Source organism: Marmota flaviventris, chromosome 10, assembly GCF_047511675.1.
Source record: "Marmota flaviventris isolate mMarFla1 chromosome 10, mMarFla1.hap1, whole genome shotgun sequence".
Classification (NCBI taxonomy): Eukaryota; Metazoa; Chordata; class Mammalia; order Rodentia; family Sciuridae; genus Marmota; species Marmota flaviventris.
This window is the reverse complement of record NC_092507.1, coordinates 43,456,049-43,599,274: the sequence shown is the minus strand read 5'-3', so window position 1 is coordinate 43,599,274 and position 143,226 is coordinate 43,456,049. Positions and strand designations below refer to the sequence as shown.

Here is a 143,226-nt window from a genome sequence, read left to right as displayed (position 1 = left end):
TGAAACTGCTCGCCCCTGAGGGCAGGGCGAGAGGATGGGTAGCCATTTTAAGATTCTTCTTTTGTTATTTTGTTTCACTTTTGTTTTAAGTTGCCTGTCCCTGGAGATGAGTGAGACGGAAGAAAAACCGCTCACATCTGAGGAAAAACTATTTACGTCTGAGGAACAGATAGGGAGAAAGGACGGATGCACATGTCAGGAGGATAGAAAGGCTATAATGACTTTTTGTTGTTCCCTTTTTATCTCATTCTGTCTCGGTTTTGTTTGGCGTCATCTTGTTGGGTTGTATTATAGTAGAAATACGGGATCAGAAATTAGTAAAAAACAAACTGAAAGAGTGTTAAGTAAATTGTTAGAGGAAGGAGGCATCTCAGTAAAATCAAGAACAGTCAGGGCATACGTTGATACAATACAAAAATGTAGCCCATGGCTTTTTAAGGAGGAGTTGTTAAATATATCACAATGGAACCATCATGGTGAAGATTTAAAAAGAATAGAAAAGAAAAGCCCAGGGACTCTGCCAGTTGGCACATTGCCATTGTGGACGTTCGTATCTTGTTTGCTTAGTCCAAAGCCTTCAGTTCAGACAATGGTAGAGGAAGGAGAAGACATAATGATTCAAGTAAAAGAGAAGGTCTCTCAAGTTAGTCAGACAGAGGAAAAGATTCAAGTAAAAGAGAAGGCCTCTCAAGTTAGTCAGACAGAGAAAGAAAGTGTAAAACAGAAAAAGCCATCAGGGGGAAAGTTACAACAGGAGATTGCTACTAACACCTTTCTATCACCAGAGGGTGTAAGTGTCCAACCAACAGCACCACCTCTACAGGAGACTGCTACTAACACCTTTCTATCACCAGAGGACGTAAGTGTCCAACTAACAAGGCCACCTCCATATGCTGGGAGGTCCCCAACCCCCGCAGTTGATAGTTGGGATCCTGAGACAAGATCTCAAATATTAACATGCCCTGTATTTGAGGCAGGAGGGCAGCGATTTTACCAAGTTTTAAATTTCAAAACAGTGAAGCAGCTAAAAGAGGCTGTAACAACCTATGGTCCTCAAGCACCCTTCACTGTAAGCTTGGTCGAATCCATTAACAACTTGAACATGACACCAGCAGATTGGGCTAATATGTGTAAAGCTGTGCTAAATGGAGGACAATACCTGTTATGGAAGGTTGCCAATGAGGAATTTTGCAAGGAGACGGCTAGGCGAAATGCAGCAGCTGGTTATCCTCAGAGAAATCTAGATATGTTGTTAGGAAAGGGACCTTATGAGGATCAGCAGCAACAAATTGCATATGATCCTGGCGTATACGCACAAATTGCTGCAGATGCAATTAAGGCATGGAAGACTTTACAAGGACATGGAGGTTTACAAGGTCAATTATCTAAGGTAATAAAAGGAGCTAATGAACCTTATGCTGAATTTGTAGATAGGCTTATTCAAACAGCTACCAGAGTTTTTGGGAATACAGAACAAGCAATGCCATTACTAAAACACCTGGCTTATGAGCAAGCGAATCGTTGGTGCAGAGATATCATTAGACCATGGAAACATGAAGATTTAAACACATATATTAAATTATGTAGAGACATTAATGAACAAGAGCAAGTCGTGGCAGCTGCAGTGAAACAGGCTTTAGATGCCAGAGACATTAATGAACAAGGGCAAATTGTGGCAGCTGCAGTAAAACAGGCTTTAGATGCCAGGCCAAGAACATGCTACAATTGTGAACAAACAGGACATTTTAAAAGGAATTGCCCCATTGGAGGAGGGTTTAACAAAACTAGGTATCCAAGGAGTAGAATGCCAGGTATTTGCCCACGATGCCGTAGAGGGAGACATTGGGCTAATGAATGCCGTTCTCAAACCACCATAGAGGGTACTCCATTATCAAAAAATGAACAAGGACCAGGTGTTTATCCACGATATCGTGGAGAAAGGCATCAGGCTCCATTGCCAAAAAATGGACAAGGGGGCCCAATGCTCCGGGGCCCAAAACCACAAATATACGGAGCACTGGAGGAACCCAGCAACCCCATCAGGGTAGTGCCCAGGACACATTGTCCATCAGATCCCTCATCAGACAAACCAGAGGGAGCGCAGGGTTGGACATCTGCGCCTCCGCCAGAGCAGTACTAACTCCAGAGATGGGAGTTCAAATCATTCCCACAGGGGTGAAAGGACCTCTTCCCAAAGGAACAGTAGGCTTATTATTGGGACGCAGCTCTTCTACTCTAAAAGGACTTATGATAAGTCCTGGGGTAATTGATCCCGATTATGAAGGTGAAATAAAAATTATAGCCAGTTCTCCAAAGGGTATATCAGTAATTTCACCAGGAGATAGAATAGCACAGTTACTAATAATACCCAGCCTACATGATAAATTTTCCAGTCGTACTGTAGAAAGAGGTTCCAAGGGATTAGGTTCCACAGGTGTAGATTGGGCTATGCTTTCTTTAAATTTAGATTCTCGCCCCATGCTAAAACTAAATATTCAAGGACATGAATTTAATGGGCTACTGGATACAGGTGCAGACCTTAGCATCATCTCTCGTCAAGAATGGCCAAAACATTGGCCATTACAACAAGCCACTCAAACGCTTCGAGGCCTAGGAGTGGCGACTAATCCCCATAGAAGTGCAATGGTATTAGATTGGAAGGATCCTGAAGGATGTGAAGGAACTATACAGCCATATGTATTGGATCATCTTCCCGTAAATTTATGGGGACGAGATGTCCTAGATCAATTAGGTTTGACATTAACAAATAACATCAACCAAAATGCACCCACTATTATGACTAGACAAGGTTTTAGGAAAGGAAAAAGATTAGAAAAACAAGAACAAGGTATAGCAGCACCAATACAAATAGATCAAGGAACAGACAGACATGGGTTGGATTTTCAGAAAGGGCCACTGAGACAATAAAAATTACTTGGAAATCAGAAAGACCAGTATGGGTTCCTCAGTGGCCCCTGACTAAAGAAAAGATACAAGCAGCCCATGACCTGGTCAAACAACAATTAGCGGAAGGACATATACAACCTTCTGTATCTCCCCATAATACTCCCATTTTTGTCATCAAAAAGAAATCTGGTAAATGGAGATTATTGCAAGATTTAAGAGCCATTAATAATGAGATGGTTATTATGGGACCTGCTCAATCAGGGATTCCTCAGTTGTCTGCTTTGCCAAAAACCTGGTATGTTTTAGTTATAGATATTAAAGATTGTTTTTTTTCAATTCCAATTCATCCTGAGGATAGTCCACGTTTTGCATTTACTATCCCTGCACTGAATCATGAAGGTCCTGATCAGAGATATGAATGGAAAGTACTCCCTCAAGGGATGGCTAACAGCCCAACTATGTGTCAAATTTATGTTAACAAAGCAATCCAGCCACTTAGAAATCAAAATCCTGAACTACAAATATTTCACTATATGGATGATGTATTATTAGCACACAAAGATAAAAACACATTGCTAGAATGTTATGCCACACTTACAAACTTATTAAAAAATTATAATCTAGAGATAGCAATACATAAAGTACAATTAAATTTTCCAATTAATTATTTAGGAGTTCTATTATCCTCAACCATGGTCCGTCCACCAAAAATTCAAATACGAGTAGATCAACTCAAATCACTTAATGACTTTCAAAAGTTATTAGGAGACATAAATTGGATAAGGCCTTATTTAGGTATACCAACAGGAGAGTTGGGACCTTTATTTGATATCCTAAAAGGTCCATCAGATCCAAATTCACCCCGAATGTTAAAGCCTGAAGCAAGAAAGGCATTAAAAATCATTGAAACATATATGGAAAATATGCATTTGGATAGAATTGATATAAGTTTGCCTTTATTATTTATTGTACTACCAACAAAAAATATTCCTACAGGAGTATTTTGGCAAGAAGGTCCATTATTATGGATACATTTATCTTATTCTCCTAACACTATTCTTACTAGGTATCCTGAGGCTGTAGGACAATTAATACTCAAAGGGATAAAAGCAGCAAAGGGAGTGTTTGGAATTTCTCCCAATAAAATTATTACTCCATATACTATGAATCAAATTGATGAGTTAGCTAATGAGTTAAATACTTGGGCAATAATCATGTGCAAATCTAATGTTTCATTTGATAACCACTTACCATCTAATCCTTTATTGTCTTTTTGGTCATTGCATCCTGTAATTTTTCCAAAAATGACAAGAAAAACACCTATCATGAATGCTCCAAATATATTCACTGATGGGTCAAATAATGGTACAGCAGCAGTAGTTACCCCTGATCAAACTTTTACATTTTTAGTACCCAAACAATCAGCTCAAAAGGTAGAGCTTAATGCAGTTTTACAAGCTTTTGTGATGTTTAAAGATTCTGTATTTAATTTATTTTCTGATAGTCAGTATGTAGTTAATGCTATAGTATCTCTTGAAGATGCTGGTAGGATTTCCCCTTCTTCTACTGTTTTCTCTTTGCTTTCCACTATACAAAGTCTAATCTGGGACAGAAAAGATCCATTCTTTATAGGACATATCAGGGCACATACAGGATTGCCTGGAGCCCTTAGTTTGGGCAATGATTTAGCAGATAAAACTACACATGACATACATATTTTCTCTACACTAGAAGAAGCTATAAATTTTCATAAAAAGTTCCATGTCAATGCTAATACTTTACAAAAGCGTTTTAAAATAACTAAGGAACAAGCTAGACAAATAATAAAACAATGTCAAAATTGTGTGACCTTTTTACCACAAGTTAATCTTGGAGTCAATCCTAGAGGATTGATACCTAACCATATTTGGCAGATGGACGTCACACACTTGCCAGAATTTGGAAAATTAAAATATTTGCATGTTACAGTTGATACTTCTTCTGGATTTTTAATGGGCTCCCTTCATGCCGGAGAAAGAACTAAAGATGTTATAGCTCATTGCTTACAAAATTTTGCCACTGTGGGTGTTCCAAAACAGTTAAAAACAGATAATGCCCCTGGTTATACTTCTACCTCTTTTAAACAATTTTGCTCAACATTTGGCATTACTCATATAACAGGAATCCCATACAATCCACAGGGACAAGGCATAGTTGAAAGAGCTCATCAAACTATTAAAATGTACTTATTAAAGCAAAAAGAAGGAATTGGGAAGGGGTATATATTCCCCAAAGATAAACTTAAAATAACCCTTTTTACTCTAAACTTTTTAAATTTGGATTCATCAGGACTTAGTGCTGCGGAAAGGCATATGTGTCCAAAAAATGTACATAGCCCAAGGTACTTTGGAAGGATATTCTAACAGGACAATGGAAAGGTCCTGACCCAGTAATTGTCTGGAGTCGGGGGTCTGTTTGTGTGTTTCCACAGGGAGAACAGCAGCCGATTTGGATTCCAGAGAGATTAACCAAGGTCCTGACCCAGTAATTGTCTGGAGTCGGGGGTCTGTTTATGTGTTTCCACAGGGAGAACAGCAGCCGATTTGGATTCCAGAAAGATTAACTAAAGCGATTTCTACAGACCAAAAAGAAGATGATTTGGCTCAAATCCATAACAACTGATATCCAAAACTCCAGTTTGGCTATTCTTACATCTGCAACAGAACCAGGATGCTTTTTTCAATATCTATTTTATTATTGCCCTTTGCCATATCATGAAGTTCTATTTTGTTTTTTGAGCTCATACAGACCTAGGTTAATGTTTTGCTGATCAGTTCTATTTTTTGACTATAGAGTTTTTAAACATTGCAATGGAGATTTCACCTGTAAAAAGTTATAAGGCCTTTACTATAATGTTATGTGTTGTATGTATTATGTTATGTGTGCACACTTGTGTTTTGTGTTATATGTTTGAATGTCCATATATCATATATGATGAGCGCTCATGATAAAATGGATCCAAATATTTTTTTTTCACGTGATTTATATGGTTTAATTTAAATTGGGTAAACAACTGTTGAGGATTGTTTTAATATGTAAACAAAAAAGAAGGTTAACAGATCTGTTTATTTACTTTCACCTTTCCTTTTCATTATATTTAATAATTCTCTTAAAGACAATGTAAATTGTTAAGAAAATTGTTTTCTTTTAGTGCCTTCTGTAATGTTACATAATTTTTTCTTTAGCCATTATTGCCAGAATTCCTATCTTCATCCCAGTGCCGGTGAAGACAATGTAAATTGTTAAGAAAATTGTTTTCTTTTAGTGCCTTCTGTAATGTTACATAATTTTTTCTTTAGCCATTATTGCCAGAATTCCTATCTTCATCCCAGTGCTGGTGAAGTCAAAGATAAAACCAATCTACAGCTTCTACAATAGCCATCACTGAACTGCTTGCAGAATTTGCCTGGACACATTGTGAGCTCACCTGTATGCATTGTGAACTATCTGTTGGTGCAGCGACTTGTGGTAGTGTTGGGGTATTTTTGCTGATGATGTCACCGGTGGTACAATTTTTCAAAGGAGCCCTCAATTGGCTTTATGTCATGGCATTTTGCATCCTCCTCTACTAGTGATGGTCTAAAATTTGGGGGCCAACAGACGTGAGGCAAAGAACCTCACCCCCCCCACTGGTGCAAAGGCCTATCCACAAGTATAGCTGTATGCTGGACCGGTAGTCAGTGACGTGTATGATCCAATTGCAGTGGTACCAACCTAAGACAGGAGGCTGACGCCTAGAGGTCAGTTCATCCGATGACGGGTAAGGACCATATGTTGAATTGGACTGCCTAACAGGCACGGTCCCTAAGCCACATGCTTGTTGTTTAAACAGAGAGGGGGAGATGTTGAGAGCCACAGCCGAAGGGGCCCCAGCAAACTTCCAGCTGCCAGCAATCCAGCTGCCGGCTGATGATTGGCTCACAGCGGCCCCAGCAACATCTAGCTGATTGGCTCCTGGGCCCCAGCAACATCTAGCTGATTGGCTCCTCTGCGGTGATGCTCATTGGACTGTTTCCCTGCCCTTTCAGACCACGGAGCTGCTCATTGGGGGACTTTTTGGCTCTGCCCACGTGACCCAGCCAATCGGCCTCAAGAGCAGGAGGATTGTGGGAGGTGGAAAGAAGCTAGGGGGAGGAGAGAGAGGCTTGTGGAAAGCCGGTGGTGGCAGTTGAGGCTCTGAGGGGTTTTTCCTGAGAGGCTGTTTGTTTGGCGTGTTTGGTTCTAAAAATAAAGTTAGTTTCTTTTGACAAGTGGCTCCTGATTGTGCCCAGCCAGACTATTCAGCTATGACTCCATCAATGGATTAACCCATCCATGAGGTCAGAGCTCTCATGATCCAATCACTTCCTGAAAGCCCCACCTCTGAACATGGCTCTACTGGGGACCAAGCCTTCAACACATGAGCCTTTGGGGAACATTCCAGATGCAGACTGTAACAGGACAGATAGGAGAGGCACAATAAGCAGAGCATTTGGGATGAGTGAGCTGTCAAGAACAGGCTTGGTGATGCACACCTATAATCCCAGGGGCTCAGGAGGCTTAGGCAGGAGGATCAAGAGTTCAAAGCCAGCCTCAGCCACAGTGAGGCACTAAGCAACTCAATGAGACTCTGTCTCTAAATAAAATACAAAATAGGGCTGGGGATGTGGCTCAGTAGTCAAGTGCCCCTGACTTGGTACCCCCATGGTACCCCCCCCCCCAAAAAAAAAAAAAACTCCCCTTCTTTGTGAAGCTTGCCCTGCCTTGTCCATCTCCTCCTCAGGCCCCCAAGGAAGCCCCTTCCTTGCTGTGTGCCTTGTGCACCTTGTGCCTAGCGCTGCTTTTTCCCAGGCCACTACTGGGCTAAGGGCCTATCTTAGTCCAGCTTCCCTACAGAAAGGACTGGAGGCAAGAGCTTTATGGGTGCAATCCTGTGGATGCAGAGTGAGGGGAGTGGGAGATGAGGCAAGAAGAGGGAGCCAGATGAGAGGTTAGAGAAGTCCTTCAGACTCTGCTGTGTCTGGACTGTGACAGCCTCCCCCATTTACAGGTCAAAGCCCTCACGTCCATTGGCATGGTGCTGTGGTTCAGATCAGAAACATCCCCCAAAGGCTCGTGTGTTTGAGGATGGGTGTCCAGGCTGCAGCTGTTGGAAGGTGGTGGGAACTTTAAGAGGTGTGGCCTAGCGGGAGATTTTAGGTCTTCAGGGGTGTGCTCTTGAAGAGGAATGTGAAACCTGGTTCTTTTCCTCCTCCTTTCTTGTTTATTCCTTTCCACGAGGTGAACATGTTGCCGTACCACACACTCCTGCCATGATGTGCCATCATAGACCCAAAATAAAGGGGCCAATTAGTCATGGACTGAAACTTCTAAAACTATGAGTCAAAATAAACCTTTTCTCTATATAAGTTGATTTCTCTCAGGTATTTATTATAGTAATGGAAGGCTGGATAACACAGATAGCATTTGGAGATGAAGATTTGGAAGGCAATTGGGGAAGTAGGTCCAAAGGGTGGGGACCTCATGGGATCAGTGCTCTTATATGAAGACTCTCATGGGCATTAACTCCCTTGCACTGTTAGCTTGTGTTACTTGGCACCACAGAGCAGCTGAACCTCAGAAGATTTGATCCAGTCCGACCAGTGAGCAGGATCAGTTTTCTTTCCTTGTCAACTAGCACATGGGAATTCTCTATGACAATAGCAGCTAGACTTTAAGGCTACTGTATTAGGGTGCTCTAGAGGAACAGAATCCACAGGAAACATAATGATAAAAAGGGTACTTATTAGGTTGGCTTACAGTGACCAGAAGCTGGATAGTCCACAATGGCCATCTGCAGGCTAGAAAGCTGAAAGAACCAGTAGCTGCACAGTCCAAGAGGCTGAAGCCCCAGAACAAGAAGGATTAATGGTGCAACCCTAGTCTGAGACTGAAGGCTTCTGAGAATCACTGGCAGAGTCCACATTGGAAGAGTGAAGAAGTGAGAGTCTGATATCCTCGATGATCACAGCAGCAATCAAGAACCCATTCAAGAAGAATCCAGCTTGCATCTGCTGCTACTTCCTTGTTCTTCCAATTTTTATTCCATTCAAGCCATCATCCTATTGGATTGTGCTGCCCACACTTAGGGAGGGTCTCCAGTTCAGTTGGCTGTCCCACATGCCAATCATTCCTAGACACACCCTCATCAACACACCCAGAAGCCTGTTAATCATTGACATATCTTAATCTAATCAAGTTGACAATTCAAATTCACCATCAAAGCCACTCTGGCTAGGGAGCAAGTAGGCTAAGCAGATGCAGGGTGGTGCCTAAATGGGTCTGGAACCTTGTCTGTTCTCCAGTTGAGCCAAGTGTTCCTTGAGCCTCCTCCATGTCCCACGCAGGATGTTGAGTCAGAGTTCCCTGTATGTAGAGTGAACTAGCTGCAAAATAAAGGTAAGAAAAGGAGGCAGAGAAAAAAACACACTACACAGAAAGTAATTCTGAAAAGCAGGGGCTGGGTGGCTCTAGCAGTCCAGCTTCCACACTGGGAAGAGAGAGAACGAATGAGCCCAGGCTTATTTATACAAGGGAACTTCAGAGGTTTTCTACAGAATGTTCTTCACCAAATAAGGCAGGTGGTGGGCTGTCCAAACCCAATGGGTTATGCCCAATTCTGGAGCTACAAGAGCTGTCCCCACTGGTAGAGTGAGGGCAGAGATCTCACACCTTGGGCAGTCTACACACAAGTTTTTGCAGGACAACAGATGCCAGGGAATCCAATTGATTTTGTAAAGTGAGTACCAAATCATTTACCTGTTGGATATCTTCAATAACCTATGCTGACAATTTTTATACTAGTGAAGAGAGGTTCCTAATCCTGCTGCTCCTGTGCCAAGCCTGGCAGATATCTATAGCCCTATGAGTATGGGAATAAACTTAAGGGCTCTCTTGTGTTTGGTATGCACTGTAATCAGGAAAGGCAAACTTTGGTTGTTAGGTAAAATATCAATTTGAGCAGTAAGGAAGACAAAGGTACAGAGGTCAGTCTAACTTTACAAAGGAAAAAAACGCCTCAGAATTTGGGAGGCACCAGAGCTGAGGGACTGACACAAGTATACATCTTAAGTTCTATTTAAAAAGCTATTATCTTTTCTTTTAAATGCCCAGGCATTATTATAGTTTTGTTATAACTATTTTTGCTAGGTGTTCAAGACCAAGCTGGTCAAATTGACCTCGTTCCTATATATTGTTGATTCAGCCAAGTTCCCCCCCCCCCAGGGGGGCAGTCACTCTTAGGGAACTTGAGAGCAGCCTCTTAGCTCTTTTAGTGCAATCTGCCAGGATGGGTTAGGGTCTCCTTGATGACGTGGCTTCCCTTGGAAGCGTCATTTGCAGCATGTGCACTGGTCATCTTTCTATTCCTTAGGGTCTCATAGATCCCCCTGATCTGGAGGTCATATGGCCCAGAGTTGCAAAGTCTTTAGAGAAGTTCCCTTATTCTATGGGTTCAAGCTGATTCAGAGGACAAGGGCAAAATATTGGCTATTTTCTTTCTTGACCCTTTACTTCCTTAACTTTGTCTCTAAGCTTTGGTCTTAAGCATCCAGCAATCCAATCTTAATTTTAGAGTACTGGGTTTTAACTTTAATGTCTATAACTTTACAGTCATTCACCTCTTCGATTTAATTGGGGTCAGTATTAATACTGGAAGTCAGCCTTACATCCTATCTGTCTGTAGATGATGACCTATTATCGCAAAGTAACTCAGATTGTTATATTAAAAGTTGTATTTCTATAAGGCACTTACAGACAACAGAGTTTACATGGAAAATACAAAATGAAATTAACAATAATAAAAACATATTGAGTTTGTATAATAACTTTCAATAAGAAACATAATTTTTATAATCCCAACCTGTTATTTTAAACTTTAGTTTGAAGAACAACAAGCTTGGTAAAATGCCATTTTAAACATTATACTTTAAACACTTATATATTTGGAAGATATGACAAAGAAGCCAGTAACATGATTACACTGATGTTCTTATATTAACCAAGTTTAGCTTCTAGAGAAAAATTGACTCAGTAATGTAGTGTAATACTTTAAAATAACAGTTGTTGTTTAACCAGAGTTGTACAAACCCTAATTCCTTTAAGACCAGTTCCTCTAAAGAATAAAACTTAACAGACACAAGAAATTATCTTGATAGATAAGAGCAGATTAAGAAATCTTTGCTACTTTAACCCTTAAAGGATTAAACTTTGGTTTATACCAGTACATCAATATTTGACCTTAGGCAAAAAACCTGATTATGCTAATTTTATATATAACCAACATAGTTACACACAAACTTTTTGAAATTTACTCTCCACAAAACTTTTTAAACTTGCTCAGACATTTTACCACTTTTTACTTTATAACACAAAAAGCTTTCTCATCCATAAACATTTCCTTTTCCTTCTACTTTCCATTCTAAAATACATTCCCATACCTAGAATCTTCTTATGTCTCTTTCCTAGCTGTTGACCCCCATTTTTTTCATTCTGAAACAATCCTCATGGAATTTCTGAGTTAAGACAAATTACTCCATTTTAAATTTGATGAAATAATTTATGCTATTTATAGTACTCTACTTGAAACACATCTGAAAGTTTTTGGACCCTTTGCATATAGAATTAGACCTGTTAGAACTTTAACTCTTAGTAATGTTGTTTTAGTGAAGACACAGAAACAAGGCAATCTTAAACCTTTTCCATTTACCCATTTATGAAAACACACATAATGTTAAAATATGTTACCTTATGGAATTTAAAAGGTCAAGAGTACTTGATTTTATATTTAGCAGTTAGCACTTTAACTTTGTAAATTAATCAGTGTGTCAGAGGGCCTGGTGGGGCCATAAGCAGCAGAAGCTTTTTTAGGGTTATGGATGGCTGAGGCCAGAGGTTGATATTTAGCTTTAAGATGGTTTTCTTTCAAACACATTTATGAAGATTAATCCAATTGATCTTAAATATAGTTTACTTATTTTTAACTGTAAAACAAAGATATCAGACAACTATAGTTAACACTACTAGCCATCTCTTCCTTGTTGAAGAAAAATCCTAGAAGCAATGGATATTACATTTTAGACATTTTATAGAATTAAGACTCTATTAATTGTCTGACCATCTAGAAAAACTTGTGAGTTAGTAATTTTAGAGATATCTTCACTCTCATTTATTTACCTAATTTATTTATTTATAATTAGCCTCAACACTTTTTTATAACTTTATTTTATTTATTTATTTTTATGTGATGCTGAGTATTGAACCAAGTGCCTCACACAAGCTAGGCAAGCACTCTACCACTGAGCCAGAACCCCAGCCCATACTTACCTAATTTAAATTGAACTTTCTAAATTATGTAAACTGAAAGATATTTGGATCCATTTCTCATTTAATTTTTAATTTATGAGCACTCATTTATATATATATGCCAATTTTGATACCATGTACATGATATATGGACACAAGCACATGTGGACATGACAACACAATACACAAGTGTATACACATTCTCAAAACAGACAAAAAACAAAGATCTTGTAGCTTTTTGTAGATAGGTCTCCACTGTAATGCTACAGATATATATTAAAGCTTCTATTCGATTGAGAGCTAACCCTTGAAAAATTTGGCCTCTGAATAAAAACAGTGTAAAACCTCTATAATTAGATCAAATAAGACTGATCAGAAGGGCTGGGGTTGTGGCTCAGTGGTAGAGTACTTGCCTAGCATGTTTGAGGCACTTGGTTCAAATCTCAGCACCACATGTAAATAAGTGAATAAAATAAAGGTCCATCAACTACTAAAAATACATGGTAAAGTAACTTTTAAAAAAAGACTGATCAGAAAAATATGTTAATTTAGGCACACAGGATCAAATGTGAAATCACCATAAAACCATGAGCTCAAAAATACATAATTTAAGAAATAAGAGTCCTAGGGGAAAAAATAACATGGCCTAATTAGTAAAGAAGCATCCAGAACATCTTTATAAGATCAGAGTCTACTTTTGGCTCAGATTAGAGTGAGTTCAGATATTGAAAAAATAAGAGAGATCCCTGAAATACTTAGATAAAGATTCTCAAGGTAAACAAGATTTGGCCATTTTCCTTCCCTGAGGATGTCAGATTGCCAGCCACCACTGGCTTGGATTTAAAAGGGGAACATTTTTCTCCCCTCTGGTCCCAAGTCCTGTAAGCTTAGCAGGCCTCTACAATATACATTTCAATGCAAGCCTTGATGAGATAGAGATTAGGTAAAAGATTCCCCAAAGGAATCTGCCATTTGAGCTACACCTCCTGCCTAGGCCATTTTAACCATTTTTCCTTTGTAAGACAAGTATCTTAAGGTGTGTTCCTGCCATTTATGTTTTTTCCCCCAGTTGGTAATCAGGCCAGGTTTGAGTGGGACCTTTTAGTTGGATTTGAATAGGGGGATGGTGTTTGGCAATGTTGGGTTGAGAGGTGTCCCAAACTGGGGGGTCAATCCCAGCGAGTAAGAAATAGTCAGGAGGCTTAAAGGAAACAGGCACCAGGTCCTGCTGAAATGTACTTTTTAAAAAATGGTAGTAGATCTTCAAGGAGGAATGATGACAGAAGTTTTTAATTTGGAGACTCCCATAACAGGGATATTTGCTTTGGTGTTAAGTCCATGCCATTGTGTTAAAAGGGAAAGCCTTGCCCTAGTGTTGACCACAAAAGAAATTACCTGGCCATTCACCATCCCTGTAACTTGGGGCTTCACAGATTTGTCATCTGAGGTGATGGGGGCAGTGGAGTTTGGAGCTCATTCCACTAATTCAGTGTATGGGGCTTGGAAAGCAGGTTGTACTGAGGGGAGGGGTGTCCTTCCCTGGGGACAGTCTTTCTTCCAGGGTCCCCATTGTCCACAGTTAGGACAGGGCTTCATGGGGGGCCTCAGGTCAGGGCAGGCTTTTGCCCGGTGTCCTGTCTGCCCACTTTGGAAACAGGCCCTGGAGGTGTGTCAGAGGGCCTGGTGGGGCCATAAGCAGCAGAAGCTTTTTCAGGGTTATGGATGGCTGAGGCCAGAGGTTGATATTTAGCTTTAAGATGGTTTTCTTTCTCCTTTTATGTCTCTTCTTCCCAATTGTTAAAGACTTTGAAAGCAGCATCTAGAAGTTGCTGCTGAGGAGTCTTGAGACCCTTTTCTAATCAAGTTTTTTATAGATATCAGGTGCAGATCTGCCAATAAGTTGGACATGGACCAAGAGAGTACCAGCAGGAGTATTGAGGTCTAGGGTGGTATAATTGGTAATAGCCTCAGTAGTAGGATTTTCAGCAAATTGGCCTAATCTGTCCTCAATTTGGGACATATCTATCATAGAAAAGGGAACATGAACTCAGACCATCCCTTCAGCCCCTGCCACAGCCTGGAGAGGGAACATGCGTGTCACTGGAAGAGTTTTAGATTGTGTAAGAGAAAGTGACAGCAAAGGGGAAGGGGAGTGTGGGTGTGGGGTTTGAGGAGGAGGGTGGGAGGAAGGAGCAGTGGGATCTTGGGGTCTGTAAGGAAGGTGTTTGCCTGCTACTAGTGGGGCAGTGAATGAAGAAGAGAGTTGTGATTCAGGGAGAATTAGCTGTGGAGCAGAGCAGGGCTGGCATAATGAAGGCTTTGAGCAAAAGTAAAAGAAAGCGTGGAGGTAGGGCACCTCAGACCATTTGCCATTTTTGTTGGAGGAAATTGTCTAAATCTTGGAGCATTTTGTGATCCAAGTTCTTGAATTCTGGCCATGGATGCAGATTGTCTAATTTGTATCACGGCCATATCAGAATAGTTAAGAGGCGTTTGCTTTTGAGATCAGATTGGAGGTGGAGGATTTTGAGATTTTTAATTAGACAACTTAGGGGAGAGTCCTGTGGATCAGACTGGTTAGCCCCCATGTTGGAGGGGTTTGTCTGGGGTGGTGGTGGAGATCAAGGTGTCCCTTGATGTCTCCCATCACTGGACAGAGTTCCACCAGAGAATGAGAGGGTGTCCCCTTCTACAATCTCAGTGGTAGAGGACCCCCCGGGGACCAGATGAGCCAAAAGGCAAGGGTTTTGGGCAGGACACCTCTGTGAGAGACTGGAAGTGATCTTACCTCTCCAGAGAATGAGAAGGCTGGCACTGCATGCAGGAACAAAATGGCAGTAAGTGACCTCTAATCTGGAGGTCTTAAGTGCAGGGAAGAGGCCCAAGTAGAGGGAGGGATTGGAGAGGAGAGGGTTAGAAGGAGGAGGCCTCCAACACCAATACAGGGCCCGATACAGATCCTTACTCTGTCCAGGTAGCAGTAAGGCAGCAAAAATCTAGCCCAAGAATGGGGCCGGTTTCAGGTCATGCACCGGGTGACATTTAGCCAAAGTGGACATCAGAGAGTGTGAAGGGTTTCCATCTATAAGGCAGGAAGGAAGGGGGGATAGTCAGTCTGGGAATTCAGCCATGGTCTCATGAGCTGTGGCTGAGGGCTTCCCCAACCTCAGAGAACTATTATAGGAGTGCTAGACAATCAAGGGTCACTTCCCAGGCCATTTAACATGACTGTTGGGCGAAAGGCCAAAGGTGGTGGGGAAGGAAAGTTCATTGGAACAAGGAGGGGTAAAAAGAACCGCAAAAAACTCCTGTTCCTGGGTTTTGGCAACAAAATAAAAGCAAAAAAAAAAAGGGGGTGGGGACAGATCTTGACGGATCAACGAGCTTTTAATTAAGCAGGGAGGAGAAAATGTTGACAGGCTACAACAATGGCGTGAGTTTTATAGCACTTAGCAGAGCCAGGTCATGGGAGGAGTTGGTCAGCTACTTTTGGCTGGCTTATTTAGGGTGGGTCAGAAGGGAAGGTAGGGAGGTTCCCTGGGGCCTTCGGTACTGAGGCAACTGGTACCAGCAGGTGGTGGTCAGGTGCCAGTTTCTTTTGTGTTCTCCCTGCTTTCTCTTCCTGCCTTCCCTCTGGCTGAGGCCTGGGATCCTGAATGATAAAAGCTCCAATTTACAACTCCCTAAACTCCCAGAAAGGCAGATGGGGAACAGCTATAGACAGGGGAGTGCCCCGGGGATTATTATCCGTGTCCTTCATCTACATCGCCTGCCTCTTTCACTTTCTGCTAAAATCTTGCTCCTAAACCATTAAGTCTGGGAACTTCTTGTTAGATTCCCCTTTCCCTTAGATGAGTCAGAACCCATTTCTGAGCTTGGGGGAAGACTAGTCCAGCAAGCCTAGCTGAATTTACTTTGTGGTTGAATGCATGTGATTAAAATCTCAAGCCAACTCAAACCAGTTAAAAGGCAAAAGACCTTGCTCTTTAGCCAATTTCACAGTGGAGATAAACAAGGGCATCAACCTTGGGTACATCCTGGCCTCTGACTAACAGCTTTCTGGAAATCTGTGCCGTCTGGTAGTGGGTGAGTGACATTCTGTCTCTACTTTCAGTGGCAAAATTGCATTTATGCCTTCAGGATATCAGAAACTCAACTGGCTGAGAGTAATGCTGTTCTAGATGGTTAAACATAACCTTCACTGTGCGGATCTCACCCATCTAAAGGGCCAGAGTCTTCTGTGCTGAGGCCGTGTGATGACTTCCATGTGTTATGACACAGGATAGGCCCACACAAGATGGTACCTTGTTGGAACTTCTCTGACTCCACAGTGAGCTACATAAGCCACTTTCTTTGTAACTTACCCAGTCTCAGGTACGGTTAAAGCAACAGAAACAGAAAACTAAGACAGTGGTAGGGCTGAAATTTGAAATCAAGTCTGCCTGAATCCAGAGGCTCTTGCACTATCATTTTCTATGTCTTCCCCATGATCATCATTGCCATCGTGACCACCATCGACACTATCCACCACCCCCATACCACCATAAGAACCACCATCATCACTGCCAACACTGCCAGCAAACACTGACAACCGGCAGTACCATCTCAACTACATCTGTTGCCATCATTATTATCTCCACTATATCCACCATCACCACCATTACCATAGGCATTACCACCTCCTGTACCATCATCACTATGGATATGGAAAATGAAAAATCCCCAAATAGCGAGACCTGGGAAAAGGAAATGAAAAAGAAAGCCATACATGGATAGCTTTCATCTTTCTCAAGGTAAATCCCTTTCAAATGCTGGCTGCAGGTGGGGAGAAAGCGCTCCATCAAACCTAAAGCAAGAGTCTTTAGGAAACACTAATCTTTTCCAAGATAACTCCTCTCCAGGTACTGGCCACTGACCCCCAGCCCCAAAACTCAAATTCCTGAATGCCAAGACTGACATGTGCACTAAATCCCTCACAACCTATATGAGTCCAATCCCCTCCTTTGTTCAGGGGCTCATTTTCCACCAGGAAAGTGGATCCATTCCCATAGTGTAGTCCCGTTCCTGAATAAAGGCTGAAATGATCCATGCGGAGTGCCTCCGATCTGGTCTCTTTCTGCTAACAATCAACAACATCACAACTACAACAATTAACATCTACCCCATCAGACCACTCTATCATCATCATCGCCACCCTCCACCATCACCACCATTGTCACCACTACCAGCACCACCAGCTCCACCACAACCCCAGCTGCCTGCATTATTTCCCTCATTTCTGTCACTTCTGCCACCACCTCCATCATGATCATCATTGTCATTATATCACAGATTCATTCAAAAACTTTCTAGTGCTAATGGAGTCCCTCTCACTCCCTGGACTCCTCTTCAGTTAGAGAAACCAGCCTTTCTGATGCAGCAAGACCCCAGGCTGGCCACTGTGAGCCTTCCTCTGGTGACTTCCAACAACCTTGGTGCTTTCTATACAGGACTTTCTGTAGCTGTTTCAGGCAGTACACATGGATCATGGCATGGAGAACAGGCAGAGCTTCACATCTACCAAGAGCATGCTGGGAGAAAGTGGCTGGGCAGCATGGGCCCTCCCATCACTGCTGTGTCTTCCATAGTGGGCTCTGAAGTCAGAGTCTGGGTTCAGATCCTGGCCTTGCCTCTAAATGGCTCCATAACTCTGAGTCAGCCCCTAACAATTCATCCATGAAATCACACTAATGGCACCTACCTGCAAAACTGTGGGAGCAAGCACTGAGAGGACCTGTAATGGGGCTGGCTCATGGCTACTGACTCAGGAGTGTCCACCCTCCTTCTGTCTCCCCAGACTCTGGCAAAGTGCTTGCCATATGGTCCTCTCCATCACTGATCCCTGTGCTGGTCTCACTGGGGTTTGAGACAGATTTCTTTGCTATGTTCAAAGAGCAACCCGGATTCCACAGGGGGCATGACTGAACTTAGCTGCAAGCTGGAGTGGATGGGGCAGGGCTACTGGCAGGGTGGAGGGGGGTGCTTCATGGAGAAGGTGTAGATGGGGCTCCCCTAGAAGACAGGCAGAATTTCGCTCTACCAGATGCATGGGAGAACAGGCAAGTTTTTGACCCTTCTCTGACTTTTTTTTTTTTTTAGTTGTTGATGGACCTTTATTTTATTTATTTATTTATTTGTTTGTTTATTTATTTATTTATTTATTTATTTATTTATTTATTTATATACTGTGCTGAGAATCAAACCTAGTGCCTCTCACATGCTAGGCAAGAGCTCTACCACTGAGCCCCGACCCCAGTCCCTTCTCTGTCTTTTAACCTCAACTCATGCCCCAGAGTGCCTTGCCCACAGCTGACTCCTAAAAAGGTTTGTTGAGTGGATAAATGTATGGTGACTTTATGGTCTCACTACCACTTTCAAACTGAGTCTTTGGGAGCAGGGACCCATCTCATTCGTGTCTCTGTCCCCAGCACCGTGTCTAATATTCCGTCTAGGAGAACCACTGCAGCAGCACACCCCAATGCCACGTAAAATTACTGAGAGGGTCTTGGGTATCTCACCACATCTCTGGGAGGTCCTTGGAACTGAGCCCTGAGGTTATGTAGCTTCAAACGAGGCCACCGAGAGCCTCGCCAAGACCCTGCTGCTGCTGTGCATTGACTCACTGGCATGGCGGACACCATGAGCTGGGCCTGGCCTGCCACTGCCCTCCCCATGATGGAGCTGAGGGGAAAAGTCCCCTGTGGCTGCCTCTGAGGTCATGGGGCATGTTGTGGAGCAAATCAGAATCAAGTCCAGGAAGGTAGGGCGGCCCCATGTGAGGGCCTTGAATGCCAGGTTGGGGAGTTGGTGCTTTTCTCCATGGATGACGGGGGCCATTCAAGGTTTTTGAGTAATTGGGTGACATGAGAGGTGGCACGGAGTAGAGAGAAACAGCTTCCGGTAATGGGCGGAACTGGGTATTGAAGTCGGACAGGCCTTTCCACAAAGGAGTGTTACCGAAAGCTCCGTCCTTGTCCTCATTGCCAATTCAATAATGAAGACAAAGTTTTAAGAAAAAAAAAAATGCTATTGCTTTGCTAGCAAAGGAGAAATACAAGGGACTCCTGTGATTCCGACCATCAGGGGAACAGAGGGCTTGTAGAGAGGTGCTTTAAAGGCTATCTTCTAGCTGTGTCTCCTTGGGGGACATAATCCATTTGTCATCTTGAAAGATACCATTTCTTAGGTTTTTCTGGTGCCATTTCTGAGTCTGAATGACTTCATTCCTGTGGGTGTGAGCCTAAGAACACAGCCTCAGTTGGAAGAAGGTTAATCTCGCTTCCCCCAAGGTTAGGGAGCAGGAGAGGGACAAGAGAAAAAGGAAAACAAATAACTGTGTCAGTTCTAAAATAAGCTGCAGCGGCCAAGCAGCAAGGGTTATGTTTACAGGTAGAAGTGGACCCAGGTACAAGAGGACCCCTGGCTCCCTGCCTTCTCTCCACCCTCCCATCAAAGTCATTCCCCTGGGGAGGGAGACAAAGTTTCAGAAACGAAAGAGATTAACACTCTTCTCAAAAGGACATACCATTCCTCCCAGAATCTAGATGAACATGAAATGGTGACCCGTATGTTAAAGGAAATAAGTTGTTCAAGGCACTCAGCATACATGAAATTGGTCTGAGTCAACGGTGGCCAGTAACAAGCACCTCTTAAGCTCTCCGCCACCTCCAGGAACTGTACCGGCACCTGCCACGTGTTACCTCCCTTCACCCTTGCCACAGCCCCTGAGGTGGGAGATCATCCCATGTTAGAGGTGAAGCCTGGCGTGGACTTGGTTAAGGCCTCACTGGGAACTAGTGGAGGAATGGTATTCAAACCCAGATCCGGCTGCTCTCAACTGCGACGTTCATGTTCAGGGCAGAACTGAGCTTTAGGGGTGTGAATTTGATGGCAGTGGGCTCACAGGAAGGGAGGGGAGAAAGATAGACAGGCAGACAGACAGACAGGAGGCTGTGAGACTGTTTAAATAGCAATGTGTCCTCTGGGCCCGAGGTGCCTGCTGTTCTCTTGGTTTTGCTGACCCCTTGTTAGATTCTGAATTGCTGACATCAGGGGCTGCTTGAATCAACTCTGAAGCCCCAGCTCCTGAACCAGGGCCTGGTACCCAGTAGTTCTTCTGTGTGTGTAAATTAATGAATTGATGGAATGTTCTGTATGCTTCGGCCCCACCCCCCAAAAAACCCCTGACTTATTCATCCCTGCCCTCTTAATGCCCAGCATAGAGTCTGGCCTAGGGAGGGTCCTCGCATTTGTAAGCCAAATGACACCTCTGTGGTCACCAGGTTCCTCATGAAGTCCCCAAACGCCTCATAAACTCAATACCTTCTCTAAGAGGTCTTTAGTCCCTCCTTATCATGACTCCATCAAGACAGTAACTCCTGAGTGTCTCATCGTCATGGGCAATTTAACCTCCCAAGTTTACCACATGCCTCTTGTTCGCCTCCCCTGGATACTGATTAGATCGCCAACTTATGTCCTCTTAACATATCCTGCCCTGGCAGAGATCCAAAGTAGTCTCCATGACAGCAGTTACCTCTAATTCTAACAACACCACACAGGAAGGGGTCACACCTCATCTTCCAGAGGAAGGAAAGCGGAAGCAGTTGCCTAGTTTCCTGAGAGCTGTCATTAATACAGACCAAACACATGTGTCTCTCCATAATGTCAGAACTGCCTGAGTAACAGTACACTCACAGGCTGCCCGACTTTCACTGGTGGCAGTTCACTGAATACTTGTGGGTCACCTGGTAGTCATAAGCTCTTATAGTCCAATTTTAATTTCTAATATCTATAACACTCAAGTCACACATCACACTATATACAAATGCGTGTCTATATATATGTGTGTGTGTGTGTGTGTGTGTGTGTGTGTGTTTATATGTATATTTGTGTGTGCAGTATATTTGTGTGTGTGTGTGTGTTACAGAAAGGCTCAGAAAGGGTTAAGGAAGCCAAAGGGGTTACAAATGCAAAGAGTCACTATAGTTAGTCAGATAAGATTATGAATCGGGCTGAGGAACTTGTTCAGGTCACGGCTGTTAATACATAGGAACTTATTCTAGGCCCAGGTCCCAAGGGAGGGCAGTTTCAGTGTCAGCTTGGAGAGGGCCATGTGGGGTCCTCACAGGCAAGAGAAACCCCCCTCTGCTAAAGCCCGTGAAAGGAAATTCAGAAGTCAGTTGCTGTGGCCATTTTCCTGGGCAAGGCTTGTGACAAGCAACCAGATGATGGGGTCAGGGTACCACGTGTCCAGTCTCAGGTGCTCCTCTGCCGCAGTCTGGCTGGGCACAATCAGAAGCCACTTGTCAAAAGAATCTAACTTTATTTTTAGAACCAAACACGCCAAACAAACCAGCCTCTCGGGAAAAACCCTCAGAGCCTCAACTGCCACCACCGGCTTTCCACAAGCCTGTCTCTCCCCCCACTAGCTTCTTTCCACCTCCCCCACTCCTCCTGCTCTTGAGGCCGGTTGGCTGGGTCACGTGGGCAGAGCCAAAAAGTCCCCCAATGAGCAGCTCCGTGGTCTGAAAGGGCAGGGAAACAGTCCAATGAGCATCACCGCAGAGGAGCCAATCAGCTAGATGTTGCTGGGGCCGAGGAGCCAATCAGCTAGATGTTGCTGGGGCCGCTGTGAGCCAATCATCAGCCGGCAGCTGGATTGCTGGCAGCTGGAAGTTTGCTGGGGCCCCTTCGGCTGTGGCTCTCAACACTCCTCTTTCTTATGGGCCTCACATGAAGGAGTTGATTCATTTGGTGGTCTGGTGCGTTGGGTAAGCGCATGGGCCTGGTTTTCCAATAAGAGTTTGATGCACCCATGTATCCATGTGCTTCCGATTAATTCAATAAATTGACAGGTGGTCTTATCACAGGTCACAGGTGTATGATTTATGAATTTGTGCCTTATGAATGGGCCAGGAAGATGGTGGTTGTTCATGTGTACAAACCAGGTAGAGGGTCATTTTACCTCATTCTACCTCAGCACTTATATCCAAAATAGAGTAGCTCATGGCAAACTACTGCTTATAAAACGGAGCAACTCAGGGTTAGTTACAGCCTGAACTCTGCTGTTCTATACATCATGGAGTGACTCTGAGCAGAGCACAGCCTGCTCTCTATACCTAGTAAGTGGAAAGACTAGGGTTGGAAGCCCAAGCCTGATTTATTCTATAACCTGTACTTTTTTCATTCCTCACCAGCCAAAGATTCATTTTTAATCCAACCAGCAAATATTTAATAATAAGGCCCTTCTGCGGGCCCAGCATGAAGGGAAATGTAGACAACAGCTTTAACCCTCTTTGCCAGCAGCATGGTCGCCAGGCCCAGGCTCTCACAGGAATGGACGCTAGACTCCTGTGGACATGCAGCTGCCCTCCAAGAGACAGAGTCCAATGGGAATGGTGTTTGTTTTTTAAATTGACACATCATTGAGCATCTCAGTCAAGGCCCAGTGGTTTTAACAGAGTCAATTTATTATCGAGAAATGTAAGTGGGTTAAATTGCTGACTCAGTAGCAGAAAGTTCAAGAAGAAACCACTTAAGTATCATGAAGTATCAGGTACAAGAACTGCACACGGGAAGGGGTGGGAGCCATTAAAAGCCCACCATTGATGGGAGGACTGGGGTCCAGTGCCTGAGGGAGGGGGACTGGGTAGCTGGTGCAGGTGTCCCTGAGGCTGAGGGCAATGAGGGCACTGTACAAGTACTAGTGTTGGAGCAGGACTGTGTTATGGATTGAATGTGTGTACCCTCCCAGTCCCACCAAATTCATATGTTGGAGCCTAATCCCCAGTGGGGTGGTATTCAGAGATAGGACCTTTGGGAGGTATTTAGGTCATAAGGGTAAGGCTTTGTGGATGGAATTAGTGCCCTTACAAGAGAGAGCTTGTTTGCGTGCTCTCTCTCCCTCCCCCTCTCTTTCTCTCTGCCACATGAGAACATGATTGCAGCCACCTGCAAACCAGAATGCAGGCCTTTACCAGACACGGGATCTGAGGGCACCTTGATCTCGAACTTCCCAGACTGAAGAACTGTAAGGAATAACTGCTGTTTGAGCCACACAGTCCAGGGAATGGTTGTTAAGCAGCCGGAACAGACTGAGAGAGGCTGGGTCTGTGCAAGCCTCACTTTCCTGCTTTGCCTCCTAGCCCCGTGTTAGGATCTGTGCGTGAGCTAAAGAGACAGGAGGAGGCAGGGAGATGGACTCAGCTGCCAGATGGACAAGGGATGAGGCTGTTCCTTTCTGTCTGCTCCCTGACCTCTCCCTGGGAGCATGGGGCCACTGTACCTCTATGGTGGCAGCAATTTCCCCTGGGGCTGCTGGGTCCAGGCTGTGGCTGTCCCAGTGGTAGGAAGACAGCCATGAACTGGTAAGGAATGGGCAGCTGTAACTCCCGGGGAGGTCGCAGACCTGTGTGCCCCACAAAACTAGAACCTCATGGAGCCACATCATAAACAGGTAAAAGCAAACGATTACAGGTGGTCCTAAGTCCTTTAGGCAGAGTGGGTCGGAGAAGCTCTGTGACGAAGACTTTGTGACAAAAGAACCTAAGTCCTTAAATATCCTGATCCTGTAAAGAATGTGCCAACTTCCTCAAGGTGACCCTTCCTGTCTGCCCTGATCACCTGGACACTCCAACTTTTCTAATCAGCTTTCATTTTCCTCTTGGTGACTTGCTGGAAATTCTTTCCTGCAGGATAGCAAAACACCAGGGGTCATTAGAACCCTGGTGGGACCCTCAGACTGTGGTTGGGGTGGGTGAGTCCTGCTGTCTCTTGCAAGGGCACTAATTACATCCACAAAGCCTCACCCTTATGACCTAACTACCTCCCAAAGGTCCTACCTCTGAATACCACCCCCCTGGGGATTAGGCTTCAACATATGAATTTGGTGGGATTAGGAGGGTACAAACATTCAATCCATAACACCATCCCCATATCCAAAACCAGCAGGGTAGGCAGGGTTGGAACTAACTTTCAGTGGAAACTTTGATCCTGCGGAGTTTAAGTTTCACAGAGGACTCCAAGTGGAAATGTCTGGTAGGCATTGTATACAGAATGAGAAATATATTCATGTATGTATGCCAGGTTATGTCCCCATCACCTGCTCAGTATATGTCTTAGTCCATCTTTCATTATTATAAAAAAGTCCTGAGGCAGGTTAACTTTATAAAGTAAAGAGGTTTAATTAGTTCATCATTTTGAAGGTCCAAAATTCAAGATCAGCAGCCCCATTGGTGTGGCCCCTGGGGAGGGCTCAACAATGAATGGTGTCACAACAGAAGCATGATTGGAGGAAGAGGTCATCTTGACACGGAGAACTGGAGAGCAATTCTGAGGTTGGGTTCACTTTTATTTTTTTTTCCTTTTTAGTACTGGGGATTAAACCCAGGGGTGCTTTACCACTGAGCTACATCCCCAACCCTTTTTATTTTGAGATAGGATCTCACTAAGTTGCCGAGGCTGACCTTGAACTTGTGACCCTCCTGCCTCAGCCTCCTGAGCTGCTGGGATTACAGGTGTGTACCACCATACCCAGCCTAGGTTCATTTTGTGTGTGTGTGTGTGCTGGGGATTTACTCCAGGGACCCTTAACCACTTAGCTACATCCCTGGCCCCATTTTATTTTTTATTATGAGACAGGGTCTTGCTGAGTTGCTTAGGGACTTGCTGAGTTGCTGAGGCTGACCTCAAACTTGTGATCCTCCTGCCTCAGCCTCTGGAGTCCATAGGACTACAGGTATGTGCCACCAAGGCCAGCTGAGCTCATTCTTATAAAAATTTACTCTCAAAGAGAACTCAGGGTCCCATGAGAGGTACCTTTGAGTAAAATAAGGTCTTTCTATTCTAAATTTTAATGATAAAAATACTTTTCTAGATAGAAAGATCTATATATCATTATCTAACCAGATGATATAAAAATTAAAACAATTATAAAAGAGATTTATATATACTGGACTGATTAAAATTTTAACTAATTAATTCAAGGATATTTTAGACTATTTTTCTGATTTTACTGATGTGAGCTAAGATTTTGTCCATATTTTGACATGATAAAAACCTATTAAAATGTTAAGTTTATTTCTTTTAAAAAGGTCTTTATTACCTAATGATTCTTATTATTTAAGACAAAGATTAATTTTGGTAAATAAATTCACATCCTTGATTAAACACTAAATATATTGAACTACTGACTTAGATCCCAATTTTGACAATTGTCCTTGGAGACTAAATTTGATTGATTCAAAGACACTGTTGATTCTTACATTTTATTTATTAGAACTGAGGTTCTCCAAGTTAAAGTTGTATGTTACTTTTGAGCAATAAAGTTTACAAACTTTAAAAATTCCATCATATTATAGAAGTTCTCTGGCTGGACCTATTGTCCATAAAAAATACAGTAAGATTTATATACTGCTCCCTACACTGGGAAATGACCTTAGTCATATTTTTTAAAAGACAATTAAGAGATACTTAAGAGATATTTAAAGGATAATATTCTAAAAGTAGAGATATTTTGAGACATCTCTCAAAAAGAGATTGAGAGTTCTTTCTAAATTGTTAGGATGGATACACTAGTCTATATTGGAAAATTATAATAATCAATAAAAGATAAATTTATTCTTATCATTTAAGTACTTATACTATTATCTATAACTTAAACTGATGATATATGACTTATGCCAAGCCTTTACTCAATTTTAGTAAATAAACAAAAGGGGGGATACAGGACCCCAGAGATGCACATTAGATTTTACAAAATATTTTAATTTTTTTCCTTAAATTGTAATATTAACAGTCTTAATATTACTGAACACGATTCAGTAAATTATATCAGATTTCAAAGGAGAGTTTAAGCCAGTCATCATGATAATGACTGAGAAACCTGGCACAGGAAAGCAAACTTTCAGCTACAGTTTATAGCCATGCAGCTTCACGAGCTTGTCAGGTAAGTAAAAATTATGAAAAGACTTATATGGACCCATTTCCCAGGTCCACCTTTAATGTGTCTTGCAGTGTGGACTGTAAAGTCCACCCATGAAACTAGATTAATTGTCCTGACTGTAATGGTCAGTTATACCTATATATTGATTCTATGGTAAACAGACTGTCTGGAAGTATTTTTTGAGAAAAAGACAGTGTTGAAATAACAGATTGTTCCACATCCGTATGGATAGCGGCTATGGACCAAATGTAAGTAACACCAACTAAGAGCCAGTTCTATGAGGGATCATGCTCTGAGTCTTAGCACTGCTCTCCTCTTCATCTATCTGTGTCTCTCAGCTCTGTCACAATATTACTGTTTATCTGTCAATGGCCTTTCTCCTTCTTTCCTATTTAAGTGTTGTGTGCTGGGCCCTCCATGGAGAAGAAACCTGAGTTTGCTGATCCTAAGGTAAATGCTGATGTGGAGGCCACAGGGGGCATTATCTATCAAGGAGACAGACAGCCCTCTCGGGCACAATGCCTTGCACACTCCACATCACCCTGTTTGGTCCCGGAGGATGGCTGGTTAGTCAATGACGGGTAAGATTCCTCAAGGGAGGGACAACCTAAGACAGGCACAGTCACAGAGGGGCCATCAGGAGAAAACTTGGGGGCCAACAGAGGTGAGGCCCAGAACCTCACCCCCCACACACACAGGTGCAAAGGCCTAATTCTTCACCCCTTCTGAGAGAGGCCTCCTGTCCCATGGCTGCTTTGCTCCCCACGTTCGGCTCAGATGGGAACCCAAATGACAGACGGAGACCTAGTCAACAGCGACTGCCCTCTCACCACTGCCCTTTTCCTTTCTTCTCTCATCATGGTTCTCCTTTGGCAATATATTTAATAAAAGGGGAAGACATGTTGGAATAGCCTTCAGTTGCAACTAGCAGCTACGAGCATTTAGAGCTTCCTCACAGTGTGGTTACATTAGGCAAAAGACGATTGGCTTATAGATGCTCTCTTGCTTATGTATGATTGACGGGCACGCCCCACTCAATCCCTATAACAGTTGTGTGCATTCCAAAAAAAAACTGAGCTACTGGACATCGACTTGAGGTTTGTCACCAGCCAGTTCTCACAGCTCCTGGAGTCTGTGTGTTGATTCCGTGTCTCTACCTCCCACCCCACGACTGAGGTAGCCGAAGTAGCTGCGCAACTAATGGACCACACCAGTGACGGGAACATATGCATATGAGAAACCTAAGCCAGCCAATTATGCTGGACTTAGTGACTAAGTCTATATTTACCTATATGGACAATTGTTGGAAAGATTATTAAAATAGATTTTTCCAAGAGTATTTATATTACTGACAGACCTAATTAACTCCTTAAATGTGAGAGTTAAAAAAGATGATAAATATCCTGTAGCCTGTAAAAATATAACTTATTGTATCATTTGTTATTGCCAGCTAATATTTCAGAGCTATAATACGCTAAAGTTAATATTCAGGCTTTAAAACAGGTGTATGTCCATTAACCAGACCTAAGCAAGCTGCTGGTCTCATAATCCCTGAAGTGACTACTTTAAATATTATTCATTGTTTATTCATTGTTTATTTGTGGCTATGTCTTAAAACTTACAATGTATGGATTTTCTTAATGTTTGACTTAAATTACTTCCAAAATCCTTCATGGTCAGATAAGTGCTGATGGAAGGATGAGAACTAAGTAATAATGCTCTAGAAGACAATGTAATAAATGTGAGTGAGCCCTTTGCTCTATGGTTTATGGAGAGGCCTAAATGCCATGGCAATGAAAATGTCTTTGTTACTATGGCCAAACACAGCTCCTCCCAATAAAATTGGGAAAAGATTAAAAATCTTCTGATAAGTATTTGGCAAAGTAATAATAATAATAACCTGGATCTTCCAAGTTGATTGTGTTATGAAGATGATATGTTTTCTACTAATTATTTTTGTGTTTCAATAGCAGATCATGATGAACTTGGACCAAGAGTCAAGTGACTGAAAGAAAGAATTTCCCAGTTTTTTTTTTTTTTATATATTAAGAAAGGGGGAATATGTGGGAGACCGACCTTGCACATGACTGAGTCACACTTCCTGGCTGGGTGCTGAGGCGCTCAGTCACAGAAATGTGGGTTTGAGGGTCGGTGTCTCATGCATGAGTGTGTCTTGCTACAGCCCCATGGGTGAAGCTATGCTCACCTATTCCTTTGTAATGTAACTCCTTGCCCTGTTTAGGATAGAATCTTCCATGGAAGTGCCTTGTGTGTGTCCCCTTCTTTGTCCCCTTCTCTTACTGTGCCTTTGGGTGTGGCCTACCCAGGTGTCAGTCAACCTGCTGACAGTGGACATCATGAAGATAGACTCAGCCCCCTAAAACCTGACCCCTTGTCTCATTTGAATAACTTCTCCTCAATAAAAGGGGTCAGCACGTGCTCTCACTCTCTCTTCCTGTGGACCCTTAAGGTCAGAGGAGCCGCCACAACGACCCCAAAGAAAAAGGTATTTGTGTCTCTTGGTGGTTATTTCGTGCAGCCCAGTTAGCCCAGTTCTACTGGAGTAACCCCTGAGCCTTTTAGTCCCGAGAACAGAAACCCAGCACAGGCCTTATCAGAATCATAGGTGTAACTTGGAGCACTGGGAGTCCACCCAAGAACCTCCTCACCACCTAGGTGATCCCTGGGATCAGTTCCCTGATCACAATAAAGGGCAAACCAAACCTGTAGAACAACTCAAAGGATCAGATAACACAGAACCTGGGCAGTCTGCATCCTGTGAAAGACTTCACTCCTTCATTGGTGTCTGGCCAATGTTCAGATACCTGTAGTTCCAGAACAAATCATGAGTGCAGATCCAGGTCTGGGCAACATTCTCCAGGGTAGAGATGCCAGCTACCCTGACCCGCCAGTCTGTCCACTTGAGCTTCCTCACTGTAGTTCAGCTGACCATTCCTTGCCTGTCTTCAACATGAGGTCTAGAAAGCCAGCTGGGGACATCACATCTCCTGTGTACCAGGCCCTCCTCAAAGTGTGGTCACTACATGATGTGGCTGAGCCCCTTCCCCAACCTCCTGCAGGTGCTGAGCCAAGGCTTCCAGGGAGACTTGATTAGAAAAGGCTCACTGGTCTGCGTAGGGGAGATGGCGTTCCTGCCCGTCCGCCCTCCTGCAAACCATGGTGGTAGCCATGCGGCCTGATGGCAGCCCTCATGGCTCACCTTCCAGGTGGACCCCTTTTTCTGACATGTTACAGGTGTTTGGCTTAGTGGTAGAGGGCTTGCCTGGTACACACAAGGCTCCAGGTTCAATCCCCTAGACCTCAAAAGAAAAAAGATGCAGAGGACTGCCACCAGCCACAGTCAGCACTGTGACTGACCAGCCACGTGGTAGTCCTTCTCCCAGCCCTCTTTGATATCTTAGTGCTGACCTCCATCTGTGATCTGGTCATGGATTCAAAGACCATCCCCCAGTGCCACCACCTTCAAATCCCCCTTATAACTGGGGAACCCAGGAGCCGCAGGAGCTTTCTCGGTTAAAGTCCTTGTCTACCCAGATTCCCCCGGAGTAGTGAAACTTGCCTCCCTGTTGTCCCCCCATGAGGGGCCCCTGGGGTCAGCGTCCTTCCCAGACCTCCCTAGCCACAGCAATCTGCCTTGGAGCCTGGCTTGCCCCTAGACTTCATGTCCTCCCTGGCTGATCCAGACACACAGTGGCTCTGATTTGCTGAGTGGCAGCTGTGTCTCACCTTGGTGGCTATTACCCAACCCCCCTAGTCTGAGGCCTGGCTGGGGGCTGGCCTTGCTGCCATCAGGCCTCATTCCTACCCTTGACCCCCAGTCTATCTTCTGACTCCACTTCCCCTGCTAGGGACTGTGTTCTGGGGCTCCCTACCTCCCCACTCTGGATGACTGTCCAAACTGATGTTTATAAATAAAAACAACTTTATACCAAAAAAAAAAAAAAATCTGGGACCACAAACAAGGTCATGATGATCACTCACTTCAGATCATAGGGAGAAGGGTCAGGGAGGTGTCGTCTCAGGCCTCCTCTTCCAGGGGTGCTGGGATTCTTATATAAACTGCTTCATGCTCCCTCAGATCCTCAGATCCCCCACACACCAAGGGCAGAGGAGCATTGGCTGAGGCCCTCTTCTCCCAGGTCATGTGACCATGCTCAGAGACCCTGGCCACACTGAGGTCAGCATCAGGGCAACTTTGCCTGAAAGTCTGTCAGACTGCCGCTGCCTGGGAAGGCTTGGGAGCCTCAGTACCTGGGTGGTGAGCAGGCCCACGTGGGGGTGGGGTCATCAGCATTCAGAGGGCAATGGGCCCTGGAGCGGGCCAACAAAGTGCCTCTCCTCTTCCTCTCATGCATGTCACCTGCATGCCACACCTGATGAAGCCATCAGCCATTGCAAAGTTACATTAACATTCAAGCATGCTCCTGTGGGTGCTGAGCCAAGGTGTGAGCCTAGGCCTGGCAGCATCTAGCTAGGGGTGGGGCTGGGGGCAGAGCCAGGCAAGAGGCAAGGCGTCAGATGGGTGGAAGGAGGCCACGGTCTCAGAATCAGGGGAGCACCAGGTTTCAAGGACAAGTTGGCATTTAGGAAAACTGACCAGGGACCACTGGATCTAGCCCTCCACAGTTATCCAGACGGGTGGTTAGGAGAGGGCCCAGGAGGGAAGGAAGGCCAGGGTGGGTATAGGGGTGGAAATGGGCAGCAAGTGTGGCCAGGGTGTCCAGCAGCTTGTCTGTGCAGAGAGGGTGAGAGGTGAGGGCAAGCGCTGGGTGGGGTAGGAGACAGGATCAAGAGAGGGCTCCGTTGTTGCAGGGGCACTTTGGAAGACAGGACAGAGGAGAAATCATTGCCCTGAGTGAGGGAGGGAAGAGAGAGGAAAAAAAAAATAGGAAGCATGGGTGGGGCCAAGCTTAGGGCACCCTGTGGATGTGGGAGTAGGAATCTGCCCTGGGGGCCAGGGCTGTTAATGCTGTGCTGAGCACTGGGAGATGAATGTGGCTGACATGTTTGCTTTTTACCAAGTCTCTCCAGGGGGGCCTCTGGTTGTTTGAAGCCAGCTCATCAAATGACCACATAGGCTCCCATGCCCTGCTCCTCAAACCTGGCATCTTCACAGTGAGCCCAGCCACACTCGTGCCAGTAAAGCTGGGGCTTGGCTGGGGAGAAAGTACTAACTCAGCCTGTCTCATAAAGGTGCTGATTTACTTGGGGATAAAAATGTCTTAAAATTAGAATAATGGTTGCACAACTCTGTAAATGCGCTCAAAAATCATTGAATTATACACTGGGTGCATGGGTGAATGTAACATGTAAATTCTATCTCAATAAATCTTCTAAAAAAATTTTAAAAAACCACAACACCTTTTTTACCCGAGGGTGACGTTAGATTTCCATCTTCCCTCACCTCACTGTCACGTTGCCCAGTGAGTTGTGAAAGGATAGCGTTGAGAAATCTAAATCATCAGGCACCAGCCCTGCCAAGCTGCCTACACCTGTTTTTCTCCTGACACATTTATGATAGCCCCGCAGTCAGTGACCAGGGCTTGGGGACCGGGGCTAGGCTGAATTCCCATTATGTGGAGCAAAGTTCAAGCTATAGAAGGTCCAACTTCTGAGCAATTTTATCCCCAGCACCCAGGACACAGCCTAATTATCAGGAGATGCCCAGGAGAGGTCTGTCCAGTGAATGAAAGAAGGTCATAACTAGAAGGAACAGAAAGATTTGTTGAGGATAAGCAAACGGAGACACTCTGTTAGGGAAGGGCAGTTGATTCAGTTTAGCACGTATTTATTTTGATTTGTTATTTTTGTTGTCGTTGTTTTGTGGCACTGAGGGCTGAACCCAGAGGTGCTCAACCACTGAGCTACATCTCCAGATCTTTTGATTTGTTATTTTGAGACAGGGTCTCACTGAGTTGCAGAGTCTGGCCTCAGAATTTCAATCCTCCTGCCTTAGCCACTCAAATCGCTGGGATTACAGTGTAAGGGTAATAGAAATTGAAGTTAAAGTGTAAAAGTTAAAGTGTAAAAGACCGGGCATTGTAAAGTTTCTAAGCTGCAAGGCCTGAGTTAAAAAGTAAAGGACCAGGTATTGTTAAGTTCCTATGCTACACGCAAAACCTGAAATTCCTGTAGCTGTTAGGACAATACTCGGAACTGCCCAGTAAATATTCCCCCTGACCATCTGATTGTTTAATAACCTAGGACCCTGTGCAGCCTGGCACGTAGGCATCACAGGACCTAAACCAATCAGTTTGAATGTGTACCCCGCTTTAGAACTGACCTATCACTCCCGCCCAACCTGTTCCCACCAATGAATGTACTAATCATGTCTCAGAATTGTTGTTTGATTTTCCCGCGGTGTATGATGATTTGTTAAAGGAGACTGTGATGTATGTAAAGTCCCCGCCCTCCCCAAAAAGTGTACTTAAGCGCTGCTCAACTTCTGCTCCGGGCTCTGGGCTGCTCTCCCTTCTTGAGTGAGCACGGAGCCCCAGCGCGCTGGATTGGATCCTCAATAAACCCCTTTTGCTGTTGCATGAGCCGCGGTCTCTTGGTGGTCTCTTCCTCCGACGTTCGCCGGACCCTTACAACAGGTGTGCACCTCTGTGACAGGCTCAGTGTGTGTTTATTGAGCTCTGAGTAAAAAGTAGTATTCTAAGCACCGCGAAGGATAGAACGGTGATTAAGGGGAAGTCGATGTCTCAATGAATAGGGAGAACAAATCGTGTTATGCAGGGGAGGGGTAAGAGACAGAAAGTCAGAAACTTGCCATGAATGAGGCTCTGAGCAGGGGGCCTTGCATTCCTCCATCTCGTTTCATCTTCACAGACACCATATGAAGGAGATTTTATTATCCCAAATTTACAGATAAGGAAATTTAAACTCAGAGACATGATACACAAGAAGACTTAGCATTTGAACTCAGGTCTACCTGGTGGCAAAATCTTTTTCTTTTCATTATTATTTACTTTTTAAAATCAGGGCATTATAGTTAGACACAGTAGTTGATTCATTTTGACAAAGTCATACATACATAGAATTTGGTATACTCTGGTGGCAAAATATAGGAGAAGCTATTCAACTTTTATTGAGGAGAAGCTATTCAAGCTATTTATAACACTATAATAAGTCAAGAAGCAAAAGTCAAATGAGTTGAAAGAAATTTAATTGCCCACATTTCCTTGGAGGTAGTGGGACAAGTATGTATTTTAGCTGGTATGAACGTGACTTAAGATAAGCAAATCTGGGTTGAGTCCTGTTCAAGCAATTTCTAATTATATGGCCTTAAGAGGCCTCATTTCTTCTTGTGCAATGGAAATAATGATAGCACCCACCTCATAAGGCTGCTACAAGTAGAAAATGATTTAGTGCTTATAAAGCACTTAGCAAAGTACCCAGCACACCCAAACACTTGATAAATAGCTGTTGCCACTACTGAACATATGTACTCAACAATTATGCCCCATATAGATGGGGCATATCCAGACGCATGGACATTAAAGTGACATAAATCAGTGTCCTTCCCATCCCACAGAACACCCACCTAGTTCTGGTTCTAGATTATTTCAGCAATCCCGTTTTCCTCCCTCCAAATTCTCTTTTTTGGCAAAGTAATGATCTTCCTACTCATTGAAATTTTTTCCACAAAAAGCCCAGAGGCATAGGGAGTGGGAGGAGGTGAAGAGGGTGCCATTTTTGAATGAAGAAAATGCAGGACTCTATGTATGAAGAAAGGCTAAAACTCGGTCCAGCTGGAACCAGAGTCCACACAGGGCGACAGTGGGAACAAGGTGAGAGGGAGAATTTGGAACTGTGTATAAAAAAAAACCTTTGAAAGCCAAGAAGAGACACTTGGACTTAAGTTGAAGATGGTGTTTCAACCGGAGGATGATGCACATAATCAGAGCTGGGTTTTAGAAAAATTAACTTGTCAATTCATAGAGATTGGTTTGCAAAAGAGGGAGAAATTGTGGGCAGACAATCAGTTATGAGGTTGCTAACCAGGATCAGAAGCAGGAGGTATTGGGGGGGGGGGGGGGCAGTGCAAAGGACGCTGATTTATGTCACTGTAACTTGCATGTGTCTGGACACACCTCATCTATATGATCTATATGATACTTACATGATTGCTGAGTACTTACATTCTGTAGCAGTAATAGAGCTATGTACTGAACACTTGTTGTCTACCAGGAACTTGGTATAGTGCTTTTTAAGCACTAATTCATTTTCTACTCATAGCAGTTTTATGAGGTGGATGCTATTATTATCTCTATTGTATGGATGAGGAAATTGAGGCTGAGAGAGAGTAGAAACATTTAAGTCCATATAATCAGTAATTATAGACAGGAATTAACCGTGTGTAGATCTGTTTGACTCCAAAGTCCATGTCATACCCACCACACTACACACTCTGTCATGTGGCCACCTCTTCCTGGCTCAGGCTCTACTTAATCTGCCTGGATGAATGCTTACCCTGAACATATTTGACCTTTTGGAAATACTTCAATGTCGCATTGAAGTATTTAAACACTCAGGGGTCACTCCAGTTGAACTGGGCTGCACGAAATAACCACACAAGAGACAGAAATACCTTTTTTCTTTGGGGGTGCTGTAACGGCTCCTCTGACCTTAAGGGTCCGCAGAAAGAGAGAGAACCCGCGCATGCTGACCCCTTTTATTGAGGAGAAGCTATTCAAATGAGGCAAGGGGTCAGGTTTCAAGGGGCTGAGTCTAGCTTCATGATGTCTGCTGTCAGCAGGTTGACTGACATCTAGATAGGCCACACCCAAGGGCACAGTAAGAGAAGGGGACACACAAAGGGCGTTTCCATGGATCATTCTATCCCAAACAGGGCAAAGAGTAATATCACAAAGTAATAGGTGAGCATAGCTCGACCCCTGGGGATGTAGGAAGGCACACCCATGCATGAAGACACATTTGGGTTTTCTCAACCCTAAAGATCAGGGCTACTATCTTTGGTTATCTAAGCAACCAGATCACAGGGTGTCTGACAGTGCCACACCCATCAAAAGGGAAGGCAAACACTGTCACATATATGTTGGCCTCCCACACTTCGAGATCTCATCTTTTGATAGAAATTTCAGGGCAGCCTGGTGTAGTGTAACTAGCATGAGCTCCAGAGTACCACAGATCTAAGTATTGAACCCTGGCCCGCTTACAAGCTAAGTATGTTGGGTGCGAGCTTATTTTCTTTCTGTACATTGGACATCGCAGACCTACTTCATAAAGTTGTCATGAACGATAAAGTCAAGCCCTATGGAACATTTCTAGGTAGTGACTGGCACACGGTAACAGATTTCCAGTAAGTGGTAGTTGTTCATAAACAATGGGCATCCAGACCAGGCTGATGAGAAGACTAGACCAGGTGAGGACCAGCTAAGAGGTATGGCTGTGATGACTGGAAAGGGGAGATGGAATGGTCATGTCCAAGTATACACAGTGTTGTCAAGGAGTAGAGACTGAGAAGATCCATTCCATGTGGTTCAGGAGGGCAGAAGTGGGACTAGGAGACAAACCAGTTTTCTTCCAAGCTGCCAGTGGGATCCTGTTTCTGAAGATTGTCTAGAAAAGGCCTATGTGATCTGTCTAGAAGGGAGGCGCAGTAGCGGTCGTTCTCAAACAGGGTGTGTCAGAACTATGTGCAGGGTTTGCTAAGTTCTGATCCCGGGACCAAGAATCTTTGCCTCACTTGCCCTGGCACGGGGCCTGGGAATCTGTATCTCTGGCTGGTTCCAGGGAATGCCAGCCCTGCTGCCCTGGACCCCACACTTGGAGAACCATTGCTCTAGAACAGAGTAGCTTCAAAATGCCGGGCCCATTTGGTGGGTCCATGATGATGCTTCCAGAAATTGCAGCAGGTTGGAAAAACTGTGAAATGCCCCAAGTTTTTCTTCATATTCAACACATCTGATTTGAAGGATTGTCTTTTTATCCCAAGATTGTGAGCTTCCTATTGTTTTCCTTCTTTTTGTGAGAAGAAGGCAACAGTAGATGGTTGTTCTTTTATTGGTTTACTTCTTATCATCTTTATGTGGCAGAATAATAAGCCAGCAACCCCACGGTGGTCCTTCACTTTTTAAAAATCCCAGTAAACGCTGCCCCTCAGTGTATCAGAGTTCATAGTGATTGGCTCCTCTCAGAGGGCTCTTCCAAAGGCACACTCAGGATTCTCAGGAATCTTATTTTATTTCATTTTTAAATTTAATTTAATTTTTGCAAAACTGGGAATTGGACCCAGGGCCTCACACATACTTGGCAAACACTCTACTACTGTGCTATACTCCAGTCCTCAGGTGTCTTTTTTTTATTATTATTATTTTTTATTTTGGAACCAGTCATTGAACCCAGCGTCCTCAACCACTAAGCCACATCCCCAGTCCTTTTTTATTTTTATTTTGAAACAAGGTCTCGCTAAGTTGCTGAGGCTGGCTTTGAACTCACAATCCTCCTGCCTTAGCCTTCCAAGCTTCTGGGATTATAAGCGTGCACCACTGTGCCCGGCTTTCAGGTGTCTTTTAAGAAAGCATTATACACCTTTCTGCTCAGCTGAATGCTTCCTCCGAACATATTTGACCTTTTATGAATGCTTAAGGTGTTCATTATATACATCTATTACTAGAAAGAGCTGTCAAACCACAGCCGTGCCCTCTAGGAGTCTACTGAAGTCAGGAGGACTGCTTGTCCCTCATTAAGCCACCCTGGGTGTGCTTCTAATTTTGCACAGCAATCTCAGTACCTCTGCAGTTTACTCGCCCCATTAGCCATCTCTTCTTCATGTCAGCTTTTTCCTGTCCCCATGCCGCAGAGTGTCAGGCCACCAAACTTATTAAATCGGTGCTTTATGCACATCAATTTGATTCAATAGTCTGTGACTCTAATAAGACGATTTATCTCTGTCTAGGAATGAGGGCATGGGCTCAACAAGTCACCAAAGAGATTTGCCCCTTTTGCTAAGACATGGTAATGACAGAATCATCCATAACTTAAGACAGACCTTATCTAGAGTAGCTGGGTAACTTGCCCAAGGTTAACAGGTGGAAAAGTTAGGATTCAAACTAGGAATCCCTGAATGACGTTTCTATGGCTAAATCCTGTTAGTGTTTTCAACAGTAAGTTGCTAAAGTCTGAACACTAAATAAGTGAAGATACATATATATTACTCTACATATGTTAGGCTTATATGATAATAGAATTTTTTTAAAGAAATTCTGATAGAAAAAGTTGATATTATTCTGATTCAAGAACCAAGCTGAGAAGCAGTTGACTTGAGGGCATTGGCCTTGAGGGAACTGGGCCGCCAGAGATTAGGAGAGAGCGCTTGCCCTCAAGGGGATCTTTGCCTAATGGAACCAGCTACAAGAGAAGAAAACAGGTCCGGGGTACAGGGAGAAGCAGGAGAGACTGCTTTGGCCAGTTGGATTTACATGCTAGCAAAAGCATTTATAGTGATTGGTTTCTCTCAGAAGGCTCTTCCAAAGGCACACTCAGGATTCTCAGGAATCTTATTTTATTTCATTCTTAAATTTAATTTAATTTTTGCAGAACTGGGATTGATTTAATTGTCATAAACCTTTATTAAAGTTGATCAAAGCCAAAACCCATACTGGCTATCTGTGACTGGTTTGTGGTTTCAACTTCTCCAGGAAAGTAAATGTCTGGAACTTGATTCTACCAGTTATATACCTTGAATTAGCTCCCTAATTTCACTGAACACTTATATATTGAGGGTATGTATGTTAGTGAGTTTTCTGTTACTATAATAAAATACCTGAGACAATTAACTTATAAATAGAAAAGGGTTGTTTTAGAGGTTCTAGTTCATGATTAGTTGGCCCTATTGCTTTAGAACTGTACCAAGACAACACATGATGGTGGGAACATATGGTGGAGTAAAACTACTCACCTTATAAGCCAGGAAAAAGAGAGAGAACCAGGGGGCCAGAGTCCCACAATCTCCTTTGGGGGAATGCCACCAATGACCTCTCACAAGGCTCCACATCTCAAAGGCTCTACCACCTCTCAATAGTGCTGTCCTGGGGACCAAGCCTTTAACACACAGGCCTTTGGGGGCCATTCAACATCCAGACTATTACATTTAATGGCTGGCCCCCAAAGTTTCCTATTTGTTTCACATTGTGAAACCACTTAGTATGTCCTCAAGGGTTCTCCAAAGTCTTAACTGTTCCAACATTACTCCAAAATCCAAGTCCAAAATCTCCTCCGAGACTCAAGGCAAAGTCAGCCATGAATCCCTGCTAAAAAATAAAAAAGAATGTTACATAACTTCCAAGATACAGTGGTGGAGCAGGGAGAGGGTAAGCGTTCCCATTTCAAAAGGGAAGGGTATAGAAAACAGTATGAAGGGATAGGACAAAGCGAGAACAAAACCTAGCAGGGCAAACATTAAATCTTAAATCTGTATTCCAGCAGCCTGGGCACACTATGGTAGGATATGGGCTCCCAGGAGCCTGGGCAGCTCTGACCCATGGCTTTGCTGGTTGCAGCCCACATGGCCACTCTTCAGGGGTTCCGCTCACTGCCTGCTTCTTCCCTTCACAGGCTTTGCATGTTGCTGGCACATCTTCCTTCCTGGGGTCTCCATTGCAGCTACAGCCTCACTCCCATAGTTCCACAAATCACCCTGCAGGAGGTGTTTTCAGGACCCTGACCCTGTAGCACACTGGTTTCCCAGGCTTTCCTTTGAAATCTTGGTGGAAACTATATCACTATAGCAAAATAGCTGAGATAATAACTCATAAAGATAAAAGGGTTGTTTTGGCTCATAGTCTTAGAGGTGTCTGCTCCATTGGTCCAGGACTGGTCTACGGGGTAAAGGTGGAGATTCTACCACCTAAGATCCAGCTCAATATACCTATGCTGTACGTAGTTGAAGGTGAATACACAGAAAAGTATGCAATTAGTGAAGCTTAGGCTTCCGAGCTCCTCACTTGATGGAACATTTCCCAAAACTCTGGTTAATGAACACACTCACTTCAGAAAGTAGAGATTATCCACTACATGAGAAAATCTGAAACATTTGAAAACCTTACAGTTCATAATTGAAAGAAACTTAATAAAGATTTACCAAAATTGGACAAAAACCCTAAAAAGATTGGCATGACTTTAACAAGTATCTGTGTACCTAAAACTTTCCCAAACTATCAATAATAAAAAGGAAATTTTAATTCACCATGCAGGAAGGAGTGTAGGGCATGATGTAACGTGGGACGTGTTGCATCAGAAAAGAGGAAACCTAACTTGCTGGCTGCTACCCGCTTACCAGTCCTGGGGCCACATGTGGCTAAGAGAGCACCTAGCGATTAGCCAGAAGGCATTGCCGTGGGTAGTGATGAAGAATCGGACCACCTCTAGGATAGGCTCAGAACCCTTCTGCCCTCTCCCATTACTGCCTGTAGGATGGGTATAGATGTAAATTCTCCCCACCCTGCTGACCTTTACCCTGATTGGTTCCTGTACATTATATTAGCTGTGTGTGTTTTCTCAATAAATGAGATCCTGCTTTGACTGTTCTCTTTGGTACGTCTGATTGTCCTCCTGCAAGGGAGGGCTGGGTGTGGGTGGCCAGTCGACCTTTACCTTTCAAAACCTGGTCGGGGCGTGCTCCCCCAATCTCTCCTGCAGGTCAGGAGGGAACAGCGGGCTAAAAACCCACAAAGGAGAACTGAATTATCACTTTATTCTCTGCATATAAAATGGTGTTTTAAAATTGTTGTCACATGCAGAAATGTTAAAAGAGAATGTAGCCCCAAAATATAGGGGGAAAGTATTAGAAAATTGTATCTGGCAACTTATAAAAATACTATGCTACTTTTCTAGATTTTTATATTTGTACCATCTGTCAGCTTTTAAAAATTGCAATGTGTTGTGCTTTTTAAAATTATAAATAAATAATCAAATTTACATTTCACAATTTTCCTTAAGAGGGCATCCCAAATTGTATATACCTTAGGCTCCATGAAATTGGAAATAGCCTCATTGATATTGGCTGATTTTTTTAAAATAAAAATCTGATTAAATCACATTAAGCTCCAGCCACATAGAACTTTTTCCACGGTTCCTCCCAGGTCCAAGGCCTTCCTTCAGGGAAGCTATTTCTTCCGTCTTGACCAATTGTCACCCCTAGTTCTTACTGGATAATGCTTATTTGCTTCTCAGGTTTCAGATTAAATACTATTTTCTCAGGCAAACTGTCCCTTCTCTTCTAGACAAGATCATGTTAAAGTGAAGATTGAATACGTGTCTCCACCCCAAAATGCACATGTTGAAATCCTAACCCCCAATGTGATGGTTGTAGAAGTGGGGACTCTGGGAGATGATGAGGTCATAAGGGTAGAGACTTTATGAATGGGATCAATGCTACTATTATTATTAAAAAAAAAAAACAAATAAACAAACAGGAGAGTGCCTTCATCTCACTAAGGACCAGAAAGAAGCCCAGGAAGAAAGCCCTCTCTAGACATCAAATCTGGCAGCACTCTGACATTGGACTTCTCATCTTCCAGAACGTCAAGCCACCCAATCTAGGTATTCTATCATAGCAGCTCAAATGGACTAAGACACAGGTGATGTGGACGCTGCTGTCTAAAAAGCCTGCATTTTGAGTAGTCAGGCATCATTTTGAGTAGCATCATCAGGCCCTTTGCTTCTCCCCACTGATCTCACTCTGCAACCTGAGAAGAGTTTTACTCGTGATTGCTCATTCAGTCTGTCTTCTCCTCACACTGGTAATTCTCAACCATGGCAGAGTTCACTTCCCAGGGGACACTCAGCACACCTGAAGACATCTTTGGGTTAACACAACCTGGGAAAGGGTGATACTGGCATCTATCTACTGAAATCCTAAAATACACAAGATAGCATCATAACCAAGAATTATTTGGCCCAAAGTATCAATGATTCCAAGGTTGAGTAGCCTGCTGAGTCCCTGAGGGTAGGAACTACAACGTTTTATTTTCTGTTTAATCCTCAGAGTCTGGCAGAGTGCCTGCTTATAGTTCAGCATGGCCACAAAGGTCGTAAGCATGCTTTTTACTACTCTCCATCCTAATTCTAGCTGCATCTGTGTTCTGTACATTTCCTCTCATAGAGACAGCTAGAGGGTATGAAGAAACTTCCTGGCATCATAAAGTTCTACACACAAAAAAAAATGAAAATGAATTAAAAAACAGAGACATGAGCCAATATATAGGGGTTTTATGACTATTCTATAGATGTTTAATAAATATTTAATGATTTATTGATAAGATTCCTTAAATGACTGAGTGGCATTCACGAACAGTAGTCAGAAAGTTTGTCACTGACCTAAGCACAGAAGGTTGTAGCCACAAAGTAACTGTAAGAACTGAGCTTGGAAATGACACAGTCTGGGCTGCCACAGCACCAAGGACTTTTGCTGACTGCAGAAGACCGGTCAGCTTGGGATGTTTGTTTCGGTCTTCCTTATCTAGAATGTGGACATGATGGCAGGCTAGGAAAGGAGGTGGGTGGCCAAGTTTCCTTTGGTCTTTGCTGGTATTAAGCAAACTACTTACTTGTGTGATGGGAGAGATACTGAAAGACCAAACTGAGCAACCAGCTACTCCTTGAAAGGCTCCTGTTTAAACTATGATGGGATGCCACACAGTGGTAAGGTGAAGGAGAAACTGGTATTTTTATATCCTGTGGGTAGCACTCTTGGACAGTAATTTGGCAATAGGTTTTAAAATTTAAAAAAAAAAAAAAGTTTTATGAAGGTGGAAGGATATGCTGTTAAGCTGCAATCACTTGAGGAACTGAAATGTCAGAAAGGGCCATTTGACTTCCCTTGTCCTGTGTGAACAAGCAGTCACAATTCTTTTTTTTTTTTTTTAAGAGAGAATTTTTTAATATTTATTTTTTAGTTTTCGGCGGACACAACATCTTTCTTTGTATGTGGTGCTGAGGAATCGAACCGGGCTGCACGCATGCCAGGCGAGTGCGCTACCGCTTGAGCCACATCCCCAGCCCCATCACAATTCTTTTGGGAGGGATTTACTTCACATACCAAGGCCAGAAGGTAGCTTTCATCAACAGAGTCTGGCAACCGAGGCTGCAGTGAATCTGAATAAACAAACTCTTTGAAGTGACCCTATCTTCTACTGGCTTCTGAATCCTCCCCCCATATAACTCTTAGTAAGATCCCTAGAATTTACTACTCCGGACCAGATACCTGTCTTTCCTTCACCAATTTATTGTTCCTTGTCTTAAAAAATTATAAAAACATCATACTTTGGTCATTTCTTCCAGCTTTACTTTTTCATGAAGACTCCTTATACCCATTAAAATTAAAAAAAAAAAACTGTTATGTTTTTCTCTTTCTATTAGCGCTTGCATTTATTGGGTTCCTAGATCCAGCCAAAAAGCCTACATAAGAATTAAAGGAGGAAGAGGGAACATCTCTCTTCTCTATGTGTATTTTAAGATAATTTCATAAGATGGGAAACATGAATGATAAGGAAACTGCAATGAAATTTTGCTCATCATAACAAAACTTTGGAAACAAATGTCCTTTAATAATAGGACGATTGATTAAAATACGTCACATACGAGTACACACACAAACACACACCTACATATACAACACACAATCACACTCACTGGAATACAAAGAAAGCATTTGAAATAGCTGTTACATACTGTCAAGTTTTTCAAAAGCAAATTGTAAAACTCATGTAAAGTTAACATTTTGTAAAGTCATATAAATAAATATAGATAGATATACACACATATGCACTAGATACATACACGACACACGCACGTATATATATGGGTGCAGAGAAAGGTCTAAAGGCAATGTCATGAAAATGGAAACCTTAATTAGCTTTGCATGAGAAATTGGAGATGATTTTTACTTTCTTCTCTGTACTTTCCTGTATAACTTGCTTTGTTTAGAAGAATATATCCCATGATTAAAAAAGCAATAAAACTATTTTCATGTGAAATATGTTATAGCTGTTATTATCTCCTTTCAAAATCTATGATGCCTTCTGAGATGACTGTGCTGTAGTTAATTCCTCAGTTTGATTCACTGACTTTCTGGAAAGACAACAACAGTGCCCAAATGGAAGGGATACAGGAGATGAGCTCCCACAGTTTGTCTTTCCTCATACCCTGATGATGTCCGGTTATCATTTCTTTGCATCAGACCAGAAGACCTCTGACTCATCCAGCCTCCCACTCTACCTACAAGTCTGGCCCTAAACCTACTCTCTGACTTGCTGGTAAACATTCCCATCTACCTTGTCATCCAGGCAAGACACCCAGAAAGCATTTTGGGCTCCACCTCCTTTTTCCTGTCTTCCCCTTCAGTATCTCTAATGTCCATCTCCTCTCCATATCTACCAGTACCACCTGAGCTTTATAAGCCCATCACTTCTTACCTGGATTTTCATCATGTCCTCCTACCTGGCCTCCCACCTGCTCACCACCTTTCCTGATTCACTCCCCTTCCTGCAGCCAGAATGATCATTTCAAACATGGGGATGACTCTTCTAAAAGTCTGCCAGTTGCTCTCCTTTTGATTATCCAAATACCACATCCTCTTGTTCTCTTCTGAGCTTCTGTGGTGCTGGGGATTGAACCCAGGACCCTGTGAATTCAAGGCAAACACTCTACCAACTGAGCTATATCCCTAGCCCTGATATAGCTCTGAGCTTTTGTATGTGGCATTACTCTCCTGGAATGATCTTATCCCTTAAAACCCAATGCATTGTTTCACCTGCCTAACTCCCACTCACCCCATGGCATCTCTGCCTAGTCTGCATACACACACCCCCACACACACCTTCATGTGCTTCTATAGCATCCTATAATTCCTTATCATAGCACTTATCACATTGGTTTATAATTGCTTGTTGATCTCTCTGAATCCTCCACAACAATCTGTTAGGGCAAGATTTCTAATTCATTACTATATCCTAAGCACTTTGCACAATTCCTACACATCATTAATCCCAGAATGAATGTGCTGCAAACACGGTTGACTTCCCCAAATCCATTCCCCTTCTTTTGCTGGATACTGATCTATCAGCTACAGCACCTAGAACTATGGCTGTTTTTCACTACTGCCAGGGGAGGTAACCTGAGAAGGAGTGGGCAAAAGATAGGAAGAACTGGATCTTTCACACTGCCCCTGACTAACAAATTAAACCACTCTGGGCCCATCTACATTCAGATTTGTTATGCGGACTAACAAGCACCTCTGTTTTTGGAGCTGCTGGAATCAGGGTTTTCTGTTACATGCAGCCAAAATCATCAGAACATGAGTGAATGGATGTCCAATGATAACTGGACATTCACTAGCATAAGAAAGCCAACTCCCCTAGATCCATTCAAGTCTTGCCTTGGAGACTTCAAAAACTTCTAAGAGTTCTTGAGAAACTCAAGGCAATAAGAGTAAAAGCCTTGATTATCTAGAAGTTAGCTTATTATAGTTTTCTGGATAAACTTGGCTTTTTGGTAGAAACCTCACTTTGTAAGGGAAAAGAAATCCCCCAAATGGGGCTTTATTTAAAACAAGAGTAAAATCCTTGGAGACATTCCAGGATTGATATATAATCAGTCCCATCTCCTAAATTTAGCACACATAAGAATAACTTGAGACCATTTTTTAAAAGCAGGTACTTGGGCCCCACTGCTGGAAGGTTAGATTCAGTGGGATTCTGTGGAGTCCAGGATCTGCATTTCAGTAAGCATTCTGATGTAACTGGTCTGCAAACTACACAAGAACTTCTATTATAACACTTTGACTTTTATTCACGGAATGGAAACTAAAACGTGTTTCACACCATAATCAAGGAAATAGACTCATCAGATGCAAATATCCAGAAGATGGGAGCTACATCACAGCTTCACTATTTACAACAAGACATCATTTAACCTCTGAGTCTTAGTCCTAATGTCTCCATTTGTTAATAATAACAGATCAATAGTTCTCTGCATTGCCACCCCTCATGCTGGTTGTAAAGACCAAATGATCTCAGTAACTGTACTGTACAAATATAAGAAAATGCTGTTTCTAGGACTCTGGTATTTATTGAGCTCCTTAATTTAAAAAAATTGTGTTCATTAGGGTCTATATTGAAAAAAAAATAGAGACTCACATTTCATAAAGATTATAATATGACAAAACTAGAAAAGGATTTTGCTTAATTCCCAGTTAACCTGAGGAGTTATTGCTCAGAATATCCTATTCCTACATATTCTGTTTTCATGAGTTATCAAGTCCGTAAATAAGGTACAATTATGTGTAGATTCCCTATGAAAGAGAGAAGCTTTGAATCTAGCAAAAATTAATGGGCTCCAGGTTGGCTCTCATATAATCATTTATTTGACCTTCTGGAAAGAACAAAACTATTGTGGCCAAGAACAGAGCAGCAGATGCCAGGGGCTTGGGTGGGATTTCAAACAGGCAACAGGAGGGAGGTTTGGAGGTGATGGAACTATTTTGTACCCTTTGCACACTGAAGATGCCTCCTCAGGACTGTAGCTTCTAGAGATATAATGCAAGACAAATATTAAATTTTAAAATTTCTAGTCGCCACCTTAGAAAAGTAAATAAAGGGGTTGGGGTTTTAGCTCAGTGGTAGAGCACTTGCCTAGCACATATGAGGCACTGGGTTCAATCCTCAGCCCCACATAAAAATAAATAAATATAAATATATATAAATAAATATAAATATATATATATATAAATATAGATATATAGATATATATAGAGAGAGAGAGAAAGAGAGAGAGGTATTGTGTCCATCTACAACAAAAAAAATTTTTTAAGTAAATAAAGCAGGTGACAATGACTTTACTACTTTACTCAATCCAATATATCAAAATGTATCATCTCAATATATAATTAATGAGAAATATTAATGAAGTATTTTGCACCATCTTTTTTTTTGTTTGTTTTCCTAAGTCTTTGAAACCTAGTTTGTGTTTTATTCTTGAGGCTTCTCAATTTGAGTTTCCCACATACTTGTAGCCATACATAGCCGTTATGTTAAGACAGGTCTAGACTATTCCCTTTTCAAGTCCAGTGTAAACAACCTCTCACTCTTTGGACTTCAATTACTATTGAATACTTGAGCCTCTGCCTATATTCTTTACTCAGCCATTGGTCAACACATCCTGGCATGTCTACTATGCTCCAAGCACTGTGCTAGAAACTTAAATACAAAAGCAAACAAGATGATGTTTGCCCTACAGCTTAGTCTATTGGGGTAGAGACACATAAAGAGACAACTATAAAATAATGTGGCAGAATAATGCACATTATTTTATGAGCACCTGAAAGGGTATACCAGTGCCATAAATGTAGCTTAAGGTGGGTCTGAGCTGTGGAATGCTAGCTCTGTGAAGGAAATGGGAAAACTATCCCTGAAGTGGCTCCTTAACCAAAGAGGCTGAAATGAGGAGCCAGGAAAGCCAGCCAAGGGAACCTCCTAGAAATCTGTGTCAGGGCAAGGGTGAAAGAAGAGGCAACTGTAAAGATAGAAGGGCCAGACAGAGAAGGCCGGGTAGGTCATGTTTGCCTTCCAAAATAAAACACCTCAAAAACTTCCTATAATTCCAGATGAAATGTAAATCACACCAGACTTAGGTTTCAGCTGGGCACCGGGGCTGCTCCTGGTTGCTCTGGGAGGGCGGGGCCTTCTGCTTTGTTCACCACCTTACCCCAGAGCCTGCAAAGGGGCCCTGGCCCTGGAGGATTTATTTATACTGGCTGGAATTCCTTCCTTCCTTTTTTCTCCTCAGGCCTCCCCAAGAGCCTCAAGGGTGGGAAAAGTGGAAGGGCGTCAGCAGTGGCCTCTATACTTCAAAAAGTGCTTTGGAGTTCATGTCGGGGTCTTCACCCTCTACCTGCTGGGTCCCCGCGTAAAAAACGGGGCTCACAAACTACTCATCGCCTAGTACTGCTGGGTAGTTCAAATGAATGTATGGAGAAAGCACTTCGAAAAATGAAAAGGTGCCCCTGCTGGCCTAGCTCGCCCAGAGTGACACGACCTGCCAAGAAGCTGTGGGGTGGCGGGGTGCCTGACTCGTGGCCTGGTGCGCCTCCCACTCTCGGGAGGCAACCCAACGCGTGACCGCTCGACGCGCGTCTCCAGGAGGCGCCACCTAAGGGGAAATGGAGGGAAGGCTCTGCAGACCCCAAGGCCGAGAAACCAGAGTCCCCGCCGCCCTCTGCGCGACTAAACGCAGCCGACCCCACCAGCGTCCCGGGCCCGGGTCAACCCCTCCTCGCGCGTCGGCGGGAAGAGGGTGGAGCGGTCCGACTCCCTCAGCCAATCATAGAAGCGGGTCCCTGGTCCGATCCCCGGCGCGGTTCACCATTGGTCGCCTCCCGGGTCTCGGCCCACCGAACCTTGGATATCTAAGCCAATCACGAGGCCGCGGGCGGCCTACCGGCTCCCGGGGCGGTGGCGGCCGGCGCTGAGCCGGCCAGGCGCTGAGCGGGTGGCGGTGACAGGCGGCGCGAGCCCGCACGCTCCCCGCGCGGCGCTCCGCTGCACCATGGAGCCCGCTGTGTCGCTGGCCGTGTGCGCGCTGCTCTTCCTGCTGTGGGTGCGCGTGAAGGGGCTGGAGTTCGTGCTCATCCACCAGCGCTGGGTGTTCGTGTGCCTCTTCCTCCTACCGCTCTCGCTCATTTTCGACATCTACTACTCCGTGCGCGCCTGGGTGGTATTCAAGCTCAGCAGCGCGCCGCGCCTGCACGAGCAGCGCGTGCGGGACATCCAAAAGCAGGTGAGCGACGCCGGCCTGACCAGGGCCCAGCACCACGGGCTTCGGGGATAGCGGCCCGTGAGGCTGCGAAGGCTAGAACGGTGCAGGAGGCACCCTAGATCTGGCGGAGGAGGAGCTGGAGCGGGGGAGGGGGGATGAATTGGATGAAGCAGACCTGTGATGAGGGCTTTCTGGAGAGGGAAGAGAATAAGGAAAGGTTTGGGGGCAACAAAACATTGCCCCGATGTTTATTGGGTGCCCACTAGGTGCAAGGTATGTGCGGTACCTGGACGGATATAAAGAACACTCAGATGAGGGGAAGGTGCGCAACAGTCAGGTAACTCTTACCAGGCCCAAGCATTTCAGAGGAGGAAAGGCTTCCGGGAGGTGGGGCTGGGAAGGAAGGGAAATTATTCGGGAAGTTATGTTAGGTGGAGAAACTGGTGTGAGCAAAGGCAGGGAAAGAAAAGTGCTGACAGAATAAGGTTGGACAGTCAGTTTGGAGCTACCTTGGAGAGGGTCCTTGATGCCAGGTTAGAGGTTAAAGTTTATCTTGTAGCAACAAGGTAGTTTGACGCATTTAGAGTAGAAAACTAAAGCAAAAAGGCCCTAGTGAAGAGCTTCACATCCTCTGGTGACCCAGGGTTCACTCTTTGACCTAAGCAGTCCATTTCCCAGTAACTGGACATACTCCTATACTCCCAGCACCCTGCTGGGACCTTGCTGCAGCTCCAGTGGAACCACCTTCTTCACATTCAGGGCTGACTTGGAATTCTGGCCTGGGCAGTTTCTTGGTCCCCTCTGACCCTTCTTATGTTCCTCTCTTACTGGCATCAGGTTGCAGAGAGCTTCTGTTTCCTGCTGTCACCCTCGTAGCAGGTGCAGCAGCCTTTATATTCTGTCTGTTCCACGCTGGGTGCTGCAGGCAAGAGGGTGAAGATGCAGAGACCTTAGGCCTGGTGGGAGAGAATGCAATGTTTTGGAAGTGTTTTTCCTGAGCAGTCGCAGCACAAGAGCTCTGCCTGCCCTCCCTCCAGGTGCATTCTTTTCCCCAGCTCTTTCCTAGAGTTTGGATTCTTGATTTACCTGCTGATCTACCCCATCAGATGGTGAGCTCCTGGAAGGCAAGGACTGTTATCTGACTCACCTCTGGCCTCTGGGGCCAGACTCCAAGGCAGCTTGGGGAGTGCTTATGAACTCAAACTCAACAGAAGGATGCACTGTGGACTGAAAACAAGGGCTCAGCTAAACCAGTCTCTTGCCCTGGACCTGCCATGTCCCACTCCCCTGTGCTATTAATGTCCCTTATTTATAATTCTCACAGCAACCCTCATAGGTCTTATACCTGTTTTACTAATGGAAAAAAAATGGAGGTTCAACCTGAGTTACGTGCCCAGGATGACAAGCTCATCCTGGTTAGCTTGAATTCAGAGCCTGAGCCCTTGGTCTGTTTTCTTTCCCATCGTTTCCATTCCATCCTATAAATCTGGTTGTTGTAAATAACTGCCTGACCAGTTACCCTTTTCCAAGGACCTACCCCTAACCTTTGTCCTGTGTAGTTTGAAGAGTGTTTTTCTCAGCATTGCTTCCCTGCCCAAAATGTTGGTCACCTCCCATTAGAATCCTATTCAACCCTTCTACCCTTCGGTAGAGGCTGGCCTACCCTCCAGCTTGACCAAGGGCTCAATGTTTGCCAGTCAGAACAAGAGCTATCCACCTCCCCTGCTCTTTCCTTCTCAGCAAGAGCAGATGCCTCCTCCTCTGTTCCTGAAGGCTTGTCATCATCAGGGTCATTCATTTCCTATTTTGTACGCTGGTCACTTATAGTCAAGGCTTTACCAAAGCTGTCCCTTCCATTGGCTTTCTGGTCTTTTCCTCCCCTTTTGTTCCTATCAGAATGGTCATGAGTTCACCTGGGTGAATGTTGAAAACAGGGCATGTGCAGAATAGGCCTCAAAAGTGTTAGCTGATCTGTGACTATCATCACAAGCCCAGCTATGCTCCTAGACATGTTGTCAGACAGTCCTGGCTACAAATCCAAGCCCTGCCAGTTATTTCGTGTGTGACCTTGGGAAAGTTTTATTGCCTCTGAGTTTCCTCATATGCAAAAGGGAGTCATCCCAACCACCTGGAATTGTTGTGAAAGACTGCATACAACAGTTACGTAGCATGGTGGGGGTACACGGTAAATGGTGATCATTGTTGTAATTGCACTAATTACCATTGCGAAACCTTTCCTGAACTTTCCAGTTAGTATTTTCAAAACACCCTGAGTATGTATTCTCTCTGTCTTCATTCTACCTTGTGGTGTAGCAATAAATCAGCTTTTTCTGTCAGCCTTGCCAACCAGGGAGATGCCAAAGGGTGGGGCCAGCAGGCCTTTTACTGTCTTAATCAATTCCTGAATGGAGGCAACTTTGCCAGCTCCCTCCCTGAAACAAGGCTGCGGCTCTCTGGGAATCCCTGGTGGGACTAGCTCAGCTTCTGTCCCACCTTGCAGGTGCGAGAATGGAAGGAGCAGGGAAGCAAGACGTTCATGTGCACTGGGCGCCCCGGCTGGCTCACTGTCTCGCTGCGCGTTGGGAAGTACAAGAAGACACACAAAAACATCATGATCAATCTGATGGACATCCTGGAGGTGGACACCAAGAAGCAGGTGAGAATGCACTGTGGGTGCCTAGCTCTGGGAGCGGGGACAGACTCATAAGATGATGGTTTTAGCCAAGAGCATCCCAGAGTGGACAGGGCCAAGGCCCATGGTCATCAAGAAAAGCTCTGTCTACCATTGCTGTTCTCCCAAGCCTCCCAGCTTGGGGACTGGTCAGCCCCATTCCACAGAAAGGCAAACTCAGAACTCAAGGGGGTGGGGGCGTCCTTTGATTGTCTTCATTTCTACAGAAAATCAAGGATGGGGAAATATGAGTAAAGATGAGACAAAAGAGCATTCGTTTACCCCTACCTGGTATGTGCTGGTAAAAAAAAATGGGCTACAAAGGTGTTGGAAGGAGGGGACCTTGTTATGAGCTTCCTTGAGACTCACTCATTTATAACAGTCTTAGGAATAGGCTTACTCTTTGGCCCACCAGTAATTCTACTTCTTGAAACCTGGCTTAAACTCCCTGCCTCTTCTCCCATATCCTTAGGCAAATCATGGTCTGCTTTCTCTCCCTATAAATTAGTTCATATTTAGAGTTTGATATCATTGGAAACATATAATATATACTCTTTGGGGGAGAAAGGTTTGGCTGCTTTAATGATTATTTCGAGATTCATTTGGGTGAAAGCATAAATCAGTAATATGTTCTGTTTTACTGTTGTAATATTCCATTTTGTGAATATACAGTTTGTTCATCCATTCAGCTGTTGATGACACATGGGCTATTTCCAGGTTGGGACTATTACAAATAAAATGACTAGGAACTTGAGTGAGCAATCTCTTTATAGGCACATAAAGACTTCCTCCTGGACAAATACCTAGGAGTTGAGTGGCTGAAGCTTATGATATTTAACTTTCTTTATCGTTATGTTTTTCTTTTTTTCGGTACTAGGGACTGGACCCATGGGCACTCTACCATGGAGCTACACTCCCATTTAGTTTTTCACATAATTAAGTTGCCCAGGCTGGCCTCAAACTTGCAATTCTCCTGCCTCAGCCTCTCTAGTTGCTGGGATGACAGGTGTGCACCACTGTGCCAGGCTCTATATGTTTAATTTTTAAAGAAATCGCCAAATTGTTTTCCAAAGGGGTTGTAGCATTTTGCATTCCCAACAGTAGCGTGAATGTTCCCATTGCTGTGTACCATCAGAGCACAGTATGGTTAGTCTTAATCTTAGCCATTCTAATAGATGTGTACTAATATCTCATTGTGGCTTTAGTTTGTATTAATAATGGGAGTCTTTTCATGTGCATGTTTGCCATTTGTATCTTTTTTTTTTAGAGAGAGAGAGAGAAAATTTTAATATTTATTTTTTAGTTTTCGGCAGACACAACATCTTTGTTATGTGGTGCTGAGGATCGAACCTGGGCCGCACGCATGCCAAGTGAGCGCGCTACCGCTTGAGCCACATCCCCCGCCCCATTTGTATATCTTTGGTGTGAGGCCTGTTCAGACTTTTCGCCAATTTTTAAAAATCACGTTATTTCTTTTCTTATATATTCTATAAACCAACAATTTGCAAATATTTTCTCCCAGTCTGTGGCTTGTCTTTCAAAAAGTTTTTAATTTTGATAAAAATCTAGCTCATTAGTTTCTTCTTTTCTAGATCATGCTTTTGGTGCCTTATTTAAGAAATCTTTGCCTAATCCAATGTCACAAAGGTTTTCTCCTATGTTTTATAGAAACCAGCACACAAATAGCAGGATATCTTCTTTTCATTTAGTTCAGAGATTTAATGATTATTATTATTTTGATTTTTCTTTTGAAGTGTGCTTTGATCCCTGGGTTATACAAGTATGTTACTTAGTTTCCAAATCCTTGGAAATGTTCCAGAAATCTTTATATTTCTGATATCTGATTTAAGTGAAGCTGTCTGGGCCTGGAGTTGTGAGCAACATTTTAACTACCAGTTCAATTTCTTTAATAGATATGGCTCTTCTCTTTGTTTCTTGTTAAGGGAGCTTTGGTAATTTGTTCTCAAAGGCATTAATTCATTTCACAAAATTGTATGATATATTGACAGACTTGTTTGTAATATTCCCAGATTGTCCTTTTGAAATCTATAGAATCTTAGCTATTGTCACATCATTCTTTCTTTTTAACCGGGGATTGAACCCAGGGGCTCTTAACCACTGAGCCACATCTGCAGCCCTTTTTTATATTTTATTTAGAGACAAGGTTTCACTAAGTTTCTTAGGGCCTCACTAAGTTGTTGAGGCTGGCTTTGAACTCATCATCCTCCTGCCTCAGCCTCCCAAGCCACTGGGATTCCAGGCATGCGCTACCATGCCCGGCGACATCCTTCATTCTTGATATTGGTAATTTTTGAGTCCTCTCCTTTCTTCCTGATCAGTCTGGCTAAGGCTAGTCAATTTTATTGAGCTTCTCAAAAAACTAGCTTTTGATTTCATTGATTTTTCTCTAATTCATTGAGAAATAGAGATCTTGCTGTGATCTTTGTTATTGCCTTTCTTTCCTTATTATTATTATTTTTAATTTTATTCTCCTTTTTGCAGTGCTAGGGATTAAAGCAGGACATGCAAAGCACTCGATTTTACCACTGAACTACATCTTCAGACCCTTTTTGTAATACTTTAAGGTTACGGCATAAATCATACATTAGACCTTTGTTTTTATCTAATAGGGATGTTTAATGCTATGAATTTTTTCCTAAGCACTGTTTTAGAGACAGCACACAAATCGCAGTATATCTTCTTTTCATTTAGTTCAGAATACTTTGATTTTTCTTTTGACGTGTGCTTTGATCCCTGGGTTATACGAGTATGTTACTTAGTTTCCAAATACTTGGAAATATTCCAGAGATCTTTATATTTCTGATATCTGATTTAATTCAGTTGTCAGAAACACTTTCAGATTAGAATGCTTTCAATTTATTGAGACTTAACTTTTTTTTCTACATTGCTAGAGATGGAAACTGGGGCTTCATGCATGCTTGGCAAATGTTCTACCACCGTGCTTCACCCCCAGCCCTGAGATTACCTTTATAGCCCAGAATATGCTCTATCTGGGTAAATGTTTCATACTTATTTTTTTTAATATATTCTGATATTTGGGGATGGCATGTTCTATGAATGTCCATTAGGTCATGTTGCTTAGTAGTTTTATTCAAGTCTTCTATGAACTTAACAAGTTTTATTTATTCTATCATTTATTGAGAGGGGATATTGAAATCTCTACCTTTAACTGTATACTTATTTCTCTTATAGTTCTATCAATTTCTGCTTCATGTATTTGGACGTTCTGTTATTAAGTATAAGCATATTTAATATTTTTGGGGTCTTTGATTAATCAATCCCTTTTTCATTATGAAATTAACTTTTATAACCCTTCTATATTCTTTGTTCTGAAATCTACTTTGATATTAAAAAAACAAACCACCCCAGTTTTCATTTGACTAATGTCTCTTATCTTTAAAGGGTATTTCCTCTTGTAGGCAACATGTTGTTGGGTCTTGCTTTTTTTTTTAATACATATATATATATGTATGTATGTATGTATATATATATATATATATATATATATATATATATATATATATATATATATTTTAGTTGTGGGTGATCACAATACCTTTATTTCTTCATTTATATGTGGTGCTGGGGATCAAACCGAGCACCTCATGCATGCTAGGCAAGAGCTCCCCCACTGAGCCACAACCCCAGCCCTGGGCCTTGATTTTTTTTTTTTTTTTTTTTTAAGAAATGATGTATTTTTTAAATATCTTTTTTTTAGTTGTTGCTGCACCTTTATTTTATTGATTTATTTAATAAGTGTTGGCAAGGATATGGGAGAAAATGTACACTCATACATTTCTGGTGGGACTGCAAATTGGTGCATCCAATTTGGAAAGCAGTATAGAAATTCCTTAGAAATCTGGGAATGGAATCACCATTTGACCCAGCTATCCCTCTCCTCGGTTTATATCCAAAAGACTTAAAAACAGCATACTACAGGAACACAGCCACATCAATGTTTATAGCAGCACAATTCACAATAGCTACACTGTGGAGCCAACCTAGATGCCCTTCAGTGGATGAATGGATTAAAAAATGTGGCCTATATACACAATGGAATATTACTCAACAATAAAAGAGAATATAAACATGGCATTTGCAGGTAAATGGATGGCATTGGAGAAGATAATGCTAAGTGAAGTTAGCCAATCCCAAAAAAACAAATGCTGAATGTTTTCTTTGATATAAGGAAGCTGACTCATAGTGGGTAGGGAGGAGAGCATGGGAGGAATAGATGAATTCTAGATAGGGCAGAGGAGTGGGAGGGAAAGGGAGGGGGCAGGGGATTAGCAAGGATGGTGGAATGTGGTAGACATCATCATCCAAAGTATATGTATAAAGACACAAATTGGTGTCAACATACTTTATATACAACCAGAGATATGAAAAATTGTGCTGTATACATGTAATAAGAATTGTAATGCAGTCCGCTGTCATTTATTTTTTAAAAAAAGAAATGATGTATTTTTTAAAATATATTTTTAGATGTTGCTGGACTTTTATTTTATTCATTTATTTATATGCGGTGCTGAGAATCGAACCCAGGGCCTCACATGTGCTAGGAAGTGCTCTAGCACTGAGCTATAACCCCAGCCCCTGGGTCTTGCTTTTTTATTGAATCTGACAACCTCTGCCTTTTAACTGGGGGTGGTAAGACCATTTACATTTGATGTGATTGATATGATGTTTAAATCTGACATCTTGTTATTTATTTTCTATCTATCCCATATATTTTTTATTCTCTGTTTCTTTTTTTAATCTCCCATCTTCTTTTGGATTATTGAAAAAATTTTAAGATCCTGTCTTAGTTCCTTTATTGACATTAGCTATTCACTCTGTTTTGCTATGTTAGCCGCTATCTTAAGGTATATGATACACATTTTACTTACCCGGGTCCACTTTCAAGTGCAGTTACCTTATTTCACATGTAGTACATAATCATCTTACAATAATCGACTTCCACTTCTTTCCTTCTATCTTTTTGTACTATTGCTGTCATATTTTTACATGTTATAAACCCCACACTATATTATTATTTTAAATGTCAATTTATCTATTAAAGAATTTTTTTTTTTTTTTGGTATCAGGGATTGAACCCAGGGGCACTTAACCACCAAGCCACGTCCCTACCCCTTTTTTATATTTTTAGAGACATGGTCTCGCTGAGTTGCTTAGGACCTTGCTAAGTTGCTGGGGCTGCAGGAAGAACCTTTCGTATTTGTCCTTGTACTTGCCATCTCTATGTTCCATTGTATACTTGTCAGCCATGATGTGTGTGTGTGTGTGTGTGTGTGTGTGTGTGTACACATACCATTTATTTCCCTTGGTTGACAGGTGTTTTCTTTCAGTGCCATAAAGAAGATACTCCACTGTCTTTTTAGTTGCATTGTTTCTGGCAAGAAATCTGTTACCCTCATCTTTGCTTCACTGTGTCTCCTGTGTTTATTTTTACATCTGCCTGCTTTTAAGATTTTTTTTCTTAATTACTGGCTTTTAGCAATTTTACGATGATGTTCCTTTGTATAGTTTTCTTCATAATTCCTAGGTTTGGAATTTATTATTTTTCATCAAATCTAGAAGCTTGATGGCCACTATTTCTTCAAATATTTTTTTTCTGTCTCCTCCTTCTCTCCTTTGGAGATGATCACATGTATATTAAGCTGCTTCAAGTTCCACAGTACAGCTCATTGATGAACTGTTCATTTTTTAAAATGTTTTTCTCTTTGTTTCATTTTGGATCGTTTCTGTATAATAAGTTTATTAATCTTTTATTCTGTAATATCTAATTTGCTATTAGTCCCATTCAGTGTGTATTTCATTCCAAACATTGTGATTTTCATTTCTAGAAGTTTGATTGGGGTCTTTCTGATATCTTTGGAATGTTTCCTACTAAAGTATTTGAATATAGAAAATACAGTTAGAATAATTGTTTTGGTATTCCTGATTGCTAATTCTAACACACGTTTCAGTTCTGGGTCTGTTTTGCTTGAGTGATTTTTCTCTTCCCTATGGCTGGAATTTTCCCGCCTCTTTGCATGCCTAGTAAATGTCAAGTGGATTTGACATTAAGACATTCTGATGTTTTACTTCATTGGGTGCTAGGTGTTGTAGTCCTGTAAGTCTTAAGCTTAGTTCTAGGAGGCAGCTGAGTTACTTGGAAACAGTTTGATCCCACTGGGTCTTGATTTTGTTGGGTGGGACCACAGCAGCATTTAACCTGGGGTTCATTGTTCCCCATTGCTGAGGCAAGAACATTCTGAGTCTTCTGTCCAAGTCCCTGGGAATCATGAGGTTCCCCAGGCTGGCTTCTGGGAACAGATACCGTTTCCTGCCCCATGTGAGCTGTCTTTACCTGTTACCTTTTCTGATGGTTGTTCCCTGCCTCGCCCCAGCCTCAGGTCCTGTCTGCCTGAATGCACCAGTCCTACTCAGTTGATAGCCAGCGGCACCCTTTGCAGTTCTTCAAGGTGCTCTCTCTGCAACGCATTCCTCCTAGTACTCTGTCCTGCGAACACTTTCCCCTTGGTCTTCCAGGTCTCTCACCTCCACCTCCACAGCTCAGTGCACTGGGCTCCACCTAGGTTCCCTTCCCCACACTGCCTAACTCCAGACAGCTGGGGCATGCGCAGAGCTAGCCATGTTTGCTTCCTGTCTCAGGGATCACTAAGTCTCAGGGCCTGTGTCCACCATGTCGAAAACTTGTTTTATATATTTTTTCATGCTTTTTTTCCCCCCAAACAGCAGTGTAAATCTGTTCTCTGTTGCTCCATCTCAGCTAGAAGCAGAGAAGTTCACATGACAGTATATTAACATGTTCATTAAAAGCATGTTTTCCAAGGATATTTAATGATAAGTCACAGTACTGTGCTAACTTTTTAACAGGCAAGACAGCAGGGTGTGTGTACAAAATAGCAATATATAGGCATATATGAAAAAAAAAACAGGTAAATCACTCCATCATTAACACTGATAACTCTGAAGAGCTAGGACAGATTATTTTTGTTTTCTTTTTCACTTTTGTTGTATCTTCCAAATGAATGTTTTTCCTGTTATCTTGAAAAAAATTAAGAAAGCATTCATTGGAAAATATCTGAAAGGATGCAATCCAACCCTGGTTAGCCTAACGCCAGAGATCACCTGTAACAACTGCATAGGAATCCATACGTTGAGTGTTTTCAGGAAGGTTTGGGATGACACTTTCACATGCAAGAGCCCTCGACAGGGCTGGCCACCTTCTTGAGACCCAGGATGCTTTTCTTGTGTCTACAGATTGTCCGTGTAGAGCCCTTGGTGTCCATGGGTCAAGTGACTGCCCTACTGACCTCCATTGGCTGGACCCTGCCTGTGTTGCCTGAGCTTGATGATCTTACAGTGGGTAAGTAGTCCATGTTCAGGGGCAAGAGGAGTCTGACAATCTCAGGATCCGAGCCAAGGGTCCTTGGCCACCTTCCATTTGGTCCAGGAATGGCCACTCTTCTGTCAGTGACATATAAGCACCCTGTCTTTTACTTGCCTAAAGCCAATGACAGGGCTCTCCCTATCCACCACCCAATTTCTGAGCAACTCAGGTTAACAGACAGCACTTCTAAATTTCTAGGTTGAATCTGCTTCCCTGTGACTTGTGCTCCTTGCTCCAGTTCGACCTGTGGAACACACAGTCAGTCTAATCCCTCTTTCCTTTGCACAGCATTTATGGCCCCTAGAGCCTATTCTTGTCCAGGGGAAGCACCTTCCATTCCTCGAACCATTCCCATGAGTCATGGCTTCCTGCCCACCTAGCAACAGCCCTTTCCATAAAGTCCCTCTTAAAATGAACGTGTCCAGGTGGAGAGGGACTGGAGGTCAGGTCGTGAGCATCCTGGAGGGATCTGCCCATCCCTCCTCTGGTCGGGGGCAAGCCATCAAGCTCCCATCTAAGTCCATCTAAAATGGCAGAGATGGGAAGTCTCCCCTAGGTCAGCGTCCCCATCTCTGCCCTGACCTGCAGCTCGCTGTTCTCTCTGGCTAACGCTTGTGTCTCTGCAGGGGGCTTGATCATGGGCACAGGCATCGAGTCATCATCCCACAAGTATGGCCTGTTCCAACACATCTGCACCGCCTACGAACTGGTCCTGGCCGATGGCAGCTTTGTACGATGCACGCCAGTGAGTTGGGGACATCTACACCAGCCTGCTCTGGTCATTAGGGATCCTGGGGTCAGGGAAGTAGCTCCCTGATTTATCATTTCAAATAATAATAACAGAAATTTATATAGCCCCTTATATGTGTTTAAGCACTCTTGCGAATGCTTTATATATACATATACATATATATATATATATATATATATATATATATATATATATATATATATATATATAAAGGCATTTAATCCTTCAGCAGTCTATAAGGTGAGTTCTAGTATTATCTGCATTTTTATGGATAGAACAGTAATGCACAGAGAGGTTAATAAGCTGGCCCTACATCACACAGACAGTAAATCCTACACAGTTGGGGCTCAAACCTAGATAATGAGGCTTCCATGGATCATTCCAGATTGCCTCTCTGAAGGAAGTCAGGCCTGTGCATTAAAATTCTATGTCAGATGTTTTGAGGTAATTAAAAGCAATTAGAGGGGCTGTGGGACTCAAACATTTGAAGAATTTTATCTAAGGAATGAGACAGAATTGAAGCTTTAAATAACCTCAGATCTGTCCTGGCATAGGCCAGAGCCCCTGGGATAGAAAGGACATTCTGATCCTTTTGAAGGGGATATTTCAGAGAGCCACCAGAGCTGTTGGCCTCACAGAACAGAGTCAGGCACTCGCAGCCTGCTTGGAGCTCTGGTCTTGGACAGGTGCACCTCCATCAGTTTCGGCGTGTTTTCCTGAACACTTGCCTGGGCCCCCACTTTTGGCCTACTTGTTACCAGCAGAGAAAGGAGACAGATGCTACGGATTGGCCTCTCTTCTGAGGCTAGGCTTCAGATGCACAGTTAGGAGGATAAGTAGGTGGTGTGTTCAAAGCTCCTAGCATTGAGACAGGCACGCAATGAGTGTCCAGTTTCTGCTGCCACGATCAGAATGGTGCAATCAGCTAGCAGCCCAGATCGGGGGCTGGTCCATTTCTGCAGTTCCAGAGTCTTCTCCTGGCCCATTACCGAGTGTCCCTGCCCTGGCTTCCCTATTCCACTGCCTCCCCCATGTCCGCCACCTAGGGTGTTCCAGTCTAGGAGAGCATCCACAGCGCTAGTCTGTTGGTAATGGCAACCAGGGCGGGACTTTTGCAAAAGGAGCTGTTTTAGAATCAAAGAGTCTGAGTTAGAATGGCCAGAGGAAGGGCCAGCGGTTTGTCTCTGAGACAAATGTCAAAGCAAGAAATTTGTGAATTAAGAAACAGATTGACGGGACCAGATGAGATCCTGCAGGAAGAATGTTGGACCCAGAGTTAGGGAGCCTGGCCTGAGCATAGCAGCTCTGCATCTGGCTTTTGGGGAAGCCTTGGGCAAGGTAGGCCACCCCTTGGAGGCTCACTTTTCTTGCTATCGAAAGAGGCAATGCCCCCCCACGGGCTTTGCGTGTGTGTATCAGGGTGAAGGAGGATCTCCCAATCTAGTGGACACAGGAAGGCAGGGTAACTTTTCATACCAGCTGAGAAGAGAGGCAGTGTCCTGTCGCTCGGCTACCTTGACTCTTATTTAAGGTTCAGCTCTTTTTTAGCCTGGCTTGGGCCCCCTGCCTCTTAGTCCCTGTTTGGGATCTGAACACTTCTTGTCACAGCCTTCTTCCTGGGTGTCCTACGGCTCAGGGGCTTTCCTCACTCAATGGAAGAGGACGATGCAGTCCCAGTGAACAGCCCTACTGTAGAGAGCAGCGTTGGGTTAAGTATCATGTGGAATTTGAAAGGGAAAGCTGGGTACAGTTTATGAAGTTCCTCTTCAGATGTATATGAGATAGTGACAGGTCAGGAATGCAGCCCCAGCCCCAGGTCCTCCCAGTGGCTGCATGCCACGATGTGGGGTCCAGGGTTCAAGTTCTCATCGTGTGTCAATTCTGTCTCCTAGTCTGAAAACTCGGACCTGTTCTACGCTGTGCCCTGGTCCTGCGGGACCCTGGGCTTCCTGGTGGCTGCCGAGATCCGCATCATCCCTGCCAAGAAGTATGTCAAGCTTCGGTTTGAGCCAGTGCGGGGCCTGGAGGCCATCTGTGAAAAATTCACCCACGAGTCCCAGCAGCCGGAGAACCACTTCGTGGAAGGGCTGCTCTACTCCCTGGATGAGGCTGTCATCATGACAGGGGTCATGACAGATGAAGCAGAACCCAGCAAGGTAGGCCAGGGCATCCTCTGCCCCCAGACCAAGACCCGGGGGAGAAGACGGCCTGGGGGCCTGGGCCGGGCCTCTTTGAGCCTGCTCCCTGGGTCACCCCACCTGGGCTCAACCTCCTGAGGTGGCTTAGGCAGTGATGAAAGCCTCCGTCTTTTCTGCTCCTGCCACCTGCCAGGGTTGTGGGCCCCTCTTGGTAGGTGTGATCTTTGCTTCTCACAGCAGCCCCATTTTATAGACCGTGGGGGAGACCAAAGCTCCAAGAGGTGATGTAAATTTCCACAGGGTGACAAAGCCAAGATCTGATGCCTTAGAGTCCAGATCCACACTCCTTCAACTTACACCATGTCATTTTTTAGTAGCCATTTTTTCTCCATTTAGAAAGGATTTTGTCCCTCCCAAGCTGGGCGAGGCGGTGTATGCCTGTAATCCCAGCAGCTTGGGAGGTGGAGGCAGGAGGATCATGAGTTCAAAGCCAGCCTCAGCAACTTGGTGAAGCCCATAAGCAACCCAGCAAGACCCCGTCTCTAAATAAAATATAAAAAGGGATTGTAGCTCAGTGGTTAAGCAACCCTGGGTTCAATCCCTGATACCAAAACCAAAACCAAAAAAAAAAAGAAAGGAATTGAATTGTCCTTCCTAAAGAGACTTGGAAGGTGGAAATAAGTAAAAGGAAAAAAAAAGAAAAAAAAAAAGACTTCATCTGTAAATGTGACCCACAGCCAGCTGCCACTTCAGGTAGAAGACAATAGACATAGAAACTCTATGTCAGAGTTTATTTATTTCCTGTCTTTCTCTATGCATAGAGTTTAACTTGTTAAATTATAAAAGTGATAGATGATATTGAAATATATAAGAGAAAAGTTAAAGGGTATCTCTTTACCCCCAGGGTAACCACTCGGGGGTTTGGTGTGCATTCTTCCAGACCCATTTTCTGTGTGTATGTGTGTGCACACGTGAGTGTGCTCTGATTTCATTCCTTAGCATCCATTGCTGTTTAGAAATAGCCTGACTCATCGTTTACTGATGAGCATTTATGTTGCGTAAGTTGTTTTGCTCCTACAAGTAAGATGGCACTGAAGATATAAGATTCTCTCACATCTGTCCTTGGCCTTTCAATAAGACATTTTTGTAGAGTTGAGTCAAATACGTGGAATTCCTAATCTAAGGCTTTGAGCACATTAAATACTGATAAATAGGACCACACAGCCCTCCAGAAAAGTCACTTCGATGTCTGCTGGTGGCAGTGGGGTAGCAGAATTTCTTTTCCCCTACATTTTTGCCAGCACTAGTGATGATAGTGTTACTCTTTCATTTTTGCCAATCTGATAAGGCTAAAAATAGTAGGTCTTTTTATTTGGCAGTTCTTGGGTTACTCGTGAGGTTGGACATCTCTTTACAGAGTTTTCCAGTCTTGTCTTCATCTGTGATCACCTCTTCAAATTCATCTCACTGGGCATGGTAAGCGTTGCCCTTGAAACAGTGAGTCACACCACCTTAGTTGATTTCTGCAGAACACTGCACCGAGTGAGTGCCTGTCATTTAATGCCACTGTCCTGTAGTGGGAAATTTAAGTTGCTTCCAGTTTTTTCATGATTGTAATTAATGAAGCAATGAAGTGAGGCTGGTGCTGCCACCTGGCCTCCCCAGTTGACACGCACTCCTGGAGAGACACACTATCTAGCTTCTTTATTGTCTCCTAAGCTTCTCTGGCACATAAGGTGCCTGAGGTGTCTAGACACCAGGAACCCGGTAGCCAGGTACCCCAAGTCTCAACTTCAGTATGAAGTAGGTGCCACTGCCAGTGTGGCTGGACCCTGCTTGGCGTGGTCCAAGTTGCTACATTGCCAGGAATGAGCCACTGGGCCATACTTTGAGGAACAAAGACCTGCTCTGTCCTGGAGGAGTGGTGAGCCTCATCAAGCAAATGGATTCTACCCTGTATGGGGCCAGAACTAAGGGTGAGCCCTGCTGCAGGCCAGGCACCAGGCTTGGCACATCCTCTGTTCTCTCTTTTAGCCTCCCAACCACCCCAGGGGGCAGCAGTGTCTCCATCTTGCCTGTTCAGAAAGTGAGGCTCAGAGAGGCTAAGTAGCCTGCACAGAAGCGGCCAAGTAGGTTGTAAATGGAAAAAGCAAATTGGAACAGTATGTAAAGGATGGTTGTTATTTTTATAACAACTGCATGCATGTGTGTGCATGTGTGTGTGTGAGAGTATATGTGTATATTATCTATAAGGCACAAAGAACTCCTCCCCAAATACGTATTTTTGTCATTTTTACATATGAAGAAATAGGCTCATAGAGTGACCTGTCCAGAGTCACATAGCTGGGGGATGACTGAACAATATCTGGCCCCAGCCACCCAGCCCCAGAGCCTGTGCTCTGTCCAGGATGCCCCTCCACCCCCACCAATCCCCAAGAGCATCTGCCCAGAATGATGAGGGAGCTGAGGTGTGGAGAAGCTGATTCATCTCAGGGTGCACAGCACAGTGAGTCCTGAACCATCTGTAACTGCAGAAGATGGCTCACTGTAAGAATTGCATGTTGCAGACCACAGAGTGTGCTGGTTCGTACTGCTGAGCTTCTCCAGGGGATGAGGATGTCTGAGGAAGTACTGTGCTCAGAGGATGGTGGAGTTTGGTCCAGGGGCAGCAGGGAGGTGCCATGGTCAATTAGAACTGTGGGCAGTGGTTGCAATGAGATGGGTGCCCCATGCTGGCCTAGTGAGGGCAGGAAGGAGCCCACCTGCACAGAGCTCTCTTGGTGGCAGACACTGGTAATGCCCAACCTCACCTGGTTTTCAAGTCTCAAAGGCAGCGATCAACATGACAGCTTTGAAAGGGCCAGGAGTGCCAAACGGCAGCCCGTATCGCTGTCACTCCCTGGTGGCATTTGGCATTTGTCTACATGCTGATCACAATGGCCTCTGTCATTTCAGCTGAATAGCATTGGTAATTACTACAAGCCGTGGTTTTTCAAGCATGTGGAGAACTACCTGAAGACAAACCGAGAGGGCCTGGAGTACATTCCCCTGAGACACTATTACCACCGCCACACACGCAGCATCTTCTGGGAGCTCCAGGTGAGGCTTGGCTTTGCACAGCCCTGGGTCCACCTGGCCAGCAGCAGGAACCAGGATGGTTAGCACGGTAGCTACACTGACGCCTTGTCCTGAGGGACAAACACCTTAAGCTGCAATAGTTGTGATCCCTGCAGTGAGAGCAGCAAACTTCCTTCAAGGGTCTGGCAGTGGGTCTCTGGGCTGGTGTTTTGGGGAATAGAAGCCTGCTCTATCTTTGAGAAGCAGTTAGCCTCATCGAACCAATGGATTCTGGCTTAGTACAGGGCTGGAGAACAAGAGGAGGAAGTGGAAGGGGGCAGTCAAACTTGGCCTTGGCCTTGAAAGGTGAGCAAGAATTTGTGCTTTATGTAGGGAGGAGTGGGCAGATGGAAAGCAGGGACATTTTAAATGGGGTCAGAAAAGGCCTTTAGGAGATGAGCAGGAACTGAAGTGAGGAGGGCAGACCACGCAGAACCTCCTGGAGAGTGCCCAGGCAGGGGAACAGCTGAAACAGCTAAGGTGGACCAACGGAAAATTCACCGTGTCAGGTACACAGAGGAGGGGAACCTCCACCCCTCTGGCTCCAAAACGCTTTCCTCGTTCCACAAGGAAGCCTGGTGCCCATTAAGCAGTGCCTCTCTATCCTGCCTTCCCCCAGCCTGTGGCAACCACAATTTGCTCTCTATCCCTGTGGATTGATCTATTCTAGAAATTTCATAAAAATGGACATACAGTATGTGCCTTTGGGACTTGCTTCTTTCACTTAGCAGAATGCTGTCAGGTATCAGTATTTCTCTTTGTGGCTGAATCATGTTCCATTCAATAGATGTCCCACATTGGTTTTTTCCATGTACCTGTTGGTGGACATTTGGGTTTCAGCCCTCTTACAGCAGTGCTGTCGTAAGCATTCGTGCATGAGTGTTTGTTCAAGGGCCAGTTTTTGGTTCTTTGGAGGGATGTGTACATAGATCCAGGAGTGGATTTGCTGGATTTTATGGTAATTCTGTCTGGTTAATTAAGGAGCTACCTGTTTTCCACAATGGCCACACCATTTACCATTCCCACTAGCAACATATGAGTGTTCTGATTTTTCTGCCTTCTCACCAACACTTACTTCTGAGATAGATAGCTATTTATTTATTTGTTTGTTTATTATTATTTACTTATTGCAGTTTATTTTGTTTCATTTTTCCACAATTTTTATTGGTACATTATAGTTGCGTGTAATGATGGGATTTCTTATTACATATTTTCACATGCACAATATAATTTGGCCACTATCATTCCTCAGCACTTCCTCCCTCCCTGTTATGTCTGATTGGTTGTTTTGGTGTGGTGGTGGGGGGGGGGGGGTTGTTTGTTTTTTTTGTTTGGTACCAGGGATTAAATCCAGAGGCACTTAACTACTGAGCCACATCCCCAGTCCTTTTTATTTTTTATTTTGAGACAGGGTCTTGGATAACTTGCTGAGATTGGTCTCAAACTTGTGATCCTCCTGCCTCAGCCTCCCAAGTCTCTGGGATTACAGGCATGCGCTACCATACCCAGCATGATTTTTAAAGTATTAGTCTAATTACAGCCATCCTATTCAATGTGAAATGTTTATCTCTTGGTTTTAATTTGCATTTGCTTATTGACTAACCATGTTGAGCATCATTTTGTGTGCTTCTTGAGCATTTGTATATCTTTTTTTGCAAAAGTGTCTATTTAGATCCTATGTCCATTTTTAACTGGACTGGTTGTTATTGAGTTCTAAGAGTACGTCATATGTTCTTCATATGTGATTTGCAAGTATTTTCTCCCATTCTGTATGTTGTTCTTTCGCTTCCTTGGTCATGCCCTTTGGTACTCAATAGTTTTTAATTCAGACAAAATCCAGTTTATCTATTTCCCCCTTTGTTGTTTATGCTTTTAGTGTCGTGTTTAAGAATCTATTGCCAAACGCAAGATCACAATTTGCCCGTTTTTCCATAAATGCTTTATTTAAGGTTTTAGCTCTTCTGTTTAGGTTGCTGCACATTTTGAGTCAACTTCTCTATGCTGTGTGAGGTAGGAGTCGACCTCCATTGTTTTGCATGTAGCTGTGCAGTCCAGGCAGAATGTTTGGAAAACAGCACGAAGGCCGCAGGGCTAGAGCCTTGGTGCAGAATGAGGTCAAATGGCAGCCAGAGGCTGGACCCATGGCTGTTGTGAGTGTGGCAGGAAGTCAGTGGGGGATCTGAACAGGGAAGTGACAATGACCTGATTTTGTTTTAAAGAATGACTTTTAAACAGCTTGATGGCATAGCAGGTGGACAAAAGAAGAAGAGGAAAGGAAAGATTTCTGCTGACCAGGTGACAGCTTTGGAAAGAAGTGTTGGGCCTGAGATGTACTGTAAGAGACAAGCCAGTTGACAGGCTTTCCAGACAGATCGGCAGTGGGTATGAGTCCAAGGTTAGGGGCCTAATAACTGGGTGGACAGAGGTGCCCTTGGCTGCCACGGGAAGAAGCAGGGGGGCTCTGGAAGGGCAATCAGAAGCTTAGTCTGGGGCGTGTCAGTTTGAGATGCCTCCTGACACCTGGATGGGACACCTGCAGGCAGCCTGTATGTGGGTCAGGACCTCAGATTCAGCAGAGGTTGAGGCTATAAAAATAAATGTGGGTGTCAGTAACAGATGAATGTTATTTAAAGCCAGGGGAGTAGAAGAGTGAGGGTGGATAAAAGAAAGGTGCAAGAGCCTGGGGGGGCCTATAGGTTAGGGGAGGGCAAACCCACCAAGGAACCCAGCAGCTGGGAGAGAAAAACCAGAAGATGGCATCCCAAGAGAGGAGTCCTCTTGTTTTTGGTGAAGGTGGCTAGTCCTGTAGGCAGTTAGCACAGGTAAGAGCAGATGCTGGGCCCTTGGTCATTGGTCTTCTTGGGGGGCTGTTGCCATAGGCTCTGCTTCTATGAATGGGGGTCCTGGCCTGGCTGGGTCCCTAGTGGCCCCTGCAGCCCAGCAGTGCACACAAGTGAATTCACACTAGCGGTTGCTCTTGGGAAGAGTCAGGGTGTGAAAGGAGGCCTTTTTAACCTTTGTCCAATGGGATATCTGCTTTTTTAAAGCTTCCCAGGAAACAATAAAAGATATATATAATTTATTGAGCCTTTGCAGTGTACAGGCATTGGTGAGCCGCAGGGATTCAACAGAGAAGGAAGCAGATAGGTCCCTGACCTTATAGAATGGTCTGATAATTTGAGGGGGTGCAGAAGACTCACATGCCTTCAGTGCTTGGCATGTGTGGCTTCTTTGATGAGCTGCTTCTGTCTCCATTTGTCTCAGCTCATCCACACCACAATCCAGTGGCCTGTTCCTTCCATACCTGAGGGAACAAGTATCATAAGGACAGGGCCTATGTCTCCATTGCCACAGGTAGCACCAGTGCCCAGCATAGAACCTGGTACCTAACCTCACAGGTGCCTTGTGACTGTTTAAAGAATGGAGCATCCATGGCTTCAAGGGATTCCCCCGGGCACTGAGGCTCTTAGGAAGATGGCAGGACTTGCAGCATTGAGGAACATTGCTAGCCAGGGGGCCAAAGTCTTCTCTAGGGTCGGCAGGATCACCAGCTATGGGAGCCCTGGAGGGGCTGGCAGGGAGCAGAGGGCATCACTGGAAAGCAGCAGCACTGTGTGAGGTGGCTCATCCCTCCTGGCAGTCAGCATTGTGGAAGAGGAAGGGCTGCTTCTGCTCAGCAGGGTGGCCAGCAGCCCTAAGCTGGAAAGGCAGGCAAGCGTCAGGCTGTGAGCAAGGGAAGTGCCAGTCAGCGGACTCCTTATGGAACCTGAGCCAGGCTTCACCCTCCCTGCTGTGTAACCTGAAGGAAATTACTTAAGCTCTCTGGGTATTGCTCTTCTCATTCAACAGCATTCATTTTTCAGACATTTATGGAATGCCTGCTCTGTGCCAGCCACCCTGACCTCAATTATTAGAACAGGGATGATAGCAGCCTTATCGTTTTGCTCCAGAAACTGGGCAGAGTGTCTTCCATTTGATGTCTTATTAGCCTCACAAGTCCCTTTTCACAGATAAGGAAACTAAGCTCAGAGAAGTTAAATAACTAGCCCAAGGTCATCACAGCTGGTAAATGTCAGAGCTGACAATCAAACCCACACCTACTTGATCAAGTCCTAAGTGCTCTCACGCCCCACCACGTGAGGAGATTGTACATGGAGTACTTACATGGAGCACAGAACAAGGACCTGGCCCTGATCCATGCACGTGGACCCTCAACCCTGCTCTCCACCCCCGCCTCCATCTTGCAGGATATCATTCCCTTTGGCAACAACCCCATCTTCCGCTACCTCTTTGGTTGGATGGTGCCTCCCAAGATCTCCCTCCTGAAGCTGACCCAGGGCGAGACCCTGCGCAAACTGTACGAGCAGCACCACGTGGTGCAGGACATGCTGGTGCCCATGAAGTGCCTGCGGCAGGCCCTGCTCACCTTCCACAACGACATCCACGTGAGCCAGGGGCCGGGCGGGGTCCCACCGAATCCCCAGTCTTATCTAAGCCACATGCCCCACTTTGGCAGGCCTGCCCTCTGGGCCTCACCTTCCCCAACTACAAAATGCGGGGCTCATCCCAGCCTATAGGGGCCTCAGCCTATCTCAGCGATGGCCTGGAGATGAGCCTCTGTGGACCGCTCGGGTGGGTCGCCTCATGTGGGGGAGTCGGGAGTCTTAGGCAGGACTGGAGGGGGCGGGCTACAGCCATGCAACTGTCATCTGCTGGAGAAAAAGCACCAATACCCTCCTCCCTGGCCTCCTCAGGTCTACCCCATCTGGCTGTGTCCGTTCATCCTGCCCAGCCAGCCAGGCCTGGTGCACCCCAAGGGAGACGAGGCAGAGCTGTACGTCGACATCGGGGCATATGGAGAGCCGCGGGTGAAGCACTTTGAAGCCAGATCCTGCATGAGGCAGTTGGAGAAGTTCGTCCGGAGCGTGCATGGGTGAGCAGGTGTCTCAGGGTGCCAGGGGAGTTGTGGCTTCTCCCACGTGCCTCTTATCTCCCACCCTTCTGGATGCCATCAACCCGTGCCCTCACCCGCTTCTCTCCCTCTGCAGATTCCAGATGCTCTATGCCGACTGCTACATGAACCGGGAGGAATTCTGGGAGATGTTTGACGGCTCCTTGTACCACAAGTTGCGCAAGCAGCTCGGTTGCCAAGACGCCTTCCCTGAGGTGTACGACAAGATCTGCAAGGCCGCGAGGCACTGAGGGGGGCCACCTGGAGAGACAGACACGTGGCAGGGACCGGCGTCTTCCCTTTACTCCAGCTTGGCTGCTTTCCCAGATCCACATTTTCAGAAAGAATCCCCTGCAGAAATCCCATCCAGAGAGCCCTGACCACTTCCTACTGGCTTCTAGGGGCAGCCCAATCAGGTGGCAAGGACATGGGATCTGGAATCAGGCACACCTGAATCCAGGCTCAAGATTAGCCACTCATTAGCTGTGTAACTCTGGGTGAGTCACTTAATCCCTCTGTGTCCCAGCCTCTTCATCTGTTGAAGGGGCAGTAATACCTACCTGCAGGTTGTCCTCAAAGTCATGCACCTGTCACATGGAAGGGGCTGTGTGAGCAGGAGCTGTTATTAGTGCTTCCCATTCAGTGTCATTCTGACTAAAGTGCTTTGGATTCAGCAGCTGAGTCCAAAAAGGCCACCTGGGTTAGGTCCCCTGGGCACAGGTTTGGCTGGAATGATGAAGGGGACGCCCTGGAGTTGTACTGCCATTGCCTGAGTCAGTCAGAAGAGCTCCTCGTGGGGAGAAGGAAGACTACTCTCCACCCCTGGGGTCTCAGGAGGGCAACACATAGGGTGGGCAGGCCCGAGATGTGCCGTGCCAAAGCCAGGTTCGATTCCAAAGTTCTCTCTGCCATCCTTGGTGATGTCCTATCCCTTTCTCCTGCATGCTCAAGCCTGTGGGTCCACCTCAGCCGTCACCAAGTTCACTCAGAGGACTGTGTTCCTGGAGAAGACATCTGGGATCCTGTCCGGCCCGGCCCAGCCCAGTATGCCCAGGTGGGGAAAAGGGCCTTGGTTCTGACTGGATCCAGAGCACCAGGCTCATTCTCCATGGCTCACCAACCCCCTAGGCCTCCTCTTGTACGCAGACCCCACTTAGGCATGGTGGGGGCAGGTCCACGCTGCTCTGTGGCATCAGGGCAGGTGGACTGCAACAGGTGGGAAAGTGGAGTCCGCCATCATTGTGTTTCTGTGAGGAGTCTCGCTGTGGGGCTGAAAGAAAAGACCATCAACTGGATTTCTCCAATCATCAATCCCCTTTTTCTTTCTCCCGCCCCAGCTGTAGTTAATTTCAGTGCCTTACAAATCCTAAGCTCAGAGAAAGTTAGCTCAGTTTCCGTTCAGAGGGAAGGGACCTTCCTAGGTCCTTCTGCCTTGTTATCAAAGCCTGTTTGTTTACGCAGCTCCACTTTGAGAACTGCTGGCCCAGCTGGAAACCCAGAATGTGGGAAGGACCTATTAAAGGGAAGCCAGATCTGTGAGCTGAGCCAGTCACGGCCATGATGATGGAGTCAGGGGGCCTGGCTTTCAGTCCCTGCTCTACCGTCAACGAGCTGTGCAACCGTGGGCAAATCATTTGTCCCTCCGAGCTGCAGTTTCCTCATCTGTCACATTGGAACAGATAAGACCTCCCTAGAGCCTTTCTGTCTTCGATACCATGGTTGCAAAACCCATGAGGACCAACCCTTATTTGTGTTGAAAGTCAGAGGAAGAATAAATGAGGCAGGTGACCCTTAGGGATTGTCCGTCATTTAAGGTCCTTCCTTCAGCCCCAGGGCCAGTTCCCATCTCATTTTCAGAACGGCTCATCTTCAGCTGGCTTCTGTCTTGTCCCTTCCAGGGCCAGTATCCTCTTGAGATCTTGTCACACTTTTACTGAAGGACCTTCCTATCCAGGCCTTGGCACACTGCCGTGTCTTCATGTGGTCCTGTGAGGTCTGGCTGTGGCACTCAGGAGGCAAAGGAGCCACCCTTACCCATTGGCCTCTGGGCGAGGCAGAAGAAAGTAGCCTTCATTCTCTAGTCTGCAAAGCCGCATGTTGTGGCCTGAGCTCTGAGTGGGCCCCGGGCTTCCCCACTCGGTGTCAACTGATGACTCCACTTCTGTGGATGAATGGTTGACCTGAGAGGTTAATCCAGCAGCTAAAGTATCATCATTTCACCAGTGGAGGCCCCATCGCAAAGCCACTGGTGGCCAGAGATGCCAGCATCCTGTGTCACCCTGAGTCCTATAACCCCAGTCCAGCCCTTCACAGACCTTAGGCAGAACCCAGGGCTTCAAAGGGAAGGTTTTTGGAATCCCACCAGGTTGATGTTTGGCCCCTGAGACATCTTGCCTGAAAGAGGCCGTCTCCCAAGCATGCTGAGCCGCATTCTAGCTTTTCTTGTAGCCAGCTCTGTCATTGTCCATCCATGTGGTGGCTTTGGGCAGAGTTAAACTTGGTGCCACGGGGCAGTGAGTGTAGAAAGGAACAGTGAGCCTCTCCCCTCCAGGGCCCTGGTTTCTTGGTTGCTTGAGGTTTAATGTAAAATCCCGTTTCTTTTGAAGGATGAATTGTTGACTGTTAACTGACAGAGAAGAGAGGGGTGGGGATGGGTGTGGCGTTGTGTGGTGTGTGATTTTTACTTTTTTTTCTTTGGTCGTGGGGACCAAAGAGAAAGGCATGAGTCTCCCCTATGAGGCTCTTGCAGCTGCAGACACTGTGCCTGCTTGAACACGCATCCTGTGGCTGTGGGGCTGCTGCTTCTGTCAAAATAAAAGTATGGCCTGGAAGCTAGCCTTTGTCATCTCTTGCTCGGGACCACGATGCACAGTCACACCTGGGCTTAGGTGCAGGCCATGCTGCTCTGCCCCTCAGATGCCTTCTCCAAACCTGCGTGCCCAGGGACGGACAACAAGAACATGGGGGGATGAGCTGCATTTCTGTCATCCTAGTGAGGTCTGGACTGGGCTCTCCTGGGGTCCCCTGCCAGGTAGAGAATAGGCTGCAGTGGGGAGAGCAAGTGGCGAGGCCAGAAAAAAGACTGGAGTCCAAGCGAGAGGAGGGCTGCTCAGGTCAGGGTGGGGCAGTCCTTTTTAAGGCACCAGACAGAGTCATCAGGAGGTTTAGCTACCGTCCTGGCTTTATCACTTGGTTGTGACCGACTGGTTTTGACAAGCTAGTTAATCCCGTTGAGTGTTTTCCTCATCTATTAGTTCAGGAACCATTAGCTGTCCACCAGAGCACATTCCTCCCTTTGTACACACAGCTGGATGGTGTTTCTCAGCCTCCCTTGTAGTCAGGTGTGACCTTGAAAAGAGTGTTCTCCAGTGGAATGTAAGCTGGGTGAAAATGACATCTTGCCTGAAAGAGGCAGTCTTCCAAGCATAGGAGGCAGGGCTTAGGTGCAGTTGGAGAGAGACTGGATCCCTGAGTGACTGTATGGAGAACTGGCCACCAACCCAAACCCTATCCTGAGTTATGGGAGCAAGAAAAACTTCTATGGCAGTTGAGCCACCTCAACAAGGTTGTATAGTAGTTCACCTCAAATACCATAGGCTAAGTGAATAGATATAAAAGTTGAATTTAATGCAAAAAAAAATTATGCAAACACAAGGATATACATAGTGGTCATTTTCCTAAAATATATGCGATGTGTGAATCTTACTCTAAAAGTTCTCTCCAGAGATGCATTTACGAAATTCCTTTTCCAGTGGTTCAGTTTCACAAACTGGATTCTGTGTATTCTCTTTAAAGGAGAAATCTTTAAGGTTCTTTGTGTTCTCAGCTTTCCAGCTATACTATAACAAAACACCAGAGACCGTCAGAAAAGGATTGATTTTGGCTCACAGATTTGAAAAGATTCAGTCCATGGTCAATTGGGCCTGTGGCTTTGGGTCTCTGGTGAGGCAGCTGATCGTGGTGGACCTAGACCCTCACTTCACCAGCCAGGGAATAAAAAGAAGAAGGGGACTGAGGTCCACAGTCCTCCTGAGGACACAAGTCCCCCAGAGGCTTAAAGACTTCCCACCTCTCAAAGGTTCCACCACCTACCAATAGAGCCAAGCCTTTGACACATGGCCCTTGGGGCATTCCAGATCCAAGCCATAGCATTCCTTAGAACAGCCTGCAGCTTCCATAATTTTTGAATACATTTTATCTCTCTCTCTTTTTTTTAATAGCTGTACATATTGGTGGGATGGGTTACCGGGTATTTGTCCATGCACACAATGTCACTTCATAATTTGACCAGTATCACTCCCCAGCACTTCCCCCTGCACCTTACATTTTAATAGCACAATATCTTATTTAATCTTCACAATTTTAGAAGGGTCAGCTTCTATCCCCATTTTACAAATGAAGAAAAGTGAAGCTCAAGAAAGCTTAAATGAGTTGCTTAAAAAGCCACATTGAGACTGCTCATGGGTTAGGCAAGGATGCAGACTCATCGACTAGCCTTCCATCAAAGCACTTTAGAGCCCAAGCCATTGGAGGTGAGGCCTGTGTCTGAGCCTGTGGGTGGCAGGTAGTCAGAGTTCACAGCACTGGACTTGGCTTAGAAGGGAAGGCACTAGTGGTCAACAAGGAGTGTTCTGCTTTGACCTGGAGCAATTCCTTCTGTTGGGAGCCAGACCCTCAGTCCTCAGGGCAGTGTCCAGATAATGACCTTCATGCCAGAGTTGTAATAGCTGGCTTTCCAAAGAGAAAGAATCACAAACCAGGGGTGGTGGCACATGCCTATAATCCCAGCAGCTTAGGAGGCTAAGGCAGGAGGTTTGCAAGTTCAAAGCCAGCCTCAGCAACTTAGTGAAGCCCTAAGCAGCTTAGGGAGACCCTGGCACAAAACAAAAAGGGCTGTGGATGTGACTCAGTTATTAAGACTTTGTAGGTTCAATCCCTGGTACCAAAAAAAGAAAAATCACACACCACTATGCAAGTTACATGGAATGCATTTCAACAACATGCTTCTCGGCTGTGTCCCAGTGTTGATATGGCCCACAGGTAGCATCCTATGGCCACTGATGACGGCAGCTAACTGTGCTGTGTGGAGGAGGATTGCGAGGCCTGCTGAGCTCCAGGAGGTGACCTTTTGATGATGTTAATTTTGTTGGGCCAAGTGACTCAGAAAGAGCTGAACTTGGCTCTGCCCATCACCCCACCTCCCCATGGGCCTCCTATGGAGCAGATCCAAGGAATGTTTTTTGTTTTAAATTGAACCACTTGCTAACTGGGCTGATGCCCAAGAGCTCAGACCAGAGGCCTTGATGGGTTGGGTTTGCACTTCAGTCTGCACACTGCTGTGTCCTCCTCCAGTTCCAATCCTGAATCTTAGAAGCAGTGGGCTCCTGACCTGAAGCCTAGGACCTGGCACTGAGACCTGTGAAAGGAGCAAGGGGACTACCCTGTCTTGCTGTCAACTCAGCCATGCAGGAGGGTGGAAGAGCAAGGTGGTCAGGCCAGCAGCATGTCCACTCCCCAACCTTGTGGAGCTGTAGGCAGAAGAGCCCTCCCATGCATGACCTTGAAACTCCCAGAAGCCTCACCCACAAACCCCAAGTCTGACTCCTCAGTGGGAGCAATGTGGAAGGTGTGTGGAGAAGGGGACAGTGGTGTGCTGGGCTGCTTTAAATTGTCTTCAAGAGCCACTGTACATACCTTCTCCCACCTCTGTGCTCAGTGATGCCCACAGCATGAAAACATTTGTCTATACCACAGAAATTAGCAATCACTACAGATCAGGGCCTGTTTTGCTCTGGTGTTATGAGAGTCAGGGTTCTCCGGAGAACAAGCAATCACTACAGATCAGGGCCTGTTTTGCTCTGGTGTTATGAGAGTCAGGGTTCTCCGGAGAACAAGCACAACAGAGAGTTATAAGATATCGGCTCCCATGATTACAGAGGCTAAACCATTCCAAGGTCTACAGTCATCAGGGTAGAGACCTAGAGGAGCCTATACTGTAGTTCTAATCCAAGGCCAGCAGGCTCAAGACCCAGGAAGAACCAATGTTTCCATTCAAGTCCAAAGGCAGGAAAAGACTGAAGCCTGGGCTCCAGTAGTCAGGCAGGAGGGGTTTCCTCACTCAGTCTTTGTATTCAGATCTTCAGTGGACTGGATAAAGCCCACCCACACTAGGGAGGAGCAATAAATGCCCTCATAGAACAACCAAAAGAATGCTTGCTCCAGGATCTGGGCACCCTATGGTGTGAACTGAAATATAACCTTAACTATCACAGGTGCTCCGTTTTGAGAACCAACTGTCAGACACCACTTAGATAGCTCTGTTCCTGACACCCTCCCAACTGCAAGTTCAGCAGGAAAGGGCCTCATCCCTCAGCTCTCTCTGGCCTCAGCACACTCACCTCTCAGGCTTTGGAATCTCTGCATCTCTGAGATCCTCCCCACACCCCAGCCACTCATTTCCATTCTTGTTGAATCCCCATTCCTTGGCCAATACTGTAGCAGATCTAAGAAGAGGGAGTGGATAATGGAACCCAGGACACACACAGAGTGCCCTAAGGAGGACTTGTAGGGTCAAGCTCAATGAGTGAGACTGCCTGCAGGGCCGAAGGACCACAGCAGGCAGGGCCAGCAGTGAGGCTGCACTGACTCGGGACCAGGACACATACCCAGCAGCCAACAACTTTGAAGATCCCAGCCACCCAGGAGGCTAAGGTAGGAGGATCCCAAGTTTGAGCCCAGTCTGGACAACTTAGCAAGACCCTGTCTCAAAATAAAAAATAAGAAGGGTTGTGAATGTAATTCAGTGGTAGAACACTTGCCTAGCATGCCTGTGACCCTGGGTCCTAGAACAGTACTCCTCTCATCTACCCTGGTTGCTGGAATATTGTGGATTGTGAATATAAAGCCAAATAAGACACTGGTGTCAGAACCATTGCCCTCAGAAACTGATAAGACCCTCACATAGCCAAGGAAAACCTTGTTCTATATGTTTACTAAAGCACTAACCCTGTGTCAACTAGGTAAATGGGGTCCTTCTCTGGGCTTCGGTTTCTCCTTGTCAAGTGAGCAGCTATGCCATTCATTCTTGGTGCTGCCACAATATGGCCAATGCCCACCTGCCACACCCACTAGCTGCTCACCAGGACCTGGTTGCAGCAAGACTGTCTGAGTGTGATGCCCGCTCCTTGTTTTAGTACCTGCAGTCTGTGTGGCAGGACAGTGCGGGAAGCCTAATGAGGAACCTGGATGTTAGGTCTGGTGGCTTGGGAAAGGCAACTTTTGTCCTGCTCAGAGCTTCTCACAACATGGCAGGATCTCACACTGGAGTGGAATAAAGTGCTACCTTCCTGACCAGCTGGGGAGGTGCTAGAACCTACTATGTTAACTTTATTAGATTTGTGTGCCCAAGTGTTCAACCCAGTCTTCTACAGAACTGTGTTAAAAGATCAAACTAGAATAGGTGGCTATTAGCATCTATTATTTATTGGCCATAGAACTCTTTTTTTTCCAAACAAATGCTTTTAGGAAAAGTCCACTGTATAACCAACATGGAACTTCTTTGATTCCAGCAGGGTAGAGCCAGAAGTCCAGCCCCTGTGCCCTCCTTCCCCAAGGGGTACTAGAGGCCTCAGCAGGGCCCTGTTAATAAACCTCACATCTCGTGTCCTCTTCTGGCCTTGCCCAAGCAAAAGGGCAAAGGTCACAGGAGCAAGATTTCAAGTCAACATCAAAGGACACTACAATCATTGCTTCTCTGTGATGAGAGAGGCTGTCTGGGGAATGTGAGAGGATAGACTGGAAGATGGAATGATTGTCAGGGAGAAGAACAATGGTCTTCAAAATGAGGTACCAAATCCAGAGGTGTGCAAGATGATCCACCGGAATGATGCCAGAATAAATATTAGCATTTGTCCTGGTTTAGGTTTCCCTAGAAGTCGACCCTGAGAAAAGAATTCAAGGGCAAGTTGCTTATTTGGGAGGTGAAGAAAATAGCAGAAGAGGAATAGGGATGGGATGACAACCAGTAATGGGTACAGGATCAGTTACCCACTGGGCAACTAGAGTTTAATTGCATGGGAAAAGCTTCAGAAGCCAATGTAAAACATGCACTTCAAATTGTACCCCTCAGGGGCTGAGGGAGCTGGGTGTCAGATACACCGAGGGCAGCCCCTGAGGTTGTGGTGCCTCTAGCCTCCACACTGATAAACCTGACCTGGCAGCCAGCCAACCTTTGCACTCATAGGTGGGCATTCCTCCCCAGCACACATGACTTTCAGAACAACATGCAAGTTCATTGGTTATCTCCAGAAAAATACTTAAAAGAACTAAGTGCAAGTTGTTACACAGTCTTCTCTTATATAAAAGTGAGTATTCTAAATCTGCTGACCTCCATGGGGTCAATGACTATCAGTAATATGATAGTTGACAGATTCATTCCAAGAAATGTACTCATTCTATAAGGTAAACTGTCTTTTAACAAAAGTTTTATTGAATATATTTTTTATTTTGAATTAGTTTAAGCTTAACAGAAAAGCTGCAATGATAGTACAGAGTTCCAACATCCCCTCTCCCCCACCCTCTCCTAATGTTCACACTGGCTACATGATCACAGCAAAATTATCAAAACCCACAAATTCACATTACATAACATTGTCAACTAAACCACTGACCGTATCTGAATTTCACCAACTTTAACCCCATAATTTCTTTCCAGAATCCTATCCAGTATCCTACATCGCACCTGCCCATTCTTTCTTTCTTTTTTTTTTTTCTTTTTTTGTCTCAAATTGCAGTTGTTTACCAAGGTGCAACTAGCATATGATAAATTGCACATGCTGAAGGTATCAACTGGCTGAGTCTTGACATGTGTATGGGTAAAAACCACCACTGATGTCTCTTAATTGACCGGCTGATGGATGGATGGCTTGTTTCTAGTTTGGGGCTCTTAGAAATCAAGCAGCCAAAGACATCTGTGAACAGTCTGCATGGACATATGCTTTCCTTTCTCTTGAGCAAACACCTGGAAGAGGAAGAGCGGGGTCAGATGGGGTTAGGGTTCACTCCTTCTCTTCCTACCCTGTCTTCCAAGGGAGGTGTACCATTACACATGTCCCCCAGCACTACATGAGAACCCCACGTCCTCCTCCAGCCTCGGTAGGGTCAGCCTTTTTCATTTTAGCCAAACTAATGGGCGGGCAGCGGTAGCTCATTGTGGTTTTCACCTGCATTTCCTTAATGACTAATGAGAGTTCAGGTTTCTTTCCATATGCTTATTTGCCATCTATCTTCTTGGTAAAGTATCTATTATATCTTCTGTAAATTTTCATTTTGTTGTTTCTTTTGTTTTAATTTTTTAAGATGTTGATAGACTTTTATTTTATTCATTTATTTATATGCAGTGCTGAGGATCAAACCCAGTGCCTCACACATGCTAGGCAAGTGCTCTACCACTGAGCCACAACCCCAGCCTATATATATTTTATATATATATATAAAATATATATATATTTTAAAATATATATGCATATATATATGTATGTGTGTATATATATATATATATATATTCATATTCTGAATATAAGTCCTTTATCAGATATATGATTTGCAAATATTTTCTCCCAACCTGTGACCTATCATTCTTTTAATAGCACCTTTGAAAGAACAAAAAAAAATCTCAATTAAGTCCAATTTAACAATATGTATGATTTATTTTTTTTTTTAAAAAGTTAAATCTGCATCTCAGAACTTTTTGCCTCACATAATGTCCAAAGGTTTTCCTCCTGTGTTTTCTTCTAGAATTTTCACAGCTAAGGTCTTACATTTAGGTCTGTGGTCTAGAGGGGAAAACAGCTCATTCCTCCTCTCACACGCCACTCAACACTTCTGATGCCAGATGTGTGGGATCCTGGGATCAGTTGCCTTGCTAGGATGGCTCACAGCCCTCGGGGAAATGCTTTTCATATATTTACCCATATATTATAAAGAATGCTTTTCATATATTTACCCTTCTATATATTATAAAGAAGGGTGCAGATCAACAGTCCAGATGGAAGAGATGACGAGGGCAGGGCATGTGGGAAAGAGGGGGAGCCTCCCTGCTCTCTCTGGGTGTCCTCTGTGGGTTCGGCTATCTAGAAGCTCCCCACACCTAGCCTGTCTGGGGTTTTATGAGGGGTCATTACTAGGCATGATTGCTGCATCCTTGGCCATTAGTGATCAACTCAACCTTCAGCCTCTTTCCCCTCCTCAGAGGTGTGGGATTAAAGGTTTCAACTCTTTAAACAGGCCTGGGTCTTTCTGGTGACAATTCTGTACCCTAAAGCTATCTAAGGGTCCTCAGAGACCAGTCATCTAATTAGTATATGAAAGACATCACTCTGGAGGTTCCCAGGGTTTTGGGAGCTGTGAGTCATGAAATAAGAGGAAAACCAAGTATATACTGTACTTCTGAGTATCACAGATGGAGTTAGTTTCTGTCCATGAGGGGACTTGCTGATCACAGTTCACTTTTTTGCAGATTAGTATGCAATGGTTCTAGCACACTTGATGAAAAGATCCCCACCCCACCCCCAGTTGACTCTGCACCACTGTTGAAGTGCAGTTGTCCATATCTCCTGTTCCTGGATTCTCTGCTCTGTTCCTTTGATCTATCTTGGCACCAATTCCACTGTCTTGGTTCCTATAGCTTTGTGATGATGAGTCTGGAAATAAGATAAGGTTGGTCCTACAGCGTTGTTCTTTTTCTAAATTATTTTGGATATTTTATGTCTTTTGTATTTCTTTATCAGTTTCGCTATCAGCTTGTCAGTCTGCGGGTATTTGTTTTTGGCAATGCTAGAGATCAGACGAAGGGCCTCCCTAGGCAACACCCCCAGCTCCAGCTGGTCAACTTTTACAGAAAGGTCACTGAGGTTTCGATTGGCATTGCATTAAATCCATAGATTAATTTGGGGAAAACAGCTTAACACCCATATCAAATCTTGTGGCCCATGAATGTGGTATCTCTCCCTTTCTGTCTTCTTTAATGTCCCTGCAGTATTAATTGCTTTCCGTGTACAGACCTTGTATCTCTTTTGTCAAAATTCAAACTAAGTGTTTCATAGTTTTATGCCATATAAGTTGTATTTTAAATTTCCAATTTTTTTGTTGTGTGTTGCTAGTATAGGAAAACAGTTTGGGTAGATTGATCTTATTTGTTGTAATCTTACGAAACTGACTTCTTGGACCTCGTAGCTTTTTGGAAGATTCAGGAGGACTTTTTATGGAGCTGATCTTGCTGTCCGTGAATAAAGATGGTCTGACTTCTTCCAGGACTGCCGTCTGACACGGTTGAGAAAGCAACTGCTCTCTGTAAGACACCCTCTGAAGGAAGCATTGGGAATATATTTTATTGTTACATAAGTTTTGTGGCTCATTCTGGGGTTCCAGCCTACTAGGAACCTACTCCCCCACCCCATCCGACCCTCACTGACAAAAAACAGTGAGGGAAGAAGCTCGGAATGTTGTCACCAGCCCCCACAGACACAGCTTTGGGCTAGACCAGGGTGCGCACAGGGGTGCCTCTGGGGGAGGAGCAGGTCATCCCCAGTGGATGGACATTGCCTGAAGGTCAGCAGTCTCCTCCTGGCATGAAGCCCTGCTGAATTTCCAGAAGCATCCAGGGATAGAGATGGGGTACTCCTGGAGGGGGCCCAGGTCTGCCATTGATATATGCCACACTCTCCCACCTCCTTTTGGACTTTAAAGAACAGGAACCAGCACTCTGGCTTTAGAATAAAAGGGGCTTCAGGGTTCACCCACATCCCACCCCTGGGGTCATTCTGCTGTGTGGTTCCCGTATTCCTGTTACTGGTTGATTGGCATTTTTCAGGACAATTGATCTCTTGTAACAAAAGATAACTGGCCCTTGCTGTCCCAAAAGACATTGGGATATGGCTCCAGTGAAGGAGATCCCTCCATACCTCTCCCTTATCCCAGGCATTCTCGTGAACCCTTTCTCCAAGACCCCTGATCCCACTCCCATCCTCCCACCCACCATCTGTCTTCAGGCTTTGGGCCCTCCAGTCACCATAGCTGTTCTTCCCACGTGGCTTTAAGGAGTAGGATTTGAATTATAATCCACAGTTGGAGGGCACCTGCCCTTTGTAAAAGGTGTGATCCTTTCCCTTTAAAAAGACAGAGAAAGTCATAATGCAGTAATCCCTTGGAAGGGAGTGGGCCCCCCATCCCTAGAGGGGCACCCCAAGAAATGAATAGGTCCCTGTCGGTTGTTCTTCCCCGAGATCCCACACTGGATGAGGGGCCAAAATTGATGACCTTGAGACCTTTACCAATGAAAGGACCTGATCCTCAAGAGGTCCCTCCACTTTGCACCTATTGGACTCATCAGAGCACTGAGGTCTGTTTGTAAGAACTTCAAATTTAAATAACCAAAAAAAAAAAAAAAAACTTCAAATTAAAAAATCCATAGCACCTGAAAGAACATCTAGGCCAACCCTGAGAGGGAGACCAAGGGCCAGAGAGAAGAGGGAATTTGCCTGAGGTCACCTGCAGATCAGAGGGAAGGTCAGAATCCAGGCCCAGGGCTCCTGACCTCAGTCCCACATTTCTTTTTCTGCTTGGATTCTGTCCTGGGAGTGAACCTCTGAGGACTCTGGTCCATTTCCCATGAGCCAATAGGAAGATGGCATTCCCACAGGAACCCCTGGCTGTGTGTCAAAGAGCATCCCGAGTGAGCCTTACACACCTATGTCCCTGTTGATTATCTGTCTTCCCCATCAAGAGGCAAACTCTGTGAAGGAAGGACGTGGATTCTTCCTTGGTATTTCCCCTATGCCTAGATCATCACCTGATGCTTAGTAAGTGCTCCACAAATATTTACCAAAGGAAGGAAGTGAGAAGGAGAGAAGGAGGGTTCACTGGGTAAAGGGGGCCTTTCCTGCTATCCAGTGGGTCTCCATCTCTTTGTCTCTTCACTCCTCCCTGCCATCCCCACTTCCCCTGGCCTAGCCCATCTCCCCTTCTCTCTATTTCTCCCCACTCCATTCTCCACCCAATAATGCCACAGAGTAAACTTATTAAAGCACAGTATTACTTCTCATTAAAATCCTTCTGAATGGGAGAAAATATTTGCAAAGCACATATCTGAGAAAGGACATGTGTCCTGAATCTATAAAGAACTCTCAAAGCTTAATACAATCAAGCAACCCAATTTTTAAAATGTGCACAAGATTTTAAAACACTTGAACAAAGACGAGATGGGGAAGTACATGAAAAGATGTTCAACATCTTGTCGTTGGAGAAATGCAAATTTAAACCATAATGAAGCACATTATTAGAATGGTTAAAATTAGGAAAAAAAACCACTATCAATACCAAGTGATGACAAGAGGCAGAGCAATTAGAACCTTCAGACATTGCTGGTACAAATACAAGACAGTACAGCCATTTCAAAATAGTTTGGCAGTTTCTCACAAAGCTAGACATACACTTACCAAATGACCTAGAAATCCTACTCTGAGATATATGCCAAAGAGAAACAAAAACATGTCTACATAAGGACCTGTACATAGCTATTTATTATTGTATCAACTTTATTAAAAATTGCCCAAGCTGGAAACACTGCAAATTCCCCTCTACTTTAGAGCATATTAATAAACCGTGGCATATCCATTCATTGGACTCCAACTCAGCATGGAACATATAAACTACTGACACATAAAACCTGGGTGAATCTCAAGAGCATCATGTAAAATGAAAGGAAAAGACACAAATGTCTACGTATGAATGATTCCACTTATATGACACCCTGAAAAAGGCAAAAATCTCTGGATACTAATCATGCTAGTAGTTGCCAGGGGCTGGGATAGGAGTAGGTTGACCACAGACAGCACAAGGGAACTTTCTTCCATGTGGTAGTGACATGGCTCTATGCATTTGTCAAAATTTATAGAATTGTATACTTTAAAAGGGTGAATTTTATTGTATGTAAGTTATACTACTATAAATTTGACTTTTAAAAAAATCCCATGGCTTCCCACAAAATATGCAGGATGAAGCCCAGGCAGCTTACCTTACATTCAGGGTCAGACCTAACCAACCTCTCCTGCCTTTCTCTCCACTCTAGCCCTTCACACCTTCCACACAGCATTTATAGGGAACCGGGGAGTGTGTCCCAACACATCATGAGCTTTGTGCTTCCTTTCCTTTCCTCATGCTCTTCTCTGTGTTCTAAATGTTTTCCTTCTCCCTGGAAGAAGTGAACCCTTTCAGAAAGAAAGCTTGGAGTCAACTAGACCAGGGACCAACCCTATTCTGCTATTGTACTAGACAGAGATCAAAAATGGTGCAGCCTGTACATCTCCTTGCACCAGTGTGTCCTTGGCAATGTGACTTCGCAGCTGCTGCCACTGAGAGGTAGAGTCCACTTCCCTTTCCCTGGAATCTGGGCTGGCCTTGTAACTTGCTTTGGCCAACAGAATGTGGAAGAAGTAATGATGTGGCATTCTGAGCCTAGGCTGCAGAAGGCCTTGCATACTTCCTACCAAGCCTGGCCTCCTCCATGAGAGCAAGCCTGGCTACCTTCTGGAGGATGGGAGTCCACATGGAAGTCTAGGTGTTCCATCCAAGACCATCCCAGACCAACCAACCCCCAACTGACTCACAGGTCCATAGCTATTGTTCTGAGCCACTGAGTTTTGGGCTGGTTTATGATGCAGCAATAGCTCATTGATACAGTTAGTAACTCACTATAGCTCTGGGAAAGTCACTCAGTCTCCTCATCTACATAATAGAAGTAATAACACATACCTCTTGGCGCTTTGTGAGGCCCACAAGAGATGATGTACATATTGACAAGTTCAGTGCCTGGCGCATAGTCAGTCTTTGATCAGTGGTTATTACTGGTTTTCCAAGTCCAGCTCTTACCCAGTTTTTGAGGGCTAGCTCACATGCTGCTTCTTCTAAGCCACCCTCCCTGAATCTCCAGACTGCACGTAGTCTATCCCTTCTTTGAACTCCCCTAGTACTTTCTCCATTCCTCTCCAGTACATTCCATCCTCAACTCGGAGTCCTTTGGAAACATGGTCATGGCCTGAAACACAGATGTCTGGTTCAGACGTAGACTCCAATCAGAGAAAGATTAAATGATTTATGCAATGGTGGGACAGAAAGTCTGTTTTCCTGTCTCCAGGGCAGTGGCTGCTTCTACAATACAAACATCTCTGCTTTCAAGCGCAAACCCAGAGTGCCTCCTTGCACATCCTTGGCATTCAACAAATGTATCTCAAATTGAAACAGCTAAAGAGAGTGGTGTTTGCTCTCCTTAGGGAGCATTGAAAATGTGTAAGAGTTTTGGGACTTTCACAAAGACTTGAAGCCACCAAAATGCAGGCACCAGGAACTCCTACCTCCTGCCCTTGGGTAGCAGAGTTTGGCTAACTAGGAAGAAGTGGCCTCCCCATCCCTTGCTGAGGGGTGCTGGCTAGAGGGAAAAAGCTGGTGGCAAGTCTTATTTCTTAACAGACAGTGGCCTGAGAGCAGGCTTCATTATTCCCATTCTACAGCTAAGAAAAGAGAGAGCCTTACTTAGTAGCCCAGGGTTATTATGCAGCCAGGAGATGGCAAAGCCAGGACTGGAACCTGCATTTTGAACCTGAAGCCTGTGAATGTGTCAGAGTTCTAACAGGCCAGCCTGGGTAGGAAGTACAGGCTGATCTGAGTGGGCGTCCCTGGATAGAGCAGAGTCCAGGCTGCCTGCTGGGTCCCTGGTATAAATGCTGAGCTCCACAGAGAAACAGGTGTGCCTTGGGAAGTCAGGTGACTTGTCCAATGTTACATGGCTTGAAGGCAACAGAACCCCATTCAACTCCCCAAATTCTTTTTTTAGGGTCTATCATTATGTTTTATAATCCCCTGAGGGTTCCCTACCTGCAATTCAGACTCAGTAAGGCAAAAGGCAAGTCACATTCTGTCATGGTTTTAATATTAAATGTCTCCCAAAGGCCAGGTGCTAAATGCTTGATCACCAGTCTGTGGTGCTATTGGGGAGGGGTGGGGTGGAACCTTCAGGAGGTGGAGCCTAGTGGAAGGACCTTAGGTCATGGCGGGAGTGGACCCTTAAGGGGATATTGAGATACTGCTTGCTCACCCTTGCTCTCTCTCTCTCTCTCTCTCTCCTTCCTGGCCACCATGAGGTGAGCAGTTCTGCACTGCCAAATGCTCCCCATCATAATGGACCCCCCTCACCACAGGCCCAAAAGCCACAGAGCCAACTGATCGTAGACTGAAACTATGACTCAAAATAAACCTTTCCTCCTTTTAAGTTGATTTTCTCAAAGCTTTTTGTTTGTTTTGATTTTTGTGGTGCTGGGGATTGAACCCAGGGCCTTGTGCATGCAAGGCAAGCACTCTACCAACTGAGATATATCCCCAGCCCAAGTTGATTTTCTCTGGTATTTTTTGTCAGAGTAACAGGAAACTGACTAACACACCCTAATGTTGCATATCCCAAGTGGCCCTGTCCAAAGACTCTTTCTGTGTCAACTGCAGTTTGATTTGCAGGTGTGTGTCGGCAAAGAGTCCAGATTCCTACATCCAGACTGCTGATCCCACCCGACTAATCCATCTTTCTTCATTCTTCCACACCCCTTCCCATGCCCACCCCCAGCTATTCAGCCATCCCTCAACAGGCCAAGTTTGCTCACCCCTCCATGCCCACAAGGGCAGCCTACAGCATCTTCCACCTCTACATCTCCTTTCCAGGCAGACCTGGGCATTTTTCTCTCTGTACCCCACACTCCCATCATGCACCTGATGCTAAATCAATCACTTCCCTTTGCCCCACTTTCCTGTGACCTTCGAAGGACAAGGACCCCTGCCCCTAGCAATGTTTACTAAATTTAACTGAATTATCAACCTTTCTGTCTCCCCCTGCCCCCATCCAAGGCCACCATTTCTCCTGGTGCTGAGAGACCACCCCTCCAACCCATGCAAGGAGTGTGTTCCTCCACCTCAAGATGCAATCTCCCACTCCCTTGCCCATCAGCTCAAATCTCCACCTCCACCCACTCTCACGAGAAATACAGAAAGGAAGGTGGAAGAAAAGGAAAGGAGGGAGAACTGGAGGGAGGGAGGGAGGAAAGAAGGGAGGGAAGAAATATGGCCTTTTCTGCACTCCACCCTCCCTTGAAGCTAAAGCCCTATCTTTTAGTTGTCTCTATGGCAACCACCTGGCTTCTGTGCTGCATAGTAATTGTGTAGTGGGAGTTGAGGGGAGGAGGAGGGGCATTCTGCAGGTTGAGTTTCCTAAGAGTCCCCCTTCCTACCCAGACTTCCAAATTTCTCAACAAAACAGCATGCACAAATGTCCAGGAGGACAAAGAAAAGTGACCGGGTGAGGGCAGGTGGGATGAGGACAGGAAGATGGGTCAGGATGGAGACCAACTCTGCCTCAGCCTTCCTGGGTTCAAAAAGCCTTCCCCCCTGGTCTCATCTTCCAGAAAGCTTAGGGGAAAGAGAGGGGTAGGTGTTGTGGCCACCAGGAGACAAGTTCTGAGTCCCACCTGCCCTCATTCCTCTTCTTGTGCGTTTCCTGTAACTAAGGGGAGGGGAGGAGTGTATTTCCCCATGAAGCTGGGAGCCACTCTGGGGCAGAGCTGCTGTCTCCTCTACAATGTCCCAGGAGCCAGCATGGTGCCTGACATAAGAAGGGCTCATTCTATTTTGAGGAATGAGCACACCAGTGCCATGAACTGACAGTGACTTGGGTAGTGATGTTCTCTCTCCAAACTTCAGTTGTCCCAACTAAGAAACATTGAAATTAATACCTATCCTTTAAAGTTACTGCATAGAATACATACATACAAAACCACTACATGTTGGGGATGTGGCTCCGTGGTTGAATGCTTGCCTAGCATGTATGACGCCCTGGGTTCAATCCCAGGTTCTGCCAAAGTAAATAGATAAAAGTTTTTCAAAAATCATTATATATACACTCCAAGAATATCAGAATACATTATTATTACAGAGAATGAACATGGATCTCATTTTCAGACTTTGGGATAAAGAATATGGATTTTAGATCGAAATACTAAAAAGCCAGTCTGCATGCTGAAGTATTTAGGAAATGTGCTGATGTCTTCCATTTGTTTTGAAATTTTTCAAAAATAAAAGATCTTTAATTGGTGAATAGAGTGCTGGGAATGTACCTGTCTAGCAGGAGCAAGGCCACAGGTTCAGTCACCAGTACTGCAAACAAATAAACAAACAAAAAGATGGGTAGAAGGACAGATAGAAAGATATGTCATAAAGCAGGAAGAGTAAAATGTACTGGGTGTGGTGGTGCATGCTGTAATCCCAGGAGCTCTGGAGTCTGAGACAGGAGAATCATGAGTTCAAAGCCAGCCTCAGCAACATAGCAAGGCCCTAACCAGTTCAGCGGGACCCTGTCCTCTAAATAAAATATAAAAAGGGGGACTGGAGATGTAGCTCAGTGGTTAAGGGCCCCTGGGTTCAATCCCTGGTTCAAGAAAGAGAAAGAGAGAAAAGAGAGAAAGAAAAATGTTAATAATATTTTCTAAGAAAGGTTATGCAGGTATACACTATATAATCCTTTCAAGTCTTTTGTGTTTGAAATTTTTCATGATAAAACATCAGACCAAAGATTTTTTTTAAGGAAAAACAACCTTCTGCCAAATCAAACTGGAAGTTTCTTATGTGCTCCTTTCAGGGTTATCCAGACCCCAACCCGCTGCATGAAGGAATGCACTGACACGTCATCTAACAAATATTCATTGAGTTCCTTCTATGACTGCTAGAAAGACACTGGAGCTGGAGAAAAGAGAAGTTTTTTGTTTAGTAGGGACCAAAGGCATGTGAAGAATAATTCCAGAATTATGGAAAAGTGCTCCAACCTGAGGATGTATAAAGTGAGCTTAGAATAAAGAGCCAGGGGAAGCTTCATATTTAAGCAGAGGCCTGGTGGATAAACAAGAGTTTTCCAAATAGTCACCAAAGGAAGGTTGTTTCAAGTACAGATCAGAGTGTGGCCAATGGCCCAATGAGCTAGAAGAGCCAGGGAGTGGTGCAGAGCATGGTCAGGCTGGAGCGGGCTCTCCTGTCCATGTGGCCAGAGAGTGGGCAAGTAGTGTTAAGAGGACCTGGCTGGAAGATCCAGAAGGTCCAGAGAGGTGACCAGATGGAACACTTGGTCTACTGGAATATTCAGGAAAAGTAATAACCCTTAGCGATTAAGAATGTAGAATTGAAAATTTCAATGAGTGAATAAGAGAATATTTCCACTCACCTAAAAACAATCACCAGATCAGATGTGCCTAAGAATGAAGCACTGAGCACCTTTGGCAAATGAATCAGTCCTTGAAACCGTGTATAAGGGACTCCTTCACACCGTGCCACCACTCATCTTCTGGGCCTCTTGGCTCAGTCCTAACTCAGGAGCCCAAGTGGGGTCAGGGGTTGGTAGAAATGAGGAACTTGAGCCCCAGGGAGCATCATTCAGCAGCGTGACAATCTGACACCCACCAGACCTATTGATTGGCTCCTGCTCCGAGCATTCACAAGCCTCGATTATGCTTTACTGTGTCCCTGCAGGGCACAATTTATTCCCCTTTCACAGATGGGAAACTGAGGACTGAAAAACAAAGGATGACTCTTGGCTGGAGATGACAACACTTAATTTGTGTAGTCTATCTCAAGAACTCTTGTCCTCCTCTTTCTGTTTGCATTTTTTCTTGATTTTAAAGATAATAAATATTTATTCTGAAAAAAAAATCCAACAATTCAGAAATAAACAAGGTAGAATGTGAAAGAACCTGGTAACCCTCCCCTCCAGAGGTAATCATGGTCAACAGTTTGGAGTTTATCTTCCATGTTATAATTTCTCTGCTCATTGATGAATTTTTAAATAGTATCATTATTTTTTTAACTACTCATAGTTATATACTCTTTCAGATGATGTTCATGATCAATTTATCCAGTTCCCCTCTGCCAAGCTCTTTGGGATTTGATTTTAAAGGCATTAAATGTGTAAACCAAAGGAAATAATATTTTCCCAATATCAAGTCTTTCTTTCCATGAAAATGATATTCTCCTTAGTTATCCAGGCTTCTTTAACATCCTTTAGTAAAGATTTATATTTTTCTTCATATGTGCCTTAAATGGACCTTTTTAAGCTTATTCCAATGCATTTTATCATTTGTTTTGCTAATGAGAATGGAACTCTCTTTTTCTCTCAATTCAGTTTTCTATTCGCTGTGCCTGTGGCATAGGAGGGAGCTATTCATTCATACATTTCACTGCTCTTGCCTTCTAAGCTTTACAGCTTTAAAATTAACTGTCTTGGAATTTTTTAGCAAACACATATATCATTAAAATCTGCAATGATTTTGCTCTTCCCTCCCAATATTTATATTTCTTATTTATTTTTCTTGTCTTACTGCATTTGCTAGAACCTCCAAAGCAATGCTGAATAATAATGATACAAGAATCCGTGTCTTATTTATGACTTCAGGAAGAAGTGTCTAGTTAATTCATTGGGTTCCTCCTTCTCTTTCAAAGCCCTCCCTCCTCCCTCAGGATTTAAATGCCCCCCTCCATTTCTCCCTCTATTAAAAAATCTCTAACTTTTCCTTGGGTCTTTGACAACAAGAATAAGTTAAACTGCCAGGCACGGTGACACACGCCTGTAATCCTAGCCACTAGGGAGGCTGAGGCAGGAGGATTACAAGTTCAAAGCCAGCCTCAGCAAAAGCAAGGTGCTTAGCAACTCAGTGAGACTCTGTCTCTAAATAAAATACAAAATAGGGCTAGGGATGTGGCTCAGTGGTCAAGTGCCCCTGAATTCAATACCTGGTACCAAAAAAAAAAAAAGAGTTAAACCACTGCAATTTCTTTCCCTGAATAATGTGTGTTTCCAACCTCTATAAAGAATTTACCAGTGGGGAAAAAGGTACACTTATACACTGCTGGTGGGACTGCAAATTGGTGCAGCCAATATGGAAAGCAGTATGGAGATTTCTTGGAAAATTGGGAATGGAACCACCATTTAACCCAGCTATCCCTCTCCTCTCCTCGGTCTATACCCAAAGGACTTAAAAACAGCATACTACAGGGACACAGCCACATCAATGTTTATAGCAGCACAATTCACAATAGCTAAACTGTGGAACCAACCTAGATGCCCCTCAGTAGATGAATGGATAAAAAAATGTGATATATATATACACAATGCAATATTACTCAGCAATAAAAGAGAATATAATCATGGCATTTGCAGGTAAATGGATGGAGTTAGAAAAGATAATGCTAAGTGAAGTTAGCCAATCCCAAAAAAACAAATGCTGAATGTTTTCTCTGATATAAGGAGGCTGGTTCATAGTGGGGTAGAGAGGGGGAGCATGGGAGGAATAGATGAACTCTAGATAGAGCAAAGGGGAGGGAGGGGAAGGGAGGGGGCATGGGATTATTAATGATGGTGGAATGTGATGGTCATTATTATCCAAAGTACATGTATGAAGACATGAATTGGTGTGAATATACTTTGTATACAACCAGAGATATGAAAAATTGTGCTCTATATGTGTAATAAGAATCATAATACATTCTGCTGTCACATATAAATAAAAAAAAATTAAAAAAAGAACTTACCCCTTACATAAATAAATAAAACACAAAATTCTGCCAGAGCATCAGCTGCTAAGGGGAGAGTTAGCTGGCATTTGCAACATCCCTACAAAGAGAATCCACAGGACGGAGCACATTCTCACGATCATCTCATCTAATCCTCATAACAGAGTCTGCAGAGTAGTTATGACCATCTTTTTTCAGATAAAGTCTGTTTGGGAGGTCACAGAGCTAAGTGGCAGATGGAATTCTAAGCCAAGTTGTAAAGGAGAGACTCTCAGATGCCTGCGTGTGAGAATAGTGGTAATGGAGAATTTTAGCCCCAAGGGGGAAGAAGACAGAGGGCCCAGTGGGACACAGCATCCTTCCCTTCCTTAGAGTCCTTTGCAAAGCAAATGCTGTGTCACCTAGAGCTTTGCTGAAACAGTGGCTGGGAAGGGGTGGCCTGTGGACAGCTGGGCATGGCCTCTTCCTGGCTCCCCCAAATCTTCACACAGGCACTGGTGTGTAGGAAGAACAGACATTGCCCAGAAACGGAAGGACTGGATTCTAGTCCCTGCTCTCTCTGTCGCCAAGTGTGACAGGGCAAGTTGCTCCCCTTGTTCCCTTCTCTGGTGTTGGTTCAACATCCATAAAATAAGGCTAACCACCTCGGCTAGGAAGGGGGAAAGATCCTTTTGCACACTAACAGTGTTTCTTATGAATTACCATCAAGCAAGGCAGGTGAATGTACGCATTGATCTCTGTTCCCTCTTGCAACCCACTAAAAGATGTACAAAGGGATTTAAATAAAATAGATGACAGAGGAAGAGAGAGGAGATATCAGGGGACAAGGACATAAACATGCTTTGGGGAAGGATCAGCAGACCTGAGAAGGCCGCAGGGAAGACAACAAGAAGCTGTTACTCCTGCTACAAAACCCAGGGCAAGCCTAGGCACTGGAGGCACCAGTGTCTCAAAACACAGGTACCAGATCAATAGGAGAGAGAGCAAGCTACACACGACCCCACCAATCCCTTGCCCCCTCTCAGGGACTGGAGGGTTAGTGCGTGGAGAGGTGCCCCGTGGCCTAGTGGAACTAGGCAGATGGGCACCTCAGCAGGAGTAGAGGGGTGAGGGGAGGTGCACAGACGGCAGGAGGCCCCCCAACCCTTCCCAGAACCAGCAACCACACCTACCCCAACCCAGGATGGAGAAGTCTTTTCTAGTGGAACCAAATAGATCCAGAGAAAAGCCCTAAAAACATTAGAGTGAATGACCAGATCCCCAGCCAGGCTCCTGGTATTGTTATGGTGCTGTCCTCTGACACCTGAACCGATGATGGAGGAAAAGGAACTTAGAGGAACAGGACCCAAAGCAGGGAGCAGGACACACTGTGTACTTGACACAGAACTGAGTGTTATTGAAAGAGAAAAAAAAGAGAGAGCAGCAACCCACAAGAGCAAAAGATCTCCTGGAAATTAAAAAAATATGAGAGTCAAAATTTTAAAAGGCAAGAAGAGTAGGGTTGGAAAACAAAGACACGGAAATTTTACCAGAAAGACGTAGAACAGAATAGGCAGAGATGGAAAATGAGAAGCTGTGCCCAGTGGCAAACACCTGTAATTTCAGCAGCTCGGGAGGCTGAGGCAGAAGGATCATAAGTTCAAAGCCGGCTTCAGCAATTTTCCCAGTCCCAAATAAAAAGGGATGGGAATGTGGCTCAGTGGTTAAGTCCCCAGAAGGGAAGGTGCTGAGTTTCCAGATGGAGGACACCACTAAATACCCAACACAGTGGGTGAAAGCCGACCACACCGAGTCACATCACCATGGAATTCCAGAACTCAAGAGAAGGCCCTGGAAACTTCTAGAGAAGAGAAATGCAAGTCACAGAAAGCCAGAATGGCATCAGCCTTCTCCACAGCCATGCTGAAAATCAGGAATCAGGGAGCAAAGCCTTCAAAATCCCAGTTTAGGATTTTATTTTCATCCAAATTATAGATCAGCTGTTGGGAGTGGGAAAAATAAAGAACACTTTCAGGCATGCAGTCTGTCAAAAGAAAATCCTACCTTCCAAAGTTCTTTCTCAGGAACCCTCTGGAATAAGAGAGTGAATCAAGAAAGAGGAAGGCACAGGATTACTTTGATAAAAATAAAAGATTTTTTGAAATTGCACTCAACAGCTGTTCGTTTTTTTTTTTTTTTCCCTGAGCAATCTGGTCCCCAGGATCTGGTCCCCGAGCCTCACAATTTCTAGAAAACAAAACACTGAATTCTAAAGTGCATGTTTATTCACATTTGAACATTTCTGAAATTGAGATTATATTGCAACAGATGGCCTCTTAGGCCAACACAACACATTTAATATTTACAATCTCCTTTCTATTTTCCACGTCATTTTATGTACCTTTTCTTTCTTAAGTTTCACAACAACTTCCTGAAATGAGTTAACAACCCCTTTGTGAGCCCCAGGGAATTAAGACTCCATGCAGTGGAGTTATCCAGGCTGTGTGGGTCAGGGATAGAGGATTCAGTGTTGAGTAAGTACCTTTTCCTTACCAAAAATTTTAGATCATCATCTCATTTGAGCCTCCTCAGCCACCTGCTCATTTGACAGTTGAAGGAAACTAGGCTCAAAGGAGTTAAGCAACACGCCCCAACTCACACAGCCAGTAGTTGGCACGTAGGTGGTCACGATCTGAAGGTGACCGTCTCTGCACTGCCTCTGCTGTTTGGCTGGCTTTAGAGGGAAGCAGTCATGTTCCATGGGAACCAAGCATGGGGAACCCCCAGTCCATCCCAGGGTCAACCCTCCCCCTCCCCTCCCCCCCTTGCCCCTCTCCTGCAGCTCCAGCTGCACTCACTGCATGATCCTGTCCCGGTTCAGATCTGAGAGGTAGCGCTTGGGTTCACCCATGTACAGGGACCGGTATCGCTGCCGTGTATCCTTGTTCTCCAATCGCGTGGTATTGAGGTAGCGGCCCACCCCTACTGGGTTCTGTGCCAGGGAGAAGAGGGCAGGACATTAGCAAACCTGCCTCAGACACGTGATCTCAGGCCTCCTCCTCTCCCCTCCGACCCTGCCTACCCCAGCTGTTACGAGTTGGATCACGCCCCCCAGAAAAGATATGCTGAAGTCCTAACCCCAGTACCTGGGAATGTGACCTTTATGGGAATAGAGTGGTTTCAGATACAATGGGCTAAGATCATTGGCATAGGGTGGGACCCTGATCCAAGGTGTCGGCCACCCTCAGAGGCAGAGATTAGAGAGTTGCATTCACAAGGTGGGGAACACTGAGGATCCCAAGGATCGCTGTCAGGAGCTACAAAGAGGCAAAGAAGGACCCTCCCCTACAGGTTTCAGAGGGAGCGTGTTCCTGCTGACACTTGATCTCAGTCATCTAGCCTCCACAGCTGCTCTTTCTGAGAGCTCATTTCTGGTTGTGAAGCATGTCTGCAGTGCTCTGTCCCGCAATCCTAGGAAGCGCATCCACCATCCCACCTAGATATCTGCCTACAGAGGTTCAGGCAGGAGACGAAATTTGCCAGGGTGACACAGCAAAGCAGAATAAAGGCAGGACAGGAATCCAGCCAATCACAGGCAGCAGTGCTGAGGGGAGACATGCCGACCCAGCATCTAGACCAGTGTCCAGTGGACTGCCTCCCACAGGACCACAGGAGAGGTCTACTCAGAAACACGGGCTCCCTGCTTGGGGTCCTGTCCCATCACTGAAACCCATCACATGTCAGCCCTTCCTACTTCAGATGATGACCTTGAGGTGGCAGTGTGGTCATTTGGCTCCAGTCTAAACATTTAACTGGGGGGACCCAAAAGCTCAGGTTGGGGAGTACAGGATAGGGAGGGGTGGAACCATAAGAAGGTAAGTAAATTATAAGTAAGATGTGCCAAGGGAGACTAGGACAGACCTTAAAAACAGTCACTCAGGGGCTGGGGATGTGGCTCAGTGGTAGAGTGCTCGCCTAGTACGTGCGAGACCCTGGGTCCGATCCTCAGCACCACATAAAAATAAATAAAATAAAGGTATTGTGTCCAGCTATAACCGAAAAATAAAATATTAAAACAAACAAACAAACAAACAAACAAAAAAAAACCCAATCGTTCAAAGTCAGGCAGAACTCCCCTGAGCTACTGGAGTCAGGACAGGGCTACCTGAAGGGGACAGAATGCACAGGAGACCCTGGGGTGCACAGAATGTGCTCTTGAATGCTCTGGGGGTTGGTCACAGAACAGGAATCCAGCCAACCACAGGCTGATCACAGGGCAAAGGCATTCTTTGGAGTTGTTCACTTAGGATTTCCTGTGTCTTTCTGTGCAATCATTAGTCACCAATAAAAGGTGCACTTAAAAACTGAAGGGAGGGAGGGAGGAACAGAATGAGGACAGGCCTTTGGCCATGTGTGTACATGAAGGAGGCATGTGCAAAGCCCAAGAACTGGCCTTTTATACAAGAACACTGCAAGCTTATAAGTTCCATCACACACATGGGGATGGCTGCCTCTGGGGACAAGGAAGAGAACAGGGTCAAGATGGGGGGACTTGCTGACCCAGGGATGAAAAATGGGCCAGCTCCAGCAGCTGCCCCTGAGGTCACAAGACAAATACAAAGAGAAAATGAAAAAATCGTTTCCCTGGGAAACTAAGAGAATGGGCCAGGGTGGTCTGAGATGGCTTAGCTGGCTGCTTCTCAAAGTGTGGTCCCTGGAACAACCTCATCACCGTCATCTGAAAACTTGTTAGAAATGCCAATGCTTGGGCCCTATCAGGCCTGCTGTGTCAGCCACCTCTGTCCTAACAAGCCTGCAATGGTGCTGCTACCTGGAGTTAGACAAAGCCTTGGCAGAAGAAAGACAGTGGGAGGGAGGGAAAGATGGCCTCCAGCTCCATTTGAGGATCAGTGCTCAGGGGCAAGGAGGGTTCAAGGCTGCCTATAGAGGCAGGGGGGTTCCCTGCCTGTCACACATATCCGCCACCCCAGGCCCACTCACCCAGCTTCCCAAAACTATCTGGTTGGTCTTTACACCTGAACGCTTAGAGGCCAGGAGGAATGGCGGCCGGTTGACGTGTTTGATCTCCGTCTCTTGAGGAAGCCATGAACCAGGGCCAGATGTGTTCTAGGGGAAGAAATGAAGGCCAAGCATTGAAGAGGTCCTGGAAGTACCCAGCCAGGGCAGGTGGGGGTTCCTGGCAGCAGTCTTACCTGCTCAGCAATGCTGGGCCTTGAGTCAAGGACAGGGGACACGAGGGGACCCTGTAGTGCCCTCATGACCCATGCATCCCACTTTAACCACCCCCAGCCTGACATCTCTTCTTAGGTTCCTGAGAGACCTCATGGTCGGGCAGGGTCCAGAGAGATACTCCAGACAGCAGCCTGGGGAGAGACGGCACACAGGCCCTGGAGCGGGGTGCCAGCCCAGCTCATTCCCTCCCCTGCTGGGGGAACCCGGCAAATCCCTTCCAGCAAATCCCTTCCCAGGTCTGGGCCTCGGTTTCCTTTGGTGAAATACAAATGCTGACCCCTGGGGGTGTGGTGGAAAATGGCCAGCAGGCCTTCAGAAGCTGCCTGTGTCTTGTTTTCCTCTGCCCATTCCAACTCCAGGTCCATGCCCTTCTAGACAGACCCAACCTGGGGGGCCTGAAGAAAGCCCAGGGCCTATGCAGAGCACTGACTGTCCCCTTCAAGTCCCCCACCCTAGAGAGCACTGCCTTGAACCAGGCTGAGCCTGCTAGTCCCTGGATGGAGCAGGTGGGCAGACCTCTGAAGGTGGACCCCTTACAATCTGCCAGATCCAGTCTCCCCTTGCCCTCTCTCCAGCTCTGGAGGGCCAGTGGGGGAGGGCAGCAACACTGGCTGAGCATGACCAGGGAACCAGGCACGGCAGGCTCTAAGCTTCTAGAAAAATCTAATGCTCACAGCCGCCTCTCTGTCCTCAGAGGGCAGGTGTATAATGAGGCTGGCAGAAGAAGAAAAGTGTAAGGCCAGGATTGGAAACAGGTGGGTCTGTCCCTAAAAATGAGCTTCTCGGGGCTGGGGTTATGGCTCAGCGGTAGAGCGCTTGCTTTGCATGTGCAAGGCCCTGGGTTCGATCCTCAGCACCACATAAAAATAATTTTTAAAAAAAGTTATTGTGTACACTACAAAAAAATAAAAATATTTTTTTTAAAAAATGAGCTTCTCCCCGCCACAAACAAGCCACCACACCCCACCTCCCCAGCCCATAAGGGAGCTGCCTTTGGACACTGACTAGTTTTCGGGGGCACTGGCTAAGAGTGGACCAGTAAATCCTCTCTGGAGGGGTTTTCGGGTCGCGGGGAATTTCTGAAAAAACTCCATGCTTCTTATTGTGACGTGAGTTAAGTTCATCCACGAAGCTCTTGAAATTCACCAGTTCCCTGGACCTTTTTTTCTGAGAGAGAGAGAGAGAGAGAGAGAGAGAGAGAGAGATGTTATTGCAGAAAAGTCAAGAGCTCACCCTCTTCTTGACCCTCACTCACCAGTAATCCAAGGTGTCATTCACTACCCCACTGGGACATCCCTGGGTCAAGCTATGCAAGGGCCAGGCCAGCCCCAAGTCCCACTATGGCCCCAGGTTGGGGGTGGGGTCAGTCTTTTGCACCCTCCACCTCTGGGTTACACCCTGAGGCCCAGCATGCCTTTATCCATTCTTTCTTTCCCTGATTTATTGGACATATAATGAGGCAGGCACTGGTCTAAGCAGGAATCATATTTTGAATATATAAAAACCAGTGTAAGGGGCTGGGGATGTGGCTCAAGCAGTAGCGCGCTCGCCTGGCATGCGTGCGGACCGAGTTCGATCCTCAGCACCACATACAAAGATGTTGTGTCTGCTGAAAACTAAAAAATAAATATTAAAAATTCTCTCTCTCTCTCTTTCTCTCTCTCTCACACTCTCACTCTCTCTTTAAAAAAAAAAAAACAGTGTAACTGGCAGAGAGCAGAGAATTTTTAGGGCCACAAAACTATGATGTAGAATATGAAAACAGTGGATACAGTCATGTGTGTCAAAACCCACAAAAAGAACACCACCAAGAGTGAGCCATCTTGCAAACTTTAGGCTTGGTTGACAAAGGTGTATCACTCTAGGTCCACTGATCATAACAAATGGACCACTCTGGCGCAGGATCTTGACAGGGGTGGGAGGGGGAGAAGATCCATAGAAACTCTACTTGCCACTCAATTTTGCTGTGAACCTAAAATTGCTCTATAAAGTAAAGTCTATGAGGACAGAACAAACAAGCACAGGCAGTGTGGCCTGGCACCTGCCAATCAGAGTCGACTGGCTGCAGCACCAACAGAGGGTCCCGGCAGCCCCTGTGGCAGGATGGTGGTTTCCATGACTGGTCAGTGAAAGTCTGAGGGATTCCAGGGAGCAGGCAGGTCTCAGGGCAGAGGCTCTTAACCAAGTGGCCCAGACGTATTTACACATTAACCACCACTCTTCTAGCTCTGACACCCTCTTCACCTGCTAACACTCCAAAATTTCTTTCCTAGTCATAGATGATTGTTTCTCTTTCATTAAGATATGGACTCCCCAGGGCTGGCCTCCCGCACCTAGACTGATAGTAGACAGAGGGTGAACACGCAGTGGAGGCTGTGTGAACAGGTAGGTGGTCAATGACTCAGTCCCAACTGCTATGAGCACAAGGAAAACAGAGCCCAGTGAGCTGTGGAATCCCGTGACAGGAATGTGATGGGGGCAGGAAAGGTAGTGGCAAGCTGGAATCCTACCCCAGCTTCCCCTCCCGCTTGTCAGTTCTCTGCCTCATTAGCAGAGCACTGACACTAGCCCAGCCCCTGTGCTGGGTCTGTGAAGCCTGGGAAATGCTTCTGGAATAGTGGGACACCCACATTTGTGTCTTCAAGAGCCCTGCAGGCCCCACAGCTAGTCACCCACACAACCCTGACATCATGGGTCACCTGAGCCCCAGTGCAGCACCTGCTGGTGCAGAGAAGAGAACTGGCCACAGAATCAGACAGTCTACCCGGAGTCCAATTCCAGCTCTGCTGTGTGGCCAGCCTCAGTCTCCTCATTCAATACAGGAGCCGACGTGTCCCTCCCTGGCTCTGGGGGTGAAGGGGGCAGGGTGTGGGAAGGGCACTGGGCAGCATTTGGCACATAAAGCAGTGGTCCTAGGATAGGCGAGTAAGGGCTGTTATCTGCTGAGGAAATAACCCCATGAGCTACCCAGGTACCCACCTGCACAGAGTAATGTCCAAAAGGCAGGGGCTTGCTTCGGTCACCAGAGAAAATGTCATAGGGGCCGCGGGTGCCAGTAGATCGTGCCAGGTAGGTCTCGATGCCAGTTTTGAAGGAGTAGGTGCCAGGTCCTAAACCACTCCCCTAGAGCACGGCATTGTGACAGTGTCTGGTGGGGAGCCATGGGGGTAGGCCTCTCAGGCCCTCAGTTTCCCCATCAACCCTAGGAACCCCCTCTAGAACCACGTGAAAGAGCCTGGCCAGGTTGGGGGTACCTGAGGAGCCTCAGGTGGTGACTTGTTTGACATCCTGCACATGAGGCCCTCGGAATGGGACCGGTTCCAGGCATTCTCCTCCAGCCGCGTGTATGGGTTGCCCTTCTCCCCATAATTCCCGGGGCCTGGATAATAGTTCTGTGGGACACAAAGTGGGGACATACAGGCCACCAGTCCTGCTCTCATTGTTGGTGCATCTGAGGAAAAGGCTTATAAGATCTCCACCCCCACATGGGGAACAGGATTTTCAGGCTGCCCGAGTGTCCCCACCCCCAACGCACACCACATCACCCATGAGCCTCCAAGCTCACGCCTTCACCTCTAAGTCTGTCTTCGTCACGAGGACCCGCTGTCCGGTCCAAGGCATGCCTTACCATTTGCTTTCTACATGCCATGCTTCAGCAAGCACCGCTCCTTGTGCAGCCTGAGCACATGACATTCTGCCAAACCTCCCTGCCCTGGCTCGCTTGTGCCTCACGCCACCTCAAACGCCTGTCCTGCTCTCTTCACCTTGGGAAATTCTACTAATCCTGCAAAGCCAGCTGGAACATCATCTCTCCGGAGAATGAAGGCTTCCTTCCCCTGTCACCCCAGGGAGTTGCCTGCTTCGTGGTCTCAGCAGTTTCGTCCTTGGCACCCACACCTGCGTGAATGGCTTTCTCACTGTGTGGTGAACAGTGCCGGGGAACAGAAACAACTGGAGTCCTGGTTCAGATCCGGGCACAGCTGCTTCCTAGCTGAATGAGCTCAGGCTTCCTGAGCTTTATGGTGCATATTGATAACAAGGGGATGGCAATACCTTCCTCCAGGGTAACAACTACCAAGTTCAGTAAGGTCTGAATGTCCCCTGAACGGTGCCTGGCACATAGTGAGCATCCACACATACGGGCAGAATGACTGACAGTCCTGGGGGGCAGGAGGAGTTAAGAACTGTGACTGGAATGACCATCTGGAGCCTGGACTGCCAGGGTCAAAGGGTGGCCCTTTGTGGGGAGAATCTACCTGCAGTATAGGGGATGGGTGGGCATCCTTAGGCAGAGACCTGGCAGGACTTTTTCAGCGGGTCTGCACCTTTTAGCCACGTGGGGTCACTGCTGCTCCACAGATGGTTCAGCCCTGTCTACCTCTGGGTCCTGGAAGCTGGCCCTGGGCGGAGATATCAGGGACTTGGGGAGCTCAAGCCACTGTGAGCATCAGATAGTTTGTCCCCAGAAGAATGAGACTATACCTTGCCTCCCTCCAAAGCTCAGGTGCCCTGGTGTGTTCTAGAGAAAATCCCCAAGGGTAGGAAGGAAACTGGGCCCCTAAATTGTGTGCTAGATGTATCGAAAGCCTTAGTATCTTGGTCCTGGTGGCAACCTGATGAGATCATGTCGACACCATCCACAGTTAACAGAAAGGGACCCTGAATCTCAGAGAGGCAAGCCACATGTCCAGATTCCTCCCACATCCAGAAACAGGCATGAGGGCTCCGGCTCTAAGACCCTGTCCTTCCTGAGCCCATACTGTTTGCCTGGCACTGGGATAGGGGACAGAGTGCACTACAAGTCCTGGGGTGGGCCTGACCCAGGAGTTCATGGATGGAGCTAAGCTCGGTGTTGGGTTTGTCAGCATAATCTCATTTCTTCCATAAGATCTTCAAGTTTAGAAGTTTTATATCACATTAGGCTGGTGTGAAAGCCTGATTTTTAACTAGAATGTGATGTTGTCAGAGCTTTTAGGACCCAGGCAGGATTAATTGGAGAAGAGAGTTGAGGAATGAATGGTCACTAATAAGAAATATATGTAATATATATAAATATATGTAATTTACATTATATATGTATTTACATAACATATAATTTTTAAAATTTATGTGTGTGTATGTGTGTGTGTGTGTTTGTATGTATGTATATATAAATAAAATCTGGAGCTTGAAGAATGAGAAGGATCCCCAAAGAAAGATATGGGAGAAGGTGGGAAGTTCCCCCAAGCAGAAGGAGCAAACACAGATTCCCTAGTGCTGGAGACACTCTCAGACTTGTCCCCCCAACTTCTCTGCTATCAGCTGGGTTGAACCCCACAGAGACTCTCTCCTGGACAGAAAAGGAACAAAATCCAAGAACTGAGGGAACCAAGCCTCTGGGCTTTGTTTATATGATGGACACCTTGGATTCCAATTCTGCTACTGTCACCTAGTAGCTCTGTGACCTTTGAGTGGTTTGACCACTCACACCCTCTACTCCAGTTTTGTCACCTGTGAACACAATAGTGGTGCCTCCTTCGTAGGGCTGTTGTGAGGATTAAATTAATTAGTACATGGCAAGTGCTGGCGGGTATCAGCTATTATTATTTGGATTGGAAGGCAGTGACTCACTTTCAAAGGCCTCCAGGCACTCTGCTCCCTAGGGGGTGGGGGGGGAGCTTCTGCACCTGGAGATGCATCCATTTGCTCTCTATCCACTGGTCTAATTTGCCAAGAGTGCTGGCACCCAGGTCCTTAGCCTCTGCTGTTCCCACTGTCTGGAATGTTCAAACACAGATATCATAAGTCTCTATTGCTCATGTCCTGCAAGTTATGCTCAAATGGCACTTCCTCCCAGAGGCCTTTCCTCACTGTGTTCTATAAACTGCCCTGCTGGCACTCTCTAGCTCTTCCCTGTGTCATTTGTCCTCTTAGCCCCAATTAAATATGTATTTCCTTCTTTGATCTATTGTTTTTACCACTAGGATGTCTGTTCTATGAGGGCAGGAACCTTGTCTTTGTTGTTGTTGTTGTTGTTATTATTAGTGTAGTTGGACACAATGCCTTTATTTATTTTTATGTGGTGCTGAGGATCGAACCCAGGGCCTCGCACATGCTAGGTAAGCACTCTACCGCTGAGCCACAACCTAAGCCCCTTATCTTTGTTATTTCCAGATCCCCAAGGCCTAAGACAGAACTTAGTAGGCACTTACTGGTGATTTCCTGGTTAGCTGACTGGATACATAAATGGATGAATTCATTGAGCACCTAATATATGCTGGGTTATTTTCTGGGAACCTAAAAATGAACCAGACCCATCCCTGCTGAAATCGTGAAAGCCAGGGAAGCAGAGGGACCGTGGAGACCCAGGGGAGAGTCTGGCCAAGTCTGGGGAAGAGACAGGTACAAGGAAGGGCATTTCCAGAACCACCCAGGCTGCATGGTCTGCCACAGACTGCATGGTGGGGTGGAAGGATTCCTCTGCAGACAGCCAAGAGGAGCTCAGAACACGTACCCCAATGAGACCTCGGAAGCGGATCTCCCCAGAGCTAAGCAGCCCCCGCTTGCTGCCTGGCTTCTGCTGCAACTGTTGTAAGAAGTCTTTGAAGTTGTAAGAGCCAGGTCCCAGCTTTTGCTCCTGCACCAAAAGAACACGGGAGGAAAACTATAAACTAGGGAATGTCCACACAGGAAGGAGCCCAAGGGATGGTGTTGCTCCCTCAAGAATGAGCTCTGCCTGGCCCTGCCCCGAGCTATGCTTGGAGCAGCCGTAATAAATCAGGAGACATGCCCCAGTGGACATGGTGCAAAGCCCTCACCTGCAACTTCCTCTCTCTCACAACGGTCTGGTATCGGAAGTGGGGCAGCTGGGTCAGCCGGATGGCTTGCTGGGCCAGAGCCCAGCCTGTGTCCACCTCCTTCTTCAGCTTCTTTTTGCTGAAGCAGGTCTCCCTGGAGCTATAGGTTCCAGGACCTATGTGGGACTGAGAGGGACTGTGGTCAGAGTGGGATAGTCACATCCACCCAGGCCAACCCCAGAGCAAATCCTCCCCAAGCTGCCCTTGACCTGTGATTGGGCCAGAGTAACAATCTGGCCCAATCACAGGTAAGTTATCCCCCAGCAGTAAGCCTGGCACCCAGAGGTTGGTCCTCAAGGAGCTCTCACGACCTCCTCTGTCACTGGGCTTTTTCCATTGAGGGAGGTACAGTGAGTCCTTGAGAGCCTGCCGCTGGACAGAACAGGAGCTAGGAAAGGAAGCCAGGTCACCTGTGGCCCCCAGCATGCTGTTTCACCTACCGTCCTGCATTTATCAAACACATCAGAAGCCTGACTCAGAGGCAGGCTCAGTGCTGGGGGATGTGACACAGCTGACACAGCTCAGCTGCCACCAGGGTGGGCCTCTCAGAGGAGCAGTGGCCAGACCACGTGGGAGGCTGCAGGGAGGCAGTGCCCACTCACCACTTCCACAGAATGATGCGTGGAGTACGGGGTCTCTGTGAAGGTGCTGTATTTCTTCTGGTTGGGATAAACAGCAGACACATCAAATCTAGGAGGGACAGAGGCCCAGTAAGAGCCCAAAGCCTGGCACCTGGCTCTGACCTGGGTGGTCCTCAGGATGGGAGGAATTGGCTTCCTAGAGAAGGTGACTTTGGAACCAGTCCATGAAGAACAGAAGGGTTGTAGTGGCTTTGACCATCAGGGTGCTGTTCCACCCGAACCATCCCACCCACACCCACACCCACACCCACCCTCCTGCTCCTTCTTCCAGCTTGGTGTTTCTCCAAAGACCTTAGCACTCCCCAACATATCTCCCCCTACCACACACCACACACACACACACACACACACACACACACACACACACATTCCCACAAGAATGCAAACTCCTTAAGTGTACAGTTTACTGTTTTGCTCACTGCTGTAGCCACAGATCCTAGGATTGTGCAGGGCACATAGTAGGTCATACAGAGAGAGAGAGAGAGAGAGAGAGAGAGAGAGAGAGAGAGAGAGAGATGGAGGGAAGGAAGAAATATAGGACATCTGGACTGAAATCCCAACCATGACTTTAAAAGCTGGGCCTACTATAGGTCAGGCTGGGTGGCCTTTCTAAACCTTGCAGAGAAGTTGCAGTGGCCATGTTTTTCAAGAACTTACTAAGGAAGTGGAAAAGAAAGAACAAAGGAAAGGAAAGGAAAAGAAACAAAGCTTGGTATGGTGACAGCTTGAAAGAAGCTTAGGAAGGAAACAGCCTGGGCCAGGAGGTGCTGCAGATGTGCAGGGGGGTGGGGAGGGCCAGCCCCCCAGTGCCCGCCTCTCCTGGACTCTAGCCTACCCAGGGGTCTCTGCCCCTCCCTCCCAGGGAGAGTGGCTGCGACGGGCCCCTCGGGCCGCCTTGGACATAGGTGCCAGCGCAGGATGCGGGTGGGCCCCACCTGTGGCTCTGCACCCCGAAGGGCGCCCCTTGGAACCACTTGGCCGCATACATGGCGCTGGCGTGGCCCGGGCCGCGAGTCCTGCGGGCGCCTGGCTTCCACCGCTGGCAGCGCTTCCCGCGCCTGCTGGGCGGGCTGGCGGCCGCCGCCGCTGCCACGGCAACCCGGCCTTGTGATCCGCGGAGCCCCGGCCGCGTCGGTGCCCGCGTGGCGCCCTGCCGAGGAACCCGTGCCGCCTCCTGGCGGTTTCATTTTGATTTTTTTGACGCCCCCTGGCCACAGCACCGTCCCAAGCCCCTGCAGATATAGGAGACCCAGCTGGTGTTGAAAGAGGGTGGCCGCCCCTGGGTGGGGCTTTAGAGTCACCCGCTGAGGAACTGTTTCTGATTTCTGCAGGGCTCCTCCAAGAGAGGCGAGAACGTTCAGAGTGCCACCTGTAGTTGACCTTCTGCCGACAGGACCCTGAATCCCGCCAGAGGGCAGACTAGGGCAAAGTGCACCCCGCCCCGTCTTCCCCAAGTGGCAGAGGGAAGGAGGAGAAAGGGGACAGTCAGGTAGGGAGGAGCAGGGAGAGCAGGGGTAAGTCTGGACTGACAAGCGAGGGATGCAGGAATGCTGGGTGACAAGGTACCTCCAGACACCCTGACAACCACTCTAGGCAGACACTGTGCAGAGTGCCCAGGACGCAAATGTGGTCCCTGCCCTGAGTCTAGTGGGGAAAACAACGACCACACAGTATGGTCAGGCCAAAGAGAGAGGAAGGCCTCAGACCCAGCCTGTGGGTTGGCAGGTCAGGGAAGGTTTTGGATAAAATTCCAAACTTCACAATATTGAAGCATGTTTGATTTGTCAGTCCACAAAAAGAGTTGAGGGTGTGTCTACCCACAACAGGCACAAGTTAGCCCTCTCTTCCTTTCTCCTACCTCACCTCCCACCTGTGTCCGTGGTTGTGCTAAGAGATTGACAATTATCTTCTCCATAATCACCTTTGATCCTCCCAAGGGCCTTAGACAAGGACTTGGCAGAGATCTACACCCCAATTCCATGGTGACAAAAACAAAGCCCAAGAGAGGTAGGATGTGCCCCAGGTCCTGCATCCAGTCCCTGGCAAAATAAACAAGAGGCACAGTGGGTCTCCTTCCAGGCCCAAGCTGGTATTTAAATAAAGGTGGCCCTCAAGCACAGCCCACAGATGGACATTTGAGCTCCAGGCCTGGTGGGCATATGGCCACAGCTGGTAGAACTGCACTGCTGGGCTGATAGTTAGAGGCAACAGGCCTCAGGAATACACCCAAAACTGAGTCACCTGGGCTCAGCCTTTGCTCCTCCCCAGCAGTGGAACTTTAGGTAAGTCACCTTCTTTTCTGTATTTCTGCATTCTTATCTGCAAAATGAAGCTGATAAATCTGTCTCTACAGACTGCTATGAAAAATAAGTGACCTAATTTAGGTAACACTCCTAGTATACTGCAGGAGCTCAATAAGGTCATTCCCAGTTCTTGGAAAGAGGTCTTGCAGAAGCCTCCATCTAACAGACAGACTATCTCATCCACTCCTGGCACAGTTCACACCACACAGTAAATGTTCAATAAATATCTGTTGAGTGACAAGTGAATGGATAAATGAACATAGTCCAACTTCCCCAAAGCACAAATCCTCAGCAACTGACTGCTTCCTAGCTGGTGGCTTTAGGCAAAATACCCTCACCAAGCTTCAATTTCCTCACCTGGGACAGGGACACAGGGCTGGCGCTTCCTGGAGGAGCTGTTTTGAGGTGTCCAGGAGGTGTGTACACTGTCAAGCCCTGTGCACTGAGGACCTTCCACCAGCCAGGGTCTGTTCACATGTGCTCACAGAGGCACAGACCTGCCCGCAGAGGCTCTGCAGCTTCTCTTTGGGCCTGATCCCTGTGGTTCAGGGACTCATGGAGTAGTGACAGAAGAGGAAGCCAAGGTGCACTGGGCTGGGAGTCCCCCTGCCAGGCAAGCCGGAACAGGCAGGTTGAGTCAGCTGTTCAGCAAGACAGCCCGCCAGAGGCAACCCCCTGCGTCCCCAGCACAGCAACTTCCCTATCCAACAACCAACTCATTCCCTCCTGTAGGCACTATTCTAACATCGCCCGACTCTTACTGTACAGAAAAGGAAACTAAAGCTCAAACAGAGAATAAATTGTCCTGGTCATATCCGGTCAATTATATAGGTCACATAGCGGACATGGGACTCTAGGACATTTGAGAGCTTCCTGGCTGCAAGGCTTAACCACCCAGACCCAGGAGCCCTGTGTCCTGTCATTGGATGTAACCCAGCCTTCCAGGCAGGACTGAGGGTTCTGAGTGGGCTTTGGCTGCTGTCTTTGGTCCTCATTTCCTGTCACCTCTTCCCCAGGTTCTATGAGCTACAGCCATCGGGGCTGTTCTGTCCCTAGGACACACCTGGCACAAGAGGAACCTCTGACATTTTCAAACCTTTTCTGCTTCTGAAAAACACACACACACAACCTCCTTCCCCTCTCAACTCCTACTCATCATCTCAAAGTCAGATCAAAAGCTGAGCCCACCCATCAGGATGGTTATTAGAAAAAGAAATAGTACAAGATACATGTGGGCAAGGATGATGAGAAATTAGAACTTTTGTGAATTGCTGGGGTAGGGAAAATAAAAGATGCAGCTGCTTTGAAAACCAGCATGGGATACTCTCAAATAATTAAACGTAGAATTACCATATGACCCAGAAATTCCATTTCTAGGTATATACCCAGAAGAATTAAAGGCAGGAACCCAAACGTCTACTTGTATAATACACCTCTGTTCAAAGCAGCATTGACCACAATAACCATAAGGTAGAAGCAACTCAAGTGTATACCAACAGATGAATGGCTCAACAAAGTGTGACATATACAGACAATGGACTATTACTCAGCCTTGAAAAGGAAGGAAATTCTGACTCATGCATTATGCTAAGTGATCTAAGCCAAACACAAAAGAACAAATATTGTGTAATTCTACCTACATGAAATACTAGGGTGGTCAAATACATAGAATGTGGGGAGCCAGGCACTGGGGGAAGGAGGGAATGAGGGGGTATTGTTTAATGGATATGGAGTTTCAATTTGGGGAGATGAAAAAGTTCCAGAGATGAAAGGGTGATGGCTGCACAATACGTGAATGTACTTAATGACCTTGAACTATACCCTTAAATGATAAATTTTGTTAAGTATATGTTGCCACAATTAAAAAAAAAGCTAAAACCTCTGGGAATCCATCTCTGATACCCCAAGCAGTTGAAATAAGATTCATCTCATGATTGCCGGCAATTTATAGTAACAACTCCTTACTAAAAAGTATTAAATGTACTAAATACAATACCTAAAAATCAACAGGTTAAAAAATCGTACCAAAATGTTGATTTGATTTACCTTTCTATTGCAAAAATCAAATATTTCCCCTAACTTTACTGAACTGGCTCTATTTCCTCTTTTGAGAAGACTGGTGTATTTTTCAAGAAGATGAGGCAGCAGCCGGTGGTGGGAGCCCAGTCTCAGGTGGAATGAGGAGGGATCCAAAGTCCAGACCTGAGTCTGTAAGGCTCAGCCTCTAGAAGACTCCACCCTGCAGCAGGGAGCACCACTGCCCGGCCTGCAGGCTAGAGGTCAGGGGATCTCTCCAATCCTGAGAGGAAGACTGGCCAGAGCAAGAAAATTAGGGCCATAGGTGGGGTGCAGGACAGGATTGGGGCCAAGGGGAAAGAATAGAACAGAGTTTTATCCAGAGAGGCCAAGTATCAGGTTTAACCTCCTCTGGTAACTCCCTGCCCCTGGGGTAGAAACTGTCATCCTCACGTCACAGAGAAGGAAAGTAGAAAGAATGACCAATGATGTGTTATTAGGGTTGGAGAAATGGGATTAGAACCAGCACATGGAAGCCATAGTCTTTCCACAGGGGCCACTGCTGAGCAGAGAGCAGGCAGAGAAAGCCCAATGGTGAATAGTGGCCAAAGGAAGAGAGGAGGGAGGTGGCAGGCTCTATAGAGAGGAAGAGCACAGAGGAGCTGCGGAAAGGATGGGACAGCATCAGGATCCAGGGTGGCTTCCGCAGTTGGAAGGGCCAGTCCTGACAGCTCAGCTCACACAGGGAGGGCGGAGCCAGGCCAGGCCAGCCTTGGGCAAACTGGGTTCCAGGCCTCTTTGGGCACGCCCCACTTCTGTGTCCTGGGCAAATCCTTCTCCTCCTCTCAGCTTGTTTCCTCTTCTGCTGGGTAAAAAGTGAGAATCTGCCTTTTGCCTCCCACCAGGGTTTGCGCACCCCGCATTTGGCGATGCACCTGTTTTTCTGGCACACCTGGTTGTGCCACGCCGACGTCTAGCTGAGCAGCGAAAGCGGAAACAACTACAGGGAGTTCCCCAGCCAGCGCTGGGACCCACCCACCGGCGGGAGGCTCTGGGGACCTGGAGACGGGCGTGCGCTGGGCCACCGTGACTCACTCTCTTCGGGGGAGACCCCGTCCACTGCCCTCTTCAGCCTCGGGGGCCAGAGCGCGGCCAGAGGTGCAGCGAGACAGCCATGTCTGAGCCCGAGGTCGCAGCCGACGACCTGGACGCCTTCATCGACGACCTGGACTACCTCCCGGGCCACTTCCACCTAGAGATGCAGCTGAACTTCGAGCCGCATTCGCCGGCCCCGCTGCGCGCCCGGGATCTGAAACTGCAGCGGGAGGCAGTGCAGCAGGAGCTCGAGCTGACGGCCGTCCCACAGCGGTCGGCCGTGTGTCACCTGCTGGGTGCTTTCGCCTTCTACCTGGAGGAGCTGGACGAGGCCCGGGAGCGCTTTCTCCAGGTGGTCCGCGAGGACCCGGGCAACCTCAATGCCTGGGCCAATCTGGCACATGTGTACGGGCACCTGGGCGAGGAGGAAGAGGAGGAGGCTTGCGCCGCGCGACTGGCTGACCTCATGGGCCTGGCGGCGGACCCGGAGGCACCCGCGGACCCCCAGCTCCGCGCTGCACGCTGCCTGGCGGAGCAGGGCTACGCGCACGGCTTCGACGTGGGCTGCGCCAGCCTGAAAGAACGCGCACGGGTACTGGCAGCTGGCATCGCGCTCTATGACAAGGCGCTGGGCTACGGGCAGCAGGTGGGTGACACCTCCTCCTTCGGCTGGAAAGGCTGTGGTCATGGTCTTTTGGTCTGTAGGGTTGTCCCCTGCCCCAAAATCAACCTCGACCCTGGCCTTTGGCCTGTGGAATACCTTTCCAATGTGCATCCCCCATTTCTGTCCCAGACTAAACCCAAAGCTTTGCTATTTTGGCTAGGGAGAAGACCCTAGCAAGGCTGCTAGTCTAAGTCCCACCTAAACACCACAAACCCTACCTGGCCAATCCAACCCTCTCCCTTGCTCCTTCCAGCAAGTACCTGTCCCAGTAACTGTGCACACCCACCTAATTAAAGGCACAGCCAGACAGCCTGCCAGAAACTCAGGCATTCCTGCCTCTTCTTTGCCACCTGCACATCTATCCATTCAGACCGCAAAGCTTGTCCACTCCACTTCCTGTACCTCTAAGGTCCACCCACTCCTCTCCAGCTGCCCTCAGCCAGTCTAGCCTCCATAATTGCCCACCTGGACCTGTGTAGCTGCCTTCCTCCTCTGGGGGCTCCTGCCCTCCAGCTTGACCCTTCTCCTCTATGCTGCCAGGGTAGTGTTGCTCCACCTTGCTGGCCAAGTCCCTCAGCCCACTCCCCACTGGTGGGCAGAAGAATCCTAGGCTCTTGAGTGGGCTTTGATGCCCACCCCCCACCCTGGGGATTCCCCTCTGACCTTCCTCTGCAAGTCAGGCTTTTGCCACATTTTACTTCCCTTCACTCCCCTCTAGGGAGCGACTCACCTTGTTTTCTCAGCCCCTTCCCCGGGTGCTCTTCTGCTCCACCTCTGCCAGGAAGGTCCTCTCCAGTCTTGGGTTTGTCTCTAGAAAGCCTGTGCCAGCTCCCCAGGCTGGGTCAGAATCTCCTCTGGGCTCCCATAGTACTCCCGCTACTGTTTGTTTACAAGTCTACCTCTCTAACTCAATCTTGAGGGCTTTGAATGAGGGAACAACATCCATCTGGTTTACCACTGTAAACCCAGTAACTGGAACATGATAGCATTTGATAAGCATATCTTCACCGGATGGATATATAGCATAAGGCCTGCTACTGAATATGTACTAGGAATACTAGTCATCTATTGCTGAAAAAAAAAATACTTACCAAATTAGCAGCTTAAAGCAATAAGATTTTATTCTCATACAGTTTGGGGTGGGGGTGTCAGCTATCTAGGCCTGGCTTAGCTCAGGACCCTTAGGCTGTGATCTCATCCGAAGTCTTGCCTGACTGGGGGACCATTTGCTACCAAGCTAGCTCTCATGATTGTGAGTAGGATTTAGTTCTTCATTGGTTACTGGCTGACATCCATGGCCTTTGTCATATTCTGTTCTTTAGAAGCTAGTCAATAGGTCTATCCCACATTCACAGGAGAGGATTATAGGAGGTCATGAACCCCAGGAGGTGGGGATCTCTGGGGGCCATTTCAGAAGCTGCCTGCCACATGAAGCATCAGATGATGGATAAATGGTATGGAGGGCATTATCCTCTTTTATGAGAGAGACCATGCTAGTTCAGAGGGGTACCATGACTTTTCCATGAAGGCCAGTATAGTTTTAAGTTTGTGATATTTAAATAATTAGGCTAGGCATGGTAGTGCATGCCTGTAATCCCAGCAGCTCAGGAGGCTGAGGCAGGAGGATCTCGAGTTCAAAGTCAACCTCAGCAACTTAAATAATGACAAATTTTCACACATGGGTAGCACAGCTCAATTCATAAAACCTCTGTACTCCCCCCACAAGTGCCTTTTTCTCCAAAGTTCATAGCTTCTCTAAGGAGAAATGTGGCTGTTACATTTGCAGAGAGTACAGTTTGGAGGACAGGGACTTGATTTAAGGACAGCAGTGCAGGAAGGAGCCTCAAAGAGGAGACTCCAGGTCAGACAGTCCAGGTTCAAATCCCAGCTCCCCCATGCTGACACCTCTAACCTGTGCTTAACATCTCTAAGGTCCTTTCCCTCTCTGAGATGGGGATAACGATGGTATGTCTGCCAAAGCTTTCTCATCAGTAATATGGAGGTACTGCTCATTTGGTTGATGTCATAATTAAGAGTTTCTACTTGTAAAGCTCCAAGAGGGAGCCTGTGCAGAAATGGGAAGGGTCACAGGCAACCCATCCATCTCACCAGCTAGGAAGCCTCCCCTGGCCTGAGCTGGATGTTGATGTGACCATCATCTAGGGCCACGTCTCCAGTTTCACACCGTAGGTGCTGAGTGTGGTTGTTGCTGCAGGTCACAGCAGCGGAGCAGGGTCTGAAGAGCTCTGGTCTAGGAGCCAACAGGCTCCCCTCTCAGCCACCGCACTACCCACAGAGAAGACCTCTCTGCACTGTGTTTTCCCCATCTGCAAAATGGGTGCAGAAAGTGGGGGACCATATGGACTCTGAGCTCCATTTCTGCTCTCTGGAGGTGTTCAGTGTGGGGAGGTTTCCTGGAGGAGGTGAGTGGCAAGGCAAAGATTTAGGAATAGTGAGCAAAGGCCAGCTGCCCCCACCCCTGAATAGTCAGCACAGCCACAGTAGGAACCGCCCAGTGAGTGAACACCCAGAGGGAGTGGGAAGCAGGGCACCCAGGGCCCCAGGGAGGGAGCCATTGCTTCTGGAGGTGTGGCTGCCAGGCTCTGGGCTGCATTCCTGGGCCTGGCCCAGCAGCTGCTCCTCAGTTCTGCAGAAAGCAGCTGTGAGCAGGAGAGAGTTGGGGATGCGGAGCCCCCCATTTGTCCTCTGAGGAGTACACAAGATCACACCTATAAAAATCATCACAGTCAGGACAATGAGGGTGATTTTGGCAGTCAAGAGGCTCAGCAGCATCCAGCTCTGGAAGTGTTCAGTGTGGAGAGGTTTTTTTCTTGTATGGCTTTGGACAAGTCACTTGTCATCTCTAGTCTCAGGGTCTACTTCTCAAGCATTTGTCAGTAGTGATCTCGGCCAAATGATGAAGTGAAAGTGCCCATAAGTAATTCTGGGGACATCCAAGAGGCATTTATTGAACTTCTTTACATTTGTTGAGCACCTAGTATGTGCCAGGCCCTGTCTTTTAAGAAGTTCTTGCTGTGAAGAAGCTTCTGGACAAAAGGTGAAGGAAGCATGCATTCCTTCATTAGCTTGTCTTACCTGAGCCCTTCCTGGGGAAACAGAAACCAAAGGGGCAAATCAGAGATGTGTCCGCAACTGGCTGAGGTCACATGCCTGTGTCATGTGACAGTCATCTCTTAAGTACTATACAACCCGAGACGGCACTTTCTGAACCAAAAATGGGGCCCCAGAGGCTGACGATGAAAATGCACTTCGGGGACACGGGGACAAAAGTGTTGGCATCAGCAGTCCCTGTGGATGGAGTGGCAGTGAGCGATTGCAGACAATGAATCCTCCTCTTGAGCAAAAGAGACTGAAGGGAAGCTTCTGGAAGAGGCAAGTGCACTGGCCCCCAGGAGGCCCTGGTGTGTGCAGAGGCAGGAGGGCTTGGCCAGGAGCAGGGGAGGAGGCCTGGAAGAAGGCAGTGCAGGCCTGCACAGGAAGAGCACACAGCAGCTCTGCAGAACAGCTGGTGTGGTCTCCCTAAGTGAAGCAGGGTCCCGCCTTCCTCAGCCCCCATTTCCTCTTACGGAAGTCCAAGGAATTGGACCCTGCTTCACAGCAATTATAATCTACTTGAGGTTCCCTAAACATATGGCGCCGGCTGTCATCTCCCTCTGCCTAGAAAGAAAACTCCACCCATTAAAACTCAGTTCAAATGTCACTGCCTCCTCCTGAACACCTTCTGAGTCCTCTGGGCCCTTTCAGGACTTGAGTCCCTACATGAACCCTGGGGTCCCCATTACAGACATAGGAACTGAGGCACATTAGTCTGCTCCCCCCCAACCTGCCTTCAAAGCTTTGCTCTTTTGAAAGAGGTCAAAGAAATGGGGATGGGATGAAGAGATCAGGGGACACATCTCACACGTGGCCTCCAGGAAACCCAAGGCAGATCAGTGTCAGAGAGAAGAGGTGGGTAGGTTGCCATGGGTGAGGGAGGCCAGGAAGGATGAGGCAGGAGGTGGAGTCAGCATCGGGGCTGTTAGAGCAAGAGTTCTGCACTTGAACTGACCAGGTTAAAATTCTGCCTCTGACACCAGGTGGCTACAGGCAGGTCACCTCACTTCTTGAGGCTTTTTTTCCTCATCTGCAAAATGGGGTTGTAATGTGGATCTCCCCAGGCTGCTGGGAGGATCGAGGGAATGTGAAGGTGCCAGGCAGGTGGGGTAGGAGCACACCTAGTCCACCCACCCCCTGGGCCCTATGCTTCACTTTGCCATTGCTCTTTAGCAGGGTCATTGCCAGCCTCTGGCTTATCTTCAGGTGAGTTTTGTCTTGTCCCCTGGAAGGTGAGCCCTCAGTCTTGGGACTCTCTCCGTTGCCCGTGCCCCCACACCCAGGAGCAGTTTGGACCATTGTTAATGTAATTTAGTTAAATAACTCAATTCTAAGTCTTAAAGACCTCTATGATTTTTAAATAAAAGGTAGTTTGAACTACCTCCCCTCAACAACAACAACAAAAACACATGTCCCAAGCCAGTTTAGTTATTGGATTTTCCATCCCCCCTTTCCCGGAATATTGGGGACTTAATAACGTGTGCATGCACACATGCCCGCATAGGTCTCTTGCCCCTGCTTCTATCCAAGGGCAGGTCCTCAGTAATGACAAGGATGGGCCCAGGGCCATGCGTGTGTGCTGGACATCGTGGCCCCTTTGATTTGTATTCACATCTCCCAGACCCCCTGCCAGCTGGGCCTGGGGATCCCCTTCCCCACAGAGGTGCAGTGACTTGCTCAGGTTGACCCAGCCCCCCACACACTGTCCAGATTTCACTCCACAGCCAGGCAGGAGGGGAGGGAGGTGGCCTTGGTAGGCCAGCCTCACACACACGAGGGTGTGGGCCTTGCAAGGCGAGCGCACTCAGCACTGTGGGGACTGGCAAGACTTGAGAGTATCCTGGGTCAGCGACCTCAGGGTCCCTGGTTTGTGTATATTTGGATACACCACAAGTGCACTCGCATGCACACACACTACTACAGTGCCAAGTGGTTTGACTTAGTTCAGCTAGCAAAGGAAGTAGATTAATTGAATGGTGAAAGTGCCACCAGGCTATCTCGCTTGATCTTCACAGAAATGCTGGGAAATTGGATCCGTCCTTGGTCCATATTACAGATGAGCAAAGAAAGGCTCAGAGAGGTATAGTGACATGCCCAAGGGCACGCAGCCATGAATGGCTGGCAGGAACTAAACTCGGGTCTGTTGGACATCTAAGGCCTGGCTGGGAACCACATTCCTGAGGTTCTGGCTCCAGACTTCTCTTGGCCTCAAGGCCATTCACCTTTGCATATCAGTGCTTCTGCTGTGAGTTTGCGTCTGGCTTCTCTCCCCATTGACATAAATTTGAGAGCCCTGAGTGCTGGGTCTCCCCCTTCTAATGGGTACAAGATCCCAGAGCCAAAGCTGCTTTTAGCATCGTTCGGCCCAAGTACCTCTGAGAGGGGAAAATGGTCAGTCATTACCTGAGCACAGCATAGCATCGACCTCTGGTGGCACTGCAGAGTAGGGTCACACTGTTGTTACTCCAGAAGGCAGGGGACTTCTTCAGACCCACCCAGCAGCGGCCAGCACTGGAGTTGGACTTGGACCAGAACTAGACAGGAGACGTCTGATGATGAGGACACTGGGGTAGAGAAGTGACTCAGTGCAGCTCAGCCAGCCTGGGAGCCAAAGCAAAGATGAGCCACAGGACCTGCGTCCTAGACAGACCTGAGACCAGGAAGAAGTGGCAACGGGGGGCTGCTGTCCACCTACGCAGCGTAAGTTCACGCGGAACCATACAGGGAACCCAAGACAGGGCCGAACTTTACTTTGCACCCAGTAGCACCCAACCCCCGAAGTCCCTCTGCCTGGTCACACCTGCCACCCCCAGCAACAGTTGTAGGGGCAGAAGCTGAACCAGTGGCCTTTCCCAGATCCCTGGGGGGCGAGGGGATCGGCAGTGATCCCAGCGAGGCAGGAGCAGGAGTGCAGGAGCATGGCAGTGGGGGTGGGAGGAGCTCCCTCCTGGCTGCTCTGTGTGTCCCTCAGGTGGCAGGCGCACTAGGCAGGCAGCTCCATGTGCTGTGTGTGCATCTCAGAGGAAGATCCAGTCATGCAGGAAGGACGGAATTCCAGGCCTGCCCTCGTGACTCTGACTTGTGCAGTGTCAGCCTTCTCAGGGTCGGCCTGATGAGGTGGAAAAAACAGCGGCGGTGGAGGGAGGCAGATCTGAACTTGACTCTAGACACCTGGTTGGGGGGGCTGGGCCAGTGGCTTTTTTTCTTAGTCTATTTCCTCATCTGTACCGGGAAGAAGATGCTATATACCTTCTAAGGCTGCTGTGAGGATCCAGTGCCACTAAAGTACCCAGTGACCCTAGAGAAGTGTTCATTCTTGTCATTTCCTCTCCTTGAGAGAATTAGTCAGCTCCCAGGAACCAACTCTGGAATGTGGAGTGTAACCATTAAGGGCAAAGCTCAAACTGCTAGGCAAATACTTGCCCCAGGAACAAACAGGATGTCTGTACCGCCTGTCTGATGCATGGAGATGTATAAGCCCTTGGTATGGGAAAGACTTTTTATTGAAAAACTTTAAAATAGCCAAGCCCCCAAATGTTCCCTTCTTTCGAGTCCAACTTTTAAAAATTTTTTTAGTACCAGGGATTAAACCTAGGGATGCTTAACCATGGAGCCACATCCCCAGCCCTTTTTTATTTTATTTAGAGACAGGGTCTCACTGAGTTTTTTAGGGCCTCGCTAAGTTGCTGAGGCTGGCTTTGAACTCATGATCCTCCTGCCTCAGCCTCCCAAGCCACTGGGATTACAGACGTGCGCCACCACACCCTGCTTGGGGCCATCTTTTGAAGAAAATGGAATGTTTAAAAATTCATCCTAGAACCAGAGTTAACACAAACCTGCTCCTGTAATGGCTTATCCCAATCCCACCATTTCTGTCAGGTCACCAGCCATTGTCACTTACCCACCCAGTTATAGGAGCTGGTATCTTCAGGCTTCCCTGTGGACTGTGATCCTTTGATTCATTTAAAAAATGAGGCACCTGCCGGGTATTGTGGCGCGCACCTGAAATCCCAGCGGCTCAGGAGGCTGAGGCAAGAGCATCCAGAGTTTGAAACCAGCCTCAGCAACTGTGAGGCACTAAGCAACTCAGTGAGACTGTCTCTAAAAAAAAATTACAAAATACAAGAAAAATGAGGCACCTGCTAGCTGCATTTATTCCACTGTCCAAAGAGAGAGCCTAGCACAGTGGTTTTCTTCACCATGCAGTAGAGGGCCTGTGAGCAGCTGGCTGGGCCACCGCCCCAGCAAATTTCAGAGTGATGGGTCAAGAATTTGCATTTCTGTCAAATTCCCAGGCAACATCCATGCGCTGGTCTGGGGCCCATGCTTTCAGCACCATTATTCTGCGGTAGTTACATGTAGGGACCATGGAGTTAAAGTTGCTGGGTTCAAGTTCTCCTAGCTTCCAGCTGTGTCACTCTCACTCTGGGCACATGACCTGACTACTGTGTGCCTCAGCTGCTTCATCTGTAAAATTAGGATAATGATAGTCCCTGCCTCATAGGTAACACTTGAGAGAGTCAAATCGGTTAATATACATAATGGTGTGTCTAGTGTATATACATAGTGGATAATATGTGCTCCATAAAATTTCTTCGTATTTGTATAGCAGAAAGGGGATCTTCCCCAGCTTTCAGTCCATGGTTACCGGGGCCATGGGGCTTTTTACCATCTTGCCTCAGTTTTCCCACCTGTACTAAACATTCCACACAGGACATTCTGAGAATCACATGGAATCATGCAAAAGCACTTTGTAAATAGTATACACTGTACAAACACTAGCTCTCTGCAAGCTAGATGTTATGGGAAGAACATGAACTTGAAGTCAGAGAGAACTAGCCTAAAATATCAGGACAAGAAGTCAGATCTCTGCTTCTTTTGATCTTGGTTTTCCCATCTCTGAAATAAAGAAAATAATGACAAGGACCTCAGAGGACCTGGGAAATGACCTGAGAACCCCTCACTGGGGTCTGCCCTTCACTCTCACCTTCAGTCAGTATCAGGGTTGCAGTTTCACTCCAGGGGCAGCATGGGCCTCACCAGTTCCCTCCCACAAATTTGCCACAGGACAGCCGCCTTCTCGGAGACCCCTCCAGCTGAAGCCTGGACTTCCATGCTGGCCTCACACAGAATCCCTAGCTCAGGGACTAAGGAGATCACGAGGTGTCCTCCAAGAGCCCACATCAGGCAAATCCTGGGGAAATACCTCTTTCCCAGAAGCCAGCCTGTGAGCCTCCTCTCATTCAGCCTCCAACCCCTGGCCTCTGGGAGTCATAAACCCTGTAGCAGCATTCCTTGCAGGCAACTTTATTCTCCAGGAGAGGTGAACAGCTCCTCCCTTCTGCAGGAGGGAGGGACAGCCAGAGGCCTGTTTAATTTAATTTAACGCACTGTGGCTTGCCAGGTTGCCCCGGTAACCGCTGCAGCTGCTGCTTCTGCAACAACCAGAAGAATTTTTAAAGAGACAGCCCATTTACAGGCAGGCCAGAGTTGCACGGCAGAGCAAACAGCCTCCACCACTGCTTCATCACAGGGGTAGAAGACGAAAGCCCCAGCACATCAAGGTCTCCAACTAGATCTGTTTACTCCATTAACTCCATTCCAGTTCCACTGACCTCATCTGTAACTCTACAAGCCCTCCTGCAAACAGCACTCTCAAGTGGGATCTGTTGAGGGAATTTGGGATTTGTCACACAGATGTCACTCAGCTAGATCCTTTTTTGAAAATCAAATTTTCCAAAAGATTCTTGGAAGTTCGGAAGGCGTTCACTTCTGGGCTCTACCCCTGCAATTCAAGCACACAGCCACCAGGTGGTGATATTGCTTGCTTAGTGAAAACCATAAGGAAGCTGAACTATTGGAAGATTTTCAACAGTGACCAGTGAGGTGTCCTCCAAGAGCCCACACCAGGCAAATCCTGGGGAAATACCTTTTTCCCAGAAGCCAGCCTCTGAGCCTCCTCTCATTCTGCCTCCAGTCCCTGGCCTCTGGGAGTCATAAACCCTGTAGCAGCATTCCTTGCAGGCAACTTTATTCTCCAGGAGAGGTGAACAGCTCCTCCCTTCTGCAGGAGGGAGGGGCAGCCACTGGGTTCTAAGTTCTGATGCTAACAAGTGTAGAACCTTGGATAAGTCACTTCACCACTCTAGTCTCAGTGTTCTCAAATACATAATGAGATTGATAAGACAACCGAGTGTTGTAGACTACGCTTGGGGCTAGAACTATGGGAGGCACAGGTTAAGTCCTAGTTCTATCATGCAAAAACTGTCTGGCTTGGGCACAAAATTTAATTTATTTTGGCTTGAATACCAAACGAGAGTGACTGTGAACCAGGAAGAGCCCCAGGGACAGCAGAGCACTCAACTTAAACACTGGGAAAGTTACCTGGGACCCCACGGGGTCCTGCAGTCCTGGGAGACATGAGGTACGGAGAATGGGATGAGGCAGGGTGTCTCTAGACTCTGGAGCCTGGAACCTCATTGCCCCATAGGGCACCAAAACAGGTCTCAGTGGAGAAAGCAACTAACTTAGAAACTAGAGAAACTAACTCCATTTGGCTCCAACCCAAAACAGGAGAAAGGGAATAAACATTTCTTCTGGGCCTGGCACTGCCCTTGGAACTTCCTGGAAGCCCATAGTGTCACCCTGCTTTGCAGATGAGGGCATAGCCTTCAGGGGCAACTCATCCCCAGGGTCATACCTCAGGCCAGGCCTGTGGGACACCCAGGCCTCTGCCCTGAATATCAGAAGCCAAAGTCCACTCTACCTACTCCAACTTGGCCTCACCCTTTGCCAGGAGCACTGAAGACAGGTCAGGGCCTCTTTCCTGCTATGACTATTCGGCCAGCCACAAAGCAGGCTGTGGCCAGAGTCCTGAGATCACACCAACAAGTGGCCAGGTAACCAAGGCCCCACTACCTTTAGCGCTAACTGTGGTCAGGCCTTGACTTTATGTCCAGGTCTTTGGTCAGTGTGGCCCACAGAGGGTGCTCCATAAATCCCAGCCCCTTCTTCCTTCCCACATCCCCTGTAAGGAAAGCTGACAAGATGATCCAGCATCCTACCCCCTCTTTTTGCCCTGGGAAATGTTCCCCACTTCTGAAAGATGCCTTGACCCCCAGGGCCTGCCCTCTCCCCTCCAGAGAGCACTATTCTCAGCTAAAGCCCCAGTGCACTTATTCCCATCTATGTGACAGGATGACCCTTCAAGGTGATGTGAATATAAAATCACACTGGATCTTGGCATTCCCCAGCTCGCACTCCTTCTATGACTCCCCACTGCCCTGCAGATGAGCTCCTGGCATGGGAATCCCTCCTCATATGCTCCTGCTGACTTTTCCCCTGCACCTTACCACCGGGGTCTATCCTCAGGGCTGCCTGCGGATCCTGCCATTCACACTCGTTTTCCTCTGAGTTTGGGCGTAGGGTGGCCTCCGGGAATGCCTTTCCTCGTGGTATCCACCTGGGTGATTCCTCTCATCCTTGAGGACCTGCTCGAGGTTGCTTCCTCTGGGAAGCCCCAGGGAACTCCTGGATTGGGCAGATACCTCCTCTGGGCTCCCAGGGCACCTATGTCCCTTCTATTCTAACTGTATCTTTCGGACTGATAGACCAAGGGCCTCTCGAGATGGGCCTCATCTTTCCTCTCCTGTCCTCATTGCCCAGCCTAGGGACAAACAGAACAGAGAGGAGGGAAGACTAGGCTAAGACATGCTGTCGGTGGGTCCTCCTCTGCGTGCTCTAGCTGGGGCCAGGGCTCTCAACCCGATGGGCAGGCACCACTCAAGTGAGTCTCACGCATGAGGTCTCCTCTCTGCATCCCTCCCCGCACCTAGTTCATCCAAGGTTTCCTTGCCAGTGTTGACTCCCCCCACCCAATCACACATACAGCTCCAGGGTGTCTATTTCCACACATCCCCGTGTCTCTGTTCATGCCAGGCCCTCCGTTTTGGGGTGCCCTGGTCTCCATTCCACATGAGGATCCCTCTGAAATGCTACTGCCCACTTTAAATCCACAGCCTCGGGCTGGGGATGTGGCTCAAGCAGTAGCGCGCTTGCCTGGCATGCGTGCGGTCCGGGTTCGATCCTCAGCACCACATACAAACAAAGATGTTGTGTCCTCCGAAAACTAAAAAAATAAATGTTCTTTAAAAATTCTCTCTCTCTCTCTCTCTCTCTCTCTCTCTCTCTCTTAAAAAAAAAAAAAATCCACAGCCTCTAACTGGGAGTCTTTGTCCATCCTGCTGCATCCTGGTCCATATTGCTCTCATAACCTTGATCCAACTTTACTTCCTACTACAGTTTTTGGCAATTCATGTGGCAAAGGGAGCATGGGCTTTGGAGCCAAAAGGCATTGGATGCCCAGCTCTGATGCTCTCAAATTCTGTGACCTGGGGCAAGTCACTTTACCTCTCCAGGCCTCAATATGTTCACCCATAAAATGGGGCTAACACCTCCCTCCTGGATTGTGGGATTGAGGTGATGGTATCAAGATCCTGGCCCATGGCAGGCACTGAGACGAATCCTGTTATTGATACCTGCATCTGTTTCCCGAGCCAGCTTGGGAGCCTGTTCAAGTCAGGGTGCAGCTGCTGTTCACTGTCACGTCCACAGAGCACCCGCCCAGCACTCCGTGCTGGAGGTGTTTGGAATGTTGCTGGGGCGGAGTGGATGGATGATGGGGGTCTTGAGCTGAGGAGGCCACAGTGGGGGCAGGGAGTGCAGAAGATCAACTGTGGGCGATGAACGTGGAAGGAGGGGCTGGAGCCTGAGGCAGAGCTGCCGATATGCACTGGGGGTTTTATTGGTTTTCATTAAAATTCCTTCTTGAGGCAGGAGCAGCTACTCCCATAAATAACGGCATAAATATTTTATCTGGTGCCCAAGTTGGTCTAAATGCACAGCAAGGTTGGCAAGAATAATAATGGGAAACAGTCCAGGGGCGTCCTGGGCTTGGGCTGAGCCGGACTCACTTAACATGCCTGAGGGGCTTTCTCAGGAAAGTGGGGGCTGAGGGAAAGCACCACAGGGGAGAAGTAACGAGAGCAGAGGAGAGAGAAGGCAACCCGTGGGGTGTGAGCCCCCAGTGGGCAGCCAGAGCTGGGTGGGGACTCCAGGGCCAGGGAGGAAAGGGATTACACACCTACTCTGACAGGCACCTCAGTAGGGGTCACACAGCTTATCTTGTCAAATCCTATGTGGTCAGGGAGGTGAAGCAACTTGTCCAAGGACACCCAGCCAGACACTGGCAGAGCCAAGATTATCATCAAGGGCGTGTTAGGCTAAGGCCCTTCGACTGTGTCTGCTGCCTCTTGGGGTTCAAGGTGGACAATGGCCTGAGCACCTCCATAACAGCAGCATGGGCATTCTCTGCTTTCCCAGATCCCGATGGAGGAGAAAAGGGGCTGGTACTTCACCATGGCAACCTTCCTCATCAGGTCAGGCCAGGGATGGAAGGGGGTGCAGGATGGGGGGAGGTGTGTCTCGGTCTTCCTGGGCCTGGAACCAGGCAGCGGGTGGGGGCAGAGGTGGTGGAGCCCATTCCAGGCAAGGGCTTCTGGAGGGCTGCTCACCTGGGGGTGGCTGGGAGGGGGCGCCAAACAGCCACAGCCCCTTCTCGGCCACAGGCTGGATGGCATCTTCCTGGAGCAGGGCAGCGAGGAGCAGAAGAGGCTGCCTGCCTTCAACCGCACGCTGGCCCTGCTGCGGCAGGTCCTCAAGTCCTCGGACCTCCGACACCGAGGTAGGGACCCCAGGGGGTGGGCGGGGTGACATCCTCTGCCCCGCTGTCCTTGCACCCATCACTGGCACTGCTGGTCTCTGGCACTGTCCCCACGTCTGGCACTGTGTCCCTTTTCTTTCTCCCTCCCTGTTTGTGTCACATGCTCATTTCTTTACCTCAGGAGCCCTCCCACCTGGCCCAAGGGAACACCCAATTACAAATCACTACAGTGACACGCTCCCAAAGTTCCAAGTTGGTCTCAGGACCTGGAGGGAGATCTTGTCCTGCTCCAGCCCATCACCCTCACTCTATGGTGGGAGATGAAAGTCTGCTTGACCCGGTGTGTGAGAGTGTGTGTGTGTGTGTGTGTGTGTGAGAGAGAGAGAGAGAGTGTGTGTGTGTGTGTGTGGAAGGGAGCCATTTTCTCTACGGCCAGAAACCAGAACAGGCGCTGCACCCACCCGGAGAAGTCAGAAGAGAGCTACGACCCTGAAATGAGGTTCCCTAGATGACACATTAGACTCAGAATGGACACCAAAACCTGTTCATTCACTCCCTCCCATGTCCCTTTGTTCCACCTTTCTTTCTCTCTGCCACTGTTCCTTCCTTTGTCATCATGGGTGCCTTGAGTGGAGCTGTCCCCGCCCCACCCCTGGCTCCCCTTCCCCTCCTCCCCCACCGCTGCTTCCTAAAGTCCCTCTCCCACCCTCCACCTTAGCGCTGGCCTGGTGCTATCTTGGGATGCTGCTGGAGAGGAAGGACACCTTCTCCACCACCCCTATGGGCGTCCATGACTGTGGGTACTCCGGGACTGACCCCCTGGACTGCTTCGGCAAGGTATGTCCCCAAACCGCATTCCCTCTGCAAACTTGGGTGGGGGGGCTCTCCTCCAGGACCCATGGCTTCTCTGGATGTCATTCCCCCACCATATGTCCTACAAGAAGGCACTTACTCCATACCCCTCTCCACCCTTCCCCTTGTTCTAAACAAAAAGGGCTCCTTTGTGGCTCTTTTCCTCTGCCTAAGACTAAATCCTTCCCCACATTCAAGCTGGCCCAAGCTCATTTCTCCAGCCTTGATATAGACCCTCAGACTTCTCCCCTGAGGCCAGTGTCCATATTGTTCCTCTGCAGGGTTCCCTCCCTCCCCAACCACAGTGGCACAGTGGAAAGAAGATCTCTAGCTGGGGTTTTCTTACCAGTTCTGCTCACAGGCTGTGTGGTCCTACGTCAAGCCACTTAGGTCAAGCAGCAGTCAATGCCAACATAGGGGGAAGTGCTGAGGCCCAGCTGGAAATGTTGTAAATATGAGAAGGGGCTGACTCTGGCCCCTTCTCTCACTTACCCTGGGAATATGGCAGAGCACACATGGGAAGGAGGGTTTACCTGGGGTCTGGAAGGGTTTGCTGGCCATGACCAGGGAACAGGGCAACGAGCTGGTGTTGGGTTCCATGATATGACTGACATACAGCAGGTAGGTGTGGGTAGATATGAGGAGTTAGCACATGTGTGACAGGACTCTGTGCAGAGGTGGGGTCCCTATGGTTTAGGCACCATTTATCCAGGCTGGCAGACAAGCAAACAATACATGGTTTGTCTCTACCCTCCTCTCTTACCTAGGCTATTGAGATTGCCAAGGACCAACCTCCTATCCTGAATCACCTGGCCAAAATCTTCCACTTCCTAGGAAAGCAGGATATGGCCATTGGAACCTGTAACATGGCCCTGGATGTCCTACGAGATCCAGAGCTCAACTGGCAAGCATACTGCACAAGGGCCAAGGTGGGTCACCCACAGCCCCTCCCATTGGGAATCAGGGACCAAGGACCAGGGGCCATGACCCTATTGCAAAAGCCCAAAGGACCTGGAGCCTTCATGGTGGAGGGCCTCTTAGGGGTCATCAGGGCACACAGTTGTGGTCAGTAAGGTTGCTGAGGTCGAGAATAGATGAGCCTCTTCCTACGGCAGGGATCCCTTCTGCAGCACCTGGTCAGGAACCTCCAGACTCCAGTGGAATCAGACCATTGAAATCTGATCTCTCCAGCTATGATTGTGGAAGCTGTGGCAAGCCACCTACCCCTTCAAATCTCAGTTCCCAAATCTGTAAGATAAGCTAATAACACCCATCTTAAAAAGCTCTCAGAGGCTGAAGCACAGCACCTGGGCATGGCAGGTTCTTTTGGAAAGTGGGAGATTCCACTTTAAGTAAAGGTAGATTCGTCTGGTGGCTCAGAGCTTTGGTCCTGGACACAGAAAGTCTTGATTCAAATCCTACGTCACCACTGACATGCCGTGGGACCTCTGACAAAATACTGGGGCCCAATTCCTAAACCTTGGTTTCTTTATCTGACCTCACAGAGTGGTTCTGAGAAGTGAATTAGATTCTATGTAAAACTTAGCACCAAGCATGTGGTAAGAGCTCAGAGGTGACTGATGGCTATTATTAGGTATATTTTTAGCTGATCAGCTGTCTCTTGTGACAGTCCCCTGCGTAGTTTTTTAGGGCAATACATGGTTTGTCTCTACCCTCCTCTCTTACCTAGGCCATTGAGATTGTCAAGGACCAACCTCCTATCCTGAATCACCTGGCCAAAATTTTCCACTCCCTCCCATGTCCCTTTGTTCCGGTGAGAGCTGCCCCCTCCCATCTTTTCCCACTGGGCCCACATCTGCCCTCTGGAGCCTAACGGAGGCCATTTGCCTGGGGACATCCCAGGAGCTCCAAGTTTACTATGTGCCAAGCTAATAAGCAACCCCCTTTCCCCTATTTTTTCCACTACCTTTCACATGACCTAATGGCAAATCTGCTCCTGGTCTTGGTCTCAACGGCTTAATTTCCTGCTCCTAGTGCCATCAGGGACTAGGGTCAGCACATTCTTTCACTGTAGTTGATATGGTTAATATTATGAATAATAAGAATATTAATCATAATACACTATAAAACATTTTTATAAAACTCTGCATTTCTGCATTTCACCAAGCACTTTCATGATTGTGGTCTGATTTAATCCTTATAAGAATCTGAGAAAGACAGGACCTATGTCAGTCTACAAATGAGGCCACCAAGGCGCAGTGAACATTCCCAGCAATCTGCACTCAAATAGCCAGAACCCTTGGGCTATGGCTGTGACTCAGTGGTACAGCTCTTGTCTCACATATGTGAGGCACTGGGTTCGATTTTCAGCACCACATATAAATAAGTGAATAAAATAAAGGTCCATCAACAACTAAAATATATATTAAAAAAATAGCCAGAACCCCAGCCTTACTTTCCTCACTCTCTCACCTTGTGTCTTAAGCTTACTGCTTCCCTGTAGCTCCAAAGGTCACTTATTATTTAGATGTCCAGAGGAGGAAGGAGCAGGAGGGAGGGACTCACATGATCTATGTAGAACCCTTGGACCACACTGTGGCCCATAAACTCAAACCTAGTCATGATGGCCTCACCCCTCCCTCTACTCATGTCTCTCATTCTTTTCCAGCCCCACTGGCCTGAGCCTCCATCTAGAATGCTCTTCTCCCAGATATGTGATTGACTTCCTCCCTCACTTCTTGCAGGCCTGATAAAAAGCAGTTTCTAGTGACCTTATTGAAAAGGTCAACCCCCTGCCAATACTTTCTATCCTTTTCAGGTTTGCTTTTTTTTTTATATTTATTTTTTAGGTGTAGATGGACACAACACAATGCTTTCGTTTTTATGTGGTGCTGAGGTTCGAACCCGGGTCCCACCCATGCTAGGGGAGTGCTCTACCGCTGAGCCACAATCCCAGCCCCACTCCCTAACATGCTATTTACCTATTTATTATGTTTATTGTCTTCCTCCCCCAGTAACACATGAGTTCCATGAAGGCAGGACTTTTGACATTTTGCTCTGCACTGTATCCTTGGGCCTGGAACAGTGCCTGGCTCCTGATGAATATCTGTTGAAGACATGAACAAGGGAACTGGGCATGTGCTAGGGCCGAACTAAAATATGATCTCTCAGTCATCAGGGTAACTCCCAAGGGAGGTATCAGTGTACTAACTTTTCAGAGATAGAAAATGGGGCTCACAGAGGTTGTGTGACATCCTCCAGGTTACATGGTTAATATGGGGGGGCACTCGATACATGAATGAATGAGTGAATGAATGAGGGCCACTTCACCCAGTCCCCTCATTGTACAGAGAAACAGGCCCAGAAAGAGGAGCAGCTAGCCCAAGTTGCCACAGGACCAGAACCTAGGATTCCTGGGTCCCAGCCTTAGGAGCTTCCTGCTACCCCACAGAACATCCCTGTTTGCTATTGATAAAGGGACGGTCTTTTTGTAGGACAGAAAGAAGGGAGGTCCTTACTTGAGAACCTTCCCTGAGCTAATCCTCTGCCTGCAGATCCACATCAGAGCCTACCTGCACGACCTGACACGGGCCAAGATGGGGCTTGGGGGCATGCCGGACAGGAAACACCTGGCCTGCGCCAAAGCTGACCTTGAGGAAGTAGTCAAGGTGTGCCCAGGCCTCAGGACATACCTGGACATTGGCCAGGTAAGGCAGCCTCTTGGCTTGATTACCGAAAAGATCATTTATAACCTACTGACTCCCTGCCAGGCTAGGCCTGAGTATGAGGACATGGATAGGAATAAGGGGCATCCCCCTACCCACCTCCTCCGGCCATGGGGAAGATGAAATGAGATAATGTGTGTACCGTGTTTAGAAGAGGGCCTGGCTCTCTAAGCACTCAATAAGTATTCTTTACCCAAAAGTGACTACTATGCTCAGGGGATAGTTACCAAGAGGTGATAATATCATAATTTTACATATGAGAAAACCTGGGTCTAGAGATTGACTTGCTCAAGGTTATATTTGGCCAAGAGTGGGAGGGCTGGAACTGGAATCCTGGTACTGCCTCTCCTTTTCCAGAGGCGGGGGCAGCTACAAGAGTTTAAGAATTGCTGCAGTAGGGAGGTAGGGAGGGTGGACCGAATGAAGGAAGTTTTTTTGAACCAGCTTGAGGGTGGTATGACCCTGAGGGCGGTGTTACTGGAAGGAAGGCTCAGAGGCCCCCCCACCCCAGGTCTACTACTACATGGGCGTGGACGCCATGCGGGAGCTGCTGGCGGTGGACGAGGCGGCGCTCAACCAGGCGCTGGTCTTCCTGGCCAAGGCCGGCGAATTCGAGCTGGGCGCCACGCTGCCCGAGCTGCAGCTGCTACGAGGCAAGTGCCTGCGCATCAAGGGCGAGGAGGCCAACGCGGCGGCCTGCTTCAAGCGCGCCGTGGAGCTGGACGACATGGGCTCCAGCCACACCGAGGGCTTCGGATGTCTGCTTGAGGCGCTGCTGGTGCAGTGGAGCCAGGCGCAGCTGAGCGACGGCGAGCTGGGACTCGAGGTGGACGCCTGGCTGCGCCGCGCCCGGGGCAAGTACCCGGAGGCCTGTCTGCGCCAGGAACTGCAACGCGTGTGGCGCGGCCACACGGACGAGATGCTGGGGGTGGCTGGGGCCTTAGTGGCCCAGGGACGGCCAGCGCTAGTGCGGATGCTTTTCGAAACCATGGAAGTAGAAGGTGAGAGTGGTGGAGAGGCGCGCAGGCGCCGTGCGCTCTCCTTCTGAGTCGCAGGAGTCCAGGCCCAGCCCCGCAGAGGTTCTGAGCCGGTTCAAGGCGCTGAAGTTGGGCGCCCCTGCCACCCGCAGGCTGCTTGAGGTAGCCAATCAGATTCCTTTTCCGAAACTGAGAGGTGGACATTGAGACTAAGGCAGTTCGAGCTGCCCACTAAGGCCTGACTGCCAGTTTGGGGACTCTCATGAGCCATTCTCTATAAGAAGATAAGGGATTGCCCTGTGTGGGAGTGCACACCTGTGATCCCAACTGCTGAGGCAGGAGGACTGCGATTTCAAGCCCACGCTGGGCAAATTGGGCAAGACCCTGTCTCAAAAAACAAAAGACTAACGTTGACTGTTGACTGCAGTCTCGGGTCCTGCAGCCGGAAAAATTTCAGAGTGGACTCAAAGGCAAGGTGACACAGTGAGTGGACTAAGTCAGGGCCTTAACTTAAACCTGAGTGCTCAGTCCTTTCACCACCTCCTACCAGTTTTCCAGCAGGTGTCATTCTTGGTCTGCTTGGTCCCAAAGTCCTCTGGAATTCCTTGGAATAGAATTTGTCAATAGAACCTTTACTTGACTTCTCTGTTCTGGAGAAAATCTAGGGGCCCCACCCATTAGGAAATGCCACCTACTCTCAATCTTGAATCTTCTATGAGAGAATGAGGGAGAACTTGGACCTTTATGTTCTGTAATCATCATCACAGAATCTTAGATGTGGAATTTTGTCAAAGCCTTAGTAGACCTGATAGCCACCAAATTGTACAAGGGTTGAGCTAGATTCTGTGGTCTCACACACAGAAGCTACTTTAACCCCAAATCCCAGATTAAGTTTTTGCCAGAGACCAGAAAGGCAAGATTTATGATTTTTTTTTTTTTTTGCATCTTTTCCTTTCTTTGAAGAGCTATCCTCCCTGCATTGTTCATGGCCATGGTCCTCAGGCTCCACCAGGGACAGGGTGGCAGCCTTGCACTGCAGCTCTATATTGGTTTTTGAAACCATGGAACTAGAGGATGAGAGTGGTAGAGTGGCACCACTCTGAAGTGCAACACCGTCTGACCCCTTCACTATGCAGATGGAAAACTGAGAGTCACAGAAGGGAAGCATTTGCCCAAAGTCCCACTTCCTGTGCTCCTTGCCCTGAATCTCAAGCTTACTTTCAACATTTTTAAGGTTTGGAAAAATAATAGTAAACTGATCAATGGTAAAACATTATTATGTGCTAAAGGTTTGTGTGTCACTTGTCCCATGGTGCACTCTGATAGTCAATGTTTTTAACGCCACTGATGCTTTCCAGATACCTAGAAATCAGACAAGGAGGCCACTTTGAGGCCGCTGAATTCCACCTCAGGCTCACCATGGCTCACCATTTGGGACTGTGGTATTCTCTCCCCACCTCCTTCTCCTCTCATCTTCATTGCATCAGAGGCCAGGAGGTGACTCATCAGTGGGCAGTACTTGTGGCCCTTTTCTCCCTTCACCCTGCCTACTCCCATCCTTTCTCCACCAAGACCATGACTGTGACCTTCCTTAAGATGGAGATGCATTTCCTTCCACTTCCCTACTGGCAAGATTTAAAAAGTTGCTGAAGTTGGTGCCCCCACCTCCAGTGTTTCCTTCCTTGCATTTCTTGTCCCCAAGTTCATGCGTTTCTCCCTCCATTGCCCCTGCCTCCTGTCATAACCTTTTTCTTTTTCTTTTTTGAACCAGAGATTGAACTCAGGGGCACTTGACCACTGAGTCACATCCCCAGCCCTATTTTGTATTTTATTTAGAGACAGGGTCTCACTGAGTTGCTTAGTGCCTTGCCATTGCTGAGGCTGGTTTTGAACTCGCGATCCTCCTGCCTCAGCCTCCTGAGCCGCTGGGGTTACAGGTGGGTGCCACAGCGCTCAACTATCGTAACCTTTTGAATAAAATTTCTTTCTGAGAACCTCATCACACTGATCATTTAAATGGTTAACAAACACCCATTCTAGTTTCCTCAGGGCTATCTGCATATTAACCGAAAGCCAAAAAGAGGTAAGAAATCCCATTCCCCAGACTGCCTACTATGTGCTAGGCACTTCATGTGTGTAACCTCACTGAATTCTCTCACCCACCCTGAAGGGTAGGCTTTTTACAGATGAGGACACTGTGACACAAACAAGGCCACAGGTAAGTGTGTGAAGAGCCAGGACTTGAAGTGAACCACCCTGTTCTGAGCCTCCGCCTGAACACAGCCCTGCAGGACATGTGTCATCTTCCCTCCAGAGTTGGCTTTCCCAGTGTCCTGTGAGCATGAGCCCTACCTGTTACTCTACCCTCAACTCCGTTCCTAAACTGCCTTGCCTTTGGGACTTTCCACATCTTGTTCCTCCACTGGCTTTTTTTTTTTTTTTTTTGGTCATTTCTATCCCAAGTGTTCAGCTCCAAGGCACCTTGTCCAGGAAGTCCTGCACTGAGCTTTACATATAAGAAAGTCTTAGTTTTTGTTGTTGAACTGAGTAAACCCACAGCAATGAGCTGGCACCTCAATTCCAAACAGGTGTCTCTATTGCCAGGTCCACAGGACTTGGGTTGGGGGCAGTTCTGCAGCCTAAGGTCCCTTAAGATCTGAAGATCAGACAGAAAATGACTTTTCTTCCTACCTCCTATCCAGCCTCACACCAATCTCCTAGTTCTGTGATTGGGAAACTGAGGCCCAGTGGGCAGAGACTTTCCTAAGGTCAAGCTCAAAACTGCCCCCAGACTCGTGGTCCACTGCTCTCTGTCCTCCTTGCCAAGTTGGCTTCTGTCAGACCCAGGAGGATGACAGGCCTTCCATTCATTTACTCAACAAATATTTACCAAGTGCTGGCCAATGCCAAACTCTGGGGCTACAGTAGGGAACAAAACAGAGCTTGTCCTTGACTTCAGGGAGTTCACAGCTTAGACCATGAGGAACAGTTATTGCGGTCTTAGGGTCATTGAAGGAACTTTGGAAGACCTATGGGAAGCTATCGATGGTTTTAGATGGCAAAGCACTGTCCCTCCTCCATTCCAGCCATCCTCAGCTAGGGTGAGTAGCCTTTCCAAAGTCCAGCAGGGTTGGGGAGGAGAATGTGGCTGTCCCTGGGGCCCAGGACCTGGTTCTTGACTATCCCTTTTCAACAAGCCACTACTCAGGCCAGGCCTGACAGTCCTCTCAAATTGTGGTCTCAGCTGCTTGGGGAGGCGGCTTACAGCTTTAAGCCCAAGGGACACCTCTGCCCACTATGGGGCTGGGAGGATAGCTGTCATGCAACTGAAGTGGCTTCTCAGGGAGCACTGCAGAGTGAAAGCCTTAGTGGCCCCATAATCAGAGCAATGAGAATGGAGCCTTCCTCAGGGTCCAGCAGCCATCATTAGGCAGCCTAGCACTAGGGTTCAGACGGCATGAGCGAGGCTTGTTACAGATGGTGAACATAGCCGAGATCCCCCAGTTACAGGTTCCCAGGGCCTCAGAATTGGAAAGAACCTTAGACATCACCTGTCTCAGTCTCCCATCTACTAAGAGACTCCTCCCCAAAGTGAGTGTTCTAGAAGAGGGTCTACACAATTGCACGCCTTTGGAAGAGCAGCAGCTCTGGACTTCATAGAGGAATCAATTCATTTTCCAGCAGATCTACATCTTCTGAGTTCATCCCTCTATTGAGTTGAAGTCATCTTCTCTGCAATTTCTTTCCTCAATTCAAGTTTATCTTCTGAGGCCATGCAGACCCTAATAAGCACTTGGTCTGAACACTTGGTCCTTGGCCCCTATTCTCGCTTTCTGTCATGGCACCTGGTATGGTGTTGGAGTTGTTCAGAGGGTGGCTGGCTACTCTGTAGTTGAGCTGTGGCCTGGCCTCCAGCTTCCAGCTCCAGCCGGGTGCTTGCTGCTGAAAGCAGAACAGAGCAGGGCTTCTCCCTGTCTCCAATCAGACCCCAAGGGAGCATCCCGTGTTGATGATGGTGGATAGATGCCAAATGAAGTGAAATATCTCCTTTTCTCAGGCTGTTAACTTTTTTCTTGTTTAAGGAAGGGGAGGATAATGACATTTAGCACTTTACAACTCAGCAGTAAAATGAGCAGATGGAAACAGATCCCCTGCACGGTGGGCTTGCTTCCAGCAAGAAACCCTCCTCTGCTCCATGGGCCAAAGTCACTGTCGGGCTTGCTGGTGGGCATAGAATCACAGTGGCTCCTCTTCCTCCTGCCCCAATTCCTCCGGGCCTCACACCTGGCCCTACACCTGCCCCTGGTAAAAACTTCTTTGCCTCTGCTTGCTCTGTCCCACCTAGCTAGAGCACTTGTCATCCCAGGTCTGGTTGGAACACAATCTCTCTGTTAGATGAGAAAGTGTGTTCGTTAGCTTTTCTTTGCTGTCACAAAATACCTGTGAAAAACACCTTATCGGAGGAAAGACTGATTTTGGCTCACTGTTTCAGAGGTTTCAATTCATAGTTGGTCAACTGCATTGCTTTAGGCCTGAGATGTGGCAGAACATCATTGTGGAAAGGCATGGTGAAGGGAAGTTGCTCACCTCATAGTAGTAAGGAAGCAGAGAGAGATAGGAAAGGGCCACAGACAGGACACAGTCAGAGGGCATGCCCCCTAGGACTCCTGCCCTTCAGCTAGGCCCCACCTCTAGTCTTCTCCCAATAGCCCATTCAGCTCTGAATCCCTCAGTGGGCTCATCCATGATGAGGTCAGAGCCCTCATAATCCAATCACTTCCCCAAAGCCCCACCTCCGGACATTGGTGCGGTGGAGACCTGGTCTTCCACACCTGAGCCTTTGGGGGACATTCTAGATCTAAATCATGACAGGGATGAGGAAGAGGGAGGTGATCCTCATGACAGAGTAGGAAACAAACTTCTGAAGAAGTTTGGGGAAATTCCAACTGGTCACAAAAGGACAATTGAACTAGGCAGGGTTGGTCCCCCAGGGAAGTCATAGAGAATCATTGCTGTCGTCACCATCAAAACAATTTGCTAAAAACATGCCATGGCATGTGCTCCTGTGCCTCAGCCCCTGCGATGCTCACAAGCCCATGATGCCTATATATATGAGAAACTGAGACTCAGAGAAGTTTAATTTGCTTTCCTGAGGTCCCTTCACTCTGCACAGAATGGCAGGCAAGCTAAAGAGTACTAATGAATGGCTTTTTAACTCTGGGGGCTTTAGATTACTTTCTCTTCTAGCACATATGTTGCTCTGTAAACTGAACACATAAAATTCAGATGGATTTTTCCGTTTCTGTTTTCGAGCCAGTCAATAGCTCTGTGGTGGGGCTTGTTCTCTTTGGGCATGTAAATTGTTGCATTAAACTGCAGTTCCTCTTTGGGTTTTGTTACCCACAAAAAAAGAAAGAAAAAAAAATAGGCAAAAGAGCTCTTACTGTGGTGGATGGAGCTCTATGGTCTCAACTGCCCAGCACCCCTCCCTGCTAGGAACACTGCACCCCACTATTTGGGTGGGCTTCTAATTGCTCCTTTCCTCACTGTGAGTGATGATGAAGACTGTCAATCATAATACCCTGCTTCCTTGATCACAAAAGTAAACATGTGATTCAATTTCAGCCAATCACTGTTCTTTCCATAAGATTTTTTTTTTTTTTAATTCCCAACAGGAACAGGAGGGAAAGAAAAATGCCCTTTACCTCTCTGCTGGCATAGGTATTAGAATATGTCCCCATTAGGATTAGGTTTATCTTGGGCCTCAAAGACCCAAAAAGCAGTATCTTTAGCAAGATGGCAGTTTCTTTATCCTGCAAGGTGGGCTGAAGTATCACCTTCCTGTCCTGCACATAGCCCCTCTGCCCTCATCCACCAGGCACATGCACAAGCAACTGCCACTCTCAGCCCAAGCATGTGGCAGAGTGGACACACTGGAGAGTCCCCCAGGGAGCAGCTCTCAACCAATGGTAAGTAGAAACTGAGGATAAATACCTTGCCTCCTAAGCTCTGGGAGCAGGCTAATTCTGGGGCAGGTTCTGCACTGTCTCCAGAGGTCCCCAGTAAGATGGAGGCCCAGTTCCCCACACAGCAACCCATTCATCAGCACACCCTGCCTTCATTTCCCCCCCTGCCTATCTCACTTGCCCACTACCCTACCAATGCTTCCTGGAATCTACTGCCAAATAAATAACTTTCCCTGGATGCCTTGATTCGGTGTCTGCTTCTCTGGGGAGCAACTTTACACTCTGTGCTGTTCACTTTCTGTGTCAATCTGGCCTGACCACTGCTGCGTGTTTCCCTCCAAAATCAATCTGTCATAATGTAAGCCTCAAAGGTAAAGAATTGGGGCCTTTTGGGAAGTGATTAAATCAGGAGAGCTCTGCCCTCATAAATGAATTAGTGCCCTTTAAAAGAGGCTTCAGAGAGCTGCCTGACCTTTTATGCCCTTCCATCACTTCTGCTGTGTGAGGACAGTGTCTGTCCCTTTTTGTTTCCTTTCACCATGGGAGAATGCAACAAGAAGAGATCATCTTGGAAGCAGAGAGCACCCCTCAGGGGACATCAAATTCTAGTACCTTAATATTAGCCACCAGACCTGTAACTCATATATCAATTTGTTATAAGTTACCAGGCCTCAGATGTTTTGTTACAGTAGTTCAAATGGACCAAGGTAGACAGAGTGCCCAGATATTTGGTCAAATGTTGTTCTGAATGTTTCGGTGAGGATGTTTTTGTTTTCTTTTTGATAAGATTAATATTTAGGGGCTGGAGTTGTGGCTCAGTGGTAGAGCATTTGCCTAGCATGTGTGAGGCGCTGGGTTCAATTCTCAGCACTGCATATAAGTAAATAAAATAAAGGTCCACAGAACAGACACTTCATGGAAGAAGAGATACAATGGATTAACAAATACATGAAAAAGTATTCAACATCTCTAGCAATTAGAGAAATGCAAATCAAAGCTACTCTAAGATTTTATCTTACTCCTGTCAGAATGGCAATCATCAAGAATACAGGAAATAATAAATGTTGGCAAGGATGTTGGGGAAAAGGTACACTCATACATTGCTGGTGGGACTGCAAATTAGTGCAACAACTATGGAAAGCAGTATGGAGAATCCTCGGAAAACTGAGAATGGAACCACCATTTGACCCAGCTATCCCACTTCTCAGTTTATATCCAAAGGACTTAAAATCAGCATACTTCAGAAATGCAGCCACGTCAATGTTTATAGCAGCTCGATTCACAATAGCTAAACTATGGAACCAACCTAGGTGTCCCTCAATAGATTAATGAATAAAGAAAATGTGGTATATATAATCAATGGAATATTATTCAGCTTTTAAAAAAAGTGAAATTGTGGCATTTGCCAGTAAATGGATGTGTGGGGAGCTGTCGCACTGAGTGACCAGCATTTTCCTTTCCTGATCAGTTGAGGCTCTGTCAGTCACTGCTAGTGATCTGGCCACAAGCTGCCCTGATTCTCAAAGTAGCAGAATGTGTCTTCATGCGTAGGCGTGCCGTCCTGCAGCCCCATGGATCTAGCTATGCTCACCTGTTCCTTTGTGATATTATCTCTTTGCCCTGTTTGGGATAGAAAGTTCCATGGAAATGCCCTTTGTGTGACCCCTTCTCTTGCTCTGCCTTTGGGTGTGGCCTATCTAGATGTTAGTCAACCTGCTGACAGCAGACATCACCAAGCTAGACTCAACCCCTTGAAACCTGACCCCTTGCCTTATTTGAATGGCTTCTCCTCTATAAAAGGGGTCAGCACGTGCAGGCTCTCTCTCTTTCTGTGGACCCTTAAGGTCAGAGGAGCCATCACAGGACCCCCAAGAAAAAGGTATTTCTGTCTCTTGTGTGGTTACTTTGTGCAGCCCAGTTCCCCTGGAGTGACCCTGAGCGTTTTTGTCGCGGGAATGCGACATGGATGAAGTTGGAGAATACCATGCTAAGCAAAATAAGCCAATTCCACAAAACCAAAGGCTGAATGTTTTCTCTAATATGCAGATGCTAATTCACAATAAGGCAGTGGGGTGCACTAGAGAAGAATAGTGTTACCTTAGATTAGGTGGAGGGAAGTGATGGGAGGGAAGGGGAGGGGATATGGGGATAGGAAAGATAGTAGAATGAAACAGACATTATTAGTGTATATATATGTGTGACTACATGACCAATATGATTCTGCAACATGGACACTTAGAAAAATGAGAAATTATATTCCATCTATGTATGCTATATCAAAGTGCATAAATGCATTCTAGTGTGGTATAACTAATTAAAACATAAAAAATTTAATTAAAAAAATGAACATTTAAATCTGTAGACTTTGAGTAAAGCAGACTGCTTTCCCTAATGAGAGCAGTTTAAGGCCTGAACAAACAAGACTGACCTCCCTGAAGCAAGAGGAAATTTGGACTTGAACTCCAACATTGGTTCTTCCCTGTGTCTCCAGGCTGCTGGCCCACTCTGCAGATTTTGGATTTGCCAATCTCCATGATCACATGCACCACCAGCTGCTTAAAATATCTCTTTCTACTCTCTCTCTCTCTCTCTCTCTCTCTCTGTTCTGTTTCTCTGGAAACAGAAATAACACAGATACCCTGGAGGTTCTCCCTCATTCCAAGAGGAGAGTCTGCCACCTCAGTATTTCCAGAGCACTTCCTGTGTACCTCTACTACGATGCATCAGCATCTACCTTATTACATTTATTAAATACAAAATAGGAAGGCGTATGTATTCATGGAGTACCAGCTGTGTATCAGGCACTGTATCAGGTATCTTATGCTCACTTATTCATTCAGTAAAAAATGTATTGAGAGTTTACAATGTGCCAGACCATGATCTAGTCCAGGGGTTGACAAAATATATCCCACAGGTAAAAGCCTGTAAATTCCTCAGGAGGCTGAGGCAGGAGGATCACAAGTTCAAGACGAGCTTCATCATTCAGCATGACACTGAGTAACTTAGTGAGACTCTGTCTAAAAAAAAAAAATTACCACTTCCTGAACTGTAACTCATGCATCAATTCATTATAAGTTGACAGGTCTCTGATATTTTGTTACAGTAGTTCAAATGGACCAAGATAAGACAGAGTGCCCAGATATTTGGTCAAATGTCATTCTGAATGTTTCTGCGAGGGTGTTTGTATTTTGTGTTTGTTTTTGTTTTTTGGATAAGATTAACATTTAGGGGCTGGGGCTGGGGCTCAGTGGTAGAGCAGTTGCCAAGTATGTGTGAGGCACTGGGTTTGATTCTGATCACTGCACATAAATAAATAAAATAAAGGTCCATCGACAACTAAAAAATATATATTTACAGATGTGTGTGTGTGTGTGTGTGTGTGTGTGTGTGTATGAAATATCACACAGGAAGTTGCTGCAGTGACAGGGCCGGATGCTGGGTCTCGACCACTCTGGACTTTCTCAGCAGGGAGAAAATCTACTTTGACTATGGCTGTCTTGACCAGGTTCTGAGGCTCCAGGCTGAGAGCTTCCTGCAAACTCTCAGTAAAATGCAGCTTTCTTGGCCTGCCTCCCAAGAGGGTCGTGAGCATTAATTAGTTACCACTAGTAAGTGCTCTGAAGATGTGGGGGTTTATAAACACAGCAAGTCATTAGGCCTCTCCACACCACTATGCTCTACAGCCTGGGAACTGCTAATTGAGAAATAATTAACACCTCAGGGTACAGAAGACGGCTGCCTGGCTTTTCCAGGATTGGAAGGGATGTAATAACATGTAAGGGAGCATGGAGAAATAAAAGGCTACTTTAGAAGTGTGAATCATGGGAAATTCTGAAGCTGATTTGGCCTTGCATTCCCCGAGGAGGAGTGGGGAATGTTGCCCCAGTACATCCCTTCAAAGCCTAGGGAAAGCCCCACCCCTAGTCCTGGGCTTCAGAGGACAAGCAGGGCTCCCAGAGACAGAGCTCAGGTCCACCCAGCTCTGCCTGGCCTCCTAGTGCCACTGGTATTTTCCAGCCCAGCTGCATTTTGCTAATCTTTGATTGTAATGATACCGCGCACCCACCGTCCCCCTGAATTCTCCTCACTAGGCTGTCTAGGGACTTTTCTGTAGACCAGCTGCCTGCGCATTGAACTCATTCTGGGGAAGACTATAAAATATTGCTACCCAGGCTCACCTCAGATTGATAGCTAGTGTAATGCCAGATTCGTGGGACCCCAGTAGACCTCCAGGAGCCGAATCCGATGCAATCACACAAGAGTCTTTATTGCAAGCTCAAGCCTGGACCCACAACCATTCCCGATGCAGTGGTCCCAGGAAGTGAGTCCTGGTCCTTTGTCCAGTGAGATTTTATAGGTTTTGGGGGATACTCTAGGCGTCACAACATCACATAGCAAATCATTATCACATCGCGGGAAAGTCAAACAACAACTCTTAACATTGATTAGCACATTCACTGGTGGGAACAAGTTGGGTAGGGGTGATTGCTACCCAAATTGCTCTGGCACATTTAGGCATCCTATACACCATAGTTGTTATTAGGTAGAGTTATAAAACATGCAGCTCTTGTACAAGAGGGGGATTCCTCTGAACTGATTGGTTTAAGCCACGAGGGGTCTCCAAACTACATGGTTTCTCAACATGTTATCAACCACCATAAACTACTGGGGGATCATCTGGCATCCCAGGTATTTTCCCTGTCTCATGCTGATTGGTGGTTGCTAGGGGGTTGCTATGGATCCTCACCTAGCCTAACTGAGTCGGGGACACCTGGTGCCACAGATCTCTCCTGTTGTTTGCAGACAAAAAACTCAGCAGGGTGGGTATGTGCCTAGGAGCTCTCTGTGGGTTTTTCCAAGGACAAGGGTCACTCCCCCCTCCTTGGAAAGGCTTTAAGGTAGAAGATTTTTTCAAAAATGGAGTCACATCAGTTTCTCACTAGCACCTTGGGTGGGGTGGGGTGTGGGGGGGTGCACATGGTGATTCCAGTATAGTCAAGGCTGAGAACCACTGCTCTGACCTGAGATTCAAGCATGGTGTTAAGAGATGTAAGAAATAAAGATGAGGGCTGGGGCTGGGGCTCAGCAGTAGCTGGGCCGATCCTCAGCATCACATAAAAATAAATAAATAAAATAAAGGTATTATGTCCGACTCCAACTAAAAAAAAAAATTGAAAAAAGAAATAAAGATGTAATTCCCACCACATCCCACACCTCCTCACCCTGGCTCATCATTTCCCAGTCTGTGCTTTGGGCCCTCTGCATGATGTTCCATTCCACTCCCACTGCCATTCTTGTCCTGCTAATCTTCACCACCTCAGTGAAGCCCTCCTTCCCCAGGCTCCCCCAGGATTTTGCTTAGTGCCCCCTCCCCCCACCACTGATACCATGACATGGTTCCTGGAAGCTCCCTGAGAGCAGAGAATTGCTTGGGTCAGCATCAGAGTCACCCATGTCTTACATCTGCTCTGGCACATTTTAGGCATCCTATACACCATAGTTATTAGGTAGAGTTATAAAACATACAGCTCTTGTTGAAGTGTTTAGGGACAAATGAGGCAAGGCACCCAAGATAGCAGGAAACAGTTTTATTTGGCTGCAGCCAGGTTCAGAGGGTACAGCTTTTGCTGTAATCAATTAATCCCCTGAACCCTGAATTCAGGGAGTTTCAGAGTTTTATACCCAGCGTGTAAGGGGAGGGGCTCAGAAGTTCACAGTCTGCAGAAGGTCACAAGAAAGCAGCTTTTTCTTTCACTGTTTTGGGCAAGTTAACTCTTCAAGGTCAACACCTGAGAAGGGGAGAGCTTCTTCCCCCCTTTCTTTCCTCCCACTGCCAGATGTTACCATGGAGTCCATTTGTAACTTACCTTAAAAATGTAGACATCTCTGTGAAGCCCAGCTCAAGGCCAGAGGCCTTGTTTGCACATTTCTTCAAAGTATTATATTGGATATGTTTGTGAAAAACTAGTAAGGGGGTATCCAGCAACTGGAGTGCTGATATCTTCTCAGCCAGTGGCCAAGTAAAACAGGGCAACACAAAAATAGGAAGTTTATCTACATTGAACTCTTTTGCAGAAACTCTTTTGCTGACAGTCCTAAAATCAGCCATGGTGAAGATTTCTGGAGAGGCTGGGTTAAGACTTTTCAGTGGAGAAAGGGGGTGCCACTTCAGAAACACATCATATTGCTCCCTGGTTCTGGAACATTCTTCCTCCAGATATCTATCTGCAAGGCTGTCTTGCACCTCTTTGGGTTCTTTGCTAAAATGTCACCTTCTTGATGTTTCCCTTGAGCATCCTTTTTAATTGCCACCTCTCAAATCCCCACTCCATTCTCCTTCCCTAGTTAGCTTTTCTCCAAAGCAACTAACACCTGCTGACAGACTGTCATTATTTAAAATCTTGATAATTTTTCGCTGTGGTTTTTTGTGTTAATTTTTTTTTTTGAGAGAGAGAGAGAGAGAGAGAGAATTTTTAATATTTATTTTTTAGTTTTCGGTGGACACAACATCTTTGTTTGTATGTGGTGCTGAGGATCGAAAAGGGGCTGCACGCATGCCAGGCTAGTGCGCTACCACTTGAGCCACATCCCCAGCCCCTTAATTTTTATTTTTTAAAATAGTTGTATTAAAATGCTATTTATCTTTAGTACTGCGGTCCTTGTAGTCCCCCTTCCCACACTGCTTAAATTTCACCAGACTCTGTTTCCTTCTCTAGGATGTAAGTAAGCTACACTGAACGTAGGTAATTTTGTCTTTTTTGTTCACTTCACTCTTCCCTGTGACTGCAACAGTGGATCATACAAGGTCGATGCTCCAAAAAAATTTTGTAAATGAAAGTTTGAATTCGTGTCTTAAGGACCATTTTGGGCACTAATAAAAGTGCCTCTCTCCAACCATTTCACAATTTTAAAATTTTAAATTGAAATCCTAAATAATCATCGGGTGGATGGCCTGCAGGTTGTCATAGTTACACTGCAGCCAGCAGCACTTATCTTGGAGAATGGGGAGGGATAGTGGGAGAGAACACTAAGGCAAAATCTTCTGGAGTCGGCTTTGACCATAGAGTTAAGCCTCCATGTTTCCTAGAGGGCACTTCCGGAATGGTGATCTACTGATCCAGGCTAATCTATGATCTCGGGGAGAGCCAATCTCTCTCTCTTCCACTAAACTTCCGGAAAACTGCACACGCCCGACTACTGAATGGTCCAGGGAGCACCGCCCCATCCCCGTGAGTGTGGCCTTGCGATTGGCGAGAAGGTCTGGAGGCAGGGCTTAGCGCGAGCTGGCGCCGGCGCGCTGGCTCGGCGGGGTGGACGAGCGGGTGGCACTGACGGAGACTGCAGGTGGTGAGCGTGGATGACAGCGGGAGGAGAGCAGCGGGCGAGGGTTCTGGGCGTGGGGACCCTGGACCTGGTGTTCGTTTTCTTACGTGCATCGCGTCCTTGAACTGGGGCGGGTTACAATCACATGAACTCTTGGATGGATCCTGCTGGTCACCTTGTCTCAGTTTTCTAGGTGGAAAAGTCCTCATTTTTTTTCAAGGGCAGCACTTCCGCCCTTGACTGCGTCGGGTGGTCGTGAGAATCGGCGTTCCTAGAAGTGCCGGCCCTGGAAGGGCCTCGGGAATCACCTGGTGGTCGAGCCAAGCTTCCCGTTCTAGGAATGGGAAAGCAGGTCTCGGCAGTGGAGTGACTGGATCAGGGTCACTCCTAAGTGAAGGCCTAGCCAGTTCTTAGAACCCGATATGGGGTTCCATTGCAGTTTTATTGGATTGGGAGCGGGGAGTGTTCCTTTGTCTTCCAAGGATGACCATGTGCCGATTTGCTTCTGCTTGACGGGGGATTTCTCTAGCAGTAAACATTATGGCACTTAACTGGGCACCCAGCACTATTGTAAACACTTTTGAGTACAACTTACCTGATTGGATTGCAGGGTAGTTGGGAGTCTTGAGAATCTTTTAAAAGACCTGATGAGGAAGCACCAGCAGCTCCACACAGAATATGTACTCTGTAAAAGTTTGCTGAATTTGAATGACTCAGAGGCTCTTTGCTAGATTTGAAGTTTTGGTCTCATTCATTACTATAAGGTTACCATATTTGTTACCCTATTACTTTATTGTCTCTGGCCAGTATTTTGAAAAATAAGATAAAATACTAATTATTCTGTTTGTATAAGCAGAGAACAGGCACACATTGGTGGGGGAGGGCTTAAAGCTCTATTTAAATTACACAAATAATTATATTATTGCATCCCTGTTCTCTTCATTTTTAATATTTGATCAAGAAATGTTATTAATAATTGCCCAAATATTAGGCATTGTGCTAGACCCTAAGTCTAAGAGTGTATAAATTTTATGAACTCATAGCTTAATGGAGGATTAGGACATGAAACATTCACTCCCAATACTAAGACACTTAGAAATATTTTTTGGAAGTGGCTGCAGTACAATACACTGCAAGGAAGCACGTGCCAAAGGAGTTCGGAGAAGGAAGTGGGTTTCTGTCCTGAAGGAAGCTTCTGGAGATAAGTAAAGGTTGCATGGTTTGTTGAAGTTGCTGGGATTTGGAGGTTGGCCTGTTCCAGGAATGATTAGTAATTTGGGGCATGTTAAGGAATTGGTAGGATAAAAAGCTGGAAAAGATGTGTTGAGATCAAAATATGAAAAGCTTTGATGCCATTCTGAGAAAATATGATGGGGAGTTGTTAATATAATATAATATAAGCAGGGGAGTGTTCAGACCACCTACCTTTTTTGTCAGTAATGGGGAGACTGAACTGACAGGTAAAAAGACTCTTTCAGCACTGTGCGCAGGCACTGTGCTGGATGCTGCAGATACTACCTGGAATAAAATAGACAAGGTTATTGTCTTCTTGAAGCTTATAGTCCCATTCAGCACACGTGCACAGCTCTGTCCCTGCAATGTTTTTCCCAGTGTGGTCCCTGAACCAGCACATCAACACCGCCTGGATGCTTGTTAGGAATTTGAGTTCTCTGCCTACACCTACTGAATCAGATACTCAATGAGGTTAAGACCTGGCAATCAGTGGCTTTTTTGGTTTTGTTTTGTTTGGTATGGGGATTGAACCCAGGGGCACCTGTGGCACTGTTTCAGCCACAGCCCTTTTTTATATTTCATTTAGAGATAATCTTGCTGAGTTTCTTAGGGCCACACTTAATTGCTGAGTCTGGCTTTGCACTCATGATCTGCCTGCCTCAGCTTCCTGAGCCAGTGGGATTTCAGGCGCTGATAATCAGTGTTTTTAACAAGGCCACAGTGATTCTGATGCTCCATTGAATTTCAGGATCACTAGACTATTGTAATGTAGAAAAAAGGGGGTGGACCTGAGAGAAATTATGGAGACTTTCTTGCTTTAGGAGG

At 46.5% G+C, this 143,226-nt stretch overlaps 4 protein-coding genes across 6 annotated transcripts in view; 3 read left to right on the top strand and 1 right to left on the bottom strand.

Annotated features, from left to right (window-relative positions):
* Positions 1-47,738: 47,738 nt before the first annotated feature.
* On the top strand, positions 47,739-71,928 carry Dhcr24 (24-dehydrocholesterol reductase). Of its 2 annotated transcripts, XR_003584038.2 has the most exons (10): positions 47,739-48,070; positions 50,550-50,705; positions 58,011-58,116; positions 58,767-58,885; positions 60,784-61,047; positions 63,985-64,128; positions 68,394-68,591; positions 68,901-69,079; positions 69,195-69,594; positions 70,049-71,928. XR_003584038.2 is itself a non-coding variant. In XM_027944964.2 (9 exons), the coding sequence occupies exons 1-9, from the start codon at positions 47,840-47,842 to the stop codon at positions 69,346-69,348; spliced, it is 1,551 nt and encodes a 516-aa protein (XP_027800765.1). In that variant the 5' UTR covers positions 47,739-47,839; the 3' UTR covers positions 69,349-71,928. The 2 variants fall into 2 exon arrangements, 1 of the variants encoding a protein (XP_027800765.1); XM_027944964.2 differs by having other exon boundaries at positions 69,195-71,928.
* Positions 71,929-81,188: 9,260 nt separating this feature from the next.
* On the bottom strand, positions 81,189-104,439 carry Cimap2 (ciliary microtubule associated protein 2). Its single transcript, XM_027944952.2, has 10 exons — positions 104,387-104,439; positions 103,413-103,500; positions 102,772-102,936; positions 102,468-102,590; positions 99,229-99,366; positions 98,954-99,097; positions 96,980-97,141; positions 95,723-95,848; positions 93,580-93,713; positions 81,189-81,261 (listed from the first exon to the last, which is right to left on the bottom strand). The coding sequence occupies exons 1-10, from the start codon at positions 104,437-104,439 to the stop codon at positions 81,189-81,191; spliced, it is 1,206 nt and encodes a 401-aa protein (XP_027800753.2).
* Positions 104,440-108,838: 4,399 nt separating this feature from the next.
* Ttc22 (tetratricopeptide repeat domain 22) lies at positions 108,839-129,878 on the top strand. Its single transcript, XM_027944988.2, has 7 exons — positions 108,839-109,511; positions 122,025-122,080; positions 122,270-122,385; positions 123,083-123,201; positions 123,984-124,145; positions 126,732-126,884; positions 127,414-129,878. Exons 1-7 carry the CDS (start codon positions 108,945-108,947, stop codon positions 127,948-127,950), a joined length of 1,710 nt encoding a protein of 569 aa, XP_027800789.2. The 5' UTR covers positions 108,839-108,944; the 3' UTR covers positions 127,951-129,878.
* Positions 129,879-141,110: 11,232 nt separating this feature from the next.
* Positions 141,111-143,226, top strand: part of Pars2 (prolyl-tRNA synthetase 2, mitochondrial) — a 6,684-nt gene continuing 4,568 nt past the window's right edge. The window contains exon 1 of one of the 2 annotated variants that reach the window (XM_027944927.2): positions 141,111-141,192. The gene's annotated coding sequence lies outside the window, so the exon portion shown is untranslated. The remainder of the gene's footprint in view (positions 141,193-143,226) is intronic. The other variant, XM_071617877.1, reaches the window with a different exon arrangement.

Bases quoted from the DNA above. Each gene is read 5' to 3' on its own strand.
- Cimap2 (XM_027944952.2), bottom strand. From the start codon at position 104,439: ATGTATGCGGCCAAGTGGTTCCAAGGGGCGCCCTTCGGGGTGCAGAGC. The intron at 99,367-102,467 runs GTACGTGTTCTG...TGTGTCCCACAG, and splicing joins GCTTCCGAGGTCTCATTGGG to AACTATTATCCAGGCCCCGG. The intron at 97,142-98,953 runs GTGGGTACCTGG...TCTCTCTCTCAG, and splicing joins TTGGACATTACTCTGTGCAG to AAAAAAAGGTCCAGGGAACT.
- Dhcr24 (XM_027944964.2), top strand. From the start codon at position 47,840: ATGGAGCCCGCTGTGTCGCTGGCCGTGTGCGCGCTGCTCTTCCTGCTG. The intron at 48,071-50,549 runs GTGAGCGACGCC...CCCACCTTGCAG, and splicing joins TGCGGGACATCCAAAAGCAG to GTGCGAGAATGGAAGGAGCA. The intron at 58,886-60,783 runs GTGAGTTGGGGA...TCTGTCTCCTAG, and splicing joins GCTTTGTACGATGCACGCCA to TCTGAAAACTCGGACCTGTT.
- Ttc22 (XM_027944988.2), top strand. From the start codon at position 108,945: ATGTCTGAGCCCGAGGTCGCAGCCGACGACCTGGACGCCTTCATCGAC. The intron at 122,386-123,082 runs GTAGGGACCCCA...CCTCCACCTTAG, and splicing joins CTCGGACCTCCGACACCGAG to CGCTGGCCTGGTGCTATCTT. The intron at 124,146-126,731 runs GTGGGTCACCCA...CTCTGCCTGCAG, and splicing joins CATACTGCACAAGGGCCAAG to ATCCACATCAGAGCCTACCT.